We start from the raw sequence: 110,134 nt of genomic DNA on the forward strand, positions 1-110,134 counted from the left end.
ATCACAGTAAATGGACTTGAGCTTGTATAACACTTGCACTACATGTCAACTGCTATGTAAAGTTGCCATCAGAATAGGCTCTTCCCATTCATACACATTGTTAAGCTGAAGCAGTTGGAGCAATATGGGATTAAAGGCAGGGTAGGTATTTTTTGAAAAATAGCATGATTTTGAAAACAGCATTCTCTCCGTGCTCCATCTTCACCCATCCCCTCCTCTCTGTTCTCCCTCAAAAGCCACGCCCTTCACTTACAGTACATGCCCTAGTGCCATTGGTCCAGAAGTAGATTTCAGCTCATGCTCTGAGTGTGGGCTTGTGTATGCATGGAGAGGAGAGCGAGCAGGTAGATAGAGAGGGACGATTGGTTCATAAAACTCGAACCGAGTGCAGACATTGGTCTACGTTTTTACGAATTTACAACTGCTAGATTCAGAGCACATGAACTATTAATTTCTGTCAAGACTTTAAGTGTTGTGCCTAAGGACACATTGGACATGTAGTGCTGGGGCTCAAACCCCCAACCATTCAACTGAGAGAAGACAGACTGCCTTATTGTAGAAATTAAAAATAAATGTTGATGGTCTAAAATTCCTGTCTAAGTGACACTTGAATTTTTTGTTGTGATGAGAAGATGTATCATTAAAAACTGATGATTCCTTTTACCACGTGTTGTTTCTCTATTTTGACTTTAACACAAGTTTCTTCAGGGTTCAATTTGCTGTCGGGCATTCTGCATTATGGGGCTTGATCTTGGCACTTAGTGCGACTACCTTTGTGTGTATGTTCCAACATGAGTTTCAGCATCTTACCCCATCTAGTGGTGGCTGCACATCAGGCTTTCTCCATTGTTGTTTTTTGTCAATACAGACAGAGACACTACTTTGATGATGCATAATCAATGCATGGTTCTTAAATAGAGTCATATATACAGATGTTATTCTTTGAGGTAATAATATATTGGCACATGAAACTATCTTTATGCTTATAATGAAATGTAAATGAGGAAGACATTTTTTATTTCATTTGGATGAACTTGTTCTGGCTTTAGATAGCAGCCTCAATTGACAAGGAGGGGCATTGAAATATGATATCTACTAATCTTTAAACCAACTATATACCATGACATGTGTTAGATTCTCTCACTCTCTTGACGTCTGACCTATCAGCACAGAGCGCCACAGAGTCAAGCCCTCTGGTCAACTCCTTTTCTCTGGCATCTTAAGTGCAGGTACATCGTGTAAACAGATGGATCTCTGAGTCCTGCATTGGGCCACAGTGTCATTTACACCATTAAATCTATCCAAGCCATCAAAAAAGACTTGAATGGACACTTCAGGGTCTCGTCAAACAACTGAAGCATTTGCTCACTGCACTACAATGCAGTGTATAACCTCTTCATGGAAAAACACCTGAAAAACTGTATTGTCAAGTTGAGCAATTTTGGTAGAGAGCTCAACACTCTAATAAATCATCAAGAGCATGTGACCATGCAAACCTGATTCTACATTGGTACCCACATGGCTGAAGTACAGGTCTTGGCTGAGAGTAAAACCTGGATATGTTGATTCAATCTAGAGCATTGCAAATTATGTAACATGTCTAAAGAAACAGCATTAAGTTGCTGGGCCAGGCTTTTTTCACAGTGCACCAGAGCATTGGTCAAAGTCTCTACCAGGTACTTACATTCACAGTGAAGACCTGAAGAAGGCTGCCCTCTGCTGAATCACAACCTTGAACCTTAATTCCACAGTCCTTGATGGCAGCTCAAACACATCTTTGACAGGCCTCATCAATCATCCAAACCTCTCAAGAAGGGCAGCTCTAAATTCCTTTTAATTGCTGGATGTCTGGTTTAGAGGCACACATCTCCGGTCAAGTTCTTCCTGGATACCCAGCAGTCTCTTTTACCTCTTTTACCAGCACACGTCTCTCTAAATGTGTAGACTGTGCATGTGACCATTCATGAGCAATCTCCAAGAAAATCTATCTACAAGTGAAAGTTAAGGAACATTAAGGTAAATTATGAGTGAAATGTACTGATGTGAGAGACATCATATTAGATAATATAAGATTGTGAAGATTTTTTAAAATGATTTTCACTGGTATTGGATCCTTCTATTGTTTTCTGTGGTGCATATTCTATTGATTTCATGCACCTTGTTTTTATGATTTCTTGTCTTCTTGACTTGTTTAATCATTGTATGTGCTGTGCTTTATTGGTGTAAAGCTCTTTATAATGTGAACAGGGTCATGTCCAGACTTTTGTTAACTGGGGTGGTAGGGATTAAAAAACAAAAGTTTAAGTTTAACTTCAAATTCACAATGTAAACTACTTGTAAAATTCAATATTACCATTTCAAGTCCAGTCTCTGATAAGCTAAATAGCCAATCATAGATCGGGCTTTTGAGTTGGCTAATTAGTTTTCAAGGGGGGCCCATGCCATCCTTATGGCCATGCCCCTGAATGTGAGGTTAGAAAAGTGGCAGATAAATGAAGACTGTTGTTACCATCATTGGAAGGGATATTGAGAAAATATTCACACTATTGTGTATAACTTTTAGTTTTTCAGATGTTTCTTTTATTCAAACATCAATATAACATGTATAATATGTACAGTACATAACTGTTATTGTAAAATAACACACCTGTTATACTTACTATAATGGAGCTATGTCCTTTAATTTTTTTGGGGGTTAAACGCTTTTTAAATTCAGTTCACCTGTAGAAGGGGGTAAATAATTTTTTATGCTTTTCATGAGTGTGTATGATTTGAAAATTCTGCTCACTATTTTTTTTCCACACATGAAGGTCAGTTTCTTGGTCATTGGAAGTACTTGTGTTGCTATGTTACAATTATAATCATGTCTATTGAGGTCCAGGATGGGGTCCTTGTCAAACCAAAAGAAAGTGTACTTCACAATGTCATAGTGATGTCATTCAGGTTATGTCTGTTTTTGAAGATACAGTCATAGGAAATAAATTCAAAACTATAATAATGAGGTTTTATCCAAAGGGCAACATTTCAGGAGTTTTACGTAAGATGTACGTGCTTGCTCCCTCATGTGTGGAGGCTGTAGTCCTCCAAGTGGACAGCCCGGACTCAAATCTGACTGTGGCTCCTTTCCAGCATGTCATTCCCCATTTTCTCTCCCCGGTTTCTGAATCTATCCACTATCCGATCTCTACAATAAAGGCATAAAAGCCTCAAAATAAATCTCCCCAGACATTTATAATTGTCTGGTTGAGTTTAATATTTTAATTTTAAATATTAAACAGTATGAACAATATATTACAATGGTAACCTTTGACTTTGACTTCAGTATCTAATTTTAGGTATCTTAATTATTTATCTGTACCTTTTCCTAAAATGTTTAATTTACGTTTTATTTAGACTTGTATGTTTATGATGAACTGATTGTAACTCTCTATTGAAAACAAAAATAAAATACATGTTACAGAAAGGTTTACCAAGATGTTGAGAGTCAAAACAGTGAGTCTGCAGTTCAGATATATCAAAACTTGAGTGGAGCATAACCCAAAACTATAATAATCATCAGAAGCATTTATTTTGATGGTGACTGTTTATAGGGTTGCCACCTTGTGCTCAGAATATCACTCATCTTTTGGTGTATTTTGTATCACTTTTTTTAATAACTAATGATATGAGTTTCAAGCCTCTACCTCACACAACAGCATTTCTGGGTAATGCACAGTCGAGATTTGTGCAGTTAAATTAAGTTGCAGTACTCAATTAACAACACCAGAGGGTAGTACAAGTCTAGAAACTGGTGGAAAACGCAGGACCGCAGGTTCACATTAAAGAAGTATGGACAAAGGGTACAATGGCGGCTTAGACTTACACATCACATATGAAACAAAAAAAAGGTGAAATGCGCAATATAAACAGAATCAAACAGAACTGAACAAAGAGCAATCTCCATGTTAACTGTTCTGATTTACTGTTGGTGGTTCAGTCTGATGTTTCGAAATTATGATGAATTGAATTTAAATACAATGATATTAAATAACATACAGTTAGCCAGGATTTGCAAAGCTACAGCTGTATGTAGTTTGAAAAGGTATCATATAATTTGATTTGACCATATATGGTCATTCGCTTTGACACAATTGTTGCTTCTGGTTCAAAACACAAAATATATATTGCCGCAAGCTCAAATCCCATTTAAATTTCTTACACAAGTTAAATGCAATAAAATACAGTTTAATTTTGTATGTAAGAATTTTTTTTTTTGAAAGCGGTAGCAAAAAGACTGATTAAATGAGGTACACTATTTTTATTATTATTATTTCAACATTTTGCTCAAGAGTATGGACTCAGATGGGTTAATTGGAGATTACAATAAGAGTTAGCCAGCATACTGATGTCAGAAATAAGATTGGTGTTGCTGTAGTTTAATCAACAACCCTCCCGAGACTTAATAACTTCCATTGCCCTGAGCTTTCAGGGAAAGGGTTCGCCAACTTTTAAGGCCTAACCAAATACCTATACACAACTCAAGACTCTATGGAGCTACTTCACAGCTCATTCTGCAACTTCCAGGGAGCAACAGCACCAGTCATTTCCTGAAGTCAACAAATACAACCCACTCATCATCTGAGGGCATACATAAATGTGTATGATTGAAATATACTATCCCTGTGTGATTAAGAGGTTTCAAATGTGCAATTTCCAAAATGTTATGTCAATAAAAATGATTGAAAATAGAAACACCAAACAAACTCCTTCATCTGCTAAGAAAAACACAAACAGAACCAAATTAATTAGGTTTTATCTCTTTTTCCCAGCTCCCTCCATGCCTTTTATATCAGTGCTGCAGCAGAGTATGCATGCAGGCCCATGCACAAAGTCATTTAATTTTGGCTTCATGTTGCTTTATGGTATTTTATAGAACTCTCCCTCATTTAGACGTAATGGTGAGATTGCACTATTAAAGAAATCAGTGGCTAAAACATTAAACTAGTCATGGGGGTTAAAATGTCCCTTCATGTAGGGATTAAATGCACCTTTGAAATCATAAGAAGCTTCAGTTCATTTATTAAATAGCTATTAGCCTTTGGTTGTTCACTAACTTTGTAAGAATTCCCATGTTGGATTGAGTGCGACTAATTTTATTGCAATGTTATATATTTTTCATATATTGTAGTGGGGTTTTTTTCAGATTTTCTTGTAAACTTTGTTCTAATTAAGATTTCACTGTGATATTGTATTTGTGTTTGTTGTCTCCTGTGTGCTCCCGATGCAAAATGAATTTACCCTTTTTGGACAATAAAAATTCTGAATCCGAAGATTGACCCAAGACACTTTATGGATTAGGCATATGGTTTAGAAACTGCCCAAAAAAAGTAAAATACAGAAAGAGTTACAATAGCAAGCATTGCATGACATACAACATGTAATTTACATTATAAGATTATTAAATATATATATATTTAAAAAATATATATTTTTGAAAAGTTATTTTTCTCAGCTTGCTTGTTGATCAAAATAACAAGATTTTTGCATTCCTTTGTTCACATGTATCACTTCTAATGCTGTGTTCTCCGATTTGGGTTATGTCTTTTTTGAACAATCAGTCTCTCTTTGTCTCCAGAACCACAGGCCACACACACACACACACACACACACACACACACACACACACACATACATACATACAGGTCAGCAAGAAGACTCTGGAGCAACACCTCAGCTCAAGCGATTCTTCCCCAGACTTATAGCAAACGTTTAAAGCCAACGATGGCTCCCATTCAAACCACACCTGGTCAAGTTTGAAAACATGACTAGGGGATTTTAATTAGACGCAATTAGAGATGGCAACCATGCGGAGAGCTGGATGAGCCCCCTGCTTTTAACACTGAAGAAAAAAAGATGCGCTAATTAGGCCGGAGGCTACTTTTATTCGTGTGACCTGTGGAGACCCCATGCAAGCTGTTTAACGCCACTGCTCTAACAATTACAATTGGAATTCATTTGAATGAGCTGTGCATGTTGATATAAACAGACACCATTACATTCAGTGCAGCAGGATCAGTTGTCTGTGAGGCGTGAATGGATGAATGGACACACAGCAACAGGTGACTAACAGGAGTACGTGGATGAAACATGTTTGCAGCCATGATTCGCTTACCACAAATCGATGTATAATTTTATACATGTTGAACGACAATGATACAATTTTGTGTGACAACATTCCTAGGACGGACCTTTTATTGCACACTGGTGTGTTGATGTGTGGATTTAATTTACACTGGCCTCTTTCTGCCCCTAAAACACGCCAAATGTTGTTGTAGCTTCTGACTGTCTTCAGAAGCTCTGAACATTCCCTGTCCAAACTTCTTGGCTCAAAAAAAAGTGACAAAAAAAGATTTTCTTCTCTTGCAGGGGTGACCTTCTTTTGAAGAACCCCGGACCTCCTTCAAGGACTCCTGGAGAATTCCAACAATGGACTCCAGCATTTTGGAAAAGACATTCAGAGTTTTTCTTCCTGTAACAAATTAGCTATAAACACTGTTCGTACAGTCCAATTTCATATGCCATTTGTGTCACTTTAGACCAAACTAGCCATCACATGTGAATCATTTTCTTGGCAGCTGCCCCTGTGTTTTTTTTTTTTTTTTCTAAAAGCCTGTAGGCACCCTGCTGCTGTAGCCTACCATCCTTTGGAGAAAAAAAAAAGAAAGGAATGATGGCCCTATAATAGCCTCAGATGTGAGAGGAGAGTGTCCAGGAGGAGGCTGTGGCTCATCTTCATTGGCTGAAAGCTGCTCCTTTTTAGGATTCAGCGTCTTAAAATGAGTCCCCTTTGATAGGCCTCAATGGGTTTTACTCTATTTTTAAATGTTGGTATATGCTTTGGCTCAAACTATTGCACCGGGCCTCCTGGTCCTACTCTGGCAGGAATGGCCTGTACCCAGGATTCAGTGGAATAACGTTATCCTAACTGTTGTTGCGTTTGTGCTTGTGTGTCTGAAAACAGTCTTTTAAATTCTAATGGCGCTGTGGATTCAGCCAAGAGACAAGATAACAAAGGCACCGTTCTTCTCCTCTGCATCCAGGCGGTGGCGGCATAGCTTTCAGATTGTGACTTGACCTAACCTACAGTAATGGTAATGTGCATCTAAACACAAGGTTAAAGCATAGTTATTTAGGGATGGGATAATATACTAAATACTGTAAAAATTATCATTCTTTCTGTCATCATTATGCCAGCAATGTTTGTTTATTTAGCCTATTGATTGATTGATTGCCTATATGATTAACTAATCTAGTCGTTTAAATACAGGCCTATTTTATCGAGCAAAATGAAGCTTGTAATTTACAGTTGGCCTAGTTATTAGATTTGACAATGTGTCTCCCTGTCATTAAATAAAGTAATTTTGTGATGGAATTTTGAAAGGATTTTTTTTCTGAAATGTATGTACATTTCAAGCTGGTGTTTTTGGTGATTCACGCATCAGTTTATAGTGTTTGTTTGCATATGTTGTTTATTTTACTCTCAATAGCCCAATGATTTCATAGCCCTTCTAATTTCATTGAATAATTCCGGTTTAATCATTGTTTATAATATAAATTGGCATGAGTATAATTTGATAAGGTTACATGAGCAGTTTTGACATGTTTTCATACTGATCTCAGGATGGGTTTCCACCTCTCCGGGGATGAAAAGTAAGACCGTGTGATGGCATCAAACATGGCTGCGAACCTCCGTGCAACAGAACCACAGGGATGGAGACTCCACGTCATTCATTTGTGTATCACTACGAAAATGCTATCTTGACTTGAGAGATGGGGACCCGCTCGAAGATACCTGCTTCATGTTTTTGTCCTGGAGTAAACGCGACATCCTGCGTGACCCGGGGGTGACCCCGGAGCTGCAGGAGCAGCCTCGTGAGTCACTGAGGGCCGCACGTTCCGAACAGTCTGTGGAGGGCACCGGCAAAGCAGTTTTTTATTTCGAGTATTTTATAATAATGGCCACAAGCTGCGGTCTTGAACTTTCGTTTTTACGAAAAAATATACAATATAATAGAAGTATTAAAACAACAAAAAATATACACAGGCCAACAAGTTATTTTTAGGTTATTAGTATTATTATTATTAGTATTATTATTATTATTATTATTAGGCATATTATTATTGAGCCGCATAAAAAAACGAATAAGCCTATGTGACGCTGTTCAAGTTTTTTTCTTTTCTTTTTTAAAGGTTTTAACGCTCAATGGTATACTAAGCTTGTTGTATATTTAAAAAAAATAATAATTCAAACTGTTTTTTGTAGGCCTAATAAATTTGAGTAATTTTAATGATGTCTAATACAAAGTTGAAGTAGGATATAACGTTTCAAGTAAAGGGCTCAATTTATCCAGTGAATATGGATACATTGGGAAACCGCACATGCGCCTAACATTGCGCCATAACCTGTTCATGCTCACCTATTCGAATTATTTAACATAATAATGAATTATTTCTAATAAATATTTCCTACAATAATAAACTTCTTTAATTAGAGACACAGTAAGTGTATACATCTGTAACAATGATTCAGTTATTAGACCGAATAAAATAAAATGAGGATATACGCAGGAGCAATACCTCTGGTTGAAAACGTGTAAAAGATCAAATTAGATTTTGGCCTCTCACGGTGACTGGACAGGTTTGATGTGTGTATGGAGGCGGAGACAGGCGTGTTTTCATGTTTACGAACCTGCTGAGTTCAACTAGCCTTAAACCTTATTTTGTGTTCATGGAGGAGCTCTTGACTCACTGATCCTTGGTTATTTATGTGGAGCGGCTCTGCGCTGCTCTGCGTTCATCGAGCTGTAAATCTCACCTCTGCCCGTTTCCTGCCTCACAAACCTGAAGAGCTGCAGAGGCACAAACACAGACTCACGCAGCTATCCTAAATGTAAAAATCTTTATCGTCACTGTGACAAAGCAAAGGGGTGAACACATACCGCTTTATTATTTTTGAGAAATAAACAAAAAAAAAAGAGACGTTATCATTTGAACACTCATTTCATGCGATTTCATTTAGCAGACGCGTTTGTCCAAAGCGACGTTGTGCGAACCAGTAGGCCAACAACACAATCAATAGATTCAAGAAAAAGAGAAAAAAACAACGTCAGTAAGGGCTTATAAATTAGATTGCACACAGGTGCTGACAGGAAGTAAACAGAGGTAATACACAATGTGAAGCAGAATTGTCGTTAATAGGCCAAGGAAGGTCTTTTAAAAAATTCAAAGCTTGTACTTAAAAAGCCCTCAACATGCATGCACAAGTACACATGTTTATGAAGAGTTGGTAAACTTAAATAGTGAATACAAAATGAAGATGGATTTGATTATTTATCTAAACAAACGTGAGGCCTGCACGAGGGGCTCCGGAACCGGCCTGAGACAATAAGCCCGCTGTATGTGCCATCAACTCTCACACTGGCTGCCGCTGGTGTTTGTTACTTAAACGGGTGTTAGTGTGTGAGAGAGAATCGTCTATTATCTCTTCTACAGGATTTGAAAGTCAAGAGTTCATTGTGGTTGTGTAACGGTCACACCCCCCCCCCCCCCCCCCCCCCCCCCTTGGGTGATTAAGGTCACAAAGGGTTCAGAACGTGGATTCCCCCCCCCATAAGTAAATCATGCAGAAACGATTGAAGGACAGAAAAAATGAGTGCAAAATTGAAATTAAAATGTGCTTTTATAGTTAAACCAGTCATACTGCGACAGTTTACCCATTGCCATGGTGCAAATAATTTATTATTGTTATTTTTATTATTGCCTCCCCTTCCCGCACAAGGAGAAGAGGGAAGATTCCAACCACAGAACTGTTTTTTCTTGTGTCATGTTTTAGTTCGTCACTGCACTCTGTGTTGTTGACAAACATTTATAAAGTTAGTTATTTATTCGCCTTGGCATTGGCCTTGAGAGGATGTTCTTAGACTGAATGTACCTGAGTCCAATTCACAGCTTGGCAATTACTTGACACCCCTGACCCTGCCTAAAGAAAACACATGGGGTTTAAGGCCTTCAAAATAATGCAACGTCTCAGAGAGGGTGCATGCTGAGTGGTTTGTGGACAATAAGCAGGTTTTCAGTGCCAATTCTTGCACTGACATTGACATTTCTTATACAGCTGATGGCCAGTGTGTTTAATTATTCACAGTATGATCCATGAAAATACTTTTTAGGATATATAGGTGGCTGGAATGGAAAACATAACTAGACAGAGAGATGCCCATTAATATAAAGCACTTTCAAGTTAACTCTAGTAAAGGAAAGACACAATATAAATTTCAAATGTTGGGAAAAGTATAGTCAGAAGACCTATAGTTCTTTAAACTCAGCTACTTACCAATAGTCTTTACTTTTATGTTATTTTATGCTTTTCTGATATAAGACCAAAACATCTCTTTCCTGCTACATTGGAAAGAATATACATATTGAAATTGTCTAGTTAACAAAAGGCAGAACACTGCCCTTTATATTTGACAAAAGGATCTCCCAAGAGTTATAATGCGTAATCTTAGACATTATTTTCCTACATGTTAACCGCTTGACAACTATTGTCGCCAATTTGCATTAAACCGCTTCCGCTCCAAATGTAGCCAAAATAGCATTCATATTCCTCCATTGCCGGTATATGCACTTTCAATAAATACCTCGGAAACTTTTAGTTTGACCAGTCAGAGACAGAACAACATCTGTTTGATGTGCTATGTATGTGCTATTTCTATGTGATATCTATTTATGTGCCGTTTTCAAATAAACATTCTCAACTTAATTTAGCATCTACTTGAAATCAGTCCAAGTCCTCTTGGCTGTAGCTTACGTTCAACTCCAATGCTGAAGTATCCTCAAGAAGTGAGGTGGAAGTAAGCTGCTTGTGATACCCAAATCAGCCTTGTCATCAGGCAGGAGAAAAATAAGTTTTACTTTTGCAGAAACTGCATTCCTAAACCATGTATTAAAATGTGCAAATGATAATGTTTTATTTGACAAAATGAAAAGGGAGAGGGAAAGTCCGCTGTGGGATCTGCTCAAAGTTTTATCAGTCAATCACAGGACTGACACAAAGAGACCGACAACCGGCCACAGTCACATTCACATCTACAGGAAATGTAGAGTCACCAATTAATCTGAGTCTTTGGACTGTGGGATGGAGCCGGAGTACCCCCAGAGAATGCACACATGTACAGGGAGAACATACAAACCCCACTCAGAGAGGCCCTGTCCGATAGGGATTCAAACCAGGAACTAATCACACCATGCAGCCCCAAGAAAATAATATGATTAAAAAAACAAAAAAATATACATTTGAATTCCTGAAATCCTCTCCAAACAGTTAACAGAAATAAATCTTTCCATCACAATGAATATTGGGTCGATATGTTATGTTGAATATAGGCACATGCTTAACAAATCTCCTCTGGTGAAGGTTCATTGAAGAAGTAAGATAACTCAGCAGTCCGCACTGAATGACAATAACATGCTACCTGCATAAGTAGATAAATGCACACAGAGAGGCGTTATAAACTTCAGATTTTCAGTTTTTATTTTTTTTTTGAAGATGGCAAAAACACAACTACAATAAAAAAGGGGAGAAGCGTGCAATGTCTCTCTGTTTTCCTGGGCTCCCGCTGACACTTGAACTGGATGTTTCCATGGTAACAGACAATACAAAGACTAGCGGGAGTGAGTGATGACTCCTGGAAAATGTCTCACCAAAGGTTTTCTGGCTTTCTGAGGAGAAGGCCTTTTATGACATTAAAAATGTTACTGAAGAGTTTTACAGGTTTACTTAGTGAGAGCAACAAACATGTTCCTGAACAATGCCAAAAACAGTTAGCTACCTGGTAGGAGTTTGTTTCTTCTTACTGTAATAGGTTGTATACGTATGTATAATATTCTAATGCAAGACTTCTAATGCAGGACTTCTGTATACTCTACAGTACAGACGCTAACTGTCAGCACACTGTCACATATGTAAGCTACAATATGTAACCTTCCCACCTTAAAATAGCAGGTTTAAAAAGAGAATGTGGAACATGTTACACGTAAATATTGCAATATAAAATATATCCTAAATGGCTCAGAGTCATCACTGTCTACAAAGAGTTCGAAGCGTGTGTCCCTCTGGCTATGTTATTGTCGGAGGCCTTCTTCTTTTGCAAACAACAGTTTTGTCCACAGTTTGCGTATAATGGTGCTTATTTATGGTGCATTATGTCCAAAGTGTAGCACAATCGCCTGTTTACTGCAGTATGAAACTTTGGCAGTCGGCTGAGGTCATCTAGTGAGAAGTATTTACCTCTTTACCTCAGTAATTCACACACCAGCATTAGGTTATAAGAATAAGCTAAGCGTGTATCTTTACATTGCAATGGGAGGTTAGTCTTCTGGTGATATTACTGTACTTGGTTTGTTGACATGGTTGTTTATCTTTTTCCAACATTTCCAATACATTCCGATAAAATGTATTTCATAAAATGTGAGCTTTGTAAGCCGCTCTCTTGTTTTCCTGCATGATTTGTATAGCTAATATTGTCGCACAAAAACACGTTTGTGGACAGGGCAACGGATGGAAGAGAAGAGAAGAGAAGAGAAGAGAAGAGAAGAGAAGAGACGAGAAGAGACGAGACGAGAAGAAGAGCATTTTTTAGTCTAACAGAAGCCCAACCATTTAGAAAAAGTGAGGGAGTAAAATAGGCAGGTAAAGTGCAAGCTTGAATAATAAAACCCATTCACATATTGTCCTAGGGGGTCATCATAGACAAGTACACAAATGACCTAAGGTAATATCAACATTTCTTTTAGAAAACTGAGAGCGGAAAAGTAATTCAATCCCATTTTTAAGCCTTGTAACCATTTTCTTGCTCTTTAAAAACAGTTTGGAAAAGGATGAATAGCTTTATAATGCAAAACAAAAGTAAACCCCAAAAGTTAATGATAAAATGTGTTTTCCACAGCTTAAAAACATGACAGACAGGATTAATGATCAACCCTGACTCCAGTGATAAACTGATTTTTGCCATTGTTGCTGTTACAATTGTGTTGGTTTCCTAACACAAATATGACATTTGTCAGAAATAACTTTGTTCACTTCTTGGTATACACATTCATGCTTCACACATTCATGATTTTTATTGGTTAAGAACAAGAAGATCTCAAAGGCAGAACGTTGGTGGAATGTGACGGTTTATATGGTGTGTGATCACCAACATATATGAGAAATGGGATTTTCAAGATGAATCAAAGACGTGTTATTGTATTTAATTTCATGGGCAGCAAAAGAGTCCACACACCAGAAGCTGCTACATGTGTCACTATTTACACATTACACATTAGAATTTCTAAATTAGATTTCAAACAAGGTTTTAGATGGGTTTTTTTTGTATGGATCCATCATGGCATCTTATTAGCGTGATGAATACTAAGGTTTAGAAAAACTAAACTACTGTAATTTGGTGAATGAGTAGTTAAAGAAAACCCGTTTTATATGTCCCTGACAGTAAATGTGAAAGGTATCTGAAAGAGCGGGTGTTGATAAGGTTAATGTTGCATGTCTAGCAGTTTTAGACACATCTCCATGTGATGGATCTAAACTACTCTGCAAATAGCTATTGTAAGAAGCTTGCTAATCAAGGGCGCGAGTTGTAAAAGCAGCTTTTAATGATGACATTCAGACTCTTAGGCTGAAAGGATCGCATAATTTCAAACAAGATTGGGAGAAAATATATCTAATTCTCTTTCCTTTTAACACTTAAGCTACAATACTTTACACACCTCTCAAGCCAAGGATCAGCTGACTTAAATGAGAAAAGTTTATGACACAAGACAGATGCTAGTCCTCATGAAGATACAGGTCTTCTGCATCATTTGCAACTAGAATAGGTCAATCCAACATTGCCGGAACTGATAAATAACACATACACTGTTAAAATGATTACTCTTTCTTAGCTGGACTATCGCTAACAATCATTTCAAGATTTAGTAACATTAAGGGAAAAATTGAACAAAAAACAGTTTTAACAAAGGAGATGTGATTCATGTAATGTTCTGATTGACAGAGACGAGCCTGATGTGAAGAGGCAGCTGCAGGCAAGAAGCGACCCTTGACCCTCATCATTTCAGTTTACAGTATCACTTAAGCCAGGAAGATGAGATGCGACACTGTCTCAGGTCACAATAAGGTCATGATGAGGTCACTGGGGGCCCACACCTTGGGCCAGGCCAATAGGGATTCTTCAATGCTTTTACCCAAGTGTTACTCAGCGTTATAATGTCAGTGTCAGCTGTCAGGAAATGCTAAGTGGAAAAGAAAGATAATAAACCTGGACATATATTTACATTATATTCAAAGCAGATGCATATGCTGTTGATGCATAACAGCATAAAGCTGTGTATCATTAGAAACATGGTAGTAGTGTTGAATGGTCATGAATCCATCCCTCAAAATGACGCTTTTTGCATCACATGAAGAAAACTTTCAAGCACAGAAAAACACATTTTTCTCGTGGACTTAACAAATAAACGTTTATAGTACAATGAATTAGTGAATAAACAAATAAATTAGTAGTTTGTATTGGAGATGAGTTCATGTTAGGGATCAAGAACATCATCTCATCACGAAGAATCGTTATAGAGGTGCAAGTTAAGGCACTAAAACATGAACATTTGCTAGCATTCAGCGCTTTGTCACTACAAACTGATAGATTGATTGATTGTATAAAAATGGGTAAAGACACTGACACGGTTGTGTAGTAGTATATGATCACTTTTGAAGATGGTTCACATCGATTTATCTCATCAGTTACACGGATGATGTCAAAGTGAAATTGAACCTGTTGTTGGGCTGCAGTCTTGTTCCATCTCAATCCACAACAATCTAAAGGGAGTTCATTCAGATCACATGGCACAAGCTCGCTCTCTGGGTTCTTTTAGACGCTCTTTGTCAGTTTGCAGCATTGGCAGTGATATTGGTGTTATATGAGCAGTGCAAGTGGTCAGTGAGAAGAAGAGGGTTGGAGAGGCAAGGGGATGTTGTGGATGAGAAGAGATCCGGCAGATATAACAGACATTAACTCATGTGCACCCTCCTCTAACCACACTGTGGGCTGGAGGTCAAGTGGATGTGACTGAGCCACCAGCACTGCAGCAATGATTCAGCTTCTCAAAATCTGAGCTCCAACTTGTTTTTGGCAGCATATATGAAATTAAGTCAATTGAATAAGGCTTCAGCACAAATAAGCTGGAAAAGAAAAACTGCTAGAATTAGTAGCTGCAATAGGCTATAGGATCATCTCTAAAATGTTGGGTTAAGAATATATTGAGCACTGAATAAGTTCCTTTTACAACTTTCTTAAATCATAGCGATTTTAACAAATTAGTAGTTTGTTGCCATTATTTTATCAGGAGAGACTAGCTCCTTTTTGAAGTAAAGTTTTCTTGATTTTTTTATTTGTACTTTTCTATTTGTGCTGCAAAAAAACACCACTGTTTTTTATTGGGATCAATAAAATGCCATTATCTCAGTTACTGAAGAGAATTCAGAGTAACTTGACACATTTCATTGTTTTGCTCTGCTTGAAGTTATTTTTATATTCTTCAATACTTCTTTTTTGTCTGTTCCTTAATTTGAATTGTATGTCAGAATCTTTTTATTTGATTGTGTTGTTCTAAAAGGTCATGACGTAACCCTGAGTCATTCTGGGTATTTTAACAACCTGACAAGAATACATTGAGGAAGAAATCATAATTTGTGTTTCATGTTCATCATGTTGTATTCATGTTGTATTTATGTTTGAGCATGCTCCATTCCAGAGCAGCTCAGTGTCACATCACCACAAAACTCATTTATAATACTTTACATTGATAGTTGTTTACATTAGTATACTAGTATAGTATATAAAGTCAACACTCTAAATGATAAAGTACAACATGTACAAATAAAAACCTTTAAAATGACATTTTGTTCAGAATAATCCAATGGGGTCATATGTAGTTAGCCGTTTGTTGACATCCTGAAATGGGGTCATGCAGGGGTTAATGCTTTTCACTTGTTTGCCTATTGTCACAGCCTATCATATCATCATGTTGCATCAAGCTTCTCTTAGTGATTGCTTATTGCTTAAGTCTCATGACCCACTACACATGCTTAACAAGCTTCTATGCATCAGTATGGCTTGAGGGCTTGTTTGGACAATAAATTATATTAATTTATTTCTTTATCTGAAAAGGGGATTTAGTTATTTTTGCCTATCTTGGAATGAATATGAACTTGACACTACAGGCAGTGAAGACATTTAAGTACATCAATTTGTGTATTAGCTCCAGTACATTGGAGTAGAGAGAGGCTTTCTCACATCGACAGAAATGTGAGGTTTCGTAGTGGCTCAAAATGCCCTGTCGGGTTGGATTTAAACATGGATGGCAGTCTTCTTTTACGTGTCTGTTGATATAACACTGGCGACCTGTCCAGGCTGTGCAGGCTTCAATGTCAGCTTGGATTGACCTCAATCGCCCCGTTTACCCTCTAATGTTTGGCAGTACATCTAATGGATGGAGGGATGAGCAGCTTGACAGTACAGGATAACTCTGTAATCAGACTGAGCCCTTCAGAGGTTCTAAAATACATTTGTCTTGGAATTATTTAATAATAATAATAATGATAATAATAATAATAATAATAAAATAATTACAACACTTTGTCCTCTGCAAATAAAAAGATGCTACAAGTCTGTGCTGGATATTACTGTTACTGTTTATGTAGAATGTAAATATCAATAAAGCTTGCACTCAACCATTCCTCATGTTTTCTCATCTTAAATGGTTAAAAACAACATTACTGTGTGACAAGCACATTTTATTTGATTGTTTTTGTCATTTTAACCAAAAATACATAAAAGTGGGGGCCAAGTTAAAAAATGGGATTCTCCATTAATTTTGAATGGCAAAATAACATTTTCTCTTGTTATAGAATATTACAAGTGCAGCCGAATACCAAATTGAAACACCTATCAATGTTTGCAATAAAATGATTCTTCAACTTTCTCAGATTTATATCTTCGAGACCTATATGCATTCATGGTTTTTTCAAAGGTCAAAACCATTTCCTTTCCTGACCTGCTCCCTCTTTCATCGATAATCACCAAGAACAATTTGCTCGGAAACTCTGCAATCTTTGCCAAAGAAGCTTGAGCTTAGAACTTCTGACGAAAACCCAAAAATATTAAAATAAATTAAGAATATGAGTATGCTGAATAAGCAGTCAATCTCAAATACTATCAGGCCTTAACTATAAAATACCTCGCTAATTTCCTTTCTTCCATCTGAGCTAAGTTCTGGAATTAATAAAACAATAAATTGTAGTAAGTCTAGCTCCTAACCTTTCTGATGTCTCACATTACTATGGGGTAAACACTCGAGGTTACTAATGATTAGGTAATGATTTAGTACTGAGTAACTACCCAGTATGGCACCCCACTTGATTCTCTGTTAAGTAATCATAAGTCACTCAATAGAATTGGATGACAAGTAAATCACTATCGACCAATAAAATAATGGTTAACTAGTATTTAATTTCTTTGTTTACTAGTAACTATGCAAATTTGTGTGTACCATATTCAGCATTAATTATCTGTTAATTAGTTATAAGTGAAAAAATATGATAAAGAGTTACTCGCTATCAACCCATTAACAAATGGTTAACTCATAGTTTGTAAGTCATTAGTTCCCAACTAACTATGCAAATGTTTGTGTTCCATATATCTACAATTCTTCAATTCATTTGGCAGATACGTTTGTCCAAAGCAGCATACATCAAGGAGTAAGTACATTACAAGCAAGGATGTAGAGAGGAGGAAACAAAGTCAGTTAGGGCAAATGAAAGGTTTTAAGTCTGAACAGACACAGGTGCTGACAGGCGTACAGAGGCAGAGCTGCTCTTGAAAATTCTGACTAGCATCAAAACCATCCAAAATATCATTATCGTCATGATCAAGCAAAACCATCATCATCAATATCATAACGAGTCTATATGTTCATGAAAGACATGAGTCTTCAGCTTAATCTTAAAAGTGCAAAGGGACTTGGCATCTATCTGTTTATTAATGGTCAACTAACTAGAAGTCGGACTTGTATTGTATATTAAAGAAATTAAAAACAACACTGGGCTTAGTGTTTAATATTCAAAACCAATAGAACTACTTGCCACACTTGGAAATGTCAAAAAGAGTTAATGGAGAGTTTGTAAGTACTTTTTGAATTGCATGACCCTGCTAACAAATTAATTACGTGACTTGAAAACATCTAGAGTGAGATATAATTCACATGCATATGCATGACCTCAACAAGTGCACAGAACTTGTATTTATGCACCAATGTTATTAGGCAGCTTTTCCCTCATTATTAGACAACTTTCCACTTATTACTTGGCAGCAGTTCACTCATTATGCAAAGTAAGTGTAAAGGGTGGCTTTCTGATTCGCAGTCTTTCTGTTCAGTGGTGTGCACTGCCTTTAGAAAATCAAGGCCTTCATGTACTAAAAGACTAATTAATTTCTATCAGCATATAGTCCGTTATTTTCTCTTCTGGTTTTTAATCTTATTTTCATGTCTTTCTCATTAGTATGTTTGCAAGGTCAATGACTTATAATACTGTTCTTTCTTGTTATGTATACAGTATATTATGATCAGTGTCTCCCTCATAGTTCTTTAAGGTTAATGATTTGTAATGGTATTATCGAGTACCTGATCTCTGTGACTAACATCAGTAAGGTTGTAGTTTCTAACATTGCCTTTTTCCCCAATTGTTTCCACCCACTGTCCAAAAACACTGCAGGTGAGTTTGACTGGCAATTCTAAATAGACTGTGAGTGTCAATGGTTTTCTCTCTCAGTGTTTCAGCCCTGTGATTAACTGGCAACCTGTCCAGGGAGGAAATGTCTTTCGCCCATTGGGGAGCAATAGGATAGGCACCTCTCCCCATTTAGTCCTCTGGCAGTGGCTCTTATTCTTTTTCAATGATGCATGTCTTTGGCAGTTTTTCCAGCTAAATACCCCGTGACCAGGTGGAGAAAAAAAAATTGTGAATGAGACAGTGCACACGGAGTGTGGAGGGTTGCAGACAGACAAAAAAAGAAAAAGAAAACATAATCCTTTGATTTCTCAACTGCACATTTGAAGTCTTGAGGGTGTCATTTGGCTGATAGCATGTTGTTTTCCTGAAGCCACAAGCAGATATAGATGGAGAGATGGAGCTTGGTAGAGTTATCAAAGCTTAACAGTCGTTCACTTCCATGACAAATTCTAATCGTTGCATGAATCTGGTAGTAGAGGGGTATGAACCTCATGAATGCTAGATGATTCCAAAGGAGGGGGAGCCTATAATGAACACTCTACCTGTTCTGGTTTCTGTAAGTTGAACTCCAACATGCAGAGACTGACCCAGGACTAAACGTTTAACACTCGTTTAATGTTCAACAAAAAAACGAGCAGGCAGTGAAGACAGGACGCTGGCTGATCAGAAAAAAACTCCACGTCATTCTGGACGCTCTGGCGAGGAAAACTAGCACCAGCAGATCTGGACACAGCCGAACACAGGTAAGTACAAGACTAATTAGGAACACAAAAAACTACCCAACAGGAGCTCAGAGCGTAAGGTGACACAAGGCAGAATTATCTGGCAGAGAAGTGGAAAGAAGACCAGGTTCTTACAGCGGAGATGATCGCTGAGTGGGGTCAGGTGTGTCTCGTCTGCTGAAGGCAGAAGCCAGCTACACTGCCTGCCACTCACATACACATACATACACATACTTATACAGGAGACAGAAAACAGAAGTGTGTGGCGAAGGAGGACAAACAATTCAAAACTGAACCGACTACCACTACTACTAATACTACGACTATACTTTTAGAGATGAAGGTAGCACAAGCAGGCCTGCATTCTGGAAACCGAATGAATTACAGGAAGGATTTACAAATACTGAGACCCCTCGGTACAAATACGTAACTACACAACAATTCATTCAGGCTCCTGTCTATTTTCATGTCACTCATGTTTGTGTTTTTAACATCCTTCTGGAGAATAGTTTAAAGAGGTAGAAATCATTGTGATCCATGGACAAAACTTCAAAACAGTTCTTTTCAACCACATGAGTCAGTCTGAGTCTGAGTTATTACATTTTCTGTCTGTATTTAGGGCCCGATTCTTCTTGGAGTCAGCAGTTGCTTCATATCTATTCACTGTGTGAAGTTAATGTTCTTTGTGGGGTTTTTTTTGTTTTTCTTTTTATGTGGGACATTTTTAGTAAATGGCCCTGCATTATTTCTATATTCAATCATCACTATAGTGTTTATTGAACCCTATGAACTGTGAACTCCTTCAGATTATTACAATGACCCAGAGGGAGAGGATGAGAATAATAAACGCTTAAACAAAAGCCAGGGTGAGGGACGTTGCTGTTTATTTGCTTAAAAAAGAGGAACTGAGTTCACACAAGCTTTAACAGAGAAAATAATGCAAACACAAAAAGGTTATTTCTTAATATTTTCATCGTTAATTGTCAAATTGACAGGTATGTCGAAATGCTTCATGAAGAATACATTTGAAGCCTATTTACCTTTTCTTTCATTCATTGCATAGACAGAGTTACCTCGTACATTGCTCAATGACCCCTAACACTCACATTGGTTAACAGTAGCGAGTGTGGGCAGAACCCACTTGTTTGCTAAGAATCTTGCAATGACAGAAATGTCATTCAGACCTATGAATAAATGTGTATCAATTGTTATTCATTCATTTTTTATCATAGTTCAGTGTGGTAAGGCACAATACATACAGTAGATGTTGCTGACAAGGTGAATCATGTTTTTGCTCCAAGGCCAAACAAGCAGCTCTTTACGACATTGGAGCAACAGCTGTGTCACAGCCTGCAGCCTTCACATCTGATTGCTGAAGCATGCAGTAACTCTGGACCAGCACCGGGCACAAAGATCCATTTTGCAACAAACTGTTCCTCCCCTGAGCTAATGGACTATGTCAGGTGAAGTCACTGTCTTTATGAGCCAAGCTGTAAGTCCTTGTGTAGGACTCTTTGTGTAAATCAATTATAAAGACTTAGGACATCACAAAGTTGTTTGAGTCTGGGCAAAACTATGTACCAGAGCCCACACTGGCAACAAAATTTGTCAGCTTCATTATAACATTTGAAGAGAAAAGTAAGGAAGAAAATCTCTCATAAACATTTCCATATTTCAATATTTTTCAGACATTGTATGCAACATTGTTCACTGGATCAGTGTTGAGGAAGCTTCTTTGAAAGATATGCTAACAATGGCTTTACATTGTAATAAAGTTAACATAGAAAAGTGTCCCATGGAGGAAAATGACTTCAGTTAATTAATAGGAATGGGTAAGAGTACTCAAGTACTCACCGTTGACCTAATTATTCAAGTTAGTTTTCATTACTTGCCCACCTGCAAGCGCTGGTTCATACAGCATTACAAGTGTGAACCAGCTTTTTGTTTTCACCTCACTGAGCGAGGTTGGGATAATAAATAAATAAAATAACGGGATACAAACATATGACTTCTCCAGCCACCGCTTCAGCTTTAGTCAGATAACCAATAGAACGTTATCAGACAAGTCAGATATCAGCAAAAACAACTGTTTTAGGCAGCTACGGCCACTCCCCAGGAACATATTATACTGAAAGCAAAAGCCCAACAAATACAGAACGCTCTGCGACACCAGTGATATGTCAGTCAAGAAAACTGATGACAAAAACGATGAAATAAATGTGCAGTGCAAGATTTGTGGAATTAAAATTGCATTCCATATACAAGTATTAGTTCGATGCTTAACCACATGTGCTTAAAACACAAGGAGAAAACAGCGGTGAGACAGAAAACAGGCAGTTTCGCATCGTGTCATTGTTAGCCCTTTTATCACACATCGTTAGCCTGCTAGTTGCCAAGCCGGTAACTACGTTAAGTTTTATGGAAGGAAAAGGCTTCAGAGAGCTGAGGGTGCCGGAGTACAAACTATTATTACAGAGAACAACACCTATGAGGCTGTTATTGGAGACTGTTAAATGATACAGTTCTGATTTCTTTTTGACTCCCACATTAAACAAATTTCATGGACAGCTTACTTTCACTTTCGTAACGTCTCTAAGATCAGGCAGATCTGGTCACAAAACGTCATGGAGAGTTTAGACGACAAGGAGATGGAGCGCAAGCGCAGAATGAAATTCAGTGCGATTAAATTAGATGTTTCAGTGGAGGAGGCGAACAAACATTCGGCTGCAGCAAAGAAACCTAAATATTACCAAAAGAAACGCCATATGGGAGCATATAAGTGGGAGGGTTAATGCCGTAGGACCTAAGACCTAAGGCACAGAACAAAAGAAAAAAATGGCTTTTAATAATCTAACCCTTAGCAAATAAAACAGGTGTGGGCCGTTAGAGGAGATGCCACTTACTAATGTAGAACAGGTGCAGCTCACTTTCTGCGATGAGCAGGTAGTTGGGATATCGGGATATGACACCCTCGAGCCACTTGCAGGCAAGCAAAGAGTTACAAACATCTTAATCCATCACATCTTTTATTAGTTAATGTTCTCAAATAAATCTGTGTCATATTTTTATTTTAAGAATGTGGAGAATCGTCATCTCCTCACCCCTCAATCAACCCAGATCATCAACAGCGCCCAGTTGATGAGGACATTGACAAGGAGTTTATCATCAGTAGCACAGGAGGTGTGAGCTGTGTCCTCGGTGGCAAGAGCGCTTAGGCGTGACACTCGGGCCATTGTCACAAACACCAAACAGCTGGTCAGCGCTGTGTCCGGTCTGACGATGGCCATAAATGCCCTCGCAAAAGGGATGAAAGTCGGGGTACCAGAACTGGTGAGGTCTCCTAATCCAGGCGGCCCCAGTGTGGAGCAGACAGGGTCTGTAACCCGGTCTCGTCAATCTGGAGGGGAGTGCACTGTAGGACAAACGCGCAACCTGCGAAGGTGAAAAAACCCAGTGAAATATGTAAATATGGATAAAAAGGGGAGATAAAAATGTTTTTGATGTTTTTAAACCTACAGTGTTTTTTAAGTTTCTTTTGGCAAAAAAAAAAATAGGCCACTATATATGTTTAATTGTGGTGTTTTTCTTTGAATGAAAATAAAAATCAAATCAAACAGCTCATGAGAAATGACTTTGAATCAGATGGCGGCATGTCTGCACGCATTTGGTTGTTGCCCCACACGTGGCAAGTTGTCAATCTCCTCCATCTCCATGCTCTCCATGGCCTTTTGCTCCATGCCGTGACTTTTTGCAATGCTATGCAACGTGCTGCAGATCTGGGCCACTTTTTCTGGGCTGTACAGCAGCGCTCCTCCTGTGCGGTCCAAACAGCAGAAACGGCTTATGAGCCCGCCAAAGGTGCATTCTACAATGTTGTGCATTTGACATTGTATCTGTACTCCCCTGGAGTTGTTGGGTTAAGTACAGGCATCAGGAGGAAGGGGTGTATGGGGTATGTGCCATCACCTTAAAAACAGACAATAAGAGGGGCGCTGGTGGCGCGCTCACGTGTCGAGGCCACAGTCCTCACGTTCTCGTCCAGCCTGTGGCTCCCTTCCCGCATGTCGTTACCCACTCTCTGATTTCTGCTCCTGTACTCCTTCAATTCTAATGAAAGGCACAAAATGCCAAAAATAAATCTTTAAAAAACAGACAATTATGCTCTTGTTGTCTTTATTGTGTAGAATGATTTTATGAAACATCAATTTTATCTTTCATTTACAAACACGTTCTCTACGTCTTCTTTGTCTCCTCCTTGCAACAATAACAACACCCTTCGGTGCACGTAATATTGGGCTCAAGGATTAGAACCTTCTTTTCAAAGGTGTTAAATACTGTTACCGTCACAAACACCGCAATTTTTCTCAGGCTTGATAAATCGACTTCATATCTTATTACTGCTTGTCACTATCTTTAAATTTACTGACCTCTCCTTTTTCTGGGAGCTCCTGAGCTCTCTTAGGTTCCTCGGGACTGTTGGTGAGGATGGCCTACCCAAACAACCAAGCCAATTCAATTCAGGTTCTTGCCCAGTGACACCAGAACACATAGATACAGGAAATAAATTCAGACTTAACTTTCTCATTTTCGAATTGGCCCACTGCCCCAGCTTGTTTCATGTTTTCCAGAAACAACCGCTCGAGAGCTGCTAGCAGACACATACCTGCTTGTTTGCCTTTAGACTGTTCATTAAGCGTATTAGACGGATAAACTTAAAACTACTCAGTGTACTTTCTGAAAAGAAACCCCAAAGATCTGTACCGTCAGCACTGTTTATTTTAGAAAAAAGCTCATTAGGTTGGTTAGGAGAAGACATTCACAACGTTAAGTTTTGATTGCAGAAAGGTAGAGACGATACGACAGCAGGGATTTGAAATTTTCAATGGTTGGAGCAGTTCTTTTTTTGACAGGTAGGGTGTTCCAAAGACTGGGAGCAGCCACAGCAAAGGCTATGTCCCCTCTGGTTTTCTGCCGGCACCTTGGAACATCCAACAGGATCTGATTAGATAATTGCATGGACAGTCAGTAGTTCAGACAGATATTGCACTGCAAGTGCATTAAGAGATTTAAAAACAAGTAATAAAATCTTAAACTGGATCCTAAAAACAATAGGAAGCCAGTGAAGAGAGGCCAGGACAGGTGTGACGTGATCAAAACGTCTCTTTCCTGTTAAAAGATGAACCGTCGCATTTTGATCAAGCTGCAGGCGGCGAAGCAAACACTGATCCACATCATAATACAGAGAATTACAATAATCCAAATGAGAGGTTATGAACATGTGGATCACTCTTTCAAATTCCTGTGGAGGGAGAGAGGCTTTAACTTTTGCCAGGAGACGCAACTGGAAAAAGCTTGTCTTTACAACAGAACAACGTTAAATTTAAAACAGTTGTGCTGTAGGAGGCTAAGGGACCAAGGACACAATCAACCCCATCAAGCAGTTCAGATTTCCCAAACACGATTATTTCTGTTATGTTTAGCGTCAGCAAGTTTAATTCCAGTCAGGATTTGACATCTTTCAAGCAATTTAGCATGTCATTCCAGGAGGAGGCTGTATTAGTTTTCAAAGGAATATAAACTTGCAAGTTGTCTGCAAAGCAATGGAAAGAAATGTTGTACTTTTTATAAAAAAGGACCCCAAGGGAAGCAAGTATAAAGAAAAAAGAATGGGGCTTAAAATGGAGCCCTGAGGGCCGCCGCAGGCTAGCGGGGCCGCCGCAGAGAAAAAAAATAATTGAACAGAGACAGAATGAACAGAAATTTTCTGAACCATTTCAGAACATCCCCTTTAATGCCAACACACTGTTCAAGGAGAGATAAAAGAATCTGATGATCAACTGTATCAAATGCAGCAGTCAAATCTAACAGCTGCAGCACAGCAGAGTTCCCAGAATCAGCATTTAAAACAAGGTCATTGAAGACTTTTAAAAGTGTTTCAGTGCTTTGGTATGATTTCAAACCAGACTCAAACTTTTTTGAACCATCATTAAAATCAAGGTGCAACATAAGCTGCTCTAAAACCACTTTCTCTAGGACTTTGGACAGGAAAGGAAGCTTAGAGATGAGTCTAAAGCTGGAGAGAGCAGAGGGATCAGGGTTGTGTTTTTTGATGAGAGGCTGTATTACAGCATATGTGACGTGTGTAATGTAACAAAACACAACAGACAATACCTGACTGAGACTCTCTTGGAGTCCTAACTCCAAATGCCTCTTCCTGAATCCAGCAAGGGGCTTTTAAGCACTGTGGACAGGTGAGCCTAGTTGGGCAATCAGTGGCTACACCTGAGCTGGAGACCACAGAAAGTAGAGAGGAGAACAAAACAGCACAAGGAACATACATCTGTAAAACCCCCACCCTTAAAACAGTAAACAAATAATTTGTTATTAAAACCATACCATCAATCTGAAACATAAATCTGTTCATTGACTTTAAGTGCATTGTGCAAATAAATTATTAATTACATTAAAAATTACAGAATGTGTGTTACTTACTTAAGCTATTTTCAACAATCAAACTACAAATTCCACAGCTCAAAAACACAATTCACAAAATACGTGAAATGAAGTCACAAACAACAAACATGGGATTACTATTGATTGAAAGTGTAAAAACGGGTCAACAGGGCCATCTAAAACGCTTCAACTGTGCAAAGTTAAGCATCAACTTCAATGGTAGCCAATCAGTAGGTGCCACTCCTACAAGCAAAATGGCTTCCACCACCATTTACATACTGTTAAATAATATAGCTCTTTATTTATACACACTGTAATGGGGGGATTTTTCATCTGTTTTGATTTCATACAGACTAAGAGTCGTGCATATAGTATGGCCGAGCTGATTAACAGGTGGGAGCGTTAAAGCTGTTTGACAGTTGACTGAAGGACCGCCTCAGCTCCAACCTCCAACCGGTTAACCAAAAGTTAATTTGATAACATTACAAATGTGGTGTTAGGCTTCATCAGCTACAGACACCAATGGCTGATATCATGAGTCTAAGTCGATGTTTTATTCTGTCTATGTCTCCCAAACATGTCTTTGCACGATGAATTATGGAAAGGCTTTGGCATTTACATCCCTTTTCACAACAAAAAATATAATGATTCATTGATTCAAACTAGCTGACCTAAACTACATCACATGACCAAACACAACAGCAAAGCCATCAGAACAAACACTGTCCTGTCTCCTTCCCCTTAGTGGCATCTCTCCTCAGCGATACAGCTCCTCTTCCCCCTTCAGCTGTGGGTCTGGGCCTGGATTTTGTCAAACTGGGAGGTCTAAACAGTGCTGAGAGGATGACTTAATACAACCGGCTTATTTCTAAAGAAGAAGAACTGGCCCATCAGGGATCCTGGGTAGGTTTTTTTTTACTCATCCCTTGTCTTCTTTAAGGAACAGGGAGGCCAGACAAAGCCGGAGAGAACGAAAGAGAGGTAGTAATGCTTGAGAAAAACGTCTCTCTCTCTCTGTTGGATGTGAAAGGAAACTGTGTGTGAGGAATCATACAAATGTGTATTTGTGTGTGTGTGTGTGTGTGTGTGTGTGTGTGTGTGTGTGTGTGTGTGTTTGAAAGAATGAAAACCTGTCCTTTGGATCTGTTAATTGGCCGTCTAATTACACACAGGGACAAATTCATTCCCAGCCATCATTTCCACCGAACAGCACACAGGGACACAGGACGATTAATGAGACATGAGTGCATGTCTCATTAATCGTCTTAAAAAGTTTATCAAACATGTTTATTGATATTTAATGTTTGTGTTGATGCAACAAGCTGAAGCCTGGTACAAATGGCTCAGTGTGTCTCAGCGGCAGCAGCAAAACTTCTTGTTTCTACCCTGTTAGCTGCAGGCATCAGCACAGCAGCTTTTGTCTGAGCACTTTCTTCTTTGTAACTCTTCCACAGTCTCTCAGGAGAAGCTCCCCGCATCCACTTTTCCCTGAAAAAGCACAGCAGCAGTCCACGACCGCAGGGCACTCGGTCTAACACCGCTGGCTAACATCTCAGAGAGGTGTTTCTATCGTGAAATATGAAGCTTTTAAATGTATTTCTATTTAAAATATATGGACCTTATAATATCTATATTTGTGTGATTAATATATCTAATATATATGTGATTTTAATGGAAAGAAAATGCTTCTTTGAGTCTACATTGAGTGCATTACTCGTCTTACTGTCCCATTAGATATAAAAACTGAAAGAAAAATAAACATGAGCCTATTTAGCAAGAGGACTAAGTGAAGAAACATGACCTTCAATAAAACAGTTTCTAAAACCCTTAAACGTCTCGTCGCCACTTAAGGTATAAACTCATCAGGTGCTGTACACTGCAGCTCCTTGTTACACAAACATGCTGCTCTGCTTTCAGGTCACAATCAATTGTCTGCGAATATAGCAGCACTTCTGAAAGCCATAACACACGCAGCACATTAGTCTTCTGTTACAATTGGAAACAGAGCAGCTGGTAGAGGTCTTTTTTTTAATTTCACATTATGAATGGGATTTGTCCCTTTTTAGTTGGGGCTTTACTGAATATAAAAGTCAAGGTAGAAAAACTCACATTAATATTGTTTACATTTAACTTTGTATTAATATGTCTTCCTTCTGTTGGTTGTGGCCTCTGAAACAACATGATCGACTACAAAGAAGGATTTTTCACCTTTGAAAACAAAGCTCTGACTATTTTCTCCCCTTTAGGAGAATTAATTATTTTCAATTCTTTACTCCAATTTTGATGAAATGTATTCACTTAATATTCACTAATCGATATGAACTAACATATTAGTGGTTTTCAACTGGTGGGTTGCGAATGTGCGTCTGGAGAAAAAAAGCTGTATTAAAGTCTAGAAATTGATTTTATATATTTTGTTCTATTTCATTGCTCGGTGTCACGTTTTGTACCGCCGGAGGACAAAAATGCACAATTTGTCATTAAATAACTGATTGGTTGAAAAATATCATACATCTGGGTCGCCTTTGTCATGAAGCAGTTGGGGGTGGTTCCTGAGGACACGCCAGTTGAGAACAGTCATCGATAACGTGACACAATTAAATACATCATGTATATTTATTTTTTGTGTGGATGTGGTTTCTCTATTGTTCTTATTTGTTGGTTTGAGTGGCAGCTGCTGAATGTTTGGCAGCACTTTATTGTCCAAGGGGACAATAAAGTGTATCATATCGTATATCTCATGAACAGCTGGACAGCTGTGGATTTATATACTTCAAGGAAAATACTCAACAATATATTAGCAAACGAAAATAGAAACAATTCTAATAAAAAGCAAATAATCCCTTCTTCATTGTGTTCATTTGTGCCATTTAAGTGCTGCGCTTGAACAAAAATGGTTAATAAAAGGCTGTAAGCTGTGGGAGGATAAATGCCAGAAAACACACATTCACTCACACAAAAACACACATACAGAGCTGTGTCGGTGTTTTTCAACAAAGCCTGCCTCCTGTCTGTTCAGGATGTGGTGAGGTAAAGGCCTCTTCATTACTGGTCAGCCCCCACGCTGACCCCTCTCATAGCTCCTCAGTATCTGGAGGAAGTGATTCTGTCAGCGTGTAAAGGCGGGAGCGGAGAGGCTGGACTAGCATCTTTCCGCCCCGGCCTGCGGCGTTGGAAAAAAGAGGTTGCTTGTATATGGTGAGAAATGAAGGAGTTTCACAAGTGCTTTGTGTACCAGCCACATACAGCTGCATCAATAGGCCTGTCAAGTGAGTTATCCCTCATTCACTGCTCCTTTCTGTTGCAACACACAGAATCTGGCCGACGTGGCCCCGCTGACACTCCAATACATTCCTGCTTAACTGTTTAAGGCTGGGCTTAAACATGTAGACTGGAGATATTCCGAATCTGAATTCACTGTTTATGCAAACCCGACAGGCCCTCCTATTGTAGGAATCTTTTCACTTACATTACCACCATCGACGCAAAGTTCTATTTCAAATAGTGCTTCCAGCTGATACATTTTTCTAAATATTTCAACTTGACTTCATCGGTAAAATAACATAAAGTAACAAATCATCTGTTAGTTCCTCTACTGTTTGTTTTCTTGGGTTGCTGGGAGCTTACACTCAGTGCACTAAGTGTTGCGACTGAAGACAACCTCTAATCAATGAAACGTGCAGGCTGGACACACAGCAGCGTCTCCTCAGAGGCCCCACAGCAGGCAATTACTGTGTTTGGGGAAAATAAATGAAATGACTAACAAAATAGGTCAAATTAAGTGTTTCCAAAAAAACACTAACAGAACCTCCCTAATTGCTGGTCCCTGAAGGCACCAAAAATACAAAAACAACAAAACATTATATTTCCCAGGCCGGTGACAAGGAAGAGGATGAAGCGCTGAGAATAGAGGACAGGCTAAAGGGAAGAAAAGGACACAGCATGGTTGGTGTAATTACATGTTTTGCCATCATCGGCAGTGTGTGCACCGTCCGTCAATCAACATCAGCGAGTCTGAAGCTGGAGCAGATGGTGTAGGAAGGAATTGAGCTGGTCATTGACTTTGCTTCTGCAAAGGAAAGGAAGAGGGAGGCGACAGAATCAAAGGACACTCCTCTGAATCAAAGACTATATTGTATGTTGGCAAACTATTGAGCTGTGCCAGGATGGCCTCAACTAGAAGAACCTAATTAGATATAGAGGATATGAGGAGGCAGAGACATAAATCAATACAAAGGCCTTCACTTCTTTTTTTCATTTTACCCTGAAGATATGGCCCAGATTTCAGTTCTCATGCTACTTCTTTTCATGAGAAGGTAGAGGAGCAAAAGGCAAATTTACTCTCTGTGAAAACGATTAGTTTGCTGAATCTCCTAACAGGCCATTTCCCGTTTCACTGCAGTCTCTGTTGTGACTTAATCTGCTGCTAAATAAAATTAGAGTGTGACTTCCTGTGCGACATTTGGTCCAGTGCAGCGAGTGTAGCAAATAATGGTGTGTAAGACCGAGAGCAGTCTTTGAAGCAATGAATCAGGTTAGAGAGACTTTGAGCCATAATGACATTTCCTCCACAGTCTTCTTAAAGGGGGGGGGGGGCGCTGGAAATTGTACCTTAGTGCTAAACGAAGCCTGAGCTTTAATTAACAGCAGCAACACAAAAGGTGATGGACATTACCCACAGTTCACAGCTCTCATGTTTCAATCCCTCCTCACTAAAGGAAGTGTCTGGGAAATTTGGGCAGGTGTCGAAGGAAAACAAAATAACACGCAAGCAGCCCTCCATTGTGATTAAATCACCGGCACAGTCATTGTGATTTTTCAAAGGGCACGTCTGATCCTCTGCTCCATACCTGACTAACACACACCTCCAAGGCTTACAGGTACAATCCAGCTCAAGGCCCTTTGAAACTGTAACAAACCGGCCTGTGTTGAAGGGTCCTGCCTTTCTCAAGTCTTCTGAGAAAAAACACAACATGATAAATGAAAGTCCTTTAATTTGTTGCTTCATTACAGAAAACAGAATATGATCACAAAATATGTATACATGTAAACTGATTGTAAAAAAGCTGTCTTTAATGTCTTTAACTGTAAAATCACACACAAGTGCATTGTAGAAATGTGAGCAACATTTTATAAACATATATTTGACATAAAATCATTTCATTCACTAATAATAAAAGAAAAATAAAAGTACATTGGAAATGTCTGTCCAGAGAGGGGATTGTTTTGAACTTAAACACAGCTACATTTAATAAATGAGACTTTGTGTGTGAACTTAACAGATTCTGCACACTCCTTTGTTTGGACTGAAGTGTTTATAGGGAAACATAAAAGCAGCTGGAGGTGTTCTCCTCACGGCCTGAGAGACGCGAGGAGAAAACATTCAGGCACTCCACCCTAGTTTGAACTTCATATTATTTTTTATAAGAACAGAGGAACACACTAAATACACTTCACAAATGACCCACACCCATTAACACTTTCTGTGCAGATCAACATGAATCATGTTTTTCTTTGAAGGAGTGGGTATTGTGTGAGAACTGAACTGTGCTGTCTGTAAAAGCTGTGACTGGACACGTGTTCTATAAAAAAAAAAGTCTCTTCTTGTAGATCACATTGTTAAAATGGGCAGCTTTTCTCTCCGAGTCTTTTTACTGCGCAAAACATGAAAAGGAATGAAATCCAGAAATTTAAACAAATATAAATTCCATCCAGATTCTCAATGTCACAACACACATTCACTGATGTACAATGCGGTATGTTGTTTTTTAAAGCAGTTTTGGTTTGAATTCCCTCTTAATCTGAAGAGAGTTTATAAACTGCCCCCTTATTTCTCCTAAATCCTTGACGTGATATGTCTACTGGCTGTGGCGGGGCCCTACATGAAATGCCGCCCTGAGAAGGTAGGGGTGTGCTCATGGAACGGTAGAAACAAAGTGTGTCACTGTGGCCTATAATTGCTCACTGGGGGGCTACAAGGTTAACATTGGTTCAGACAGAACAATTCACAGACATACTTCCCTTTGGCAGAAGCTCAAGGCTGCAGAACCTGTGGGACTGTTCCTCGCGGGGGCAAACAATAAATTCGGCTTCACCTTCAGTTTTACAAAAAAAGAGCTGAATGGACCCTGAAAAGGCGGTGTGGGATGCACGTCTTTCATTTCACTGAAATTAAATGGCCTCAGTATAATTCACTGATACACTGCAGCTGTGTAATCTCCGTCTGGATTCACAAACACAATGTCTGCTCCGATCTCCCCCCCCCCCTCATGTGAAAACTGCACAGGACCCATGTGGCTGTATTTCTACCTGCTCACAGTGCAGCCATATGATTGAATGCACCGTCGAAAATAAATCCTGGATATTGATTTTATAACACTTGTTCTTCGGTTGCCCACGTTCAGTCTGTGCAGGTGGGATCAGGGTGGCAGCACCGGGGAGAGGACACAACTGTGACCTGAGCAAAAGACAAACACTTAAACACTCACTGTTGTCACTTTGTATTTAAACTACAGCATATCTTAAAAAAAATATTCTGACTCCATCGTTGACGCCACAGATGGTTGTACAGATCCGTCTCCAAAATGTAAAATAAATTACATGAAGGCCAAATATGATGTTTTGAGTTTTGTGAAAAACATTTCTTCATGACTATTCATAAAATGTACTGGTTCTTTAAGCTAATCAAACACAGCAAACCAAACACTACTGACAGGTTTATAAAAAAACATAAACAATAAAAAATAAAGTCATCGTTGCTGTACCTCAGCCTAAAGAGAGATTGGAATGAAAGAGATGAAACTTACCTTTAAAAATATTAGGACTCCAAGGCATCCCGCCGTCTCAGCAGGATCCTCTGCAGCTCCTCATTTTGGTCGTTTGTTGCCGGAGACGCCGGCTTTGGTTGGTGGGAGGTTCTACTGAAACTCTCCTGGAAAGTTTGAACAAGACAGGACAACCAACAAAAGAAAGACGGTGTGTTCAGACGCAACCCAGAGGCAGAGGCCCTTAGCAGAATACAATGTGCGACTTTTCACTCAGACTGTTGAGGATTCATAATTACAAAAAAAATAATAGTGTAGGCCAACGCTCATTTTCTCCGCTTTGCTTCATCTCATATGACAGTTATTATGTTGTTGTTAGCTCTGAAAATGTTACACCTCTCACTGGTAAAACATATGACTTCTTTTTCAACCTTTGTCAAATTGTATTATTTTTCAATATGAAATCGTGGTGTGAGCACGTCGATGCAGAAAGTAGAAAACAGAGGCTGTTATCCTTTGTAAACACACTGAAAGTTCAGCCAGTAAGAGACGGTTTGTAAGGACATTTGATTGTTTTAAAGTCCCATTACCATGATTCCTTTAAGTTCCTGATAGGCAGAATTAGAGGGCAGCCTCTCCATCTGATGAAAGGAAAATAGGAGGAAAGAGATGGCTTTGGTAAATAAACAGCAGTCTGACACATTATACTTATTTTTCCTCATTCAGCACTTAGAGGCTAAACTGCACCTCTTACCACAGTGACGAGACACTGTAGGCAAAGCACGCGGACGTATGCTTTCTACAAGACGCAAATGTGGAAACACACAATCATTTTGAGTCACGTCAATTTTCCCATCCTCATTATTTATAATTACCTCGTAGAGCAGGTCCTAATGCTATCTAATTTGTCGGAGTTGTTGTGGTGGAGGAACACGCAGACTAAAAGATGTCTTGGCCATGTGTCATGTTTTATCAAAACAAGCAGCTCCCAGATAATCCCACACACTGATGGATTTAAGAGCACCGAACAATACACGCTGATGTCTGCAGCCGGCGGTTCATGACAACACATTTTGTGTCACAATCGAGGCAAAAATCACACACATGCACTTTCTTTAATCACTCCTCGATCCCATGCGTTCATTTCTTTGGACTTTTCTCCCAACGTTCTGCAGATGGCGCTCTTTAATGTCTGTCTTAAACTGTCTTACACATAACTCCATGTGTTACATGTCCAACAAAGAGGTTTTACAACAACCAACACGAGGCCCGTGATGTCTCAGTTCTGTGTCCAGCAGCTACATATGAATATAAAAAAAACCCAAGAATTATCAATACATGAATGAGCAAGATCCTTTTTTATTATTTCAGACCTTGCTGTTCCTATAATACCCCCATCAGAACTGATAACACTGTGTGTGTGTGTGTGTACGTTTAAAATTCAGTGCTGAGATATGAGATTTATTATGTCCTTATTTCTAACCTCACTTTACAATATATCATCACATTTCAAACAAAGTCAGTGTTGCCTGTTTTGTGACCTTGTGATCAAAAATGCAAATAAGAAAGATTGTGTCCAGTGTGATGTCACTGCTTTGCTTCATGGACTATAGTTTCAAAGCCCTTAGTTTGTATTCAAGCAGGTCATTAACCCATTAAAGTCAGGATCTGTTTCAGAAGTGGGACGTTACATTACATGATTAAGAAATAAACTGTTTACTGAGTAAACTGTTTACTGAGTGTCTTGAGATAACGCCTGTTATGAATTGACGCTATATAAATAAAGATTGATTGATTGATTGATTGACTGAGGTATCCATTCATGTTAGATGCATATGGCTACGCCTTGTAGCCACTAACTCCTGCTGGCTGCGAGAAAGAATGTAAATGTGCAACATCTTGATTTGGCTCCAGTCTTTCAGACACTGTGGCCATGTCCACTTCCTTTAGAGAGACTGTTTACCCGTTTACCTGAGTTTAGATTGACCATAGTTTAGTAGTAGCTACTCACCTAGCATGTGACTGATTGACCCTCCTCGTGACAGCAAAACAAACAGATACACAATACTGTAAGAGGAACGGTGTGAGTATAGCCTTGAACTCATCCCAGATTGTGTTCTCTAAGATAAAACCCTCAATCAATAATCCATGTTCTAAAGATATTTGAGAGGTGTTGCTGAGGTATTGGTTCAAGATGAAGAGGCAGCTGTAAGGTCAAAGTGACCTTGACTCTGACTCCTTAGGGGTTCTTTACGTTACCTGTCTTCTGGGTCTGGTTCTGGTGGGTGAGTGAGTCACAGGTCGAAGTTGAACACCTTTCTTGATCCTTTGCATCATTTCGTTGACGGCCTGCTGCCTGACGTCCACCCCTGTGAGTGTCAGACACAGAGAGCCAGAGAGTCAAAGATATGTCACCAACAAGCTTTCATTGTCTTTTTCAAGAGAAGTGACACTATTTAGCAGCTTCACTGACTTTAAAAGGGAGTCTGTCGGGGAAACAGTGCCAAGAACCAAAGTGAGTTTAAATGATTTTGAGAGGCACCAGGCGCTGCGTAATTCGCAGGCATCATTAGCCCTGCACTTGAAATATAGCTCATTTGTATTTAAAAGCTTAAAAATGACAGAAGCCCAAAGGACCTATTTATAAAGTTATTTTTGGGAGAAACTCCAGACTTTTCCCTGTTGACCGTCCTGGAAATACTGACTTTAATTCATGTAAATCCTTTTTGTTAACAGGATCAACAGAGCAACAAAGTACATCTGCATCTTAGTGTAAAAAACACATTATGTTTCCAAGAACATGATGAAAACACAGGCTAGTTTAAAAAGAATAAATATAAATAAATAGGTAACATGACCAGAGGGCATAGTGGAAGAATGTCACACGTGTTTACATGTCGCACAAAAACTATTTGTGGTGAAGAAATAGTAAAAGCCTATTCTTTAGATGTGATTCAGAGATTGTTGGGTGATGTCTATTCAGCACTCTATAATACCGAGGGCTTAATTCACGCTTCTTATATTCAAAAACGCTTTAACAAACTGAGAACACATCAGTTTGTTCTATCAACACGGACGGCCAACCGTCTACAGCAAGTCAAGGCCTCCTTCTTTGTGCAAATTGAAGAGTTTAATGTGTTGATCTAAAAGGCCATGGTGGAATTTTAATTTGTAATGCACAACCTGCAAAACACTTTGCAAAGACACGAAAAAAAAAAAAAAGACTTCTAACTCAGAGCCTGTACTCCTTCACTGGCGGTCAGGAGAAATAGCAGCTTTAACGAGAATACAAAATCAAAATGAATGTTAAATCCTAAACAGAGGGGGAAGAAACCCACACACAGGGCATGTTTGAGTCATGAGAGTAAGACTTACAGAATGTCAATCAAAACGCATTCCCATCACTCACAACTCACAAGATCATCTCAAATGTTGCATAGAGAACAAAGACACACTTGAAAGATTCAAACTTGATAGAGAATACTGACAGACTATAGGAACAAAACAATCCTTCAGTTCTTTTATTCATGTACATGTGTTGTTGTCGTCTAAAGTGATTTCCTGCGTGTTTCCCTCCAGGTTTGATTGCTCTGATTATCCTCACCTTTGTCTCGTTATTCTCACCTGTGTTTGATTAGCCTGTCTATTTTGTCTCAGGGCCTTTTTCAACCCAACCCCGACACCCTACAGCCGCCCCCTCTGTGAGCCCACGCATTATAAGTCGCACTCACAGCTGAATGAAGCTCATTTAATCAGCGGCAAGCTATGGGGGAAAAAAAACCTTCCCTCTCTGAAGCGGAAACAGGAAGTGTATGTTACCATGGTTTCTCAGACACCTCAATTGAAGGAGGAAAGAAGGGTAGGCCTTTATCTATATGTCAGTATGACAAAATTAAATGTAGGCAGTGCTTGAACATACTGTTAGTACCTACTGTTCTGTAGACATGAACAGTCTGCAGATATTTGTTCCTACTTTGTTTGATATATTCAGTTTGGAAGTGGCATCATTTGTGTTTTCCCAAAGCAGCCGCCTCCTTCCGCCTTTTTTTTCCGTTTGGCTTTATTAATGAAGACGAGTTATGCACATATACAGTCAGGTAAACAAAAACAAAATCACAATGTAAATCAAGTGAAAGACAGCATACATGAAAGTACAAATGAAAGATGGTAATATACAGTACAAAATAAACCAATAAAGACACATACATAAATATGAAATCATTAATAAAATAGGGAAAGGGTTTAAATTAATGCAGACATTTGTTTTTAATTAAGTTGATTCATTTAATCCATCCTCGTTTGTTTAGATTTGGAGGCGCACAAGTGGTGTCGTTCGCACAGCATTGTGGGTGACAAAATGCAATTCATTTCCTGAAAGCATGCATCCGATCCATACTGCATAAAACCTTGAAGTTAGTTTTCATACTAAAATGCTCAGTCTGCTGAGGTGGACCAAACAAAATGCTGATGCCTGCTGAATGACCACGAGGGTTCTGAAAGTCTACTAAAAAAAACACAATACATAATGAAGTGTGGCTGTTCAGAAAAAAGCCTCTGTGTTTCCTTCCTTCTGTGTCAAGTCATTTGTCTTCCTACTCGTGTTCCTGTCTCCTGTGATTTGTATTTGTCCCTCAGTGGTTCCTTGTTGACCATTGACAGAAAGTGTTTTCCTTTTGGTCTTTTTGTCTATTAAATATTTTTGGTTTTCTGTATGTGGGTTCTCCTTTTTGATTTCTAGGATTAAGTGAACGTTGAAGCGAGCTCAAGCCAGCTCAGCCTTCTTTAGCTACTTTGATAGAATAGCCCTCTGGTCTTGGCTCTACTGTGTTATTTAAAGGGAGAAAACAGTTCCACTTTGGCAAGAAAACAACAACAACTAGAACTTATGCTGGAGACAGACCAAGGACACATACTCAGTGACCACAGTTTGGCTACATAAAAGGACTGAGGAAAGCTTTTTTTACATTGAATTTCTTTTTACTTAAAATTGAATATACTCTAAAAGTAATTTAGAAATGGTCAAGGTAGTATAAATAGTGATAGCATTTATGATAGTAATTAATGATAAAAAGCCCCCAACCAAAAGAGGTTGAGACGATGTGTCAGGAGTTCAATGTCATATTGTTCACCGAGTTCTTTTCAGTGATTTCTTCCAGTTTACATCACGTTCAAATTCAAACAGGTAGAAAAATGCTCCTATTTGTTTCTTTGGATTTTCAGAAACTATTTTGTGTATTTTTTAATCTAGAAAATGATTAAAGTTATAAAAAGACATAATTTAACTCTTACACTGCTGGTGCTAAAGAAATAAAACAGGTTCATTATTTGGAACGTTTCACTCTGATCACAGAGTAAAACATGCAGTTTGACAACGTTCATACCTGGTGTCTTGGCAGAGTCTTTGTCCACCAATGGGATGTCAGTACTAATGTCTCTTCTCTTCCGGATCAATGACAGCAGCGAACTACAGAAGAAGAACAAGTGGATATGTCACATTATCAAATTATTGCAGCGCTGACTTCCATGTTCTGCATCCCTTTTTTTTTTTTTTTTTACTAACAAAGTTTTATATTAGAATTTCTCGTATTAAATCAACATCAAGTAACAGCAAAGCATTTCCACAAACATGATATCAGACTCTATAAAAGCAATGTTCATCTTCTTCACACACAAAATTAAATTGAAAAAATAAAACAAATACTAAGGCAGTAACACATTTTAAGTCAAATCAATACAGAAACCAAATGCAGATTGTCTCTACATTTTTCCTCCAACAAATCGTTTTCCTGAACGCTCGGATGCTCGAGTCGGAAGGAAATGTGGTGCGGCACTTTCTCATCTCCTTTGGTAAAGGATGGTCCAGTGTTTCCTTTACTAAAAGAGGTCATAAAGGAAGCGTTTAATCACCTTCTCTGAACTTTCAGAGAATTCGAACAACTCTTATCATGTTCACCACCTAAATGCTTCTGGGTTTTAGGTAAAAAGGAGAGTGAAAAGAGATAGGAGGGAAAATCCGAATGCACCCAGAGAGAGAAAAAAATCCTTTTCTTTACATAACCAATATAAATATAAGTGTTTTAGTACTCGAGTCAGTTTTGGTCTCAAGACCATTTTTTGAAGGTCTTCTCTCGGAATTGAAAACATTTTTCCTCAGTCTTGTCTGAGTCTCAGACTGGGTGGACTCCGGATTTTAAATCAAGACAGGTCCACCTCTGATTGGCTATTTGTCAACATCGCGTGTGATTATAAGGAAAACAATGCTTTCTAAAACAACCAATAACTTAAGTGTCATGATTTGGTTTGGTTTCTGTGTTTCGTCTTGTTTTAGTTTGTTTCCCTTGTGTGTTTCAATGTTTCATAGTCTTGTGTTTTAAGTCTCGTCTTTAGTGTTTCCTGTTTTATTTTGTATATCTGGTTTAGGTGGTGTCAGTGTTGGGTTTTACTTTGTACTTGTCCTCTAGTGTTCTGGTCTTGTGTTTTTGTTCCTTGACTTTCCCGCCTGTGTGATTGCCCTGATTGTCCTCACCTGTCTCGTTAGTCTCACCTGTGTCCAATTAACTCTGTCTATTTAGTCTCTGTTCTGTCCATTGTCTATTGTAGTCAGTCTGTCATGAATGTCTGTCTTTGCCTGTTGTTTGTTCCCTGCGTTCTTGGATTTACTTTGTTTTTTAACACTTGGTTTTCGAGACGTTCTGGATTTAGTTGTGAGTACCGTAAATTCCGTACTATTGAGCGCACCTGGATATAAGCCGCACCGACTAAAAATAAGTAAATAAATGTATTTGTACATATATAAGCCGCACTTGATTATAAGCCGCAGGTGTCCACGCTATAACAAGAGCTATTTACACGGAAAGACGTGACACAAAAACATTGTTTTAACTTTTAATTAAATACGTAGGCTACCGGTAACATCTGCAAATACAAAGCCTTTATCAAACAGTGTCTGTAACACGGCTGATGAAAAAGATTACCGTAATACAGTAATACATTTCACAAGAAAAAGTCCATCCATTCAGTGACACGGAACGACTTCATCACTCACTTCCTCAGTCTCTGTTGTCGCTGTAAGTGTTAACTCTACGTGCAGCAGCTCTATGAGCTTCTTTGACAGCCAGGCCGATCGCCTTTAACATGAAAGCTGCATCATATGCCTTTCTCTGTGTGTTTTCCATCATGAGGGTGCGTGCATGAAGCGCAAAATGACTGATATTAAGATCCGATGTGACGAGGACAAATGTTTTTGCGGCAGGAGCTCATTGTCCCGCAAGAAAAATCCATAAATAAGCTGCATCGTTGTAAAAGCCGCAGTGTTCAAAACGTGACAAAAAAGTAGCGGTTTATAGTCCGGAATTTACGGTAAGTTTTTTGGTTTTGTGTTTTTGCTTTTAGTTTAATCTTTTGTTTACCGCATTTGGGTCCTCCTCTCCTGTTTTCTGCCTGCTTACGTGACATTAAGTTAATTCATAATTAGATTTTAATCCCCAAGGTTACAGCCACAACCTTCCCAGCGCAAAGGACAAAATGCACAAAAGATAATTTTTTACGTTAATATTAATGGTCTCGGTCTTGATCCCTAAACGTTTTGGTCTTGGAGCACTCTGGTCTCAGGTGTGTCATAGTCTCAGTAAGTGTGGTCTTGACTACAACACTATGCGAGTCATGTTAGCTTATACACTCACTGGAGCCCTTGTTTGACACATAGTGCGCCCCCTGTTCTTCATCATCAGTATATGACAGCACTTAACAAACTTACTCTTTGAAGAAAAAGTCCAAAACACTTGAATGGAACAAAGAATTTCTGTTTCTTAAAGCAGTAACAGATGAACACAGCTTTATAATTGAAACTTTAGTACCACCAGTTTGTTTGTGAAAAAGCTCCTTCTTTGTAGTCCATTTAGACTTTAAGTTGCCATACACCTTCGCTGAAAGCTTTCAGCAGAATGAGTGCAGTTAAGCAGTCTATAAGCTGCTCCTTTGTGGTTGACCACACGATCTGTGACCTTGGAGTGGTCCTTGATGCAGCTGATTTCGAGGTGAAGTTTGTCGATTTTTTTCCATCCAGAAGAGAATAAATCTGTTACACACACAATGGGCAAGTTTTTCCATCTGTGATCACCTGTGGTAAGCTCTGAGAAAAGTGTGGCTAAAAAAAAACTGCATGTCAATACCATCTGCAAGTGCTAAAGTCTCTCCAGTCAAAGTATTGCGGACAAATCTCCTGAGTCTATTTAAATGCCAGCATGAAGGCGAGCATCTTCCACTCTCTCCCATCAGCATGATGAGGTGTCCGCCTTGAGTGCCTCCATCAGGGAGGTTACCCACTGAGGAATCACTAAACACCACTAGTTTAAGTGAGCTGTCTTTTCCCAAGGTGCTGAAACCTCAAGGTCATTTCAGCTTTCTGATTAGTTTGTTTGCACAGTGCAGGGTCTGAACAGTGGCATGTTTCGTACCAGATGCCAGCATGGAAATGTCACACAAAATGTCAGGTCTGCTCTGCTTTGCCTCCCACAATATTTGGCCAATCTTTGACTTGAGCATCTGAGTTTCAGCTTCGGTGAAAGCGGTCTCCATCTCCAGCTCCGGTGGGGTCCACATGAATGAGCTGCACATTTATTATGTCCAAATCTTACTTTGTTGTACCTGTATCTAGTCAGTCGGAGAGTGAATCTCCAATCCAATGTCGTTGAAGCTGTTGTGTTCTTCACGTCCAACCTGGAAAACAGCTTTCAAGTGAGGGGCGACTGTTGAGAAGAATTTCTTTGGACCATCCAAAATGAAATCATCCACGTGACGAGCAAGAATCCCCATCCCAGGAGTCAGAAGTCAACCAGCCAGTAGAACACTCCTGGATCAACACAGTGGCTCCCAACTTCTGCATGGTGCCTTTAACTCTGTTATATCACTATAGAGAAGCATCTGTGAGACCTTAAACACTTCTTTAACTTCCAGAGATGGCCTTGCCTCTGGGCTTCTTGTGGAGACTTGATAAAGGCATTTCAAGCCAACTCTTCACCTTGTAGAGGGGCTGCTTTAATTTCCATGGAGTTCATTGGCCACGCACTTTAGCACATGACAGCCATTATCATTTTCAGAGCCTCTGAGGCAGAGGTAGGAGAGTCTTCTTGAAGTTCCTGCGTGTTCATTTCTTTAAGCCTCTTGCAACTAACCTAGCTTTTGGTACAACACCATTACATTTCCTTGAACCTTCATCCTTCACCTCTTCAAAAAACTTGTTTTCCAGTTGTTGAGCTCAGCACGTTTGGCAGACATGATAATGTCATCATGTACAATGAATATTTCATCTTTGTGACTGTCAGTGCATAGTTGTGCTTGCCCAGCTGTAACTACCTGAACTTATTCACGTTTCCCAAGTTAACTGATGCTGTTTGGTCAGCAAATTGTTATGACCTTATGCACTGTAGATTGTACCAGTATTTGGGTTTACTTATTGCCTTTCCTGCCCAGCTGAGGATGTTCCCAGGGTGTGTTTGACCATTATCATTGTCTGTGAAGGTAACCACATGTCCAATTTTCAGCTGCAGGCTTTCCAAAGTGTTAATTGGGTGTGTTTGTGTTGTTTCAGAAGAACTACCATGCTTGTTCCCTCTAGACTCTTCTGAAGGGAGTCACTGTTGTCCTCTACACTAAGGGAGTTCTTCTCAAATTTCATTTTCAGTATCAAAGTTATCACTTAGCTCAGTTTCAGGTAATGTGTTATGAGTTTCAGTTAACTCCATTTGATTATCCACTTCTTCAAGTATTGCGTGGGAATTATCTAACTTTCAAAGCCTGGAGTGATGTACACGAACACAGGTGCCCTCGTGCCGGACAAATATTACTGCTCCGTCTTGGCCAATGACAACACGACAACTCTTCTATTCCGTACTTGTAGTTGACTTTGTTTCATATCGGTCATCACTGGGCTGCAGAGTTTCTTGTCATTAGAGCCCAGTCTAGGGCTGTCTTCCATTCACACCCATTTTCCTTTTTTACTTTCAGTGAGTGTCAGATTTTGCCTTTCCAAGAGGACATTGCTCCATGTGCTGTCCGCTGCCGTTGTTTTTCACTTCAATGTTAAACTTCTCAGCCATGTCTCTTAACTCTTCACTGTTGTATTCCCCTCCATTGTAACTGAACAATCTACGTGGAAGGCCATTAACACTTATCAAGCAGTGAATAACACACAATCCCTTGGTTTATTAGAGGTGTACAATGCTCCCTGCAAGGAAACATGTAAAATGGTCACTAGCATGCAGATACCAAACGAGAAGCTTGGACAAGCTGTAAACACGAGGTATTTGTCTTTAACACTAAGTCTGGCTGTGTCTAGTAGCTTGAAAGCTAAGACGGCATCTGGAAGCTCCATATAGAACTTACTCAGTCTGTTGTATCTACGTTCAACATTGACAATGTAATCCACTATCGGAGTGCTATTTTCCCTAGTTTTTTTGCTCAAACTGCTTGTATGCCTTGTAATGTCAGTCTTTCCTCATTTAAAAAAATAGTCTAATTTTGTCAGAAGTTTAGTCATTCCATCATCCTTATTCAAGTCCTCTGTAGCGATTTCCAGCGCGCAAACCCTTGCTCTTTCACTTAGCAACAACACTGCCAATGCCTGCTTCTTCTTCAAGTCGGTAACTGGACTTCAAATTTCGACCTTATTTTTCTGACTTTCGTATGATTTCATCTTGTCAAACAGTGGTGGAACTGCTGCCAATGTTAGCTTAAAAACTATAATGACGACTATGCTTGGTACATACGTTATCTGAAACTCGTTTGACACATAACAATCACTTACAGCACCATAGTGCGCCCCCTGTTCCCCATCACTAGGATATGACACGGCACTTAAAAATTCGAACAAGACATGCTGCTGTTTGTTTATGTAAAGACACCAATTTATTAATTGAACAATTAAAAAAAAAAAGGAGGAGTGAGAATTTAATTGTCTTTATGAATAAGACAATTCAATTCAATTCTCACTCATCTTTTTTTTTTTTTAACTAATAATGAATGTGAGTCTTCATCAAGATAATAAAAAAGAAAGTAGAGCCACATTTTGATTTTATGTAAAAAAATAATCTAACAATACCTTTTTCGTATCGCAAGGTTAAACATTTGAGCGTCATTGATGCAAGTAGCGTGTGTATGATCGATCTATCACCCGGGGAAACCAACAAACTTTGTGCCTCTACATCCTTTTCCCTTTGGCAAAGGTTTTGTTTTAAAAAAATGCTTCCATGTCAAACAGTTTTTTTTTGTGCTGACTGAGAGTGGGGGCGGCAGCAGCTCGGTCCTTTGGACTTGGGTTGGGAACTGGAGGGTCGCCGATTCAAGTCCCAATGCGAACCAATATATGGAGGTTGGTAAAGTATGGCAGCTGGAGAGGTGCTAGGCAACTTCTCGAGCTATACTAAGGTGCCCTTGAGCAGCAGCCGCACTCTAACATCTCTCCAATGTATGTACCAAGGTCCTGTTTGTGCATGTGTGTGAGAGGCATGCTTCTAAAAATGACAGCGTGTCAACCAGAATTTTCCCCTCTGGAATAATAAAGTATATAAAATTAAATTAAAAATTAAATTGACATTAAATTAAAAATCAAAGTAAATTCAAATCCAAAAGACAGTCTGACCCTTTTTAACTGCCATGACACAGGTTCACACTTTCCCTCTAATGAAGTCTTTAATCAAAAAGTCAGCATAGGAAACTTATTACGCACTCTGGTGATTGAATGTGATCGTACCTGAGTGGGTTGGAGGCTGGGGGGGCTGGGGCCGGGGGAGGAGGAGGTGGTGGGGGGGGAGGTGGAGGTGCTGGAGCTGGGTGGGGGTTGGCGGCTGCCTGCAGCTTCTTCTGGAGCTCTTCAACTGGTCAAGAAAACACATCGGTCAGAGTAAATACGCAGCAACATCGCCGAGAACAGAGCCTGAAGAACAGCTTTCAGGATGATAAAAGAGCTGAAGAGGATCTCATGGTCACACTTCAAAGCAGATAAAGCCTGTTTGAAATGTTGTGGCGTGCAGAATTAGTGCTCGCTCGCACAGTGATGATTCTGCATGGTCCTCTCTGGTAAATAGTGCAATAGTGCCCCGAGGAGTGGCCCATCCATAGAGCTCTGAAAACCTCTTCACCTGTGAAGCGCAGATCTTTGACCTCCACTGCAGCCTTGGAGAACTTGTCATGGTAATCCATCTTCTCCTCCTCCATCAGCTCCAGTTTACGCCTCAATGCTGTCAGATCCTTCTGAGCCTCACAGCTCCTCAGCCTCTCCTCCATCTGCTTTATCTGATGGGGAAAAAAATAGACAGTCTATCTTTAATAAATAATAAATATTGTTTTATCACATAAGGCCTGTATCAATCATGAACAAGCTATATGTTAACTTATCAAACTTCATATTAGCATGAACACAATAGTGGCTATCAGAGGCAAGTAAATGGCCAAGGAATTTTACACTTGAAAAGAAAACATTTGAATATATAAAATAATATGCTTGTTTGTATTCTGCATCTTTCAGTGGAAAAAACAAAAAAAAACAGCATCTCAGTAGCATTTTATTGGCTCCAGCTCCTGCTGTGATGATTTCTGATAAATAGCGTTGGGTAGCTGCCAGCTGACATTTAGTCATCTGCTTCGTAACCCCAGTTCCTTAACTAGTGTTTTAATTGTTCCTAAATGAAGGGTATGGCTCACCTCCACCCCAGTTCCAGCAGAGATCAGTGATCCCACTCAGCTCTAATTGTTTTCCATCAGAGCCTGAGATAGTGGGAGGGAGCTGGAGGCAATGCTGCTGCTTTTAATTATCAATCTGAGAGGTCAGAGCCTCAAGGTTTTACTGGTATGACCTGTGATCATTCACCACGCATCCCCCCTCGGTGAAATTAACCAGATAATTCTTGCTTTCATGCATATGCATTAAAAACATTTTGTGTGTAAACCCAAAAAACAGTCAAATGTATTTGTCTTTATACATTTAAAGTTTTTTAGAGGGAAAACCATGAGCTTCATCTTTAGCCAAGATATCATCAGACAAACCTGGCTAATACTATCCACTGCTTAGTTATTTCTTTACAAAGAAGCTATTTTCACTTCACTAAAGTGAAAAGGATTCTGTCATTACACACTGATGAACCAAAAAACAGATCAGAAACGGATCTTTTCTTCATTTATCTGTTTTGTCTGTTTAATCGTAGTTGAACTTTATTTACTTCGAAATCAAAAGTCTGCCGTTTTTCTTCTTGTGCAGATAAACATTTAAAGAGTTGGTTTTGATAATACTTTGATAATATTTTTACTATTAGCTTTCTGACAGGCTCTAACATTCCCAGGTGACATTATTGATTCTTTGAGTTCTAAGGTTGTTGCTGTTAATTAAGGAAACTCAATACATGTGATTTCTTCTTTGAGACTGTAAGAGGCTTATTTAAGAATCAATTCAACCTTTATTTATACTGGAAAGATCATTGAGGGGCGATACTCATTTCCAATGACATCAAGTCATTACATGAATAATTAGAAAACAGACATTAAATCAAAAACAAAATCAGAAGACAGATAAATACAAGAACTGCTAAAATCAGTCTCAAATGTCCTGAAATGATAAAGCGAGTACAAAACTACAAAAACGAAACACTTCTGTAAAGCAGTTACAAACAGAGGTTGTTGGGAGCTTTCGGATCAGGTTTCTAAAATGGCCAAAAAGTAAACGTTCATACAAAGCAGTATGACTAAATATTGGTTTATGAACCTAATCCTACAAGCTAAAGCTTCAATTGATCTGCTTGGCTGATTAATACCTTCTAACTTATCGGATAATAATTGATCACTTGCTTTGCTTTTATACAATCCGTCCTTCTCTGAATGAAGTGAGTCACTCTTTCAGTGTTAACTGCAGAATGAACGAGTAACCTGACAGCTGGTTGGAGACAAATGGCCTGACGTGTTTTGACATTTTCAGAAGTATGTTAAACAACAACAAGAAATACAACGTGCTTATGAGTTATTAGACTGGATACCAACATCTCAGAGTGTGGCTACGCTTCCTCGCACTAGTATTCTGTTCAGGTCCTCAATGTCCATCAAACCCAACCATAAGTTAGAGGAGCCTTTCTCCTCTGTGTGTGACAGCAGCTCTAAATGAGTCCAGTTTGTACCCACCTGGTCCTGGTGCTCAAGCCTCTGGGACTCCAGGTCTTTGGTCAGGCTGGTGACCTGGCTGAGGGCTTCCTGTAGAGCTTGACTGGGCAAGGAGCTCTGCATTAGGATCTGACTCTGTCTCTTTAGCTGCTTTTGCTCCACCAACATCTTAAAAAAAATAGGTCACAAAAAATAGAGAATCCTTTGATATAGTAAGTACACATTGTTGGAATGAGCAAAACTGCAACATGAACATTGTGATTAGCAGAGAGTGTTACTGTTGAAAGTTACCGCTCTGGCAAACTTCTCAGCCTCTGTCCTCAGGTCCCGCTCCAAGCTCAGGCTGTCCTGTAAGGTTTCAAATTCCTCCACAGCAAACTGAGACACTGGAAAAAAGAAAAAAAGGTTTTTCAAATGGTGTTATTTGTTCCTTTCAGCAGAACAGATCGTTACAATACAGGCCACATTTACAACACCTACCTCTGTTATATTTGCCCAGGAGCTTCTTTTGCTGCAGTGTCTCAGCGATTAAAACAGTGTTATCGTGTTTCTCTTTGAGCAGCTGCGAGGGTAAGAAGGGGCGAAGCAGGAAAAACAGATGAAGTATAAAAATCATTAGTTACAGTTGTATTTCACAGGAATTACTTTCAGAGATAAAATACAGCTTACAAATAAGTTTCCAGCTCTCTTCACATTCACAGAAAGTCTTGTTTTCAGATTTGTTTTTTTTCATTAAACTTCAGTCCACAACTAGCTTTTTAAGTATTTCCTATTGGAGTTTTAGATTGCTATAAACTTGAAACGTTGGTTTAGTCTTTGTTTACCCCTGTTGGTTAACCTTCATGAATTGAAATCGTGAAGCAAGATGTAGGCAAGGCCAACAAAGTAAGATGAGTTCTGCCCTGGCCCACACTGCCTGCCTGGGCACCATGTGACAAACACCTCCTTAAAATGCTTATTTTAATGTCTTCCCAAAAAAAAAAAAAAAAAATCTACTGCAAACAACTATCTGCTCTCGTGTTCAATCTTTGGACACAATAGCGGATAGAGTATGAATTTGGATGAGAGGGTGTGGAATGACATGCAGGGATGGACCCACAGGTGGGACTTGAACCGACTGGAGGAATATTGAATATGCAGAAAGCCATCTGCACCCCTGAACATGAAACAGATTCAGAGAATTTTGAATTTTAAAGAAATAGTTTTAAATGTCTGCGGATTTTTCTTTTTGAATATAAGCACACAACTCCACTTTATTTATAAAGCACTTTTGATCCAAAGAGCTGAACAGCATAAAACGGTGAAATATTGCTGTTACTGTGTCAGCTTTTGTGAAAAGCTTTGGCACTTTCCTCAAAACATTTTCAAGGATCCAGACAACAAAGATACATTTCTAACAACAGCTTATTGGTGCATTGAAGACACTTTATTTTACAAGTAAAAGGCTGTGACTCACCCCAAAACTTAACACTCAAGGTCAAAGTAGAAATCATAGGCACCAACACGACACATATATTGACACAATGAGGTCAAAATTTATCGTTTTCATTAAAGCAGCTGGGTGAGTTCTAGTTATATTCTCATCAACAGCTTTATTCAACATGTTTTTGCACAAGTTCAAAACTTGTGAGCTTGTATATTTCTTTGTGAGGATGGTCTCTCCTCGTCTTAAACTTCATTTTGCATCTCCTAGTTTGACTAACATTTGAAACAGCGGTACAATCAAACATTGTATTGTATATCCAATCTGAGAAGGGAACAAAAAAAAACATACTTCCTCTCTGGTGTGCGTCAGTTCATCTCTCGTTGCCTCAAGATCCGTCATTGCTTGATTTTTCTGCTTTAGTGTGAAATCCAATTGACTTTGAAGGTCTGCAGCAGAATAGAACTCTGTGTCAAACTCTGTCACATATTGAATTGATCTTGTTTTCATTTCACTTAACACTTGCCTATATGAGTCTACAATAAAACCAAGGTTAGAGTGTAGAGCCTCCCTCTGATGTTGAGAACATTCTAGTTATAAGCAGTAAAGTAGTGAGAACACAGGGGAACACAAGGTCATAGCTATTCCTTTTGTCTTTACATATCGATAAATGAATACACGACGTTGTAAAACAACAGCGGTTTGGTTGTTCAAAGAAGAATCGTCTGCCATCTGCTGTGTGTCAACTGCATCAAATTCAGGAATTTCTGTGGCCAGGAATTTCAAATAACACCCTTTTGTTCTGAAATGTGCGAATTACAAAGAGATTGAATCTGGTAATAGAAAGCTGCTCACAGCAGGAACAGGTAGAGACATTTAGGAGGGTACTTAAGCAGAAAAAGGTCGCTGACATGTAAAATTGTTTTTGAGGAGAGATGGAATAACCTTTGTTGAGTGTGAGATGTATTCTGATAGACTTCAACTCTTACATCAAATGTTACACATGTAATAACAGATAAAGAGTTTTAACAATAGCACAACCTTGTTTGACTGTCTCAAGGTAAACGTTCGTGTGGTGAAAGTAAAAACAGACAGTGAACAGATTCCCTCACAGAAACTGCTTTGACTGGCTGTCCATTAATATACAATTATGAATTTTCATATAGAGCCCACAAGTCAACGTATTGCTGTACTCAATCATCTTCTACATCGGGGTATATAATTTGTAAATGACATGATTATCTCTGTCTTTTAATGCCAACAGCCTTAAACAACGTGATGAGAAGCATCAGGGAGCATGAATCCATAATCAGAGTTTGAATTTGAATTCTCAGAAAAAGGCTGATAAATTGAATTATCAGTCGACGTGTAATTACTGTTTGACTGAGGGAACTGACCGTGACATTTCCCATGGACAGCTCAATGTGGAGGACAGCCTTTTCTTCGTACATTACCGCTGACAGTTCAACACTGGCAGATCATCAGCGTTTAAAAGACTCGTTGTTTTTCAGCCAACGTTGCATATACTTGAGCTGAAATAATTAAAAACTAAGGCCAATACAATGCTAACCATGGAAACATCCGTGCCAATTAATCCCATTCATTCACATTTGAGTGCTGCAGACGAAGCAGGAAGAGTAACTTGGGCTTCAGTGTCTTCAGGACACAACCGACGAGAGGCTGCAGGAGCTGGGGATTAAGAGACGATCGACTCCACCACTAAGCCAACGCCACCAGTGACTCTCTTTCATCTGTCGTCTTTGATGTTTGTCCTGTTTGAGTTATTTGGACAAGTTCGTCATGAAAAAGGCCTATTAGACCAAAGTATGACTTGCTGTGGGACTTATTGTAAAAAAAAAACGTGAAATAAGTCCATTCCCAACTTTTTGGGTGACGGAAATTAAAGATGTCAATGTATGTTTATATACAACTTAACTCCTCACTTATTAAACCTCTGAGAAGGAACCAGATTGTGCTTGGGTGGTCACATCTGCTCGAGTCCTGCATCTGCTTGTAATGTCACACAATATGATTGACTGTGTATCTGTATTATGATATAGCACAATATGATTGACTGTGTATCTGTATTATGATAGCACAATGGGATTGGCTGTTTGTCGGAGAGTGTGAGTAGCAGTTTTGAAGTTTTTTGTAGTATTTAGTTTTCGCAGGTCCTCAGACAGAGAATATACGGATTTATGGACGTTACTGAGAATTTTTTTTAAATGTTTTTTGGGACGTTTGATGTTAAACAAGTGAAACATGGTACACAAGGCTTACTGTCTGTTACCAGTAGGTGGAGTCTTAACAAATGTTGTCTATAAGCGTGTAAATATGTTCAGACATGGGACTCTCATCACATTTCAGGCAGTTTGGACGCAGTGTGTTTGTCCCTCTTTCATTCAGGAGACATTCATCTCTTATTCTCTGACGTACAGCCAATCACAATTCACTACATCATAACACAAACGCAGGCAAAGGACCACACCAGATCTCACCACCCAGAGCGACGAGTACCTACGCAGTCCCAAAAGAATGGTTGACATTGTTGTCAGGCCTAATTCATGTTTTCAGTCTGAGGATCCTACTCTTACTTTATCCCATCAGCTGTCTTTGTCAATACCATAACTTCATGGTAAGTGTACAGTTTCTAAAATATTGAGCTTGAGACGTGTTTACCTGAGATGAGGATCTGGCACTGTGGGGAGAGGCAGATTTTGCTGGCTAGTTCTTCACTCTCCTCCTCCTCCTCCTCCTCGTCTTCATCCTCAAGGTTGATCTCAGTGATGGTCTCTGGGTTCAGGTGGGACAGCAGCATCATGCTTTTCCTCTTCAGAGAGCGATTCTGACGGTTTAACTACGATGACAAGTTCAATAAGGTAACACATCAATTAATATGAATGGCAGTCCAAATTAAGGCAAGTAAAGGTGTTTTATAGTTCAAGACATGAAGTCATTGTACTGCACATATTTCCATCCAGCTATGAAGAACTTCCATTGTTGTTTGGTTGCTCCTGTGGACAATCCAGTGTTTTCTTAACTAAAGACAAAAAAAACTCCTCCTGCTTGCTTTCAAATATCTAACCTGCTAATCCCGTCTAAACTTTTTAGAAGAAAAAAAAAATCTATGAGCCATTTCTAAGCAGCTGGCAACTAAATGAGCCAAACATTATGATGTATTTCAGTGTGGCCTCTGTTGATTGAATATAAAGAAACAACCCTTTCCACGGTGTTTAATAACAGACAGATAAAGGAGAACGTCCTAACGTTTACATCTTAGTGCTGCTTTGATACTGGGATCACTGTATGCTGGAGCTCAGGGGGTCGGTCCTCTTTGTACCAGTCGACAATAAGACCTTCTTGACTGACTTTGTTTTGTGTTATTCCCCAATGCTCTCTTCTTTAAAAGTGCATTGCACTTACTTTCCTGGGAAGGTTATGATAACTTTCAAAGGCATCTGGTGCTACAGTCTTACAGATGACAGTCTTTCTGTCCGACTGCCTGGACTCATTTCTGCCACAGAAGGCTCTGTTTCAGTGGTGATGTAAACCTCGGGTTAGGGTTCTCAATCACAACTCAATCAGGTGTCGTAGCTTCATCTCCCTATAATACCCCTCTGTTTAAAACAGTTGGTCCACATGTACACAAATTTATAAATCTGTTTGTGCAACCGAATGAACTCCAGCTAAGTACTGCAACTTCCTCCTGAGTGAGTCTTGTGAGACTTTCCAGTAAATTCATGAATACAAAGAGTGTGAGTTTGTCACTTCCCAAAGTGTCATTGTGTTAAAAAATAAAACAAGTCACTAAAGAATTTGCTGTGCAGAAACATTATGGTGTTGTTTAGCTGCCCGAAAACAGTTTAGATTTCTGCTTGGAGCATTATAATCCCCCGACAGCAAGAGGAAATGTGCAGTTAATTATTTACACCCGTTAAGAGAACCTGTGGCGACAATAACACTTTTATAGTACTATTACTATTCACTACCGTAAATAGTCAAACTTTAGAAAATGAACAACGTACCTAAACATCAGAGTATATGCCAGAGCAGCAAAAACAACTTCTGAATGTGCATTTTATGGCATATTCTGCAAACCTTTCCTAAAAGATGACATGAATCCAACTCCAAATGATAGAGCCCGCGTCTTACATCACCTTCATTTTTTTTTCAAATCTGCATAGAGTGACAAGCCTGCTTTGTATTAAACGAGTGGAAAACAGGCAAGAGGAATAAGGTGGCGGAGCGACAGATGAGATGTTGTTGATTTCCTCTTTTCTTTGGCCCTGCAATCAGTCATAATGGCAGGACGCATGCAAAAGCAATGATAAGGTGTGAAAAAAAGAGACATCATTAGAGGAGCACAAGCGGACGAAGGGAAAGGCACTGAATATCTCTCCTTTTATCTGTAATCACAGTTTTTTTTTTTCATGTGACATGTATTTGCATCTTGCATTTCTGTGCATGATGTTTTTCTGTGATTATCACTTCTAACACTTATTCTTATGCGCTGTTTTTCCCAGCAACTCTGGAAATTCTACAAGAAGCACGCACGCTAAACTGCTAAAATGGCCAATCCATTTCTAAAAGTTCAATCATCAGAACACCATGTATGCATCAATTAAGGAGGCAGTAAAACATAAATGAAGCCTATGGGAAAGAGATGGATGCCAATTATGCATCGCTCTTGATGTCATCCGAAGGAAGGAAAGTGCCAGGACTGAGGAGAAGAAGAAAAAAAGAAGAGGACAAGAAGAAAAGGCGAGCCATAAAAGAAACATTTATTAATGGCATCCCGTCGGGAGCAGATTGCAGCAATTCCATCTTTTGATGATGCCCTTCAGACAGCATCTTTCTTTCTGAGATGCAATCAACAATACATAACACACATTCTTCTGCTAATAATCTACAATTCATGAGAGATGTACGTGGAAAATAACATACTAAGATAAATCAAAACAGGCACAGTACAGGGTTAGCACTCACCATTAGAAAAGTCTCGGCCCCTTCATTTTACCTTCAATCAAGCATCAACGAAAAAACATCAAACCCCGAAACCACATTATGGTTAGACTGGTTTTAAATTGGTAACACTTGTTTTTAATTCAAAATGTTAACAGTTGAGGAATTGCTCTGAAATGAAGCTCCTTTAAAAGTGGCCTTGGAAAAATATCTATTTAGCAAAATTACCGTCATCAAAATATGAAAAGGAATTAATACAGAGTCGTCTCTCGTCCTCCTTTGTTATGGGCCGTGATTGAAACGCGAAGGAGCGATAAGATGACATCAACGCCGTCAGAGTTGTGACTGTGCAACGCCTCCAAAACTCAGCTTTAAGGTCAGCAGTGTTCAAAGACGCCGTGGGTGCCTGGCGAACTGATGAGATTCTTTAAACTGAAGTAAGTCAATGGCAGATGTGTCGAAGTACAACCACAAATAGCAAATCAATGACTATAGGCCTTTGTGTCCACCACAGAGAGAGCGGATACACCCTGCTATATTAGTAAGGCAGGCACATGAAACACCTGGTTATGGTTAATGTTTTTTTATCAAGAAAGGAGAGGAGGACGGAGGGAGAGAAAAGACCAAATACATCAAATAAAGCTAGAAAGAGAAAAGTGACTTAGACTGGCCAAAAAGGAAGCTTTTAGCCAGAATATTCTTAAGAAGAAATAGATTAACTCCTGCTGTCAGAGCTGCAGCAGGAGCGTTTTTATAGCTGCCTCTTAGTGACCCTGTACAGAAGACATAGCCTGACACATAATAGTTTCTGAGGCCAATTTTTGCACTGAGTCAGTAGATGAAGAAATGCAACACAAAATAATCTCTCCACCACATTTCTAGCCAATGACAATTCATCAAGTTTGTTTCTGTGTCATCAGTGGCTGAATATTTACTTTGCAAAACCGTGGAAAGCTGCACATTTCCCTCCAGAAGTAAATACTTGGACAGCATATTTCAACATATTTGGTGGCTCTGTTAGTCTTCTGTGATTCTTCCTGATTTGAAAAGAAGGTCCATGTGTTTCTCTCTTCGTGCACTGGAATTTGTTTTATTTTGAAACATTTTTGCAAAAGCTCATTTTGCCACAGCAACAGGGTGGTCTGATCTCATTTGATGTGACTCTGGATCAGTCCTGCCGTCTGTTTTCTGGAATTATGAGGCTCAAACCCTCAATTTAATTGATGTGATATGTTAATGACCTGTCCCACACATAGGAGCCCCTGTCCACGCTCTCGTTAATGAGTAGCTTTATCTCGAGATGAAACAATCTAGCAGAGTTGACATATTTAATTCTTACCTTCATGAAGTTCATTTTATTGACAATTAAATTCTCCAGACCTGACTCTTACATGGAGAGCTTGAGCTTTTGTATGCTAAAGAAATATCATCATCATGCAAGGCAATACTTTACAGTAATACAGTAAATCTGCCTTACCTAAAAGGACATCTCTCGTTTGTTACAGCAATCATTTTCTTTGACCACAGGGAATTCAATTTGTTTCGAGAGCAACTGCAGTTCGGATGAAGTTTGGACTGACACAGAGTCTGATATACACTTAAACAGTGGATAGATTATAGCATATTAATTGTAAGTTAGTACCAAATGCATGCTGTCATTATCATTGATTTAAAGTATTTGGTCCACACTGGACTGGATTTAAGAGGGCAATAGAACTGAACAGAAAAAAAAAAAAAAAAAGTAAGATGTCAAATGACAGAGTGAGTTATTTCAGAGTGAGTTCAAGGCAGAAAGAGTGTTTTTATTTCTCGTTCATTCGTTCATCAATCACTCTCTCTCTCTCTCTGCTGATCTAATCAGTTGATCAAAGGTGATAACTCTCTCCGTATTAAATAACCCAATTCAGCCAAATCTCCATCAACCAATAATTCGGCTGTTCTTGATATTGGACCGTGTTCACCTCTCTTCTGCTGTCACTGTCATTCCGGTCATTTCCATGCTGTTGTGTCACGACCCCCCTCCACCCCTCTTCTGATTGGGTGTTAGCTCTTGTGAAGCCAACTTCTCATCACACCCTTTCTTTAACAGTGCCAGGACACCATCATGGGGTATCCCACAATGCTCTCTGCCTCACTACCTGTTTACATATGTAATGGTGCCATGTCACCTGGATGTAATCACTACAGATTGATCATAACCTTAATCTGTTTCATGTGATTTTTATAACATATCTGTTTACTCTCCTAATATACATTTTTGTCTGTGTGTATGTGTGTTGTATCTGCCACACTATTATGTTATGTAATCACACTATATTTTTTGACTCATGTGGATCACAAGGTTATGGACAGAGACGCCTGACTTGTGAAGAGCCTTTGAATATTAGTCAATCCAAATGGAAGTAAACTTTAAAATACCAACCTTTCCTGTTATATTTAATGTTACATTTCCAAGTTTATACTATTAGCCTTCATTCTCTTAGACATTCAGCCAATTAATTATTATCGTAACAATTATAATGTTCATGTTCTAAATGTAAACAAGAAAATACAGTGTTCTTTTTTTCTTTTGTTTTTCTCTTTGAATCATTGTTGCTTTGAGTCGAGGGTCTAAACCTCAGCAACTGGACAAGTCATCTGTGAACCAGTTGTATTGATCTTCCCCTCAGTCAAGAAATCTTGAAGTAATTTTAGGCATCTAAAACTGTACTTTTGAGCCCTGCAAGATGACGATGAAAGAAGAGGACTGAAGCTTCGCAATGCTAAGAAAAAAGAAAAGAAAAAAAAAAAGGCCTAAAAGTTGACCTTCACCATAATTCTCCCTCAGCCTCCCACTGCCCAAAATCTGGTCCAACCAGGTGGACTCTGAGAGCTTTTGTTCAGAAATTGAATGAGAAATGATTACAGGGATAAGCTCAACACCATTGGGCTGCAAAATGACCATGTGCCTGGCTCCCCCACTCTCAATCACAACTCACATTTTAGCAAGGACTCCAAAAAAAAGTGTGCTCTGAATCGAAAGAATCCAACGCAATTTTAGACTCTAAGATTTGGGGGCAGCAGCAACACTGGAAGACCCCGGAGTGCTTTTGATTGCTGCATACAGATTGAAACTGTCAAAGGGCCTGTTGACTGAACACAGTTCTCTCTGATAATTTAATGATGATGCATTACTTCGAAAGAAATGTTCATCGGCAATTCTGATTACCAGACTCCTCTCTCGTTTAATATTATATCCTTTACTTTGTATCAAACATGTTTTATTGGACTTGAATTTAATTTGAATGTAGACATACTCAGGCAATGGAAGTCGGGAAAACCAACCACAGCAAAAAACAGATACAGGCACAGTATGAAGTCTGCTAGATAACGGTTACCTTAGAGGCCAGGGCTTCAGCACCTTCCCTACACGTCCTCTCAATCTCAAGGTTTTCCTGAATGGCGTTGACCTCTTCAATGACCATCTGAGAAACTAGGGGGCAAAAAACAAACAAACAAACAAAACATTTAACTAAAATGTATACAAGAGAGTGGAGCTTGGTTCTAAGTATTGAACTGTGGCAGCAAGTAAGGACGAAATTGTCAGACTATGAACTGTAATAAAATAATAACACACATTTAAACATTCATCTATTTACAAGTAAGTGGCAAATGTCATGATTTTTAATGGTACAATAATGCTCCTCTGTGGTGGAGAAGGTGTTGAAAAATGCAATAAAAGGAAAAAAAACAACTCTCAAGAGATACATGGAAAAACAAAAGATCCTACTGGAGCAAAACATTAATCTGATTCCTTTCTGTTGTATTCTCTTGGAAGGAAGTTTGATAAAGTATTGATATTAATTTAATATTGATAAATAATTCTGATCATGTTTGGAAAAAAAGGAAACCAACTTTGAAAAACAGAAGCCTTCTTTGCTCAAACAGTCAGTTACAATTAAATGTTGAGAACAGAGCATTTAATGCCTTATGCCATATTATAGAGCTTCTGTCCCATAAACACAAAATGTTTTAGTCTTTCATCTCACTTAGTTAGACTATGACCTTTAGTTTTGAAAGTTAATCTCTGTATTTCTTGGCTTTTGATCACTCGAGTTATTAAGTATTGATGGACAGACAAACATCGAGATTATGACACAATTCAGGTTCATCTTAGAGTGCGTGCTTCATCGTAAAGAAGCCCACCAACCAGTCGTCTTCCTTAATGTGACAACGTTCATACAATATAACAAACAGCATTTTATATAACGCTGAATGAATGACTGCATTTACTTCAGTACAAACTGAAACAGTCGTCTCATGGCCATTCAACCTGATCAAAATGCCATCAAAGAAACACAGGGCATGATTAGCAAAGAGCATGGTTAGGACTTCTGAACTAAATGGGTGCATACTACTGACGTCTCATTAATTGAGATAAGAGCGTAGTAACACTTAACACTGAAGAATATTTCTACTTACCATTCTGTCTGTCATCCAAGTAGCCTCAATGGTGAGCGACCTCTGTGCAGCATTTTGATTTGATTTCAAAAGGAAGTGAACTAAATGTTGTCCCTGATGTATCTTTCATTCAGATAATTTACCCTACCTTTTCATCTTCATCAGCCTGGACCAAAGTGCATTGACTAACCACTGAATACATCCAAGAAACAACTTTAGAGAAACAGAATATGAATGCAGACAATACCTTTGAAGGTTTGTTCAGAATGAAACAGAAGGTGCTGCACTCAGCCCAGGGTGGGCCGAACATTTGCCCTTAAGCTTTTAATTATTTGCTAACACAGATATACAACAGCGCTGTGCAAGAAAAGCATAAATGACAAGGCCAGATCATTTTAACAGATTCATAAAAAAACTGCATTAAACTAAGTGAATGGCACTCAAGTTATATAAGCTTACAAGTAAAAAAATACAATTTCACTATACAGAGACTGCAGACAAAAAGTTTATGCAAATGAGGATATCTTCTGTTAGGATCTGTAAAGTGTATTAGGTCTGTGCATGCTCATTAGATTTAGTAGTTTCATAACCCTTGTATGTCAAATAACATTTATTATTTGACAACTGGGGTCAAAATATACAGTTACTGTTGATATTTTTGTCATATGACAGTGCAAACAGAAAGGAAAATGCTCTAAGTATGAGGAATGTTCTTCCTTTTGTAATCATTTGTTTGGGTCTTTTTGCCTTTATTAGACAGGACAGCTGAAGAGAGACATGGCGAGCGGGGGAGGACATTCAGCAAAGGGCCGAGGTTGGATTCAAACCCAAGGATGCTGCGCTGAGGACTGCTGTCTCCGGTCGGTCATGCATCATAAGTATGAGGATTTTTTAACATTTACATTTTCAACCTCGAAAAATGAAATTCCATTTATTTTTTTAACTGCTAGTTTGAGGCAAGGAGGTCTTATAAAACTTTAATTAAATGCTTTTTTTAAAGGCAGGGTAGGTCATTTCCTCCAGATACACTTTTTAAGATTTTGGTTGAAATAGTTTTAAAGTCCTCACAGTAATTAATTATTTATGTGCTTTGAAAAAGAAACAAAAAAAAACTGTCACCTACAGCAGTTGTAAACTCGTAAAAACTTTGTCGGTATACATTTGATCAAACAATCATGCCGTGTGTCCTTGCTCGCTCCTGACCCTATGCATACACAAGCTCACAATCAAAGCATAAGCTGAGCTCCTCTTCTGGACCAATGGCACGAGTGCGTGTAAGTGAGGGGCGTGGCTTTTGAGGGGGTGGGTGCACGAAGAGAGAATGCTACTTTCATAATCATGTTAGTTTCCAAAAATGATCAACCCTGCCTTTACCTTCAGTCGAAAGCTTAATCACTTCAAAAAGTTAGAATGAAAGTCCATATTCTCATCGTATGCTGTTGGTGCTTAAACCTTACATATTGCTACTGATTAGTGACATCATTAGCTCTAACACCAAAACTACTACCTTACTTTAGTGTGAGCGTGATATTACACAAATCAATACCTGCATTTGGCTTCACATGTGACAAGAAGCGCAGCATAACAGGGCTGACATTTTGTTTCTGGCCTATTGGCTATCCCATGACATCATAGCACAGCAGGGCAAAATCCAATATTTTCTTCTATCGCTGTTTTGTTCTCCACCACTCCCTGATAATAATATGTTGCTCTTTTATTAGTGAATGCTCCACTATTCAACTCTCAAGTTGCTAACTTAATTAGTGTAATATTTGGCATTTGGAGCAGGTAGTGAACTGAGGAGTTATTTTAAAAAAGAAAAGCAAAACTGCGTCGTAAAGCTGAAGTGAACTGCAGATCCTGTGATGACTCTGTGGGTTCATTATAAATGGCACATTTGCTCCATTGTTCATATGAAAAAACATTGATTGGTGCAACTTCAAATAGTTATTAAAAAAAAATAAAATCAGGTATAATTCCAAATCACAAACTGTGAGCTGCAATCACAAGTCAGTACAAAAAGAACGCCTCTAAAGAATGCCCTAACACTTATCTAATTAAGCGTTGTGGTTGAGCGAGGAAGAAATTAAGCATTAGTGCCATTGCTGTGGGCAATTCCTTCCCCTAGTGACACCTAATTAAGAACCTGATGAACGAAAGCGATGGGCGATATCCACGTTCTCGCGGCTCCCTCCACATCAGTCATTCAGTAGCACTTAGCTGCCAGGTTTCATCCTCGGCCTCCTATCCGCCTGTCTCTATAATGCCGTGGCCACACTCAGCAACCTACGAAAGGACGCCTTGAACTAAATGACATGTTAATTATAATAACTGGTAGCCATTGTAAATAAACAGCAGTGGAAGTGTTCAAAGTGTATGAGCGCGAGTCGACAGGGGGCTCTGACACGTCAGAACTGGCAGTCTTAATTGTAAGTTTCGGCCTCCCCATCATCATCACTCCATCTCCCCCCCCCCCAACTCTTTTTTGTGCCTGTCGTTTTTCATCCTCCTCTCAGGAAAGACAGTGATTACCCCTGTGCCGACATGCTGCATAATGGTATCAGCGCCGCCAACGGAGCAGTGAATTAAATTGTATCTGCAGTCGCTGTGAAGCCTTGATGAGGGGGGCAGATGCCTTTGTGGTGTTATCATTATAACACAATGGTCATGTTGTCATCAACCTTGCCATCGGCAATTGAAAAGGCATGATTGTGTGTTGGGGGCTTTTTCTCCCGTCCTCCCTCTACCCCCCTCACCAGGCCTGCCGCCCCATCCCCAGCCGTTTCGTTGTGAATAGGAGCAATTTTCTAAGAGCTATGAAATCACGTAATAGGTCCTAATATGCAGCTGCTTGGCACAGTGAGGCAGCCTCTATTAGCGCGGAAGTCAAACACAATATGTGTTTTGGCTGGAGATTCGCTGAATATATGAGCACAGGCCAGATTTATTCAGATGAAAAGCCACACAACTGTCACCATTACAAAGACAAACTATTTGCTCCATCCTTTGACATGTGGTGCCCTATTTGAAATTCTGTCTTCACTCAAGTGGTCACAGCAAAGCATTCAACCTGCAGGATAATCATTTTGGAAAAACTGAATGGTGGGCCAATACATGTGCAACACATTTTTAGTGTTTGGAAACAGACCTGTATTAAAGCTGGAACGTCGAGACATGCTTCCCAATGCATGTGCAGTCACATTTCTATCATGTAGGCAGGCACGTTGAATCTTCTTGAGAACGTGTCATCGGGGACAAAGACAGAACAGAGCTCACTAGTTAACCTAAACTACAGTGTTTGTTCCCTTCTGTTATAACTGAGGCACTGGGAAACAGTTAGCATTAGTATAATCCTCTGATACAAATAAATAACTGATTAAAGGAAAGTAATAAATGGTTGTCCCCTACACTGAGGGGATAATATGCTGCTCTTTATGCAGAAATGGTCCAGGTCCACTTGACCACTTTAAAGAGAAAGGTCAATGAACTTTAGGGGTGTAACAGTGAGGACATTTCATTGACTTAATTTGTGTCCTTAATACTGAAACATCTGTACCACTGACGACTGCTGCATGCAAACACAAATCACTGCAAACCACTACACCGTTGTTCTAAATGATCTCCTGTGTCCTAACTTTAACATGAATATCTTTTGGATGTAGAAAAACCCGGATTCAGAGAGCTCAAGGGGTCACTGAATGGATTGATGAGCGTGAGAGTGTGTCAGTCCAACACTTGAAATAACTTTTGTCAGACGACGCTCTCCACTGCCACCATGGAAAATGCAAAGGAGGGAATATCTTCTGGGTGTGTTTAGATCCTAGAGAGCCAGAGAGCCTGTGCCAAAAAAAGCAATGAAGCTCTTCTGGCAGCAAGTGGGGACCAAACCACAAAGACATTGTCTCTGGTCGTAGTGATCAAAGTTACATCGACAATTTCTAACTCAACACCTCGAGGCAAGGACAGTTATCACCAGCCTGGGATACCTGTTATGAAAATAATGAATCAAATAATTTACACTAATTTACACAAATTCACTTCGACCACTGCTCTGTTGAAGAGGCATAAAAAAGTACAGTCAGTCTCTCCTCTCGTTCAGTGTGTAGTTGGCAGGTAAGCATGAGTTAGTTGTCTGCCAGTCTAGCAACAGTGTCCCAACCCCTCCGTGAGTAAAAGGCAACACTTTGTTTGCCATTCTCACCAGACCGCAAACACAACTCAAGTGAATCCAGTAATGACACAGCCTATGAATGAAGGCTTCTGTATGAAGCTGCAGTTGTAGGAATTCTGCAGGGCGGCTAAAATAGTAGAGAAACACAAGAACCGGAAGTCCACACGTTTTCAGCACAGTATGAAAAAGTAGCTGATGAAGTGCACAATCGATTCAAAGACAAAAAAAGCCTAAATACTTATAAGAAACAATACTATAGCATCATTTGAAAGGGGTCCAGTGGTCCAATATTTAACTAGGTTGTTGCTGAAGGAAAGACATTTTTTTAAACCGACTTAAAATATTAGCAAGGTCAGTCAGTTAGTCACTTGCAACTTTAGGATCAGTATAAAATCATGATCGTGATTTTACAATAACAAAACCTGAAATTTGATTTATTTTTTTTACCTATATTTATTTAGGAAAAGTCCCCCTGAGGTTAAAACCTGCAAAATATGATGTTTTTGATCAGAAAGTACAAACATTTCTGATCAGTGACTACTACCATAGTGATTGAGTTTGTAGATCAAGGTCTTATTGGTGGATTAGTAAATGACATGGTCCTCTATGTATTATACATTCTGAAATATTGTTCTTCAGCACTATTTGTGCATTTCGAGCTTGGCACTCAGCCTATTTGAAAAACACAACAGTTCTATCCTTCAGTCAGCCCATAGACTTAAACTGAGATAATGTCCTGTACATAAATCTTTTGCATTAGCAGTCTAAGAAGAAAAGATTTCAGAACTTCAGGGAATAATGTGTTGCAGTATTGAAGCTGGCCAAAGGACCGGTTAGAATGCTGAAAGAAAAAAAAAAGTCTTAATCTCACTTTCTGATTTGTGTTCTGACCCAGGAGGGATGAACTCACCTTGCTGGAACTCATTGAGCTTCTTGATGGCCTCGTCTCTCTCCTCCTCCAGCCTCTTGCACTTAGGTAAGAGAGAGAGATAGAGAAGAGAGAGAGAGAGAGAGAGAGAGAGAGAGAGAGAGAGAGAGCTGCTTCAACACAGGGTCATTGCAATTTCATTCAGCCTTTCTGCCTGTTTGCTCCTGTAACTGTACAGCACAGAGACTTGAAAAGCACTGCATTTACAGTAATGAAAATTGGTTCAAAGGTATTGATAGAAAAATTGCATATAGCTCTGAAACGCCGAGAGGAAACATACTTTTTGTTTCCAATGTGTTACTGGTGTTTTCATGTGTTATGAACAAAACTACGCAAAACTAAACTAAGTACCGAGAACACTGAACTACAAAAAAGCCAATTGCAGAATATCCCTGACTGTGACCACCTCTGTCCTCTGGTGTCAGATCTGAGTCTAAAGTCTGTTTTTATTCTCATATCAAAGTTTGACGTAAGTCAAAGATGGTTCTTCCTATAATCAACCATCACAGTATGTGTGCTCTCTCCAGCTCCAAACAGGAACCATCAAACCCGACGTTTAGGACTCAATGTACCAACACAACTGCTGCTGTTAACTGTGTCCTACATGACTGCTGCTTCTGCCTCATGTAAGAAGAATAGAACCAGTTCTATCACCTCTGCTGGATGGGAACTTTGTGAAAATCTCTACCAAGGTGCCGCAGCTGATCGTTTTTCTCACCATCCTGCTTCGATCGATCGAAACGGTAGAAGGTCGCTCGCGCCATCTTTCTAAGAAGAAACTGAAGTGTTATGTCTTTAAACCACCAGTCTAGACACCTGTTGATGACCACTACAGTATGAGTGAAACCAGCTGACAAAGAATGGGCAGCATGATGCTAATTTCATTTAACCTGCACTCTACTTCAGCTCAGGTCCTACAATTGTTTCAGGCATATAAAGCATTCAATAAAATACCAACAAATACCATCAAAAATAATGAGAAATACAGAACTGTGCTTGAACTGCAGAGCTGAATGGGTTAACAACACACTTACCTCAGTGGTTGCGGTCTCATGCTTTCTCTGCAGGCCTTCATACTCCTCTATGGCTGCAGGGAGCAAAGGATGCCAGTAAGCCATTTCATCAGTGAAGCACAACACAGAAAGGTTAGTGAGGAAGACAGAAGCATCATGTAGTTTAAAAAAAAAAAAAAAAAAAAGAAGATAGGAACTTCTCCATCATGTGAGAACTTCTCATTTAGTGACTAGTGCAGCGTGTGTCACCTGACTGTCATGTCAGAGGACGTTGTCGAATAAGGAAACGCTAACAACGGTTGTCTGAAGCTGTACCCTGGGTAAAGCTACAAGGGTTAGGGGAAGTGCCTCCTGTGATAACATTTGGATTGACATCCAAACTAACTGGCAGCTGCTGAAGATGGTGAGGGGAGGGGGGGCTTTTTGATAAGAACAAATGTGTGGGCATTTGATCAATGAAAACTTAGCAAAGAATTACTTTTTTATGGTGGGGCTTAATTTTGCTCAGAAACAAGTTCCAAAAATGGCCTGACCCTCTGATACAAACACATTTTTAAGAAAAGACCAATTCAACAGGTCAATATTAAATGTCTCTTCAATCCACATGATTTCAGCATGTGAAATCATTAGATCTATATATTATATGGGCTAAATTAAGAAGACACACAACATTTAACCAGTATTTATTAAACAGCTTTCATCTTTGCTCTAGGGAAACCTGCATTGTTGTCATTATGTGTTTAGAAGGGTTTTTTTATTTTTTTATTTTTTTACTTTGGAGCAGCAGCTTTGCACAGATAGATATTACACTGATACACACATATTATGACATTTTCAGTGGTCCAGAATATAGCTTTAGATTTCAAATTAGTCTACCCATTCATTTAAATGAACTCCAAGGGAAACTAGGATGCCTCCGGCTGCAAACAACACAAATGTCATTCAAAAATGTATGAAGACTTTTAAGTAAGGATGCATTTAACAGAGTGTTGGTTAACTTGATGTTCAATAGGTAAACACATTTCTTTATATACTAATGGCTGAAAAGGCGAGGTGACTGTGGCTTCAGAGTCTGTAGTCTGTTTCCCAGTAGAAAATAGTCCTGCTGTTTCCAGTGGGCATTGTTACCAACTGGACAGTAATCAGCAATAATTAAGAAGGATATTCTCTCTGAAGAAAGACACGTTTTATTATTTAAAACTGTCCAGTATTGTTTTTATTTTGGGTTTTTTTAAGTATCTAAATAACATGCTTAACCTTAGGCTATGAAGCCAGTTAGGCCCAGAGAAGGGGAGGAAAAGCTCACTTCTGCCCGATATACATGAAGTAGTTGAACACGGCCCTGGGTGAGAGACGAAGTAAAGCCAAGTCCTCAAACCTTACATGGACTTTGGCCAAGAAAGCACAGCTTCAATGTCTCTCTTTAAAACATAGCTAAAGTTAGAGACTAAAAAAACAGAAGTTAAAGTGTTCATAGAAGCAGTAGTCTCTATCAAAATAAAGTGAAATTTCCCTCTATGGCCTACAGAAAAATGCCTTTTAAGACAAGTATAGTCTCATTTAACAAAGGTGGCCGAAAGCTAACGTTCATTATTTAATCATTAAGCTGTCCCCCACAACAGCAAAATACCACCTGAGCCAAAGGACAAAAAAGCTGCTTGGTTTGAATTAAAATAACGTCAAACTTGAGTTTAACCAACGTCAAAAGGGCTGTATTTTACAATATTTAACTCATCACACCTGAATGTCTTTACACAGCGAGAGAGGGACCGGACAGGTGCAGGACGACGAACTACACACACATATCGAGACATGTGTCACATAAGGCTTACCTTTGTTTGACAAATCTGCAATAACATTAAACGCATCCAGGTCTTCTGTAGCCATCGCGAGAAAATCTTAAACAGGAAGTGCTTCCACTCGACACACCTGTTGAGTCACCTCGCGCGCATGAAGTACAGTAAAATGTACAGAAGAAGAAATTCATGAGACGACGGTCGTTGATCGGAACAAAGTATTTAGCATGGTGTACTCAAAAACATGTAGTTACACAGAAAAATAAACGACCTACATAAATCGATACGTAATATTGGTGAACAATTATTGAAAAACTAATTGTTAGTGACCCGCTATTAACTTGAATGAATGCACTTCACTTTTTTGAGACAAGGGATTTTTATTCTCCTGATACGTTCTGGGGTTTTTTTCTAAGTGAAGTTTGGCTTTTTTTTTTTTGACAGGTTAAAATAAAAATAAATAAAATAAATTACATAAAAAAAAATGTCTGAGCTCAGAGGACTGCTTAGAATTTTTTTCAGACAGTTTGATGCACTGAAAAAAAGGCCATGATTGAAAATTGTGCATAACCAGACATTTTAGATTTCATTTTTGAAATAAGATAAACTCATAACGGTTCTCTGAACTGTTTCGTTTCTGTGTAGCTGCAGTCAACTCTTCAGCTACTTTGATACTTAAATTGGAAATGAAGTGTTGTATATCATCTGTGACTCTAACATTCACCTATCCTTAAGATGTGGAAAAGCAGGTTTGAAAAAAAACAGAAAGGAAACCACAAAATAATGTTGTCTGAAGAGAAAACCTCAGGAAATTAATCTGTGCAGCTGATGTGTATGTTAGGTGGTAGGTGTATATTAATCAGGCGACAGCATTTAGCATATAATTTAATTTATTCAAGGACACATACTCACAAAACCATTATTTTTGCACAACATTTTTTTTTCTGCAGACAGATGGGAATGTTTTAAAATACTCATATTTGCCTTTGCAACACAAATCCAACAGCAAAACACAAATCATGTAAACATCAACCGTAGAGAGGAAGCAGGAGGAGCCAAAAAAGGGAAGAAAACTGCTTTTTCCCCAAATTGAGTTTGTTTGAGACGGATGCTTTTCCTTAGCATTTTGTTCACGATAACATGAGAAGAATCGGAGCAGGAAAATTATACAGCAGTTTCTTATTATTACACTCTTCATAGGAAGAAGGCATAATAACATAAAGAGTCAACCTTAAAAATCAACCTTCGGTATATAACAATGGTGATGTTTAAGATGTTTATTTGGTGAAGCTGCAAGTTTCTGTTCAGTAAATATTCATTCAACATTTCAGCTTAGAAAATGACATTCAAGCTGAATCAATATTTCTGACAAACCCAACTTGGGAAACACCACTAATTGATATTTTACCACTCCTCTACACTTTCATTTTCAGCTGGTAACCTTTTTTTCCAGAGAGATATGGATATCATGTCGCATTTATTTAAAGAAAAAGAAAAAAGAGAGGGGGATCCAGCAGTAATACTCCCCCAATAAATAAGGACTCATCTATAAATTCAAGGATATGTTAACAATTTTGCAATCAAGGGTAGACAATACAACCACAAACACTTTCCGCACACAACTTCTGGACACAGATACGCTACAGTACATCTACAGAGGGGGGAGATTATTGCCCTGTTCTCATTAAGGGAGGAGGAGGGGGGGGGGGTAGGTTGGGTTGTTTCATGAGAAGAAGATGACCTAGAGGTAAAAAAAGAACAGTGGAGGAAGAGGAGGTGACGCAGGGATTGTTGAAGACTCAAAAACATTGGCCTCCGAGCCCTCAGAGGTGCAGGGCTGTTGGGTGAGATGAAAGACAGGAATAAAAGGTAAAGGAGGATGAAAGGTAGAGCGGTGAGTGGGGTCGGAACAGGAGCATCCCTCAGTGTGCCTCAGTGACGGGCGGCAGACTCTCTGGGGTAAAACTCGGCCAGGGTGCTCTGAGGAATCCTCTTGAGCATCTCCTTGGGGAAGATTCGCAGCAGCTGCCAGCCGATGTCCAGAGTTTCGTACACTGTCCTGTTGTCGTACGGGCCTGGGGACACAGAGGGTTCACAGGTTGGCATCCAAATAATATTTAAATGAAGTGGGCTGTGTCATGAGCACACGTTCTAAACTGTCCATCTCATTTAAGCAAGAAACACTTTGACCAAAATGGACTGGAAGGAAAGAGTTAACAAGCAATTCAGTGTAAAAGCAATCTTTTTTTTTTTTTTTTATCGAATTGTTTGCACTAAGACACTGGAACATAAAATGACTTGAACAAATGAATATTTATTGTCTTCACTCCGTTACTGTGATTAGAGATACATGATTCATCATACTTAAGTTTCCATTTGAATTTTCTTGAAAATATCTTTATTATCTTTCTGATACTTGATTTATTAAACTGATTATTTTAAGACTTGTCTGTTCCATGTTGCCGTGTCTTTGTGAAGAACTTTGTAACATGGATTTTGAAAAGTTTTCTGTAATAAATGTTTGCATTCATTCATTATAAATCATAGTATCACTGCAGTGTCTCGGACTGGTTTAGAAAAGAGCAACGTTTGGGTCAATAATTTCTCGAACAGAAAAAGGAAACAAATTGGATTTAGCCACCCATTCATCCTCCTTAATGTTCTTTAAGATTGCAGGAGGAGTAAGCAATTAGAGTTTCAGACACGTTCTTGTAAAATATTTCTATAGTTATTAAAGACAGTGTTTTTGAGTTTGCACACAGGCAGCATAACGTGCTGCATTGTCATTGCACTAAGCTGTATTTATTTTCTCTTCTTCTAGTCTAATAGAATCAGATTTCATTTATTAGATTTTTTTTTTAAAGGCATTCTTAGACATTTATTTTCTGCTGTCTCAAAAACCCTCATAGGTGACATGTTTCAACTAAACCTGGTGGAATTCTACATTTGTGTGTCGATATCTGTCCTGAATTCAAACATGCCCTTGATGTTGAAAGTTTTTTTCCACACAAGAAAGCACAGAAACGTTTTAGGTTTTTTTGTAGCTGTATTAATATTAATTTTAAAAAGTTTCTCATCTTGTCTTTCTATGATGACTATTCTCCGCTGGAATCCATCAGTGTTCAAAAGAAGAAATTCTGCTGTGTAAATAGTTTTTACACAGCATAGTTTTTTTTAGAGTTTTTACCATGAAGGTTAAACAACCTCACCACTGAGCAATGTGTAGTCAACTCAAAGAATAGAGAGAAAGGGGAAATAAAAGCAGATACAGCACTGCAACAAAGAAGGAACCTACACACATCGATACTTTCAAGAGACAAAAGTAACCTCGAATTGAAAGAATGCTACTTTTTACATTTTCAGAGTAATCTACTGTATGAGACGGGTAAAACAACTCAATAACCTTAAGCAATGTTCTAAAAGTTAGATCATTTCATGGTGATTTCAGATTCAGACCTTCGCATTAGATACGTGTTCTGAACTGATATCTATGAGACAATAAAACAAGGGATCTATGGCTTCAACAATATACCTTAATAGTGAATGTTCGAGAGAGCTCTAGACACTGAACTACAGAAACGTGCTGAGTTAAGGAAAAGTCATCTTAATGCAGGGTAACTGACTCTTACACAGGACTGAACAGGAAAGGATCACCCTCTTAAGAACATGAATCAATGAGTTGTAATTGAAGTTTCTCTCAACCATTTCACCTCATACTGCGATGTTCTTCTCTCTGAATGTAAACAGAGGTTTAACTGCCAACTGTGGAAGGCGATGGTGAACGATTTGTTCTGGAGGTCTATATGTGGCACAGTGACTAACCACTTTGTGCTTCAGATCAGAGGTCTCCTGCTCCCACACTGCTGAAATTTTAAATCACCGTTCTGCACAAGGTTTTTTAATGTTGGACTCACGGCTTGAAGTACATGTGCTTGAAAGCCAGGGGCGTGCGTGCGTGCATTTTTAAAAAAAACCAACATTACAGTCTGCAGTGTGGCCGTCTGTCACCTGTGAGCGGCACACTCACTGTATCTAGCTTGAACATGAGCTTTAAACTTTCATTACAGGAGTTGGAACCTAAAATAAAAAGGATTAGCTGTGATATGTGCTTTGTCAGGTCTGCCAGCATGGAAAATAAGCAAACAAGTTGTAAATGCATCTTCTTTATGCATGAAATATGAAATATGGATCAGCTTAGAGGTCATTAAGATCTTTTTAGCCGGTAGGCTTAAAAGTCGAAAAAAGCTCTGAAAATGATGAAATTGCCCATCAGCACTTTTTGATGCTCACTGTGATAACAACTGTGCACATCTCTGACCGACAGCCTAAAACTTAAGAATACTAAGTATTCAAAAACTTTAAAGGAAGGGTTGGTAATTTTCAAAAAAATAGCATGATTTTGATAGTAGCATTCTCTCCGTGCTCCGTCTTCACCCTCTGTGCTCCCTCAAAAGCCACGCCCCCCCCCCCCCCCAACTAACATGCACTAGCACCACTGGTCCAGAAGTAGATTTCAGCTCATGCTTTGAGTGTGGGTTCACGCATGGGGTCGAGAACGAGCAGGTAGACAGGGAGGCATGATTGGTTCATCAAATTGGTACCTCATGGCAGACATTGGTCGACGTTTTTACAAACTGCTACAGATGACTGATTTTCTTTGTTCCTTTTTCAGAGCACATGACTTATTCATATCTGTCAGGACCTAAAGACAATTTCAACCAAAATCTTACAAAGTGTGTCTAGAGGAAATGACCAACTCTGCCTTTAAGAGAGAAGCAGCAACATCTCTTGTTTCAGAGATGAAAACCTGAAAAAATCTGACATTCTTTCTATGCACACTTTCATAAATCAATAATTAATTTGAATACTTTCACTCAGTTGATAGACTGACTAAAAAACAGCTGGTTCTGTGTAGATACTGAGAACAAATAAAAATCCTCTATGAGCCAAAGCTTGCATCCTGGATAATGAGTTAAGTAAACATTTATCTCTTTTTTTCCTCTAAAAAATAATAAAAATATATTATAATATAAAACGTTGAGGATTTTTTTTTACCCTGAGCAATAAAATTCTTCTCGAACTTCTGAAGGAACTCAAGGTAGAGCAGATCATCAGAGGTGAGGGCCTCCTCTCCCACCACAGCCTTCATGGCCTGGACGTCTTTACCGATGGCATAGCAGGCATACTGGAGGCAAGGAGAAGCTTTGTTATTCATCATGAGAAAAAAAAAATCATATTCATCAGACTGTGGGGGGCCGAGAGAATGACTCCAGGTTTCAAGAGGCAGGTTTTAGAGAGAATAAGTGAGAGTTGTTACCAGCTGGTTAGAGACATCAGCATGGTCCTTCCTGGTCATCCCCTCCCCGATGGCTGACTTCATCAGACGGGACAGTGAAGGCAACACATTGATGGGTGGATAGATCTGAAAGATGAGGATGAGATCAAAGATATGTCCAATGAATTATCTTAATCTAAAATGTTTAATCACAAAATGAAAACTTTAAGAATCAATCAGAGAGTTCCATTACTCTATATCCATGATCGCAAAATTGTTACTGGGATTATCATTTGACACCAAATGATACAACTAAGCAGTAAAGCCTGAGAATCTTCTCAGCTCTCCATTCGTGCATGCTCTGAATGGAGCACTGTAGGCAGTTTACTTTGACCAGTAGACGCATCACAGTCTCCCAACAGTAGAGCTGTCAGGTGTTCATATTGCTGGCAGTGAGACAACGTCCAGCATGTCAACAATTCGTAGATACCCCATTTCATGTCTATGAAGAAACTGATCTGCACATGTGGAAGGATTTATTTGTGAGCAAAAATCCTGTAAACCTCTATCATTTAGGATTATGGTACTCAGTATTATGGTGTCTCATCATTGGCACTAAGCTGGGCCTGTTTTCAGGGTTTTTGTAGCCTTGGTCAGTGCTGCTCAAATCCCAAAGTAAGCACCATGAAAGAGGAGTGGCCACACGCAGAACTCCTGGGCATGTTGTTTGACATGATTTTATTGCATGTGCAGATAAGTGTTGCTCCATTTGTTAAATATGCAATGAAATGTAAATTGTGTCTTTTTGAATCTAAGCCAACAAAGAACATTGAACACAATCATGAGCATTAGCTTTTGTTGAAATAAAAAGCAGATGCATACCTGTCTGTTGTGCAGCTGTCTGTCCACATAGACCTGGCCCTCTGTGATGTATCCAGTCAGATCAGGAATTGGATGGGTGATGTCTGTAAGAGGCACAGAAGTGTGTTAAAGTTCTCATATTCTGCCCTTTTTGGGGTTCATAAATCTAATTTGTGCGTTGACAAAAGTACGTTCACAATCGCCAATGTTAAAAAAAAAAAAAAAAGTGTTTTCATGTACTCCCGCTCCATGCAGGCTCTCTCATCTGCCTGTATTTCCAACGCTCAGAATCCGCCATAAAGAGTCACCATGTATGCCAATTCTAATCTAATTGGTTGGCCGCTCTGCTCTGTTGTAATTGGTCAGTTGTTTGGCACGGTTCTCGTGAATTTTACGCCCCTTTTATCTTATTGGGAATGCAGACTGTTGTTCTTAGCGGAGCAGCACGAGCTTGTGCTTGCTACAGCGAGCCAATGGGCTTGGATTAGTGAAATCATCGCAGTGTGATGTCACACTTCAGTTTACTACTGCTAACAGGAGGACGCAGAAAAAAAACATTTCCTTGGACTTTGAATTTTTGCCAAAACATGCGCAAGAAACAAGACATGGAAAACACACTAAAGAGCAAATAAAACCAGAAAAAAAAATCTGAATATGGGACCTTTAATATAACTACACATTCAATAAAAAAAAACATGATGTGTATTCTATACCACAGTAGAATTAACACAAATAATGCCTTAGTGAAGCGTACATTCACAGTAAGGAGATATCAACAACTGAGTCACTTATCACAATCCCTGTCCTGATTTGCAGGCCGTAATAAATCCGTCAGACAGAAAAAGACAGAATTTCTGTTCGCTTCCCCATTACAGACCTTTACTTTAAATCAAGAGTCCAAGAGCCCTCAGAAACACCGGCAGTGTTTAGTAAAAGCCGACACAATCACCTCCCTGCGATGCTGTAATGGGGGACTCCTGTGCGACTACACACGAGTAGGCTCTTCAGATGTGTTTCTATGGTAACTGCAGGCATCAAAAATGTCTCCATGATCCATTTGAGATGCCTACTACAGTGATTCAATAACGGTTTTCAGAGAGATTTATGAATTTTACGACAGAAAAGTGTCACCTGCATGACCATGTAGATATCCTTGTCGATACACAAACAGTCAACGCCTAAAAGACATATAGGTAATGGGCCTGGCAGTGGCAGGGGTGAAGATGTGCTTTTTTTTTTTTTTTTCCGTTTGCAGCTTCATGCAAAGGAAGCGTCCCGTTTGCTGCTCTCACCATCATTGGGCATAGTGAGAATGGGGATCTGGGTGATGGAGCCGTTTCTGCCCTCCACTCGGCCAGCACGTTCGTAGATGGTGGCCAGATCAGTGTACATGTAGCCAGGGAAGCCTCGACGTCCGGGCACCTCTTCTCGGGCAGCGGACACCTACAGGAAGAGTGGGAGGACGACATGAGAGCAGGAAGAAGAAGAAAAGTTTAACATTACACCTCGTTGCCAACAAATTTAGGAAACTTTTACAGCTGCTTGAATTAACACTGGGGCTGTAATGATTCACTTAGCTCATGATACGATTCCCTATACTGGGTTCACTATATGATTCTCACGACACGATTACGATCTACGATTTGCTTTACAAAATGATGCTAAAGACAAATGATGAGATGACTAAAAAAAGATTCCTTTAATTTGTTTTCTTCATGAAAACACCAATACACCTCGTAATCTCTTTGGCTCTCGCTCATATTTGGGTGTTGGCCTTGATGTCAATGAAATGCTGCATCATGTTGGTTGGACTATTTCTGTAGTTCCCCGTCTTCTTGCAATATTTTGTCTCGTCTGTTATCTTCTCTCCTCGCTCCTTTTCTGTCTCGGGGAAGCTAAAATGCTTCCACACCTCACACTTAAAAGACGGTGGTGTGTCCTCAATTTCAAAATTTTGCTAACGCTCCCAATATTATTGCAATTCTCTTTTCAGAGTACCGATGTGAATCTCGACTCCTTTGAATAGGCTGCCTCATGATTAATCTTTACATCCCTATCAAACATGTAAGAAAAAGTAATCCAGTAGACATGGGGCGGCACTCTTGAAATCCTTAAAAATCTGATAAGTCTCTAAATGGCCCAACTTTGTCACCAGGTAGTTGCTATCTTTCTCCGTTAGCTGTTTGTTGCTGGACAGCCGTGTACAGTGAGATGAACAGAGCTTTTAACGGAAAGCAGCTGCTCGATCCCGCAGGTGGAAAAGATCAAATAAATAAACAAGATGCCCTGAAGAGCTTGGGGTGGCTGCTGACAGTTTGTAAAAACCCACAGAAATCCTCACGACTGCATCTACTCAGCATGACAAAGAAACGTTCACACGTCTTCTGTAGAAGAAAAAGTCGAGGTACTGAATTTATTTTCATTGAAAACCCAAACATCCAAACGACTGAATGGATAAGCAAAGGGAACAACAGCATGTTTGTTTGCACCCCTTTCAGCTTTTAATGTTTGCATTGCTAGAAAACATACTGCCTGTAGTTAGCTCGAATGTGAAGGAGAAAATACAGCAGGTTGTAACAAGGAGACTTGCATACTATGACAATTTCCGCAAAGTCAGATGATCACCTCAGCTTTGTGTTCTGTTTTTAAGGTTTTAAAGGGGACATATTATGAAAATCCCCTTTTACAGTGTTTTTGAACATACATTCTGGTAACCTGGGTGTCTGTCGACCCACAAAATTGGGAATAAATCCATCCGGTCACTTGTTTGTGGTCTGCACAAGTCTTACAACGCAGAGAAAAATGCTCCGTTTCAAATTCTCAGCTTGTGACATCACAAGTTGGATTCTGGTAGAAAAAGAAAAACAACAACCCTCCTCTCCCCTGGTATCTCCCACATTGACTCCACTCCCAATATAGAGTAAAACTTGAGTGCAGACCTGCTATTTTTATTCTCAATGCAGAGGAAGGATGTTTACCTGGACATCATGGAAAGAAAGAGAAAAAAAAAATCAAATTTCATTTTTTTTCTCCTGGGCGAGGCCGAGTAAAGATGAGGAACTGGGCCTATGAACGAAGGCTGTTAACGTGGAAGTGAACAGTGCAGGTGCTGGTCTGAACTTTGGCTCCTTTTCCACACGTCATTCCTCCCTCAATCTCTCCCTTAACGTAACGATATAATGTGCAATATTTTAAACATTAGTGTAACAGATGTATCCTGATGTCATATCTCGAAGAGTAATTCCTTTCTAGGCTTGTTGTTTTCATCACCGTGTTTCTACGGGAGAGGATGGTGCTTCCAACAGCTTGAGGCTTGTTCATATTTCACATGAATCCCTTCCTGTGCAACTGTTAGCCCTGCCACCAAGTGATGGTAGAGAGGTGGCCCCGCCCACTCAGCAACTTTTCATCGCTATGATGGCTGCAATTGGTCCTAATACTAAGGAGGAATGCTGTGCTTTGTGCTGTGCGTAGAAATCAGCTGTCAGAACGCTCCATTTTGGTGTGCGTCTCTTTAAATGCAATGAGCCCCCCCTGAGTTTTCCCAGTAAACATCACCCCTCTGTAGAGAGAATGAAAATGGCATACCTGTGCAAAAGTATTACTCTAGGCTGGGGTTGAAGTCCATGGGTGGAGAAAACAGGGGAGGGGATTTATCTTTTCCCCAAAATCCCACTGTGACATCACAAAGAGAGCAAATTTGAATATTTGTCTTTAGTGTTTTAAGACTGTTGCAGACCACAGGACTGGATTGGTTTACTTTACATTTTGTTGGTGGATAAGACACTCAGGTTACCCAAACACACGTTCAAAATGTCCCCTTTAAAACCAACACAGCTTTAAAGGTTAATGATCTCAAATCCCTCTTTTGGGGTAAGAAGTTGTTGCAGATAACTTTTATCCATAATAACTAAGAACACATCTCGTGGTACAGTAGTTTTTCTTGTAAACAATAAAAAAAAAAAAAATTCTATTCTGGCACTAAAAAAAATGACCAAAAGTAATTATTTGTTCCTGAAGTCAAGTGGCTTCTGAACAAGAGAAGGAGAGAAAAATGCATCCCATTCATCTTATGGGGCAAGGGTTGATGGGCACGTGAAGCACTTATCAACTGGGGATTCAAGTAAAATTCAACCTCCACACGCATGAATAGGAGCAGAAGTTAAATGGTGACTTCCTCATGACTCTTTGTGTTCTGAAACACCCATCAAGCTGTCTGAGTATCTGCTGACTATTGTGGAAGAGTGTATGGGCCAAGGTTGGGTACGGCACATACAAGAAAGGTAATCTCATATGCACATGCCACATTAAAACCCTGCATTGTGCTGCTGGCAAAGTGAGACAGCAAACTGTACAACATTAAAGGATTATTACAGACACAAAACAGGAAAAGTCAAGAGAGCCCGACTCCTCACCACAAGAAGAAAAGAGAGCGGGGGGGGGGGGACGGGGGATTAAGAGGACCATTTCCTACAATAGTAAAGGACACATCGTCTCTTTTAGTGAAGAAAACGTGACTTTACTGAAGCCATCACCTTTGTGCTAACACTGCACACAATTAACAGTGGTTTGTTATGTTGACACTTGTCCTGCTGTTCGGTGCTTCAATGGATGTGAGGGGGGTTTCTATTATGGCATAACCATGAAGTAAACCACTGACAAAAGAATACTGAATATACAGGAACATGCAGTTAGAATCTCTTTAAATAAGGTTCAAAATAATAAATACATACACTGTCCGGATGAGCCTGATCCATGTTCAATTTGATACAGATGGATAATGCTGATTTTAGAGGATAAAATGTTCAGATTCACTGGTGATGTTGGGTAAACTTCTATCAATACCATCACGGGTATAACATTCTGCAACAACATTGATTTTTGTAATACCATCATCACTGGCTTAAAAACACACTCGGGCTGGATCCCAAGTCCCTTATTTGCACCGAGTGTCCTCCAAGTTGTCTCCTCCACTTGCGCCTTAGTCCCGCCCAACAGAGACGCACGGAGGAAACGAAGCCGAGGAGAGAGGACCGAGGAAATCAGCTTTAAGACACATGAGACGTCGTTTCCTCGACAGCGTCACATGACGCGACATCAGCTGATCACGTTCAGCTGTCAATCAGCCGAACAACTGTTTATGTCCACACACACACACTGTATTATTTCTAATCAAACACACACAGTTACAGTGTTTAGTGTCTTTACCTGATAAAAAAAACACCTGTAGAACAACCTGCTACTCATAACCAAAAGGACAATTTCTACTGACTAAAAGATTTCATTTTGAATTGTCTATTTATTATTATAATACAGTTTTGATTTAACCTAGCCTGTATTTCAACAACGAACTCCCAACCCTAACCCTATTTTATAAACGCAGATATTTATGTATCAGGAATACTGAAAACGATTGATTAGAAAGTAAACGATTAAACTTTCAGAAGATAAATAAGTGTGAATGTAAAACAGACTCCCTCGTCATCCTCATCATCATCAGACATTCAAACAGTCTGAGGGATGATGAACAGAACATGAAGGATGTATTGATTTGATAGAAGTTATAGAGCGTCATATTTGGTTGTTAATCTTCATGTCAGACTCTTTTTAATCCCAGCTCATCACAGACCGACTCTTTACGAACTCACTGATGCTCATCATCTCTTTAAATGTCCGACGCTCCGTTTAGCGTCTTTTTAATGTCCGTCTTTTCTCCGATACAAAACTCCGCTCATGTTGAGAAGTTTCACTGAAGTCTGATCTGCTGCAGCGTCCAATCAATGAGTGATATAAGAGAAGGGGGCGTGTCTGTCAGTGAAAAGACTTCCGTGAAGTCAGCTCTCGCGTCTCCTCGGTCATCGCTCCTCGGATCTGCCGCCTCTCTCCTCCTTTCGCTTTAAGAGCTTTGGGACGATCCTCAACATGGCGGCTCTGGAACTACTTCCGGTTCGGCCGAGGACCGAGGAGACTGCAAATAAGGGACTTGGGCTCCACCCTTGGTTTGAGTGCAGGCAGGAGGCAACACTGATAGCTCAGCCTACAGCTCCAGCCACCAGTAGCCAGTCAGCTGTCAGGCACTTCCCATGCAGTTTCCAGGCAAAGGGAGAGCCGCCCTCTTTGTATACATTACACTGTAAACATGTATCCTATCGCAGGGTGTTGCTAGTAGATGGCGCTTCACTCAAAAGAACACATAAAGCCTACAGTATCATTGAACTAAGTTATTCTAACTCAGACTTTTATTAGTGAATCCTGAATCACATCAGCTGCTTCACAAAGTCATATTAAAAGTCATGACATTAAACTATTCATTACTTCTCTACTGTACTCTAATGTGCAAACCTTTTACACATGTAAGCCCACTTCTTCTTCTTCTTGCTTACATGTCTTAAAATAGTTACAATAAAAGTTAAAGAGTCCCTCTCAATGAGCTCACTAAGCACCGACATGAAGTTTTTGAGTGAAAACGCAGATATCACTTTCCTTGACACTATAAATCTATAAATCCACATACTGTCAACACAGGTAGCCTAATCTCCACCTTTTAGGTGAAGCTGTATGTATGTATGTATATACACACATACCCATATATACAGATACACATATACATATATACACTTTTTTTTTTTTAATCATGTAATACTATGCAATATCATGATCATCGAAAAAGGAACAAATATACAGAGACATGAATCTCAGGTCAGATCGCCCACCAATACAACCGACCTCGATAGTTATTGCGTTGGAGTAACGTGCAGATCATTTCTGTTGAGAATACGTAACAGACTTATGTTTAACATTAAATGAAGTAATTCAACTAAATATGTCTAAGAGCGGACATCTGGAGTCGTACCTCTCTCAGAGCCTCAGCGTAGGAGCTCATGTCAGTCAGGATGACCAGGACGTGCTTCTCACACTGGTAGGCCAGGTACTCTGCTGAGGTCAGCGCCAGGCGAGGGGTGATGATACGCTCAATGCTGATTGGTCACAAAGAGAAACAGAAGTGTTATTCTAGAGGTCTGAATTTGATTCTAAAATCTTCTGTAGCTACTGATCAGACATTTTACAATTGAAGATATGTAGGTTGTAAAAATGACACTGTATAGTACATCACTTTAATGAATGACCAAGTAAAAATAGGACAGGAAAAAAAAAACGGAGTGGCTACAACAGTTTCTTTCACTTTGTTAAATCCTATTTAAAATGGATCGTACGTGGGGTCGTTGGCCAGGTTCAGGAAGAGGCAGACGTTGTCCATCGAACCGTTCTCTTCAAAGTCAGACTTGAAAAAGCGAGCAGTTTCCATGTTGACCTAAAAACAAATGATAGAATATTTTAATAAACAACACAATAACACCTTCAGTGAAAGATGCCTTGAAATAAGATGGAAACATTAAATAGAACATAATGAGCCATCAATCAGGTTGTTGAACTTTATTTGAGGGTGAAACATGAGAAGAGACACCATACAGATACTGAGGATATCCATTTACAATCACTCAAGTAAAGAAACACCATCAATCTCTTACACGAGATATAACCCTGTAAATAAGTTTCCCTTACCATATCTGCTACTTTTGATAGAAAATACCAAATTAAAAAAACTAAATAATATTGTTGGGGTTTTTAAAAATAATTTAACACAGGAGCCACTTCGCCAGAGCGCCTTTACCAGAAGCATTGCTTTAACTGTTTGCCCTTTTTAAAATACATGTACTGACTGGTATAAATCACTATTCACAGCACTTTTCCACTCTCCTGCTAAACTGACCAGTCAGATGTGAATTGGAGATGTGAGAGAGGGAAGGATTAGCATATAGCAAGTGAAGCAAGTGTGTGTGTGTGTGTGTGTGTGTGTGTGTGTGTGTGTGTGTGTGTGTGTGTGTGTGTGTGTGTGTGTGTGTGTGTGTGTGTGTGTGTGATAGAGGTCATCCTGTCACAATCGGGGCATTACAGCAAACAGGAGGAGCAGCTGAGGAGGAGAGAACTTGATACTGCGTGGCTGACAGCTCTAAAGGGGCCTGTTGAATTAGTAACCTGTCTACATGGCCGGGGGATATGCTCAGAGGTGCAGAAGTAACAAGAGGGACTTAAAGGTTAAATCACCTCACACCTGGTGAATAAAAGACAGAAAGCCGTGCAGGGAAAGAGGGGACGGGGTGTCAAGTCAGGGTTAAGAGGGGGGATTAGAGTCACAGATGGGGAGGAGTGGGAGGGTCGGTTGAACAAGTGTCTGCTAAATGCTGCAATTTGTCTACTTACTCCCATGGCTGCGAAGACAATGGCAAAGTTCTCAGCACTGTAGTCCATCACATCCTTAGACTTCTGCACCAGGCCAGCCTGGCGACAGATCTGGGCAGCAATCTGCGAGAAAAGACAAAGTGAGAATTAGAGTGAGGAGGACTCAAGGCTGATACAAAGACTGCTCACAAAATGTCTAACATAAGTGTAGAATACCAAACCTTTACTTATAGAGACAGGTTCATTTATTTTCTTTTTTCTTAAATCCACTTGTAGTCTAACTTTCCCTGACTACAGATTACAAAGAGCAGCTTCTAGCTGATGTTTTCAAACTGATAGAAAAAAAAAAAAACATCAGTTTCTAAAACTAATTTTGTTTTTTTCAAATTCTCTGTTTGTGTTATCTCCACTAAAAAAAAAGCAACAGTGCCCAACAGCATCAGTGACAGCTCGAGGCTTGGGGTCCAGGAGCCCCTTGAGTATGATTCTCCTACGTTTCTGAAATTTGGTATACATGTGCGTCATGTCATGACCCAAAAAAAAAAAAATCCCTTTTGCAGCCACACACAAACATCCTGACGTTACACAGCTTTGATTTGATGTCATTTTCTTGTCAGCCATGGTCTGAATTCTTTCTTGCATCAGTGTGGCTCCTTTTGAAACATCAACATTAAAGACAAGATACAAAGATACAAACAGTGGACAACATTCAAACGCCAAACAAATATTCACAGGTCTTTAACGGGCTTTGATCTGGGATAACTCCACGCTCAAGTCAAGGATTGACTCTTAAACAAAAGAGTGTTTCAGTCCGACCTTATTCAAACGGTGGACCCCGTATCTCCGGTTTGATGGTAATCGTTTATATTCTGTGTTCAAAGCGTGGTCAGGATCTGAGGCGATGCTGTTAACCAGCCTTAAAATATTTTTACTGTAAGCTAAAACAGAAAGTCTCTGCATTGGTTGGCCTACAATCTTGGAGCAGATGTTGAACTGTTGGAGGCGTTTAGACCTGAGCTTTAAGATTTGTTAAGTAGACATTGTTTTTTTTTTGTTTTTTTTTTTTTTTTCAAAGAATAGATTAATTAAAAGTATCAGGGTTTAAAGGCTTGATACAGAAAACTGTACTCGCCCTGTGTTCTTTAAATAATTTGTTACACAACAAATCACGACCAATTTCTCAAGTGAAACTGATGAATTGAGCAGAGTGAAGAGTCTGTGATAATTTGTGGAATGAAAGAGGAATTTCACGCTCATCACATTATGTCACGGTCACAGTGTTGATCGGGCCTGACCTCTCCATGCACCCCGGGTTCAGGCACCTGGCCCATAGAGAAAACCAGCACACGAGTGACCTCTGTGACATGTGCTTAATGAAACAACAAGCACAGTTTTCACACCATCCGATGGCACGACAAGCGGCACATCATTAGGCTGACAACACAAGCCACATTTGTTTGGCCTGTTTCAACAGGGGAACGCTAATGATAAATGCAGTTTCAAAGTGCGGATGGGATTTGGAGTTGACTGCTGTATTTGTACTCACAACACATTGAGTGAATAAAGACAGTGATGCTATGAAAGACGTGCTTGGAAAGGAACTATGACGCTTAGAGTTTATTATTCCAGAATTTCTTGGATCATTCCAAAAATGGAAAAATGCATGTTTGAGGTTTTTAAAGCTCAGGGGACCCTGGATCATTGAAACTGTTTGCATACAGTGATTTATGCTGTCCATAATTAAAAATAAAAAAACATTTCTAATCAGTCTTTTTTTATGTGATGACATCTTTTAACTATTGTTTTTCAAATTGCGTTTTTTTTCACTACTACTACTTCTTCCATACTCCTCCTTCTCCGTATTAGGGTTGTTTCCCGCTTTAGACAGTAGACATGCTACCAGTGCTTAGTGTTAATGGTAGATGGAGTGGTTTTTTTTTTAAGTGTTCCCAACAATAATAGAATAGTGAAATGAGACAGTCAAAACATTGCCTGATTCAACTCTTTCATTTAAAGTTGAACAGAAACTTCAATTCATAGAAATTTAATGAGACAACAGGTGCAAAGGGGAGATTTGAAGAAATCATTGAAATTCTCCCTGAAGTTCAATCAAGCAGTCTTGCCACCTGTGTCAAGGTGCTATATTCTTCTGCTGTAATAACTTTAAATTAGGGTATTAGTGGTTATCAAAAAATCTTTATCAACATTATCTCAAAATACGAGGGGGGAAAAAAAACACTATTGATGTCTGGCAATGATTTGCCATTGTCAGGCAGTAATAACATTCAATTTTGTCCCTGAGCATCGGTGTGTTAAAGAGTGTAGAAGTGAAGAAGACAGGGGTCACCACTGCTTTCTAAATCCTTTATAGCTGAAGAGCAACAAAAACAGTCAATGGCATTCACTCAAGAAACTTCAGTTACGCTCGAGTACTTCATTAAATTTAATCAATCAAATCTTTTTTTTTTTCCTAAAACAGTTCAGTTGTCTAAGTTGACAGTGTTATCCAATTTTCATGAATGAATTAACCTTTCATTTGCCTTGGGACTTTTATCCCAAAGGTGTCACACTTAAACTCAGGTATAATGATGAAACGCTCCATTGGATAATTGATCTTAATATCTTTAAATATGACCCAATCTGTGTTGGTTTCATTTCCACTGAGCCTCAGTAAATGTGTATGCCACTAAGTTGTCTGTCACTATATCTTAAACAAACTCTTCAGCAGACAGTTGAATGGATTTTATTCAAGCACAATTACTGCAGTTGAACTTTGGCTTTTTTTTTCCCCCTTTCTTTTTTTTTTTCAACATACCAGGGATTTATTTGAATGCTCTTAACCTTACACATCATTTTTTCTTCTTTTTTTAAGGAAGTGTTTGCACATCCAACTAGTATCACGCATTTACTAGAAAAAACAACGTTTTGGCCTTTCTGAACCTTAGTCCAACATGGACATGTTTCATGTTGACAACATGAAAGTCTAAACTGGGTGTCACTTCATCTGTGAAGCTTGAAACAAACAGTCAAGAAAGCAGAAGTGAGTGTCCTGTGACTCTGAGGCAAACAGCTGACACATAGGAATGAACAGACACAGTCTGGTTCAACATTTCCATTGTGAGACTGAAACAGAAACCAAATCATCCAAAAGATTTTATATTTATATATATATATTTTTTTTATCTTTTTAAGTCATTATCTTCCATAATGGAGGGTAAGTCAGTTTATGTCTTGGGAAGACAAACCGTCTTAGCTTCAGAAATAAGTAGATGAGTTGAGGTGCCATTTATTTAAGAAATCATTACAACCTAATCATGGGATAACATTTCTTCTGGATTTAAACAAGTCAATATACAAAGATAGTTAAGAATTTACTTTATGAATTACTGAACAGCTTTTCCACGTCTTTTAACTGTCCTGAGTACTTAAAATATTGTTAGTGAATAGATATATAGATCCCTCCCTCCAGTGACTTAGTGATATTCTGATTTGATACCAACATATCCACAAACTACAAGGAGCACGATTAATGCAGAAGAATCCAACAAAAGCCGTGCTCCAGTAGTCAAACCTTGATACCATGAAAGAGTGGAATATGTCCCTCTAAAGTCAAATGACAAAAATACTAACATGTCCTGCTGCATCTGGTCACAACTTGCAAGCACCCTTGTTCTTTTGCCTTTGCTGGCCATCAATCCTCTATAGCTGAGGACATGTCACATGGACATCTCTGGTGAGTGTAATAGAACACGGTTTGGTTTCCCTAAAGCTACTTTTTTTCGATCCATTTCTTGCAACGGTCTGCAACTAGAAACCAACAAGAGGCTCAGTGTTCAGTAAGTAGTGAAGAAAAGAAAAAGCATTTTGTAACTCTTGTCTAGAGATTGCTTTTACGTCACAATGACAACAGTTGGGACAGTTCTAAGGAGATTTCAAAGTGTTATTCTAGTAACAGATAATAAAGCCATGAGCCTCTGTCTAATGCCATACCTCCGCTCATTTTCACAAGACATGGCTCCTTCTGGAGACGGTAAAAGAAGTCATTCTTCCACACTTTTTTTTTTTTTCCCTGATAACATGAATTTGGTTGGTGGTCTTACCTCATTGTGGGGAAGACCAGCGGCAGAGAAAATGGGGATCTTCTGCCCTCTAGCAATGCTGTTCATGCCATCAATGGCTGAGATGCCAGTCTGGATCATCTCCTCGGGGTAGATACGGCACTGGGGGTTGATGGGCTGACCTGGAAAACGCCAACATGTTTAAGCATCAAGACAAACATTGGCTCATCTCCATGTTCACATCAAAGAAGTGGTAGATATAGGAAAGAAAACGCTTTAGAACACTGATGCAATAGATAATAAATGAGTCAGTATATAATAGCTGTGTTTGCCACAGCATTTCTTATTGCTTGAACAATACTATTTAGGACTTTCACAGATAACTGCAGAAAACTCCTGAAAAGGTTTCTGATATTCTTAGGAGGAGCTGTGTGAACGCAGCAGGATGCCAAAAACTCAGCTCGAGCCAGTGGGGAGGGGGTTCTAACGTTTACATCCTGTGACTGGCGCATAGGCTCTATGACCACTGCTGCATGTGGTTCATGTTCTCCAATTTGTTCTCTTCTGCTTTTTAGTTGATATAGTTGATACAGTCCGACAGGGATAGTCTACCACTGAGAGTGGCACATGATCAGTCCTCCTGAAATGATCTCGATATTTTCAAGAGTGTCTGTTAATTACACTCAACAGAAAATTACAGTGACACAAATGGATTTACAACTAAACAACTGGGTTTTTTTTTCCCTGACTGATTTTACACTCAAGGATTTCTCGTTAATGACATGTGTTACCTTCTCAAAAGATTCATGGAATAACAACTGTTCTGCATTTAAAGAAAATGTGTAAAAGGGTACAACGTGGGCCAACGAGGACTGATTACATTTAGGATCGGGATCGGGATCCAAACACAAGAAAAAGGCACACCGTAACATCTGTCTCAAGTCGCCAGCGTCGAGTCAAACTGCTTTCTTGTGAACACTAAGTTCTTCCTTCAAATTGTTTTAAATAAGCTCCTGTGTGACCTGTGTTTTGACATACATAACTTTCACTGTATGGTAAAAATGTGAAATGAATTCAGAAATACAGTAAAGTTCAACAGCCAAAATGATTATGTTACAGCTCTGCACAATCATTTTGAATTCAAAGCTGGATCTAAAAGGAAACTGGACTTGGTTGAAGATCTTAAATATGTTTCACCTCTCCTCCTAAAGACTTCCAGAGGAGAGATCAAATCAATCTTATAGTTTTATACATAATGCCCAGACAACGATGTGCATCCTGCAAAAATCAGTCTCATATTAGACTGGACCAGTGGGAGGAGAAAATGCATATTTGGAAAGGCTGAATTTGTGTTTTTTGCATTTTGATTAAAAGATAAGCTGACGTTAATGTAAATAAGTAAAACTGAACATCTTTAACATACAACTCTTGTGGAAGTATTCTTGTTAAGCACAGGCTTGGAAACAATGACACCATAGTGTAGAGCACAAATAAGTAAGGTTGTACCCATGATGTCCAGGTAGTCCTCAGCCAGCACGTTGGGTCCACGGTCGATTGGTTTGCCTGAGCCGTTGAACACACGCCCTGAAAGACAAGGATTTCCTCTATTGAGCCGTGAAGAATTCAGTCTGTCATTTGATAAAACTATTTAGTTCATCTGGAAGTGGAATTTCAAAAGATAATTACTAAGAAACAAGGATAAAAAACCATTAGATGAGACTTCCAGCTACATCTGATCTATTCTGTTTTGAGTCAGATTCTTAACAGCAAAGAAAGGCTCTAATGGCTCTTGTCGAGTCGCCAAGTAACAAGTAGAATACTTATAAATTCATGGACATGATTAATGGCACTTCAAAAACAAAAGCAGCTTTACTTTCTATTGCTATCCAAATATATGTTACCTTGTGCTGTACTGAGATAATCATAGTGATTGAGACAATCCGAAAAAAAAGAAGAAGCTTCGATTCAGTGTTAATATGCTTTTAAGATTGACTGAGCGGATTGAAAAAATAAGTAAAATAAGCTAATTGAAAGACTGCATCATTTCAATTGAAAAAGATCTTTTTCTTTTTCTGGTTTCTCAAATGTGTGCATATGGGAGGTTTATGACTTTCTTTAGGTGGACTGTTATCACTCAGTCTGGATGGCAGAGGGGGGGATTTAAAGGCAGAGCATACCCAGCATGTCCTCCGACACCGGGGTACGCAGGATATCACCAGTGAACTCGCAGGCCGTCTTCTTAGCGTCGATACCTGAAGTTCCCTCAAACACCTGAGCAAACACGGACATGACAAGACATTAACATTCACGAGCCTCGAGACAGTGTAGCCATGCCGCGGTTAGCTAAAGGGCTCATCCACAGTTCACACCTGAATTCCTGTACATGCATGATAATGTGCCTACAATGGTAAGGCTATGTTGCTCCAACAGCTGTATACTGTATGCTTCTGCATTTATGATGACTTTAAAAATGTGAGTTACTCTTGCTCTTGTTCTTTGCCCGGTGATGTATCGTCAGCTGTTCTCTTTTAGTATGTTTTTCTCGCCACGGTACCAACTTTTTGTGAAACATGGTCTTGGAATCAAACTCTTAACTGTCCTATCATTTTAAAAAGACAATAACATTTTACAGTTATAATTTTGTACATGTCTTTGTACTATGTGAAATTAAATATGGGGTTTTAATGGGGGGGGGGGGGAGAGAGAGAGAGAGAGAGAGAGAGAGAGAGAGAGAGAGAGAGAGAGAGAGAGAGAGAGAGAGAGAGAGAGAGAGAGAGAGAGAGAGAGAGAGAGAGAGAGAGAGAGAGAGAGAGAGAGAGAGAGAGAGAGAGAGAGAGAGAGAGAGAGAGAGAGAGAGAGAGAGAGAGAGAGAGAGAGAGACAGAGACAGAGACAGAGACAGAGACAGAGAGAGAGAGAGAGAGAGATTCTTCTGAAAAAAAACAACACTTGTGGAAAGCAGGACTGCAGTGGGTTCTGTATGGTCAGTGTTTCTCACCTGGACGACTGCCTTGGTTCCAATCACCTCCAGGACCTGCCCACTCCTCTTGGTGCCATCTGGCAGCGTCAGGTGAACAATCTCAGCGTACTTGGGGAACTAGAGCCAAAGGATTTCACACAGATTTGACTACAGATGCCTGAAAACTACATTTAAAGCTTTACTACAAGGACACATCTGAAGATACAAGTGGTGCTTCACATTGGTAAACATGTCATTCAGTCCGTCGAGTGACGACGTGGCAGTATAGACCTCATTGATACATAAAATGTAAACATCAATAACAAAGCAGTATTAAGGACTTTTTTTTATTGGTATACATTAAAAATGGAACTCACCTTGACGTTATCCAGGATCACCAGGGGTCCATTGACACCTGACACAGTAGAGTAGGCTGGAAAAGAAGAGAGTGATAAGTTTATTCATTCCATTATTTCACAGGCTATAGGACAGGAACAATACACAGGACAAACTGAAATGTTCCCATTTACTTAAGCAGCTGAAAGCCACAAATAGGCTTGGGAATAAATGTACTTCTTTACAGCCGACACAGTTAATAATCACAAGCTGACCTTTCAATGTGAGTTGTCATACTCTTCCTGGCCCAAATGTCAAAGGCAGGCAAATGTCAGGGGAAAATGCATGAAATTAACCTGTTCACATAATGTATGGTTGGGACAATAACACAGCCACTTGGCTTGATTTGGTTGACGTTGAGTGGAAATAGTCTGTGGCCTTTCTTGACATGACAGCAAGACGCAATGAAAAGCCCCATTTCCACCAAGTGGTTTAGTTTGGTTTGTCTCGGTACGACACGCATTCCATGGCGTTTCCATCGACTAAAGCTGGGAAAGATTCCCAAATCACCGACACGTACCATCCTACTTTTTGGTACCCGAATGTTGGGGGGCCAAGTATATCGATCCAACCTTCAATGGTGGAGCTAAACACTGCCGCCCGTTGAATGGTTGAATCGTTACTTCCTGTGTGACAGTGGAACACACAACCCTGCCGTGTATAAATACCCAGTTGATTGTTTATTCGTCTGTATTTCACCTAGCGGCACAAAGCCAGAGTAGATGAACTGCTGGATGTCTTCCATATTTGGTTTTGTTTGCGTTACGTTTTTCTCCTTTGTTGAATTTATTAGCGGGGAAGCTGTTAGCTCTTAGCTGCTATCATGTGACGCTATTACGTGGTGGACGCAGCTATCAGCATCCGGCTTACACTTCGCCTACCAAATAGGGCACGCGTTGGCTGTGAAAACGCGAACAAATCACTGAAGACTTCAGTGTTGCCATCTTTACAGAGAAAGGGATGTTGAAATGGATTATTTCTCATATCATGGAAGTCATTTCAGATGCACTCTCTGTCAATGCAGAGAAATGTGGGATCAATTTGTGTGAAAACCCCCCCGCTAGTAATAGCTCAGAACATATGGAGGAACACTAACAACAACCACAATGGGAGATATCTTGAATAAGACAGATTTGTTAACTTGACTGTGTTAGCAGGGCAGAGTAATCTATGAACAGACAGCGTCAGGTAAATGCAGACTCTGAAGGTCAGCAACAAGTGTCTTTGTGTTGAACACACTTTCTAGTTCTGTTTGTTGTCCGAGTAGTATTGATCGAACATGTTTGAGCTGGTATCGTTTTTAAACGGCACATTAGTATGCAAGTGTACAAGAGGCCGAAGTCTTATCTGGAACGCCATCCAGGAAACTCAATGGTTATGATGTCTTTGGGCATGAAGTGTCTGATGTCGGATCAAAAAAGTAGGGTTAATAATAGCGTAGCCACGTTTGAGATCACCTGTAAAATAAATACCTGCCATATTGGATTTTTGGAATAATATATCTGACTGGTAACCATCCTCAGATGACCAGAGGAGAAAAATAGTCCAAATCTAGAAAGTTCCTTACTGTTCATAATGGCGCCAATTTATGCCGACTTCACACACACACACACACACACACACACACACACACACACACACACACACACACACACACACACACACACACACACACACACACACACACACACACACACACACACACACACACACACACACACACACACACACACACACACACACACACACACACACACACACACACACACACACACACACACACACACACACACACACACACACACACACACACACACACACACACACACAGGGGTAAAATGCAAAGCTGGGGGACTGAAGGTGGCGGCATTGTTTCCATTTGGGTTTTTCTATCCGTCTGGTGTTCCTCTTTATAAGCGAACCGTCAATCTTGAGGCTGATATCAAAGGCACAAGAAAATTAGAGCAGACTGGTAGGACTATAAAGCACTAAAGCTTAGCGGGGTGCACCCCCTATGCCACTAATTAGGCAGAGGCCAACAAAATAACCTGTCAATGCACTGCAGTATTGCAGCCATTCCCCCCCACACACACACACACACACCTGCATTTCACCCTCTATTAGCCAGACAGGCTTGGTATGTGTGTGTGTGGGTTTGGAGGGTGCTGTGAGAGGGTGGGGCAGAGACTATTGAGAGAGCAAGAGAAAAGATGGCTCAAGTGTGATGATAAAAACCAAGGGCACCACAGATACGGGGGGAAGAAAAAAAACAAAAACATTTTCCTCTCCAAAATAAAAAGATTTCTACTCCAAATATCCTTTATCTTACTTCCTTCCACTGGGCCCAGATTCAGCTGAACGATTCGTTTGTTCTACGAGATTTTGCACTGAGCTGGGCTGGTTGAGTCGGTAGCAAAACTAACCACCTTTTCTTCCCTCAAATCATCTGTCCAATTCTGACATATTCACTTTAAACTTAAACTGACTCTAAACAGGCTTTGCTGTTCTTATGCAGGGTACGTAAACCACAAAGTTAATACAGTGGTGAGCATGGTGTTCTACTGGAGATGTGACACTTTTTGGGCGGCTGTGGCTCAGTTGATAGATTCGTCACCTCTCTACTGGAAGGTCGTGGGTTTAATACCCAGCTGAGTCCAATGTGTCTTTGTCAAACTTAGCCCAGCATTGCTCCCGCCGCTTTAGTGGTTGGGTATGATTGGATTAATTACTGTATGTTGGGTATGAATGGGTAGCTGTGACATGCAGTGTAAAAGCATTTCAAGTATAGAAAAGCACTATACAAGCTCAAGTCCATTTACCATTTGGATATGGCGAAGACCAAAGTCAAGAATCCATGCGTGACCACACTCTACTATGATACACTCGTAGCATCCGACTAAATCAAAGAACATCATGAGATAAATCATAAATGACCACTGACCAGATTTCTTAATAAAAATGTTCAGGCAGATTCAGCCACTTACAAGTGCCATGTTTAGATTTCTTCTGTGTTTTCCAGGTGTCTTGTGCGTGTTCAGGCACACATATTAGTAAAAATTCAAAGTGGGCTGAAACGCAGCTTCTCCTGTTCGATGTTGCGTAGCCGCATGATACATTCGGTCCCTTGCCCCCCTCGTTGAAAATGGGTGTGTGACATCACAAACCCATGATGTCACTGATCCAAGCCCATTGGTTTGTTGCAGCAAGCACAAGCTCCCCTAGGACCTGCTGTAGCATTCCCAATATGGGAAAAGGGGCAGGACATATCCAAGAACAATGCCGAACACTTTTTTTGAACATATGGGATTGTGAACATACTCTATAAATTAGATTAGAGTAAATGAACCCTAAAAAAGGCATAATATGGCACCATTAAACATGAACAAAATTAGTTATCGATAAATGGACTTGAGCTTACACTGTATAGCACTTTTCTAGCATCAAAGTGCTTTTACACTGCAGGTCACAGCTACACATATACACACCCGTGGCAGAGGCTGCTTTGTAGCTTTTAGTTAGATAACCAGAAGTAACTACTCACTCATTCACCCTCATACACCACCGGTTAAACAGCGGGAGACATTTGGGGTCAAAGTGTCTTGATTCTTGCCATTAAATAATTTTGTCTTTCAGCAATGCAATGTCAAAATCACCAGGGTAACAACTATATGAATACATCTGTATGTAAAACAACCGTCAGTCACATTCAGATATCCTCGAATAAAGTGAAAGTAAATATACATGTATTTTTTATTTGTGAATTGATTGATAGCTCTATGGTAGAATAAATCAATCACATTTGTACACGTCACATGGAGCTTATCAAATGATTAAAAAAAAAAAAAAAAAAAACCTCAGAAATCAACATTTGTCAACCACCAACAATATTGAATATGCTTTTGTTATTTGCACCAATGGGATACAGATTTTCTATTTCTTGTGCTGACTATAGCAGGTTATGTCTGTTTGTAGTCCAAAGGTTGTCCATAAAAAGTAGCCTGTTACAGTACATCTCAAAACAGTTGTTCTGTTTAGCTCGTGAAGTTCAGAGTTCAGCCTGAAACCGTTCAGGAATGAAGGATCATCATTATCAGGAGTGACACATTTATACTCAAACCTCAGGCAGCTCCTCTTACCCAAACATACCCTGAATAAAAGAACGCCTTTTATCAAATGTTCACAACATGGTGTGTCTTCAAAAAATGGCAGACTGTCAGTGATGGCCATGTTTATAAAAAAGGATGTAACGGCTACACTTAGCCTACAAATTGCCCACATGTCCTAAAAGAGATACATATGGCTATTAACTGAAGGCTGATGATAATAATCATAATGATGATGCCGAGAAAATTGGGCAACATAATTATACAGAAACCACTTAGAAATCCATAAGACGCCTGCATCTTACTTGTCCATATCTGGCAGCAGTACAAAGAGGAGCCACATGTAGATTTAAGAAATTTAAAGTCATATTACATCCCCTCATTAGCTGTGTTTGTTTAGCTACATTTGATTTACACGTTCAGTCAGAGTCATGCAAACAGAAAATGACACCTAAATGATAAAATGTCACTCTATGGCTAAACCAATGAAGGAAATATTAAAAAGTACTGGAATAGATCACTAGAGGAGTCATTTTTCTTTTCACCTTAAAAATATTTAGCATTAGTGCAAAACTCTGACACCAAGATGTCATCATCTGTGAACCAGCTACCTTCTGGACGTCATGTTCTTGCATTCTTGTAAATCTAATTTCACGTTGGTGCAGCTTTGCAGTTTGAGATAAATATATTGCATTTCTATAACCAATATTAACACTGATGTTAGGCTCTTTAGACAAACATTAATATAAGTATTGTCCAATCAATGGTCATTGGACTTCTATTGGCCTTTAAAGTCCTTATTATCAGAACTCCTATGTCCTAGAAGTCCTGTTATTTTAGGTTTATTCATAAAGTAAATTGATCAGCTAGTTGGTGACACTGAGTTTGAAGAGTGTATATCATTTGAAAAGAGAGTTCCAAAAGGGATTAAAGGCCCAACCCTGGCCCCATATGGCAGCCCATCATTCTGTAAAAGAAAAAGAAAACAAGACAGTTCATGCTACCCTCTTATGTATAACTGGGATGATTTAAAAAAAAAGTGGCTTGCTCTCTCATTTCACAAGATAATGATGGCTCAATGGGGCTATATGTTCATGAGGTGTGAAGTAGCAACATTTCCCATTAGGTTTGGAAAACTTTCTCCACCCCTCTTTTGCTACTTCAGCTCAAGTGCAGCAGTCCCCTGGCTTGGCATGCAACGGCAGTGTGGGTCACCCTGCAGCCTGTTCAGCTGCCAGAGCCCTTTGTGTACAAAGATGTTAATTGGTCCTAATCCGCCACTAGAAGCTGTTTTGGTAGCCTGACCTCGCACCCTGAAGGACACCTTGGTGTGAAATACTAAAGAGCCCATTCAAGTGCCAGAGAAAAGAGGCACAGAGCATTCCAACACAATTCAATTTCCCAGCTGAAAGAGGGAGGAACTCAAGGGGAGGAGGGGGCTCCGAGTTGGGATGGAGATTGGGGCGCATCATCGCTCTGACAATAAATGAGCGCTACAAAGCAGTCGCTGCTGTGATGTGCAGCCTCACAATCACGTCTTAGCCTCTACTTCAAGGGATTCCCACAGCCCCACTGGACATGGGAATGCTAATTGCCTCAAACCTATAACCAGCCTTCACCCTCAGCACCCCCCCCCAACACACACACACACACACACACACACACACACACACACACACACACACACACACACACACACACACACACACACACACACACACACACACACACACACACACACACACACACACACACACACACACACACACACACACACACACACACACACACACACACGAGTCAATAAACACATTGTAAAATCACTCATCATCCCCAGACACATAATACAGCCTTCGTTTCCTGTCACTCCCCTTCGACAGTTGTTGGCTGAAGGCAGCAGTACACGAGTACCAATGCCACCTTTTCAGCCGGTTAAAGCTGGATTTATAAAGGAATATCATGCTGTACAAAAACCGGTCTGTAATAAAAAGGTAAAGGGAAGGAGGGTTGTTCCGTCTTTAGGGCTTCAAAAGAAGAAGCAACAAAGCTGAGTTAACGTCTGTGTAAACGAGGAAACTAGAGAGTAAAAGACTTGGATGAACTTCTGTTTGAGCAAGCCATTTTCCCTGAATTCATGCTAAAGGTCACAAAGGTCAAATCTGTTGTGCTGCTGCAGGCGCTATTAACACGTATCATTTGACTGATTGATACAATTATGATGCATTTATTAAAAAAAAAAAAAATTAAAACAGAGGGAGAGAACCTTTTTTTCTTCAAAAATGTTGATTTTAAAGCCAAATAGTAAAAAAATAACTGCTAACGTTAGCTTTGGATCACATCAGAGTGAACAGAAAGTTCAACGCCCTTAAAAACAAGTTTTAAGTTAACACAAATTCATTTAGACAAAAATGGTCGGAAAAAAAACCTGTCATTTGTCGTTCATCATTTTTATGTTTGTTGATATTTACATAAGACACCGATGATCATTATCCTGTACATCTTTCCTTCCATTGTTCCTTGTTACATATCTTTACTGTCTTAACAATTGTCTTTAAAATGAAACTGAGCTAACTCTCAACAGAGTGACAATCCCACCAAAGTCAGGACAAATAAGAGGAAGAACATGTCATTTTCCCTCCAGCGATACCCTATAGCTACAGTATTATTTATTTTAGAGAGACCACACAATCTGTTCTATTTCCCTCATCTTGTGAAATATAAATACTGTAACTGTTACATTTTAAAATACCAAAAGCAAAAGCAGCAAAACAAAAAAAAATAAATAAATAAATGGATGAAGGCCAAGCTGGATGTTTCAATAAAGACATGTTTTGACAGACATCTTCATAACAAATAAAAACTATTTAAATAATAGAGTCCTTAAGAGCAGCTATCTTCAGACAGGATAGACGCTCCTCTTTCCATCCGACTGCCCACCTGTGAGTGTTTTGACGTCTCGAAGTCTTGTTACCCAGGTACAAAAGACAGCTCAGTAACTCACAGCACTGACTGGGAGGAAACGAAATCAGGCTGTAAGGAGGAGAAAATGTGTGAGGGGGGGGGGGGGGGCTCTTCTCTGCTCACAGTAGTGCTGGAGAAGATAATGCTGTCTATACGGAACGCTGGTTGTGTTTTGCTTACAATGGAAAGATGCACCGGCTTTGGTGGAGCAGTAGTTTAAAACCATCTGTCCAGTTTGAACACATTTATGTCACTGAGATGACCTGCTCACACCACACAGCTTTTTACCACGTTTACTTTTTAGTGCTTTCAAACTAGAATTGACACGTCGACCTTTGTCTTTAAATTTCTGTTTTATAACTTCATTTAAAATGTTTTATTTTAAACTACAAAAGTTACCACTGAGCTCCTGAACGTGACAGTGACGAGTCGTTATCTTATTGATTGACACCCAACTGCACCAAACTGGGAGAATATCTCAAGGACATACAAGGGTAAATCTTCAAGCTCAAACACCACGGCGTGTAAAAACTTTAAGGTCTGCCTCCACTGACACCGTTTCAAACCAGCTCTTCCACACAAAACCTGCACACTTTAGAGTTTTCATCGTTCAGCGGCGTGTGCTGGTTTTTGTCAATACGCTCACGACAGTTTATGATCAATCAAACCCCTACTGAACGGTTTAACGTAGGGGTGCACGATTAATCGTGATAAAGCGATTCAAAGGTGTCATGTTTCACATCGGTAAAAAAAAAAGTTTACAAAAAAGAAAAGATTTAAAAATTGAGGATGCACCACCGTCTTTTAAAAATCGGATGAGAGGAAGCACTTTGAAAATCAAAGAGGTGAGAAGAGAACAGACGAGACAAAAGCAGTGAGCAAATACTGCAAGAAACTACACAAATAGCACAACAAGGCAGCACAACGAGAAGCTCCAATAACCTCCTCTTGTTGAAAGAAAAAAAAAAAACATTTCGAGGCTAACCCATACTGACAAGCAACTTAGCAGCCCCAACAGGAATCTGTTTCAGTCATCATTTAGTCTAATTTAGTCAAATAAATCATGAGAGAACCATATGGTGAACCCAGCATCGTGAGTTTAGTGAATCGTTACATCCCTCGTCTAACGTCATCACCCTTGTGAGTTGGCGGCAGAATAACAAGACGATGAAACAAAGTATTGCTATTTCGGCCTTTAAAGCCGCTCAAATGTTATGCTACAACTGCAACGCATCGGCCCTCCTCTAGGCGGGGGTGTAGCTCTGGTTATTGGATCTGCTCCGCTCGTTCTACTGCACAGAGCGAATAGGAAGCATCTCATTGGAGCAGCGCCGTTCGCCAGTGTTTTGATCTTGCAAATCGTGTTCAAGTTGTGCGCGTTTGTTCGGTTAAACATGCATATGGGCCGGAGCAAAGTAATCCTGTCAAGCACTGACAAACCAAAGAATATTGTTAACACATGGACAACTTCAAATAAATGACGTTCAATTTAGAATTTTATTTATTTATTTATTTTTTTTAAAAAGAAGTCTTTTCTAATCTTTAGACTAGCTGGTCAAATGGAAATTCAGTTTTACCAACAAGGAAATGACAAACCTAATATTGTATGACATCACAAAACCAATCTCGGATGAAGGAAGGACAAGATAAAAACGTTCGAGTGCCTCTTTCACAGCCGAACATTGGCACTGCACATATTTAGTCATTGCTACTTTTAGTGGAAATGACACGACTGATACAATGTCATGGGGGAATTTCTTATGTTAGACAATATGCACTTACTTCTCCAAATGGCCGACCGTTTTGTTTTTTTTCCTGAGTATGAAATAAATGAGTGGTCAGCAAACCAGGCGTGCCTTCGATCAGTGTGCGTTCATGAAAGTGACAGAAATGGTGTCAAATCCTTAGCCTACTTTTGAATGTTCTTTCATGAGAAGAATGGCAAACGCCTACGCCAGTTTCTATTTTTTCTACTGACGAGCTAGCTGCTTAAGCCTCATTAGAATGTGGATTATAGAAGCGTTACAGAAATAACATTGATTTTATAGAAATTACTTTCATAATGACAGATGAGACATTTGTTTATCTTGACTAGATTATTACCATTAATTAAATCTTCACAAAGAAGTATGGTGCCTTGCTCCATGTCTTTTCATAGCGCTAAATGACAGAATGCACCACTAAAACAAAGACGAGCCATTTCGTGGGCTAATAGCTTTTGTCGCATTTGACATGAGAGAGACAAAGGCCTCTTTAAAGAAAAGACTTGGTCTGATGAGAAATCTTTTTATTTGTTTATTTTTTTTTCCTGCTTTGTCTCGGAGTGGCTTTTCAATAGCGGCCTCTCTTCGAGCTCTGTCAAGTCAACAAGGTGGTGACAAACCTTCTCAACATCGTGATCTTATAGACGTTTGATGAGAGCCGGCTATACCCAACAAACTGTTAAAGCCTACACTGCACACACAGTCTATAAATTGAGACATGGGAATATTGTGGGCTAATTTAATATCTATCTCTCCCAGGATTTCTGCTTATGAATGTGTGTGTGTGTGTGTGTGTGTGTGTGTGTGTGTCTTGTCTCTCGCTCTCTCTATTGACACAACTGACAAATGCTGAAAAAGAGAACGATCCAGGAATGAATACATCATCAAACTAAAGGATAAACTTTATTGACATTTGGTTAAGTGTGGGATATTCTGCAGATTACAAAAGCTTGCAGGTCTAAGGCACTTCCCCATTGGCTTCACTTTTAAATCCAAGAAGGGAGGTCACCTACTCAAAAACGGTCTATGGCCTGTGAACACAGCGCAGGCAAACGGGCGTTTGTATGAGCCCCGGCACACTTGCAAATTAACGTATTGTGTAAATTCTATGGTGATAAAGTGAAGTAACCTACTCTAGCAAACTTGGGTCTTTTTGAACGTCTCTTTGCGAACAGAAGAAGTAGAAGCCTTTCTAATGGAAAAAATAGAAATACAGAGAAAATCTCTAACAACTTAGAGGTCCACACATCAGAAGTTTCTTTACAGTTATTTGAAGTCATTATTTCACTCGCTCCCTTGTCATTCCGATTGACCACAGCCGTTTAGTAATGCATTTGATAAGAGAAAATGGGAAAGCTGTTCCACTGTAACAACAATTGAACATTTCAGAGGCAGGGGTAGTTAGATGTTTTTAGGACGAGGATTGCATCCTCTATGCGTAGCTCTCAGATGGCTCCAGCTCCATTAAGTCATTTCCTTCTAGGTTGCTAAGAGGCTTTTAGTCCATGCTTTGCTTCCCTGACACTTCCACAAAAGGAGTAAGAATCACCTTTCTGGATTCATGGGCCATATTCAAGCGCATAATGAAAGTCACAGTAGAGGATCTTCATCAGGCACATAGAGCAAAGTGCCAAACAGCCAAACACTACCACCGGTGTTGAAACTTGCTTAGCTAATTCTGACAAAACAATCAGCACAACAATTTCTACAAAAGTAGAAAAGATAAGGCCCTCACTTAACCAACTAACAGCAGAGGTCACTACAAGTAGGCTGATTAAATGTACATTTTGTCTGATGGAAAACAATAATAATAACCTTGAATTTCCCTCAGGATCAATAAAGTATCTATCTATCTATCTATCTATCTATCTATCTATCTATCTAGAACCTTTATTAACAGCATGTATTTACAAGATACACAGGGTGTAAGATTAAAACGTCACAATACTTCTCATCGAGGTGAAAATTGTCAGCATGTGGAAGCAGAGCAGCAGCCATCGTGACAGAGTCGGATGGTGAACTGGAAGTCACCAGAAAAAGATGCCCGCTCCGCCAATTAAGCCTTTATGTAGCAGCTAGCCAAGAAACTTATCACTTCATCAGTTCAAATAGGAAGACGATCCGGTCCATTAAGATAAAAGCTCATTTTTCACCCACTTTTACACAAATGGCTCGTACAGCGTTGATATTTCAGTGTGTATGTTTACTTTGATTCACACACTGCCACGTCTGTTAATCCGTTTATCATGCACGTATCAGCTAGCGGCTGCTGTACACATAGCAACGCAAAACGGTTACAGAGCCGTTTGCTCCCACAACTGAACATATAGTTTCGAACAAATGTTCCCCATTTGTTTGGTCCGAGCCAAAACGTGAACAATGTGTAAGCAGTTACATCCATTACAAAATGATAACTAGTTGAAATATTCTGAATGGGTCTGCGTTGTTTTGATTTACAGTATGTGAATAAAAGAGTATTTTACCATCATATTTTGTCATCACAGTTTTCTTAAAAATAGAGCACAACCCCCTCATCTTGTTATCGTGAAGCGTCTTGAGTCGGTAATTTTCGAAAACTAACCTGATTTTGAAAGTAGCATTCCATCCGAGCTCCATCCTCACCCACCCCCTCCCCTCTGTGCTCCCTCTAAAGCCCCGCCCCTCACTTACATGCACTAGCGCCATTGGTCCAGAAGCAGATTTCAGCTCATGTTTTGACTGTGGGCTCGTGCATGCATGGGGTAGAGAACGAGCGGAGAAACACGGAGGTGTGATTGGTTCATAAAACGTGGTCGAGCGCTGACATTGGTCGATGTTTTTACGCATTTACAACTGCTACAGATGACAAGTTTCTTTTTCAGATTACATGAATTATTAATTACTTTCAGGACCTAAAGACAGTTTTAACCAAAATCTTAAAACATTTATCTGGAGGAAATTAACTGTTAGCTTGAAGCTGTAATCTGTAGCCATAAAAAATAATAATAAATCCTTCAACAGTGTGGCTACGTAGCAAAAAAAAAACATTTGTAAGGTTTATTTTAGCATCTAATTTTAAAATGTATTTGAAAAAAACTTATTGAATATAACATTAATAAGCGTCTTTTATTTCAAAATGAACATCTGTCGGCCTGATGAAGACTCTGGGTTTTGGAGAGTTGTTCCATCTGAATACTACACTTGCATAGTTAAATTTTAAATTTACATTGTTTTGGTAAATTTATTCTCCCAAAAATATTTATATATTAACAACAGCTAATATTGTCTTACAAAAGACCCTAAGAAAAATAAACTATTCAAGATTTTCCCCACAAACCACACTTAACTCATGAGCCCACTTTATTCATACTAAATTATCGACATGATGTTTATACCCATCTGTAAGAGACACTTACAGACTTTAAAATTCAAATTATATCACATTTCATGGTAATAATTATCTATATTCTTTTCAGTTTGATGTGTTTAACGTAACTCCAGGCTAAACTAGCACATACAGTCTGAATTTGGGGAGAAAAAGTGCACAAATAAAATTATTCGAAGATCTTTAACATATGAACTCTTCCCAATTCCGCTCAAAAGAAATTTTTTTTTAAAAGATTATTCTGTTGATAATATTTCAAGAATTAGGACCGAGTACCTCACTCTCCCCATCTCACCGAAAGCAAAAAAAAACACACTTTAAAATAATTAATGACATCTACCCATGTAATGAATTCCTTAGAGAAAGATTCAATATTGAAAGAAATAACTGTGTGTTTTGTGATGTTGAAATTGAAACCCAACAACATCTATTTTATGATTGTAATTTGACAAAACTTTTTGGGGTTCGTTAAGAAATTGGATTTCTACAAAAGAACTACATTTTCCAACTTTAGAATATAACAAAATAAAATTGGGTATTTTAATAGAAGAAAAAAAGATGAGGAGATTGTATAATGCAGTCATTATCTTGGCCAAACAATATATACATAAATGCAGATTTCTAAAAGTCAAACCACTTTTTCTCATTTTCATGAATGAATTAACAAATTTACAAAAAATAATTATAAAGATTGGAACTAAACAAGCTGCTGAACTAACTCAAAGTTTAAAGTCATTGCTTCCAACTTAGACCTCAGATATTTGTGTTTTATATTCTATTGTTCATGTTTCTTTTTTGTTTGTTTGTGTATTAAGTCTTGTTAAGTCAAGCTCGGTCTGTAACTTTCGATGTAAACTGTGATTTTTGTAATAGTCAGATTTTGATTATAAATAAAGTGGAGAAAAAGAAAAAAAAACTAGCACATACAGTCACATCTGCATCACTCATCATGTGATCGTGTCACATGAGAGATCATCCCATCTGTCACTGCTCTGACGCGCTTCAGCTAACACCATTTACAATAAAACAATTTTTTAGCACTACATAGTACCCTACAGGTATTAAAAACATCACTCATTCTGTAAAACGCACATGACAAGAATTACAATTCAGAAAAGAAAGCTTTAAAAATCTAATTGCTAAGATGCGTCATTCATTGGTCAGCTGACTGTCTGCAGTGAAGCTAATCCACTACGCTCATGACATTCAGCCGAGTCTAACATCAAAACAGAGACATTTATATCAATGGCATTTAATGCAATTAATGTGCTTATGAATGTTGCATATGCATGTTATGCTTTAAACGTTAATACATGTACACAGTCAGATGAAGTCTCATGAAGCGTCAAAGGTTATCAACGACTTAGCCACAGCTACAACTAGCATGCTAGCTCGGCTAGTTAGCTATGTGACTTTAAAATACAAGACAAATGTGTTTCATGTACCAGAATGGCGAGCAAAGGCCAATAAACAACTACTAAACACGATATCGATGCCGCATGTCATTGCCCATCGAAAGACAGCAAGATTGTTTATCATCGTGACTTCCAATTTTTCGCCTCACTTAGCTTTTTGGCTAGTTAGCTTCAACATGACAGCTTTCAGTGTACTGAGATAATGAACGTATGTTCCAACCTATGGGTTGAAAAATGTATTATTAGCACACATTCTAATGCACTGACAAGAAAAATTTTGTATTGGTTGGACTAAAGAGTCTAAAAGTACCTGCAACCAAATGTGGTCTTATAAATACATGTTCCCTGATGAAGGACTTACTATATAAAAGTCCAGATGTCCTTGGGAAGGGAAGGTATGTTGTCAATGCATTTTATCAGGGAAACAAATATATGATCCATATGCTTTCCATTGAATGTAACACAAACAGCCCGTTAGCCACTAGCTACAGCTGCTAACGACACATACTTAGCCTGGGTTGAGAGATGTAGTTTCTGGTCACAGCCTGAGTGTGAGTCCTCGCAGCTGCTGCCATCCCATTAATATCCATCGCCCTGTTTCCCACCAGTGTTGCCATCGTCGGATTGAGGAAAACAAACCTGAGAAAGCTAACGTTACAAGATGAGCTTTGCTAACTAGCACTGACTCACAGAAATGTCAGCAGAGTGCTGGTCATATGACACTGAGGAACCGGATGTTTGATGAGGAGAGGATGGAGCCGGTGAGCGCGCGCATGCTGTGCACGTGCACGCTTACAGGGGGTAAGTTTGGTCATTTCGTCTCACTTTTTAAGTTTGCCAAATGATACTGTTTGTAAGCAGATAAAACTCAGTACCTGCATACATCCTTAAATGAAAAGAAATATGCTATCTATCAATGATCTTATTATCATTGTCCAGTAGCCCAGTTATGATGTCTTACTTAAGATTCCTTATTCTCTAAAAAACAGTTGCTTTGTTGCTCATGTGCAATGCAGTGACGCAATTAAGGCCTTTTTAATGAATAATTTATTTGTTAGTTGTTTTTTTTTATCTAAGTTTCTCCCATGCATAAAGCCTATTTGCATTTTTTTTAATCCTCAATGAGTGCTTTCACGCTTGAAATTATCATTCAAAATGAATTACTGATTTCAACAATAACATGCGACTATATATAGTGGTCTGCATAGCCCTGGATCGGTAATGCTGTGTGTGATACAAACTGGTTGACCCAATTCTAAAGTTATGATTCGGTATACCAAGGTTTTGCTACATGCTTGTTTGGGCGGCAGTAGCTCAGTCTGTAGGGACTTGGGTTGGGAACCGGAGGGTCGCCGGTTCAAGTCCCGGCACGGACCAAGTCCGGAAATTGGTCTGGTAGCTGGAGAGGTGCCAGTCCATTTCCTGAGCACTGCCGAGATGCCCCTGAGCAAGGCACCGAACCCCAAAACTGCTCTGGAGCGCTCGATGTGGGCAGCCCCCTCACTCTGAGACCTCTCCATTAATGCATGTCACTGGAACCCTGTTTGTGCATGAGTGTGTATCTCGGCCTATGTGTGTGTCATTAGACAGAGTGTAAAAACCGAATTTCCCCTCGTGGGATTAATAAAGTATAACTTCTTCTTCTTCTTCTTCTTCTTTTCATTTAATCAATAGCCATTTTCACATATGCACTCCTGAAGCACAAGAAGTCACATACACATCCCATTCAAAGAAGCTGATTTTTACAGCACAAGTGTACAGTTTGGTTCAAAAACCATATTGTTCTGACAATCTCATGTCTCAATTTGAATGCACTGTACAGGGGGGGAGGGATTTTTTGATTACTCGTCAGTTCTGATTTTACTAAGGATAAGCGTTATTCACAATAAGGTGCAAAGCTGACCTTATATTGACAGGCGGGCAATGTTTGTCAAGAGGCTTAAAACCAGCCTGAGCTCCGGCTCTCAGTCTGTTGTTAGGTTGACTGAAAGTTAGGTTGAGACAGCATTTCCTGCATGGTGACAGCCATTGGTGGTACTAAGCTCCAAAGCTACCTAGTAACAGATGGCATCTCACTCACTAATGTTTACAGTCCATGAAGAAGAAGAAGAAATTGTATTTAAATTAGTATTATTTAGGGCTGTAAAATGATTGAAATGTAAAAATCAGGATTGGATTGGATTGTCTTGCAAAGTAGATGTGTAACTTTGTTGTAGTATCTTTAAAGGCCTTGAGTACTAGAGCCTGGCCGATACATTTTCTCATTATTAGCATATCCACTGTATCGTATTGGCTAATTTTATTGCATATATGTACTATACTGATATTATTAGATTCATTTACCAGTCAAATAGATTTTTCATTAAGTGTCATTGTATTACACTAGCACTTCTTTTGCTGTTTTGGTGTGCTATATGGATTACAACAAGCATTATCACTCTCCCTTGGTCAAGCATCCATGTCCATGTCACATCCATGTGCAGTTCCTTTTCAGTAGAGTGACCGTTTTGTCTTCAATATATAACTTTTTTTAAATTTGTTTTGAAAACTGTATTTGAGGATCAGTGTAATAAATGTGTATATCTACACATGTAAGTCTATCTCTATCGAACATAGATTTAAGTAATGTGTCAGCAGATACATCACTATCAGAATTTTTTTTCTTCCCGCACTGTCACTGTCACTGTCAGCCTCAAACATTCTGTATTGGTCTGGGCCTACTTTGTACCAATGCCCACCCACTTCTCTGATTCCCCTGCCTAAGCTTTAGAGTGAAAATAAAAAGTAACTATTCGTTAGTCAGTGTTCTCCCAAAACAAAACATCCTTTCAATTCAGAGATATACACTCATATTGGATAATTACATATTTTCCCAAATATAATATAGTGATTTGTTGCTTGAACTGGATGTGTCTGCTGAATTTAATAATTTAAGTGAGTGTGTGTGTGTGTGCGTGCGCGCGCGTGCGTGTTTGCACATGAATGTCTTTCCCTTACACACTCACTCCGGGCATACTCATCATCACACTGTCCTGGTGGAGGAACAGTTGAGTGGCAGGTAGAATGACCCCTTTAAAACTCTTAGTTTCCGGTTTTCTCTCGCTTTTGAGGCTCTGATCCATTCTCTCATTTGACGCAGTGTATTCTGCATAAAGCGACTGTTTGAAGATGATTTTGAACCATGCCCCCTGCACAACCAGCACACTGTGGCAGCCACACATTACATACAAGCACGCACGGCTCTCTGATGGTGGAAAAGTACTACAGATTGAAGTGGTAAGCACTGCCATAGTGAGGCTGATGTCAGACCCTAGAGAGCTCATCAAAACGTTTCAGGCCGCATGCAAAAAATAGCAAATTAATGCAAGTGAAGGGCTTCTGCCTACAGGAGCAGTGCCCTCATTTTAGAAATACCAGTTTTCCCCTTAGTTTTTATGATGAGTTCAAAGGGATATGATTTTCCTCTAGCTCCACCGATCTCGCCATCTGGGCAAATAGGTATCATAATATTAATGTAATTATTTTGTATGTCTGCTGCTGCTGTTTGTGAAAGGGCATCTGCTGATGTTCTAAACTGCATTGAATGAATCCAGCCTTTTGCTTGAACTAGACTGGATGCCGAAACATCATTTTTCCTAGCTTATACCTTTTGTCAAATATGCAGGCAACCTGGTCCTCAGTGGTTTTAATAGAAATAACTGTACATGGGAGTGTCATTGAGCAGCACTCAATAAACAACTAAATTGGTGGTATGTGAAACCACAATCACATCTTAAAATGATTCACAAATGGTTTATTATGACTTCAAAAAAAATACTGCCAAACAATTGTGAACTTGGTTGTGTCCAAAGGTGATGTGGTGTTTAACTGAAAGTTTCGGAGCAACTTGTTTCTGTGATTTGGGCAGGCTACCTAAGATCTACTGTCACATCAAGCGACCTTTTTCAGTCATCTTAATTTCCTCCATTGCCTTACAACTCCCTCATCATCTAATCAATAAAATGGGCAGTGATTGTCACACAGGACTCCAGTGCTGGGGCCTTCCCCATTGCTGGCCAGTGCAACTTTATGTACTAGCTAGACTGCATCCTCCACCTCTCCTTTCATTGTAGCATAAACCAGAATCGTATTTTCTTGCCCAGAACATTGACATACTGCATATGAGGAATTTTTCTTGGTGTGTTGGTGCGAAAGAAAAAAAACAGGCTAAAATAACAAGTACTTAAGTAAAATAGAATTTAAAACATGTCAATTGTAAAGAATAATACAAAATGTACAAATGGTGCATGAAAGAAAATAAATTAAAAAGCTTATCATTCCAGGTTCCTCTGGTTTTGAAAGTAGCAAGTGCATCTCTTTTTGACACTGCTATACAGCTTAGCCTGCTGCAGTATTTCCTGCAGGACTAGTTGACCTGGCCGATTCTGCTCCCTCTTGGTCTTTTGCTGCGACTTGATAAGAGTCCTCACCTCATGAGGCTCACCTGTTCAGATAATGGAGATGCAACTGAAGCTTTTTTAAAACGACAGTTGTGCTGTTTTGTACAGAGCCTTGCGTACAGATTCCTTAACTGTGCCCTTGAATTTGCCCCCAATGAGGTCCAGAAGGTGGTCACAGCTTATGTACAACTTTCTATCTCTCTTGTGTTAGAGTTCAGTACACTATAATATTGCAGAAACACTACTCTTCAGCCCACAAGTTATAAAAGTACTGAAAAAGATGCATTTGTCATTGTGTGAAGATGTCTGAGAAACACAATCGGAGATTTGAAAAAGACACAAAAAAGGACAAAAAGAATACATCATAATCATGAAGTCGACACTTGACATATCGGGTGCTTAAAATTCCCCTATACGACCTTAACTGGCAGAGGAAACACTGGTGGTGTCTCCTTCTACTCTTGTCCAACTGTCAACTTCTTCTTCAACCAATTAAATTACGTTTAAGGGACCCTCCTTCACATTATAGGTGCCATCCCAAGGACCCTGAAGTCCTGAAAGTGGTCAAATCTGTTCAGAGCACCTTATTTTCTAAATTAAAGTATTGATATTTGGGGCCAACTTATCAGCAGTTCAAATAAACAAGTCAGGAAAGTAATGTATTGCTGCGTCGATATTTTGTCCCACCCCAATCACTACTACGTATTTTACGAGCTCACAGAATCATCCAGCTTATGTTTGATGATGATATACTCATATTGCACTGGGAACATCAGACAGTGGTTATCAAGACAGAACTTGTTGCCATGACTTCCAATCCTGCCAGTTTCCAGCTTTTACAGTCCGACTATCAACTTAAGTGATAAGAGTACACTTATTACCATTAAAGGTCTAAGTGCAATTTTTAAGAGTTAAGATTTAAGATTCACAGTTTTTGCTTGTAAAACTACCAATGAAAAACACAGAAGAATGTATTTTGGATTTCAACAGTGCTTTCTGTAAAAAAAAAAATATATATATTTATAAAATCTATATATATATGAGACCAATTTTTCATTATGATGTGCTGCCACTATTTAATAAAAAATATTGCTACAATTTAAAATGGAAAACTAAGAACTGTGATTCTAACAAATGACGACATGAGTGGAGGGGGTTTTCAAGCTGTGGAATTGAAGCATATTGCTTATGTTAGCTGACAAGTGTAAACTGTGGGAAGTATATGTGTAACATTTCAGAGACTCTTTGACTCTCCAGGATTCATACACAGTACCTTTTGTTCTGGAAGAGGCCTGTTCAGTAACATGTATAGTTCCTCTTTATTATTTTCTGTAGTTAGCATCATTTCTACTTGTGTGTGTTTTCCCCTGTTGTAAATCTATGTCTTGGAGAAAAGTTGCTGCAGTTTAGTCCCTTTTGTTGTCTGTATACACGTTATGCTGAGACCAATGACTTAGACTGAAATTCATTGGCCAGATTAAAAACGTCTTCCAATTCCATTTGAAATCATATTTCAAAGCGTGAAGGTTGATTGGTGCTGCAGATTTCTTAACAGGAGTCTGATTGTAACCTGGAAATGTCTTTGTGACTTCCTGGAGAAAAGGATTTTTTCACTTCAAGTTAAAAGTTCAAGGGCTTTTTCTGAACTACATGAAAGGATTTTCAAATGTGCTGTTTGAGGCGGGACAATGCAATAGTCCCTGCAAAGTGTTTGCACATTATAACAGGATGGTGCTATGTGGTGGTTTGAAAGCCTTGAAGCTGTAGGTTATGACCCCACATATAATAAGACTGGCTGCACAGCTGACCTTGTGCTCAATGATTCACAAATGTCTGGTTATGTGTGCCAGGTGCAGAAAATGTGATTGAAAATAAAGGCATTCCCTTTCTAATGAATGATGGAATGAGGCCTTACAATATCTTCAATTATTTCAGGAAGAAAGTAGTAATGAGTTATTATTAACTATAGAGGCAGGCTATTTCCTGTGACGTGAAGAGGTTCTTTCTCTTTTTGGACCATTTTAATAACTTAATTTTAAAGTTCTTTAATGAAAAGGAAATGTCACATTGTGCTTATACGGTGCTTATATTTGTCCAAAGCTCTTTTTTACAGGGCAATTAGTCTATTATGCTACCTCTTCAGTCTTGTATACGTGATACACAAATGATGATAGAGGAACTGGTAGGTAGAGACCCGCAAAAAAAGTCAAGAAGTCTATGAAGCTCTTATAAAACAAGTTTTTGTTGATCCGTTTCCTTCACGTTCTCTACCATCTGAAGTCCAAACTGCACAACTCTTCTTTAGATAAATCTGATTGGTTGAAGAATATTGTATATTTGGGTCGTGATTGTTCATGAAGGAGTAGTTGTAACAGGGTCCTGAGGCACGAACAGTTGAGAACCTCTGCTTTATATTATGGTCATATTTACTCCTCTCACATTTGGAATGGAAATGCTGAGGATTGATTTCATCCAGAAAGTTAGGCCTGATTCAAGCAAGTTTAGCATAGATCCCATGTTAGCCTACCTCATATAGCGCTGTCTCCTTGGAGTAGCAAACACCTGTGGTATTTAGTGCCACAGTACAGGAGCGGTAGCAGGACACTGTCCAGATGAAAATGTCACTCATATGTGTTGTTTTTTTAATGGAGTAAAACTGACAGGAAGTTCAAGTCTTTCTTTCCACAATACTCTAGGTGCCTGTAACTACAAATTTAAATTAGCATTAGCAAGTCCTTTTTTGTCTATTTTGCAGATGTTTGACCAGATTCTGTCAAAGAAAATAGGAACTTTTCAGTTGAATATTTTCGAATAAAACTTAAGTTGATGAGAGCTGTGAGTGTCAGACGAAACAGTAAAGTTCAGGACTGTGACAATATGAAAACACTAACTGTGCAGCTCTTTTGGTTTCATCAATAACAAAGAGAGTAGAGACATGGCTAAATTGCTTACATGTACTAATAACCTGGCTCCCAGACAAATGATATTAAAACACATTAAATAATGTAATTGGATTTTGTATTAGTTCTGAGCGGCCATTGAAAGCAATGGCAAAATTGTGAAAGCCACATAAAATATCTTGGTATTACCGTTATGTGCAAATATAATACGACAGCAAGGGCGCTGTAGTTGTAATTACACATTGTAGTATTTCAACACATTTGGAAATTATGTTGGTTTTTTTTCAGGGCCTTATGCTAAGTGTTTTACAGAATACACAAGTGGAACCCTTGCTATTGAGGGGTTTCCGCTCCCCTCGCTCCTTTGATTACTTAATGGGATTAATTATTCTATGAGGAAGCAGAGTGACTAAGCTGTGCAGGGGGGTTTTTTTCCACTGACATGGGATGCCGAGAGGGGAATCCTGCAGAATCGTAGCACTGTGGAATTGAAAGTTGCCGGATCACTGTGCTTCTGTAGCAGAGGGTAACATCTTCACTGGGACTTGTTCGCACATTAATCCACAGGTCGACGGTATGGCACAAAAAGGACGAGGTGGAAAACTCATCAAAAAAACAAGACAGGATGTAGCCCTTTCTTTTACCTTCTAAGACCTCAGCTTAGAGTGTGGAGCATGTGATGGGAGAAAATGTGTTGGTGGTCTGCAGCTATGACAGCCTTGCACGTCCATACACACTCCCCCCCCCCCCCCCCCCCCCCCCCAAACCCCTCACTTACAAAAACCTCCCTGACCTTCCTTCTAATTGGACTTAGGGTAAAAGGAGAGAATGGGTGGGGGTGGATGTGGGGGATAGAGAGGGGGCAGGAGCCGTAAATGTGACCTTTTTTTTCCTCTGCGGAGATTCCCGAGACACAGTGGGAAGGTTCGGTTTCTTTGGATCTGCCAACAAAAAAGCCTCAGTTTTCTCTGTTACTGGACACTTCCTGCATTAAGACTGTGATTACTTAAAAAGATGTCAAACTAAACCTATAGAACAAACCCCAAGATTATCAGACTATCCCCAAACAAGCTTGATTTCAGGTTAGTGTGTTTCAAACTATTTAGTATTGTCAACCAGATATTTTATTTTTCAAGGGTTTTATTTCACACAGCAGTTTGCCACAGGCTCCTCCTGCATTTATGAATCCATTCACAGGAATGTTGAAAAAAATCCTTCGTTTTGGCCACTTTGGATACTGTTGGGTAGTTATATCTTTCATGATACATAATGTTTTATTAGCTGATCAAATGTTTTATGTATAAAATTTTAATTTGCAAAATGAAGTATAGTTTTCAGATAATTGTAATGAATAAAAAGCACAATATTTGCCTCTGAAATTGAAGTGAAGTACGGTAAATTGAATGTGAAGTAGCTCAAAATTATGCTTGACTATAGCACTTCCAACACAGGCGACAGCAGATACACACTGTTATTCACGATGTTACACCAACGCTTCTGCCTCAACTACTAATGAGGACAGTCTCTCTCATTATATACCACAGTGATTAAATGACTTTCTAGGTTTTAGTGAGTTGTTCTCAGATAAAATGTTTCTCAAGTGTGTCTTTTTTCATGGCCCAGAGGAGGCCTAACAAGGGAGGCTGTCCTGCTGTAATCCTCGGTCACAGCGCATCAGGCTTAACAGACTTTCCTAGTGTGACCCCTCA

At 39.3% G+C, this 110,134-nt stretch overlaps 2 protein-coding genes across 2 annotated transcripts; both read right to left on the reverse strand.

Moving 5' to 3' along the window:
- Window positions 1-32,630: 32,630 nt before the first annotated feature.
- shtn1 (shootin 1) lies at window positions 32,631-65,950 on the reverse strand. The gene is made up of 15 exons (XM_079363010.1): window positions 65,728-65,950; window positions 63,917-63,969; window positions 62,865-62,925; window positions 56,721-56,815; window positions 51,061-51,238; window positions 48,733-48,830; window positions 47,439-47,520; window positions 47,250-47,344; window positions 46,980-47,126; window positions 44,954-45,107; window positions 44,566-44,689; window positions 38,198-38,280; window positions 35,076-35,185; window positions 33,407-33,457; window positions 32,631-32,983 (listed from the first exon to the last, which is right to left on the reverse strand). The coding sequence occupies exons 1-15, from the start codon at window positions 65,780-65,782 to the stop codon at window positions 32,870-32,872; spliced, it is 1,500 nt and encodes a 499-aa protein (XP_079219136.1). The 5' UTR covers window positions 65,783-65,950; the 3' UTR covers window positions 32,631-32,869.
- Window positions 65,951-66,563: 613 nt separating this feature from the next.
- On the reverse strand, window positions 66,564-101,830 carry atp6v1ba (ATPase, H+ transporting, lysosomal, V1 subunit B, member a). The gene is made up of 14 exons (XM_079363009.1): window positions 101,595-101,830; window positions 87,462-87,517; window positions 87,124-87,222; window positions 86,304-86,397; window positions 85,633-85,710; window positions 84,169-84,308; window positions 80,090-80,191; window positions 79,042-79,139; window positions 78,681-78,804; window positions 73,120-73,270; window positions 71,849-71,931; window positions 71,009-71,113; window positions 70,747-70,876; window positions 66,564-67,766 (listed from the first exon to the last, which is right to left on the reverse strand). The coding sequence occupies exons 1-14, from the start codon at window positions 101,701-101,703 to the stop codon at window positions 67,624-67,626; spliced, it is 1,512 nt and encodes a 503-aa protein (XP_079219135.1). The 5' UTR covers window positions 101,704-101,830; the 3' UTR covers window positions 66,564-67,623.
- Between the last annotated feature and the right edge of the window lie 8,304 nt (window positions 101,831-110,134).

This window comes from Symphodus melops (genome assembly GCF_947650265.1).
Source record: "Symphodus melops genome assembly, chromosome: 15".
NCBI classification, from domain to species: domain Eukaryota; kingdom Metazoa; phylum Chordata; class Actinopteri; order Labriformes; family Labridae; genus Symphodus; species Symphodus melops.

What these genes read in the sequence shown, in the direction of transcription:
- shtn1 (XM_079363010.1), bottom strand. Translation starts at nt 65,782, where the DNA reads ATGGCTACAGAAGACCTGGATGCGTTTAATGTTATTGCAGATTTGTCA. An exon ending in GCTCAATGAGTTCCAGCAAG is followed by an intron (nt 56,816 to 62,864) that starts GTGAGTTCATCC and finishes TTTGCCCCCTAG; the next exon opens with TTTCTCAGATGGTCATTGAA. An exon ending in GAACCAGACCCAGAAGACAG is followed by an intron (nt 33,458 to 35,075) that starts GTAACGTAAAGA and finishes TCCTTTCATCAG; the next exon opens with ATGGAGAGGCTGCCCTCTAA.
- atp6v1ba (XM_079363009.1), bottom strand. Translation starts at nt 101,703, where the DNA reads ATGGCAACACTGGTGGGAAACAGGGCGATGGATATTAATGGGATGGCA. An exon ending in GGTGTCGGAGGACATGCTGG is followed by an intron (nt 85,711 to 86,303) that starts GTATGCTCTGCC and finishes CTTGTCTTTCAG; the next exon opens with GGCGTGTGTTCAACGGCTCA. An exon ending in AACCTGGCCAACGACCCCAC is followed by an intron (nt 78,805 to 79,041) that starts GTACGATCCATT and finishes GTGACCAATCAG; the next exon opens with CATTGAGCGTATCATCACCC.